The 144,179-nt window shown below is 43.6% G+C and overlaps 1 protein-coding gene across 1 annotated transcript; it reads left to right on the forward strand.

The window, feature by feature from the left end:
• The first annotated feature begins 41,125 nt into the window (after positions 1 to 41,125).
• MSN (moesin) lies at positions 41,126 to 110,674 on the forward strand. Its single transcript, XM_063083494.1, has 13 exons — positions 41,126 to 41,304; positions 86,873 to 86,956; positions 94,617 to 94,712; positions 96,342 to 96,616; positions 98,232 to 98,315; positions 99,018 to 99,164; positions 100,172 to 100,268; positions 102,025 to 102,188; positions 104,569 to 104,699; positions 105,401 to 105,561; positions 106,813 to 106,905; positions 107,260 to 107,484; positions 108,473 to 110,674. Exons 1-13 carry the CDS (start codon positions 41,293 to 41,295, stop codon positions 108,635 to 108,637), a joined length of 1,734 nt encoding a protein of 577 aa, XP_062939564.1. The 5' UTR covers positions 41,126 to 41,292; the 3' UTR covers positions 108,638 to 110,674.
• Positions 110,675 to 144,179: the final 33,505 nt, after the last annotated feature.

The raw sequence follows: 144,179 nt of genomic DNA on the forward strand, positions 1-144,179 counted from the left end.
GGACTCCTGTGAGGATTCATGTGCTTAAAGTATCTAGACAAATGCTAGATAAATGTTAGCTATGATTATTATTATGTAGATGGAAATGACATAGTCCGTGCCCTCAAAACAGTTATTATCTCACTGGGGTCAAAGATGTGAAAACAAATAATGTCAATCCAGATTGCTAAATGGAGGAGTCATGATCGAGAAACTACAAGACCCCAGACTTGGACCCCAGACTCCAGCATTATAGATATTAATCCTGTTTTCTTAGGAAGGAGGCTGAGTTTCAGAAGGATGAAGTCATGTGACCAAGGTCACACAGCAATTCAGGTGCAGAGCTGGACCTTAATCCTACATAGTCCAATGCCTTACCACCAGACCACACACCCCTTCTTCACCTTCTTTACCAATTGCTTTCTCTCACCTCCTTACTTCCCCTGACTGGTCCTCACAACTCCGCCCCCCCACACCACCACCAGAGGAGAGGTTTTTGCTAAAAATTTCTGCTGTCCAGGGACCCAAGAGTCCTTGGCCTGGCAAAGGTGACTGAGAAGGGATAGTTAGAGAGGCATCCAAACAGACCCAGGAGGGGGTATGTCCTTTCCATCACCACTACACTGCTATGGTGGCAGGCCAGTTAAAGACTTTAGAGACCTTAGATGATGAACAGACTGTCGTGCCCCTGCCCATACATCGCTCAAAATAAAAACAATAAGAAGCCATAGAAATCAGTGTAAAGAAATTCACTAGTTGTCTGATCTCATTCATGAGGACTAATTTAAAGTGTTTTTAAATATCAAATAGGAAATTGTTCTCAGTTTGGGGGCTGGGTTTTTGTGCACTCGCTTTGAGGGTGACTATTTATCTATACATCTGTAATACATGGTGGATGTGAGTGCCTGAGAGTAGCACTGTGCAATACGAAGGCTGTTTAGTCTCACTGCCATGCTTACTTCGAACCCTCTGTCTGTCACGGCCTCCAGGGACCCAGTCAGCACCCCTGGGGCATTGGATTCCACAAAGACCACCCCCGGGGCTTGGCCCAGGCCTCCAGTCACAGGCTGTTGGCTTGAGGTTGGGGTTTAGGATGGCACAAGGAACTGAGGTTCCCCTTCTTTTCTACTCTCCTACTGGCTCCTACTCTCCCTTTTTTCCTGCCTATCTCTGACTGTATGTCTTTCCCCCTCTTTCTCTCTGATATTTTCTTGTTCTCTATATTCCTTTCTATCTCTGAATCTTTCTCCTTCTTTGCTCCAGTCTCTTGGACTCTGTTTCTCCTTTTGTCTCATCCTTTTTTCTCCCTGCCACTTTGTCTCTTCCTCATATCCCGGTGTCTCGTTATTTGTTTCTTGACCTTTTTAGGTGTGTGTCTCAGTCTCAAACTCTCCCTGTATTTGTCTCATTTTCTTTCCCATTCCAGAGTCCACAGGGACCTTTAGAGAGAATAAGCTGTTATATCCTAGGCTCTCTCTCTAGAGGATTTAGGAATGGAGATTAAAGGCTAAATTTGAACTTTTCAGGCTTGGACGGGAACCTCCAGGCGACAGTTAAAGAAGGAGGGAAAACTGGCTTATGCAGTCAAGGGATAGGGTGTGGGGTGGGAACTTGGCAAAGACTGTGAGTTCCAATGTTCAGTCAGTGTCCTGGTACAACGCTCTCTGACTAAGGCCTTGAGACTATTTTTGGAAGCATTCGAAATATCCCTGAAGGCATATCTACCCCCATCCATTCAGACTAGGATGCCAGAGGATTCATTGAGATAGAATAGCTGAGGCCTGCCCTGTATTCTTCCTCAGCTCCAACCAGCCACTGAAAAAACAAGAGTAGCACTGACCCAGATTGGGGTGTTATGGAGGAGAAAGGAGTAGCAGCAGATGATGATAAGCTAGCTGGTGAGTGGGAAGGGGTGAATAAAGTTCCTCAAATCCTGATATCCCAAATTATCCTAGCTGGAAAGGATGCTAGAGGTCAGCTAGTCTTGCCCCCTCCATATTTATATGTGAAGACTGAAGAAGGTGCTATTAATCTCTCTGTCAAAAAAGAAGAACGAAAAAGGAAAAAAAATCTCTCAAGAAAGGGAGAAAAAGAATCTTTTACATCCATCCCCTTTACCTCTGCCCTAGTTTACTATCTCTGGCATGAATTGTTGCAACAACTTGCTTTGCAGTCTGCTTCCAGTCTCTCCCTGGGCAATCTAGCTTCAATACTGGCCACAGAGACCTACCATATTTTGGGATGAAATGGGGCTGGAGAGGCAGCTGTGATTGAGTCACTCCTCCTTAAAGCCTTTACTAGCTCCCCAGTACCTACTGAATAAAATCCAAACCCCCCTAGCCTGATATGCAAGCCTGTTTGTGATTTAGCTCCCACTCACTTTTCCAAACTTACTTGCTGTGTTTCTCTATGAAACATTTTAATCTCTTTGCCATTCTCCTAATCTCACATTGTCTCTTCTCTGTCTCTCTCTCAAAACAAGTTAAAACATGCTTACAGGCAGAAATTCAAACAGCATAGTAAAATGAAAAATAAAACTCCTCAAGCTTTCCATGCCCTATTCCCATCCAAAGATAATAATCCCCCACCTCTCTGACCTTGTCTTCTACTATTCTCCACCCTCTGCTCACACAATGATGGAACCATAAAGGGCCTCCTTGCTGTTCCTAGAATATATGAGCTTCCACCTTAGGACCTTTGTCCTTGTTAATTCCTCTGGTTAGAATGCTCCTTCCCCACATATCTTGTTTCTTTCCTTAGTTCCTTCGTGTCTCTACTGAATTGTCACCTTCTCAGTGAGGCATTCCCTGACCTCCCTTATCTAAATTTGCAACTTCCCCCATATCTCTTATTTCCTTCCCTGCTCTATTATTTAGCACTTATCACCATCTAAAGTACTGTATAATAGACTGATTTACTTGTTTATTGCCTGTCTCCCCATTAGAATGTAAGCTTCATGAGGGCAGAGATTTTTCACTAAACCTATCTCCCCAGTACCTGATAGAGCACCTGCCACATCATGGGTTTTCAACAAACTATTCGTTGAATGAAATTCAGCAGGTTATAACCATAAATTCTCTTATGTGTTTCAGGCTGCTTCTAGATTCTATTCTGACCAATGGATTTGTTTGCTTTTTCTTTGGTAGAACAGTTTTTTGTAGTTGATGTGTGCTCTCTCACACTTCTTGCTTCTGTATATGCTATTTCCTCTGCCTAGCAAAAATTTCCCCCTTCTTGGTCTATGTGGAGAATGCTTTCTCACTCTTCAAGTCTCAGCTTAAGCTGCACCATTTTGTGAAATCCTTTCTTCTTCCGCAAGGCTGGATTAGATGCCCCCTCCTCCATTCTCCCATAGCTTCTCTGCCATTTTATTTATCACCCTGCACCTTGATCATCTACTTATATATCTTTTCCCCCTACTAAACTGTAAGTACCCTGAAGGACCAGGAATTATTGATGATGGCATCCCTGGTGCCCAGCATAGTGCCTGGCATTCAGTAGGAGCAGCTGTAATCAAACAGACCTGGATTTGAATCCAGCTCCACTTCTTAGCTGTGTGAACTTGGACAAATTACTTCCCCTCTGGAGTCTCAGTTTCATACCTTATAATACAAGCATCATGATGCTGACCACATGGAGTTGTAGTGAAGATGCGATGAAATAACTGTGCATGCCTGTAGTTCTGTAACAAATATGTGGACCTCTGGTTATCTCACTTGCTTCTCATGAGTGAAGTAGGGCAAGTATTATGAGCCCCATTTTTCAGAAGAGCCTACAGAGGTCCAGAGAAGCAAAAGTGCATTTTCCAAGGTTGCAGGGTAAATAAGTGACAGAGCCAGCTTATTCAGATTCACCCAAATCTGAATATCTCAGATAGAAAGCTTGCTCTCTGCCTGGGAAGTAGAAAGGAAATGGACTGCAGGACTTCTGGCTCACAAGCCAGCATGTGGGTATTGCATGATGCCCTCAGAGAACACTGGCACCTCCTGGACAGCATGACCTGTCCCATTGAGTCCACCTTTGCATCCAGCTCCTCCTTAGCCCAGGGATTCTTGGCTACCTCAGCTTCTTAATCAGGTAGCAGAAAGCAGTCCCTTACTGTCTGAGGTTGGAGGGAGAAGAAATGTGAGAGCTTTCTTTCATGAGGGGCAGTAAAAGGCTGGGCCTGCTCTGGGAGGATTCTGAGAGGGAAAGAGAGCACAGAAACCACTGTATATAGTGCCTACTGTTTGCCAGCCACTATCTCGTGTGTCCATTAATTCAGATAATAAACATTTCCTGAGTACCTACTATCTGCCAGGTGCCATGCTGGATGCTGGAGCTGCAGCAGTGAATGAGACCAGAGAGGGAGGACACAGATGGCAAACAGGTAAAAATCATAAAGTACATATGGTAGTCTTCTCATTTTATGGATGAATGAGGGGATATGAATTGCTCACATCACACAGCTAGTGCTGGGATCCAAAATGCAGATTTGTTCAACTTTAAAACTCTTTCTACCACACCACCTCACCTCCTTGAATCTGCTGCCTCCAAATAATTTCCCTCATCTATCTGTCCTAGCATTCAAAATGTCACCATTAGAGAAGTACTCCTGTTAGTTAACACTTACTGCTTCAAGAATTCCCTATTAACATGTTAGGACAGAATACCTGGGAGTCTTGTATTAGCATATCTGAGTTTATCAGCTGTAATCTAGCAGTCCTTTAGCAGAGGGAAGTGGGTACCAGATGGTGAGTTCCAAGCAAGGGCTGGAAGAAAGGCATAGCAGCTTCAATGAGGGCCTAAATGTACTAGAAGAAAATATGAATTCATATTTTTATAATCTTGGCAGGAAAAGACAGAAATAATAAGAGAAATATTGATAGAGTTGACTACATAAAAATAAAAAAAATATTTTTGAAAGAAAGTGAACTGAAACACCGGGTAAGGATCAAGCTTTATTAAAGGAAAAGAATCTGCTGGGCTGCACTCAAAATGGAGAGCAGCAACCAGCATTGGGGTGGGAGGGCTTATATAGGCTGTAAGGAAGGCTGATGTAATCAGGGAGGGGTTTGGTGCTGGTGTGGAGGAGTTCCTATTTCTCAGAAACCACGAGGTTTCTCATAAGGGAAAGGCTGGTGGCCATTTTGTGCTGAGTGTGTGTAAAATGGCACGAGTCATGTCCAAAATCCATCATTCCCACCTTTTAAGTATAGGGAGAAGGGAAAAGGGGCAAAGGTCTCATTCTTCTGAAGTTACTTGCCGCTGGAAATGGACGAAGGTATGAAAAAAATAAAACAATTAGGTGGCAGGGTATTGGTTTCATGTGGAGAGGCTGTATTCTTCTGGGGAAGCGTCAATCGTTCTCAGGGGAAGATATCCTCCTCCCAGGAACAATTCGGCGACCTTTTGGTTGGTGAAAGCCTCCATACATTCCTGTAAGAAATTAGAGAAACACTGAAAGGAGTGGGGACCAAGAAGAAGGACAAGTCCCATCATGGTTAGGGGTACAGTGTGTTTTGTCCTGAAGTCCTCCCCCATCACTATAGCCTAGGTGAGTGGTTTGGGTGAAGCAGAAATGTTTTTTTGGTGGGGGTCACTGAACTCCAGCAGAATCCCCTTTGGAAAGAGCCATGCAGTAGTTTTTAGCCCCATTAGAACATGATGTCGCAGTTGTCTGGTTATAGCATGTTGTGGGAACAGATGTCACAGATCTGAATGTGTCCTGTAGGGTTCCCCCAAAGATTCTGGGTGGCAGACCCAGGGGGTTGGAAAGTGTTCTTCACCCACCAAGACCTTGGTTATACATTGTGAACAGGGTGTGGCATATGTCTCTGTTAGGAAAAGAAACAAGAGGAAGAGAAAAGGCAATCGTTCAGGGGCTGAGAGGTTGAAAGGGTGCATAGTAGGAAAAAGGAGTAGAGGGTAACCTCATCGGGGGTGTAATCACAGGGGGTGCCCAGGCTAATTCAGTTGCCCACTCAAGGATGTCTTCAACACTGGAGGTGGCGGGTCAGGACCAGTCTTGGAGCAGCTCCTGTGTGAAAGATGCAAAGTGGGCCTGCAAGAGTGAGAGGATGATTGCCAGGGGAAAGGTCATCCTTCTGGGATTGGGGGAAGAGCGAAGGTCCTGGAGATTTTCAATTTTGTGGGTCCAAAAATGGATGTTTGGTTAGGAGTTGAGCAGAGGGACCCCTCTGGCTTGTTGTTAACAGATTCTTTGGGTGAAGTCTCAGATGCTAGTTTTACCAAAGATAAGTGATACCAAGGGGACTTTCCTAGTACTTTTACTGCCATGGGGGAGGTGAGAAGTACTGTATAAGACCCTTCCCAACATGGTGAGAGGGGCTTTGGGATTCAGGGTTTTTAATATACACTTGCTGTCCTGGGCTCAGTTGAAAGTCTGAGGGGTTGGTGGGGAAAGGATGAGGTAATAGAAGGTTGGCCTGTTCCCAAAGAAGATCCCTAATAATAAGCAAAAGAGTAGCGAGATGCTGGCCTAAAGGTGATGAGCTGGAAAGGGGAGGTATGACAGAGAAGGGTCTACCATACATAAGTTCAAAGGGGCTGAGACCAGTGGGTTTGTGGGCAGCAGCTTGCAAGCAAGTGAGTGCTAGAGGGAGACGTTGGGTCCAAGGGAGTTGAAATTCCATGGACAGCTTGGTGAGGTGTGTTTTTATGAGGTGGTTGGCTTTTTCTACTTTGCCTGATGACTGAGGCCGATATGGTATATGTAAGTCCCATTTGATATGTAATGCCTGTGCTGTGAGTTGTGTAATCTGGAAAATGAATGCTGGGCCATTATCAGATTGGTCGCTGGTGTACTAGCCAAACTGAGGGATGATTTCTGAGGTGAGAGCATGCGTTACTGCTGTAGCACCCTCTGAAGTGCAGGGAAAAGCCTCAACACAACCTGAAAAGGTATTTACTAAGGTTAGAAGATAGCATGTCCTTTTGTGGGGAGGCATGTGAGTAAAGTCAATTTGCCAATCCTCGGCCGGCCCGTGGCTCACTCGGGAGAGTGTGGTGCTGATAACACCAAGGCCCCGGGTTCGGATCCCATATAGGGATGGCCGGTTGGCTCACTGGGTGAGCGTGGTGCTGACAATTTGCCAGTCCTGGCCAGGAGTGTATCCTCTGGCCTGATGGGTGGGAAAGGACCAAACTTGGAGGCCACCTTGATTGGAGCAATGAGTACACAAAGGACAATTTTGAGTGATTTGTTTAAGTAACTTGGCCATGTGGGGAGAGTAATATAAGGACTGAAGGAGGTGTAGTGGGGTTCATAGCCTATATTAACTGAATTATGGAATTCTAAAAGGATTTGCTCAGTTTGTGTGGTAGGGAGGACATAGCACCTAGAGAGAGTATACCAGATGTCCTTCCTCTGTACTTCCAACTGTTGGAGGTGCTGTATTTCTTGAGGTGTGTATTGGGGTAAGGGTGTAGGGGCCATGAGAAGGACCTGAGTGTGAGAGGGAGAGTGGGGGCCTGGTGATTGAGCAGACTGTTTTGCACTTAGATCTACCAGTTTGTTTCCCTGGGGAATAGGGTCGTTGGAGGTTTGGTGTCCTCTGCAGTGTATAAACCCAACCTCCTTTGGGAGTTGTGCTGCCTCAAGAAGTATCTTGATAAGATGTCTGTTTTTTATGGACCCTCTTTGAGTGGTCATGCATCCTCTCCCCTTCCATATGGCCATACAGGAGTGTAGGACGTGGTAAGCATACTTAGAGTCAGTGTATATATTGACTTATTTGTTACTTGCCAGAGTGAGAGCACGGGTGAGGGCAATGGGTTCTGCCTGTTGGGAAATGGTGTTAGGGTGGAGGGGGCAGCCTCAATAATTTGTGTTAGATTTACTATGACATAACCCACCCGGGCAGTGGGTGTGGAGGTGGTGATCCCATCTATGAACCATGTATATTGGGGCTGCGTAATGGGATGTGGGGAGATGTGTGGAAAGGGATTGAGAAAGAGGTCTAAAGCCTCCATGCAATTATGTTCTAAGGGTCGTCAGTGTTTTGGGATGAGAGTGGCTGTTTTTAAGGGAGGGCAAGATTTAAAGGAGAACTGGAAATTTTCAATGAAGGTAAGTTGTGGGCAGGAAGGAGGGAGAATTGAGTTGGCCTTATGGCTGAGAAGGTCTTGAAGAAGATGGGGAGAACAAATGACTGTTTGTTGTCCAAAAGTTAGTTTAGAGCTTTCTTGTGTTAAAAGGGCAGCTGCTGCCAAGGCCCGAAAACAGTGGGCCCATCCCGGGCTATGGTGTCTAGTTGTTTAGAGAGGTATGGAACTGGGGAGAAAATACCTCCTGCCTCTTGTCCCAGGACCCTGTCTGCCATTCCTTGGGTTTTGGTGACATATAGGCTAAAAGGATGAGATAGGTTTAGGAGGGATAGAGCTGGTGCTGTGAGGAGAGCAGCTTTTAATCACTGGAAGGGAGAATGAATGGGCTTTGTGGGATCTAAGGGAATGGCAGGATCCCCTTTGGCTGCCTCATAAAGTGGTTTTGCTAGCATGCCAAAGTTAGGAATCCATAGGCAAATATACCCTGCAAACCCCAAGAAAGAAAGGATTTCACCCTCTGTGGTAGGAGTAGGGAGTTCAGAAATTAAACTCTTGCGATCCACCATTATTTCTCTGGTGTTGGGGGTGAGGTGGACTCCCAAATAGGTGACTGAAGGAGAAGAAATTTAGTCCTTGCTGGGGGACACTCGATATTCCCTGGATGCCAGGAAATTAAGGAGAGCAACACTGTGGGCCTGTGAATCCTCATAGGAGGGGCTACAAAGGAGGAGGTCATCCACGTATTGTATTAAAGTGCTAGAGGTTGGAGGAAGTTCAGATAAGTCTTGAGCTAAGGCCTGACCGAAGAAGTGGGGGTATCCCAAAACCCCTGAGGTAGTACTGTCCAGGTGAGTTGTTGGGAACGACACTTATCAGGGTCAGTGCTAGTGAAGCCGAACAGGTTTTGACAGGAAGAGTGTAAGGGGATAGAAAAAAAGGCATCTTTGAAGTCAGGTACAGAGAAAAAAATGGGTTGTTGTTGGGATTGTGGATAGAAGAGTATAGGGGTTAGAAACGATTGGAGTTATGAGTAAAACGGCCACATTAATGGCCCTGAGGTCTTGAGCTAAATGATGTGAGCCATTAGGCTTTATAACTGGAAGGATGGGTATATTAAAAGGCGAGTGGGTAGACCATGAGAGATGAGAAGAAAGGAGTTTGTGTATGGTGGGTTTTATGCCTATTAGGTGTTTGTTAGCGATGGGGTATTGCGGGACATTTGGGAACAAAGAGGGGTTCTGCAACTTAACAAGGATAGGGGAATGGTGCATAGCAATGTAGGGAGAAGAAGTGTCCCATATTATGGGATTAACCTTGTCTGAGGGGGAGGGGAAGGTGGAAGCCTCAGGGGCCAGGTCTAGGGTGGCCTTTAAGAGGAGTATTGTAGCTGGAGTTAAAGTGGTTAGGGTAACTGTAGCTTTGAATATGGAAAGGATGTCCCTTCCCAGTAAGGGGGCTGGGCATTGAGGCATTATTAAAAATTTGTGTGTGAATTGTGTGTGATGCAGAGTGCAGGAAAGTGGTTGAGTGACCCGTGGGTGGTATTCTGATCCCATGACCCATACTATTGTGATAGAGGATGGGGTTTTTGGTCCTGCATATTCAGGAAGGGTAGAGTAAGTGGCCCCTGTATCGATGACAAAAGAGATTGGCTTACCTGCCACAAGGAGAGTTATCCTGGGCTCATGCATGGTGATTTCTGTTGAGGCCTTGGGCCCTGGGCATTGTCAGCCCTCCTCTTAGGCGAATCCAAGAGGTTCCAGTAAGGATGGCCATGAAGCCAAAGGCTGTGGGTTGGGAATTTGGGCAACTCCCTCTCTGGCAAGTGGAACAGTCACCCACCCAGTGACCTGGCTGTTTGCAGTGAGGACAGGTCTCAGGAGGCACCCTGGGATTAGGATAGGCCCATACCCAGTGGCCCAGTTGACTGCATTTGAAGCAGTTCCTGGGTGGCTTGCCCCTAGAGGCAGCCAGCTTTGGAGTGTGTGATCCCCAGATTGCATTAGCCAGGAGCTGGTATTTGGCTGATCTCTTTTGTATCAATCCTTCTTCTCCTCCTCCTCCCTTTTGTTAAAAACCTTGAAAACTGCATTAAGGAGGTCTCATTGGGTCATATTTTGACCATCCTCAAGTTTTTTTTAGTTTTTTTCAAATATCAGGGCTGATTGGGTAATGAAATGAGAGTGTAAGAGGGCCATGCCTGCAGAGGAATTTGGGTCTATACATGTGTATTTATGTAAAGCCTCAGAGAGGTGGGTTAGGATCTCCCTGGGATTTTTGCTGGATCTCTGTGTGATTTCTCTAAGCTTGTCATAATTGACTGACTTGTGAGTAGCTTTTTGGAGGCCATGAAGTAGGTGTGTGATTTGCGGCATGTTCCTCATCTTCCTGTTGTTGGGCCATTATCCAGACCTGCTCCCTATCCTCAGGGGACAAGGTAGAAGTGAGAATCATGAAAACATCATGCCAGGCGAGATCATAAGACTGGGTGAGATATCTGAATTCCTTAAGATAAGTGTCCAGGTCGGACTGGAAAGATCCCAGTCGTTTTTCAATTTGGGAGAGATCAGAAAGAGAAAAGGGGATATGGACCTGGACAATTCCCTTCATCCCTGCCACTTCATGGAGGGGGTATAAAGGAGCTGGAGCTGAGGTGGGGTTGTCACCTGATGAAGGGGAAGAAGGAGAGGGATTGGGTGGCTGAGGACGAAGAGAAGGAAAAAGTGAAAGGGCTGGTGGAGGATCTGGAGTGTAAGGAGGTGGTCGGGGAGCAGAGCGGTCTGATGGATCAAAAGATTGATCTGAGTCCAGAAGAGGAGGTGGGGCATGAGCTAGGAGAATTTGAGACGTAGGACAGTTTTGACAGAGAGAAGGACACAATCAGAGATAGAAGAAGGATTGAACATAAGGAATCTCTCTGGCTTTGCCACTTCGGTGACAAAAGTTATCTATGTCTCTGAGATTATCTAAATCGAAAGTGCCATTTTCTGGCTACTGGGATCCATTGTCTCATTTGTATTTAGGCCAACCTGATTGTAGTAGAAAATGAGGCATTTGCACTTAATATCTCCCTGGAGGCCAAGAGGTTGGCCAGGAGACAGCCCAGAGGGTGTAGAGATTACAGTAGAAAATGAGATGTTTAGGTTTAATGTCTCCCTGGAGGCCAAGGGATTGTAGAAAATGAGACGTTTAGGTTTTAATTGGCCAGGAGACAGCCCAAAGGCATAGAGCATGGAGTTTTGGATTGTGAGGATCCCATTTAAAAGGTAAGAAAGGAGGTGATCAGTCCCACTAGAAGAAGGTTAACACCAAAGAGCATCCTCGTTGGTGTGCACCTTCTTTTTGAGAGAGGAGCCACTGACCAGCTAGAGGAGCATCCTCCAATAGCTGGGCGGGGCATAAGAGAGTTTCCCTCAGCCAGGTGCCTGGTCTTTGGGAAGTAGACAGTAGTCATAGAAAGTAGTCGAGGGAACCTGTAGAAGTAGGACAGATCCACTGACTCACCCTGAATTGAGGCCGATGTTGGATGTGTTGGTCTTGAAGCAGCAAGAGGAGAGAGTCCCAGAGGTACCCGGCTCAGCAGGTCCAGGAAAGGTGGCTGGGGGCCAATCCACCCAAGAGAGTGGATCGTCTGAAGGTTCCAGCCAGGACCCTCCCCGAGTTTCAGCACCAAAATGAAGGAAAGTGAGCTGAAATGCCAGGTACGGATCAAGCTTTATTAAAGGAAAAGAATCTGCTGGGCTCCACTCAGAATGGAGAGCAGCAACCAGCATCAGGGTGGGAGGGCTTATATAGGTTGTAAGGAAGGCTGATGTAATCAGGGAGGGGTTTGGTGCTGGTGTGGAGGAGTTTCTATTTCTCAGAAACCATGAGGTTTCTCATAAGGGAAAGGCTGGTGGCCATTTTGTGCTGAGTGTGTTTAAAATGTTGCCAGTCACGTCCGATATCCATCAATTTTGTGTTGTAAAAACTAAATTAAAGAAGAGTCAATAGAAAAAGACAAACTGGGAAATATATCTGCAAGATATTTGACATACGAAGGGCTGGTATTTTTAAAATATATCCTTAAAGGAGTCTTATAAGTAAATAATAAGATGAAAACAGCTCAGGAAAAATTGAGGCATGGTTATGAATTAATAGTTTATGAAAAAGAAATATAAATGACTAATGATATGCAAAATGCTCAGCCTCAATAGTAATTAAATAATGAAAATAAAGACAAAGGGGATTTATTTTTTCGGTCTAGCATATCAGCAGAAATTAAAATGACTGATGATATCCAGTGTTCATGGCCATGTGGGGATAAAAGCACATGCAAGCATTGCTTCTAGAAATGGAAGTTAAAAAAAATCTCTCTGAAGATTGTATGACAACTTGTATCAAAATCTTTAATTTGGAAGTTTCAAGATGGCGGCGGCTGCGGCGGCTGGCGCGGAGTAGCTGAGGTGGAAAAGGTGGCCACTGGGTCTCGGGCAGCCAGGAAACTTGTGGACCTTCCTCTGGCCATCTCTTAAGGGAGGACTGCTGCTGCTGGCCGGTCGTGGGGGCTCAACGCCACTTTGCCCCCGGCAGGAGAGGCTGCCTCATTTACAGGCAACAGCTTTGAAGTGTGGAGCAGGAAAAGAACTGATTCTTAGCTGCAAAAGTGAGTCTTGAAACAGGGAACACGGCGCCAGGGCTGCTGTGGATGCAGCCAGGATCCCGGAGGCTGGGGCCGCACTGAAGGCGGCCAGCTGCCCTATTCAGGATTCGAGGTTTCAGGCCGGCATTAAAGAAGACTCCTGGGAGCGCCCGAGCGGCGCCGCGACTGAACAGCCCGAGGCGGCAGCGCCGAGAACACGGAAGGCAACAAACCAGAGAGAGAGCGAGCGCCCGACCTGGCACAGCACTGTGAGTGATCCCTGGCACAGCTCTGTTCGGGGGGTGGATGCCCGCGCGGCTCCCCGCCTGCACCACCAGGCCACTCACTGCCCCGGTGCTGCCTCCATTTTCCCAGGTGCGGGCAGCTCCGCCCTGCTCGGCCATCACTGAGCCCATTTGCTTGGCCTGGCGCGGGGCTTTCCGGACCCTGCGGGCCGGCCTCCTCTCCCACTCCCTCCACGGTTCTCTGGCAGGGCTGGGGGTGTGGGGCATCCCGACCAGTTTTGGGAGGGCTAGGAAGTACGGGCGGGCTGACTGTCACTCCACCACACCCTGGACTCCGCCCCGGTAAACTTCCTGTTACTGGGAGGCAGATACCATCTCTGCGACTACCAGTTTGGAAAAAAGCCTAACGAATTTCTGGTTGGGAATAGTGTGGTAGGAGAGTTCCCAGGTCCGCTTGAACCTGCCGGAGAGCAGGCTGCAGGCGGGCACTAGACTCGGTTTATACCGGGGGGATACAAAGGTGAACAAGACCCGAGAAAGATCTACACAGTGCTACAAAGGCACCCAGAGAGACCGGTCGTCTGTGCCTAGCAGAAACCTGGTAGACTTCCTGGGCGAGGCGGTGCTGAGCAGGGTCTTGAAGGCCCAGCTGATAGATGAGGGGTGCAGAAGACACGCCCCAACCCAGCACAGTGTGCACAGAGGGGGGAGACGTGCGGCCAGGGAGGCGGAGACTCGACAGAAACCACACACCCGGTGGGGTCGCCACTGCACGATCTAACAGCCTGGGCCAGAGCACACGGAACGGGGAGAAGTCCTGTACAGAAAGTGAAAGCTCAACAGAGATCACACACCCTGTGGTACGTGATCCACCAGCCCAGCAGAGTACAAGCTGACCAGAAAGGTGGATCCCCGGAGAAGCCCAAGACCCGAGGCAACCACACACACAAGACACTAGAGGCCAACTGAGCAGTCACGGCGGGAGCCATACCAAATTGGCAACCACAGCAACATCCTAGTTAGTCATTAGTCTTAAACCGGTGGACTGTGAAACCCCCTGCCACAATGAATAAACACCAAAAAAAAGACACCAGAAATACAAAAAATCAAGAAAGTACACCACCAAAAGTTAATAAATCTCATACTCTAGATCCTATAGAACAAGAAGCCCTTGAAATGACTGACAAGGAATTTCGAGTGATAATTCTAAGGAAACTGAATGAGATACAAGAAAACTCAGCTAGACATCATGATGAAATGAGGAAAAGTATACAGGATCTGAAAGAGGAAATATACAAGGAAATCAATGTCCTGAAAAAAAATGTAGCAGAACTTGCTGAACTGAAGAAGTTATTCAGCGAAATAAAAAACACAACGGAGAGTTTAACCAGCAGGCTTGTCGAAGTTGAAGAGAGAACCTCTGAACTTGAAGATGGGCTGTTTGAAATAACACAAGCAGACAAAAAGAAAGAAAAAAGAATCAAGGACATGGAAGAAAATCTGAGAGAGATATCAGACAACCTCAAGCGCTCAAATATCCGAGTCATGGGTATTCCAGAAGGGGAGGAAAATGGAGATTCCATTGAAAACATATTCAACAAAATAGTGGCAGAAAACTTCCCAGGTATAGGAAAAATCACAGATCTTCAGATCCAGGAAGCTCAACGATCTCCAAACGTATTCAACCCAAAAAGGCCTTCTCCAAGACATGTCATAGTCAAATTGGCAAAACTCAGAGACAAAGAGAGAATCTTAAAAGCTGCAAGAGAGAAGCGTCAAATCACCTATAAGGGAGCCCCAATCAGGTTAACATCAGACTTTTCATCACAAACCCTAAAAGCTAGAAAGGAATGGGATGATATTTTCAAAATACTAAAAGACAAAGATTGCCAGCCAAGAATACTCTACCCTGCAAGGCTATCCTTCCGAAATGAGGGGCAAATAGTATATTTCTCAGACAAACAAAAACTGCGGGAGTTCACTACCACAAGACCACCCTTACAAGAAATCCTCAAGGGAGTACTGGGTTTGGTTCATGAAAAATAACTACCACTGCCATAAAAACCTAAGAAAAATCTAAACCCGCTAGTACAATAAAAATGGCATTCATGAAGAGAAAACAAGCTAACAAAAACACTATCTACAACCTAAGGAACCAACAAACAAAGAAACCAAACAGTAAATCAGAAAGCAAGGAACAAAAGACACCTAAGACAACCAAACAACCAATAAAATGCTAAGAATAAATCAACACCTTTCAATAACAACTCTTAATGTTAAAGGCTTAAATTCCCCAATTAAAAGACACAGACTGGCTGACTGGATCAAAAAGCAGGACCCAACTATATGCTGCCTACAAGAGACCCACCTCACCCATAAAGATTCACACAGACTAAGAGTGAAAGGATGGAAAAAGATTTACCATGCAAACAGAAAAGAAAAACGAGCTGGAGTGGCTATTCTTATATCTGACAAAATAGACTTTAAACTAAAAACCGTAAAAAGAGACAATGAGGGACACTACTTAATGATAAAAGGACTGATCCATCAAGAAGACATAACAATCATAAATATGTACGCACCCAATGTTGGAGCAGCCAGATTTATAAAACAAACTCTATTAGACCTAAAGAAGGAAATAGACACTAATACCATAATAGCAGGGGACCTGAACACTCCACTGTCAATATTAGACAGATCATCTAGGCAAAGAATCAGTAGAGAAACACAAGATCTAAACAAGACTCTAGACCAATTGGAATTGGCAGATATCTACAGAACATTCCACCCAACAACCTCAGAATATTCATTCTTCTCATCAGCACATGGATCATTCTCCAAGATGGATCACATATTAGGTCACAAATCAAGTCTCAATAAATTCAAAAAAATTGGAATTATCCCATGTATCTTCTCAGACCACAATGGATTAAAACTAGAAATTAATAACAAACAAAACTCTGGAAACTATACAAACACATGGAAATTAAACAGCATTCTACTTAATGACATATGGGTCCAAGAAGAAATCAAGCAGGAAATCAAAAAGTTTATTGAAACTAATGAAAACAATGATACATCATACCAAAACCTGTGGGATACTGCAAAAGCAGTATTGAGGGGAAAATTTATTGCATTAAATGCTCACTTCAGAAGAATGGAAAGATGGCAAGTGAACAACCTAACACTTCATCTTAAAGAACTAGAAAAACAAGAACAATCCAATCCTAAAGTTAGCAGACGGAAAGAAATCATTAAGATCAGAGCAGAACTGAATGAAATTGAAAACCAAAAAACAATTCAAAAGATCAACGAATCAAAAAGTTGGTTTTTTGAAAAGATAAATAAAATTGACAAACCATTAGCATGGCTAACAAAAAAAAGAAGAGAGAAGACTCAAATAACAAAAATTAGAAATGAAAAAGGCGATATTACAACTGATTCATCTGAAATACAAGGAATCATTCGAGACTACTATAAACAACTATACGCCAACAAATTTGAAAATCTGGAGGAAATGGATAAATTTCTGGACACACACAAGCTCCCAAAACTGAACCGTGAAGACGTAGAAAATTTGAACAGACCAATAACAATAAAGGAGATTGAAGCTGTTATCAGAAGGCTCCCAACAAAGAAAAGCCCAGGACCAGATGGATTCACAGCAGAATTTTACCAAACATTCAAAGAGGAATTGACACCGATTCTTTACAAACTATTCCAAAAGATTGAAACGGACGCAAATCTCCCAAACTCATTCTATGAAGCAAACATCATCCTGATACCAAAACCAGGTAAAGATATAACCAAAAAAGAAAACTACAGGCCGATATCCTTGATGAATATAGATGCAAAAATCCTCACTAAAATACTAGCAAACAGAATACAGCAACACATACGAAAAATTATTCATCACGATCAAGTGGGATTCATCCCAGGGATGCAAGGTTGGTTCAACATACGCAAATCAATAAATGTGATACACCATATTAATAAACTCAAACACAAGGACCATATGATCATCTCTATAGATGCTGAAAAAGCATTTGATAAAGTTCAGCACTCATTCATGACAAAGACCCTCTATAAGTTAGGTATAGAGGGAAAGTATCTCAACATAATTAAAGCCATATATGACAAACCCACTGCCAATATCATCCTGAATGGGGAAAAGCTGAAAGCTTTTCCTTTAAGAACAGGCACCAGACAAGGATGCCCACTCTCACCACTCCTATTCAACATAGTGTTGGAAGTACTAGCCAGAGCAATCAGAGAAGAGAAGGAAATAAAGGGCATCCAGATTGGAAAAGATGAAGTCAAACTGTCCCTGTTTGCAGATGACATGATCCTATATATCGAACAGCCTAAAACCTCTACAAAAAAACTCTTGGAATTGATAAATGATTTCAGCACAGTAGCAGGATACAAAATCAACACACAAAAATCAGTAGCATTTCTTTTCTCCAATAGTGAACATGCAGAAGGAGAAATCAAGAAAGCCTGCACATTTACAATAGCCACCAAAAAAATAAAATACTTAGGAATTGAGTTAACCAAGGAGGTGAAAAATCTCTATAATGAGAACTACAAACCACTGCTGAGAGAAATTAGAGAGGATACAAGAAGATGGAAAGATATTCCATGCTCTTGGATTGGAAGAATCAACATAGTGAAAATGTCCATACAAATTCAATGCAATCCCCATCAAAATTCCAAAGACATTTTTCTCAGAAATGGAAAAAACTATTCAGACATTTATATGGAACAATAAAAGACCACGAATAGCCAAAGCAATGCTGAGCAAAAAAAATAAAGCTGGAGGCATAACACTACCTGACTTTAAGCTATACTACAAAGCTATAATAACCAAAACAGTATGGTACTGGCATAAAAACAGACACACTGACCAATGGAATAGAATAGAGAATCCAGAAATCAACCCACACACTTACTGCCATCTGATCTTTGACAAAGGCACCAAGCCTATTCACTGGGGAAGGGACTGCCTCTTCAGCAAGTGGTGCTGGGATAACTGGATATCAATATGCAGGAGAATGAAACTAGATCCATACCTCTCACCGTATACTAAAATCAACTCAAAATGGATTAAGGATTTAAATATACACCCTGAGACAATAAAACTTCTTAAAGAAAACATAGGAGAAACACTTCAGGAAATAGGACTGGGCACAGACTTCATGAATACAACCCCAAAAGCACGGGCAACCAAAGGAAAAATAAACAAATGGGATTATATCAAACTAAAAAGCTTCTGCACAGCAAAAGAAACAATTAAAAGAGTTAAAAGACAACCAACAGAGTGGGAGAAAATATTTGCAAAATATACATCTGACAAAGGATTAATATCCAGAATATATAAGGAACTCAAACAACTTTACAAGAAGAAAACAAGCAACCCAATTAAAAAATGGGCAAAAGAGCTAAGTAGGCATTTCTCTAAGGAAGATATCCAAATGGCCAACAGACATATGAAAAAATGCTCAACATCACTCAGCATCCGGGAAATGCAAATCAAAACCACATTGAGATACCATCTAACCCCAGTTAGGATGGCTAAAATCCAAAAGACTATGAACGATAAATGCTGGCGAGGGTGCGGAGAAAAAGGAACTCTCATACATTGTTGGTGGGACTGCAAAATGGTGCAGCCTCTATGGAAAATGGTATGGAGGTTCCTTAAACAATTGCAGATAGATCTACCATACGACCCAGCCATCCCAGTGTTGGGAATATACCCAGAGGAATGGAAATCATCAAGTCGAAGGTATACCTGTTCCCCAATGTTCATCGCAGCACTCTTTACAATAGCCAAGAGTTGGAACCAGCCCAAATGCCCATCATCAGATGAGTGGATACGGAAAATGTGGTACATCTACACAATGGAATACTACTCAGCTATAAAAACGAATGAAATACTGCCATTTGCCACAACATGGATGGACCTCGAGAGAATTATATTAAGTGAAACAAGTCAGGCACAGAAAGAGAAATACCACATGTTCTCACTTATTGGTGGGAGCTAAAAATTAATATATAAATTCACACACACACATACACACATACACACACAAACCGGGGGGGGGGGAAGAAGATATAACAACCACAATTATTTGAAGTTGATACAACAAACAAACAGAAAGGACATGGTTGGGGGGAGGGGGGGAGGGAGAAGGGAGGGAGGTTTTGGTGATGGGGAGCAATAATCAGCTACAATGTATATCGACAAAATAAAATTTAAAAAAAAAAAAAAAAATCTTTAATTTGTTTACCCCTTGACCCAGTGAGGAATAAATGTGGATAAATGTGTAGAGATGTATGCATAAGGTTATTCATCACAATGTTGTTTTATAGTGCAAAATTGAAAATAACCCAGATTGTCTTTGATAGCAGAGTGGTTAAATAAACTATGGTACATCCATGCAATAAAGCACTATGAAGCCACTTAAAGTGGTGAAATAGACCTATATTGATTGACATGCAAAAATGCCTAAGGAATACCGTTGAGTGAAAAAAACAGATTATAAACCAGCATGTAGAGTATAAATTATGGTGTGTATGTATTTGTATGCGTGTCTGTGTGTGTTATCCTAGACTATATTAATAGAAATATCATTTCTAGAAGAAGGGAGGCAACCGTCCATTTCTACATTAGGCACAGTCCTTCAGAGTCCAGCTTTGGGCATGGCATGTTAAAAGGCACATAGATACATGACAAATTGGAATCTGTCCAGAAAAAACTAAGTAGGCTGGGAGGGAGCAGGACCCTAGTCAAGGAAACAGTTGAAGAAGCTGGGGCCAGAGAGGATAGAAATCCCAGGGAAACTGATTTTGAATTAAATAAAAGAAACTCTTTGAATGCCCCAGCTCTCTGGTGATTGAGTAGGCTGTCTAGCTAGAGATGGGGAGTGAGCCTCTCATCATTGTATGTGTGTAAGGGGAGGGTCAAGGAGTCAGTTAAATGACCTCTGAGTCAGTTACCTTCTAATTTTTGAGAGTCTCAGACTTAACAAATGTTGTGGACTTGCACTGTCTGCATGGGGCTGATGGGAAAGACAAGGGCAGGGGCCCCAGGAAATAAAGTCCTGTGGGACCTGCAATGAGTTAGTGCAATGGCCATAGTCAGCTTGGCTTCCCAATCCCAGCTTCTCAGAGAGATCTCCTCTCCTCTTCCCTGGCCTCCCAGGCCCACAGGCCCCTCCCTTCTCCCATAGCATCTGACCAGTGGAAACTGCAGGGCTCATTAGCAGGGAGATTGAAACTCCCCTCCTCCTCTCTCCTTCTGGGTCAGAGAGTTTAAATTGGCTTTTATTATTAGACTAAATAGGCAAATGGTTACCTAGATGATATGATTCCAAGGGCACTAGACCTACTCCTCTGTTTCAAGATATCTCCCCAATGTCTTATTTTTCATTAGTGCTTGGTCCTTTAAATCTTGAATGCTTTCCAAAATTCCTTTGCAAAAATGCCAATAATTCTGGGAAGGTAATCACCTTAAGCTGCCAGGAAAGGGGAAGGGTGGGGAAGGACTTCTTTATTCTGCAGAGGGCCTCTGCTGAGTGTGTAGAGGAAGTTTTGTATGCTGAGAGGCTGGGAAAGGCAGGGCAAGGAGGAGGCTTTTGGGGAGGAGGTTTTCTATCCAGGGGCCCAAGTACTCTGTGGTTTAAAGCTTAGAACAACTATACTCAGTAGTTCCTAGACCCAGCTGCACATTAGAATCACCCAGAAAGATTTTTAAAAATACTTAATAACTAGCCAGAAGTTTCTGATTTAATTAGTCTTGGGTGAGGTCTGGGCATACTTATTTTTGTAAAACCTCCCAAGTGATTCTAATGTATGGCCAGGACTATGAACCACTAAACCAAGAGAAGCCCAGTCGAATGTAATCTAGCTTGAGGGAAAAGAAACAGGGGTTGTTTTAGTCTCCTGGCCTCCTGTAGGACAGGACCCATGGGGAAGGAATGGTGCTACTCCACTGCTCCCCAACTACAGCTCCTTGCCTCAAGGGAGATTGAAGACTGGAGGGCTAGTTATTTATGCAGGGTGACCAACATTTCTGATTTTCCTGGGACTTACCTGGTTTTAAAACAGAAAGTTCTGCATCCCCGGCAAATTGGAAAGATTAGTCACCCTACATAGGGTGATTGCAAGTATTTAAACCTTAAGTCATTTGAGCACTGCCTGGGACAACCACTTTATTCTCTCCCTCAGTTTTCTCTTCTATAAAATGGGGCTAGCCTTTCAATACCGTTCTGACTCTTTCACTGGCTGCTGTAAAATGGAATAACATTAGTGAAAGGGCTCAGCGATCTGTAAAACACTGTGCACATTTGTGGATGGAATGTTATAAATAATAAGCAGTACCTGCCAGGCTGAAAAGGTCACAGGATGCTTGCCAGTTAAATATATAACATCCGTTATGGTGGCTGGCTGGCTCTCATTTATCCTTTTCTTCTCTCCCATTGGTTTCTTTACCTCTTCCTCCAACATTTAAAAAATCCTAGGATATCAGAGCTGGATGAGAATCACCAAAACCTTTCAATCCTATTCCACGATCAAACAGATGGAAAGATGGAGGCCTAAAGAAGTAAAAGAACTGATCCAAGATGATATAGCTCACAGGCAACAGTGCTGGGGTTCAAACATAATAAGCCATGATATCCAGGCCTCTTCATTCCAGAGTTGCATATCATGGTCCAGCCACCTCTCTGACCCCATAAGCCCATATGTCCTTTTTGGGGCATTGTATTGTACTTATCCCACAAACATTCTTTGAGTACAAAGAAAAAAGGAATCCCAAGAGACTGTGAAAGCTTAAGGCAGGGAAACCAAGTTCAGCCTGGTGAAGTGACTATGGTCAGGGAGGACTTCTCAGATGAGGTAAGCTGAGACAAGAAGAAAAGTTCTCTAGGTAAACAGTGGGGAAACCAGCAGGGAAGGACATTCTAGGCAGTGGGAACAGAGGAGTCAGAGAACATGGCTTTTTAGTCCAGTCCAGGCATTAGTATGACTGGAGAACAGCATGATGGGGTAGCTGGATAGCAAATGAGGCTGATCATGTGTGCCCTGCTAAAGAGTTTGGACTTTAGGTTGTAGAAGTCAGAACACTATTGAAGGATTTTAAGCTAGGTTCAGATATTTCACTCTCTTTAACCACTTGTAACTCCAGGGCAAACACAGAGAGAGATTAACAAAAACAATGGAAAAGCTACAGTTACCCTCAGTCTCAGAACAAGACTAACACTCATTCTCCTGGCCCAAACTGCTGAGTACTAGAGCTGACGCCTAGCCCTGATCATCCCTGGGATACTGGGCTGGGAGGAGGCCCAGCCCCACCCTCCTCTGTCTGGTTTGAGTCTAGGCTGAGCCTTGTAGACTCTGGGCTCAGGCTGGCAGGCCTTCAGGCCATCCCTCCCAGAGTGTGCTTCCCAGGCTGCTCTGGGCCAGGAGCCCAGGACTCTTCTGGCTCTGGCAGATACTGCTCCCTGGCAATGCATCCCCCAAGATCGCTGCTTTGGTTCTTGTTCCCATCTGTACCATGGAGTTCCTCCTGTCTGCCTTCTTGGCTTCATGTAATGACTCTTCCACTTCCAGGTCCCCATAGCAGAATTCTCTTTTTTTCTGCCGTATGGAATTTCCCTGAAGCATGTTCATGGGGGAGTCGTATGTCCAAGGCATTGTAGGAGTACAGAGAAGGGAGTTTCTGTAGCGGGTTGGTGTGGGGGTGGGGCAGCTTCACAGAGAAAATGACATTTGACTTGGGTTGTGAAGGATAAGTAGGAGTTGATCAAGTGGAAAAGGATTATAAAACTCACGGAGCAGAAGGCTGGAAGGCACAGAGCTTTGAATCTACATGGGGATGCTTACATATGACTCCAACAGAGGAAATGCATGGTGGGGTGGGGAAGAGCAGGGATGGAGGAGGGAACGTTGAGAAGAGACTGCTCAGCTGCCTCCTGGCCTACTCCACCACCATGGTTCATGGGTACCTCAAATTCACCATGTCTAAAAACTTCATCTTTTTCGAGCTTCACAAATTGGTCCTCTTCTAGAGCCTCTAATCACTGAATCCTATCTATTCTGCCTCTTTAATCTCTGTATAGTTTACCCTCTTCTCTCCATTCCTAATACTACTGTCCAAGTCCAGAACTGAAGAATGAGTATGCTTTTTTCTTTTTCTACAATGAAAACCAGGCCTCCCTTCTCACACAGATTCAAGGATGCTCAGAGCTAAATTCATAGCTCAACTGTGTGAACCTTAGTGGCTTCCATGTCTGTACTCTATTCTTACTAATATCCCCTCCTTCCTCACTCCCATCAACAAGGTTTCTCAGTTTGGAATTCCTGATCCTGACTTTTCTCATCCTGATTTTAGAATTTTATTTATTTTTATAATTTTATTGCTTTCTGTGGTGAGTTACATCAAATCATTTGTGGAATGAGTTAATAGATGAGTTGAAAAATGGCTGGTCCACAGGAGATAAAATAGTTCAGATCATCATTATCTTTGCCTGAGCTATTATGATGGCTTCCAAACTGAGTTTCATATCCTCCACTCCATCTCATCCTCTCCATTCTGTTTTCCTCCAACCTGCAACATTATCCTTTCTAAAAACAAAACCTGATCAAACCACTCCTTGGCTTTAAAACCATTAACAGTTCCTCATTACCCTGAGAATAACATTCAAGACCCCTAGTATGAAGTACAAGGTCTTTACTGGATTTATTCAGTGAATTTATTACCTCTCATTCATTTGTACTTATTGAGTACCAACTATATCATGTGCCAAGCACTGTGCTCAAAGGCACTGGTGTTCAATAGTGATCAAAAACAGACACTGTCCCTGCTCTCATGGAACTTATGGTCTACCTGGGGAGACTGACATTAATCAACTCAAGACTCAATAAAGTCATGTGCTTCATAATCATATTTTGATTGACAACAGACCACATGTATGACAGTGTTCCCATAACATTATAATGGAGCTGAGGAGGCCTGGCTGGTTAACTCGGTTAGAATGTGGTGTTGATAACACCAAGGTCAAGAATTTGGATCCCCTTACCAGCCAGCAACAAAAAAATAATAAAATAAATAAATAAATAAATAAATGAAAGATTATAATGGAGCTGAAAAATTCCTATTGCCTAGTGACGTCATAGCCATCTTAACATTATAGTGCAACACATTACTCATGTAGGAACAGTAGGCTATACTACATAGCCTAGGCTGTACCATCTAGATTTGTATAAGTACACTTTATGTTTCCACAATGACGAAATAGCCTAATAATGCATTTCTCAGAAAGTATCCCTGTCGTAAAGCAACACATGATCGTAAATGTATACAGTTGTTCCTTGTAGAGGGTTAGAAATCTTGATTCTCATTTGATTTTAGAATAGGGTTTTTAGATAAATGCATGTATGGGACAAAAGTCTCTGGTCTGGTCAGGGGGCCACAGCCCACAGATAGCCAGGCAACAGCCCATCTAATCAACTCTAATCACTTCTCAGGTATGGGACTGTATACTTTAATGATTTTAGACCTAACAGGTGGTTGTCATACCAATCCTGTTAAGAGATTTTAAGAATTGCTGTAGGGAAAGATGTGAAAAAAATGTTTGCTAGGGGCAAGCTGTCTGTTGGGGGAAACTTTAGAGGTAATTATACTTAGATTTTATCATAAGAATGCAACTTTTGCTTAAGGAGAGGTTATACTTTAGATAATGATTGCAGTTTGACCAACTTAGCTTTTCACAAATTGCACTTTGGAATGTCACATTGTTAATTTTACTAATGTTACTAGTTTCCATTGCTTAAGCTATACTTAGCCATAGATAACTTTTGTAACACTGCCCACGTCTTTGTGTCCTTTTGTAATGATTGAATCAGCTGATTTTTCTTGTGAAACTTCCTTGTCTTTGAAATAAAAAAAAGAAGCTAACTTTGAATTGGGGCTGTACCCAGTTTTCTCCTTCTAACAGGGGAGTTACTGGGGTACAGTCCCTTTGGGCTTCTCATTGCATTCATGATGCTTTGAGTAATCCTTTTTTCATCTCTGTTCCACAGTGAGAAGTGTAACAGTTCCTTAGTATCCATGGGGATTGGTTCCAGGGCCCCCCATGGATACCAAAAATCATGGCTGCTTAAGTCCCTGATATAAAATGGCATAGTATTTGCATATGATCTATGCACATCCTCCCGTATACTTTAAACCATCTCTAGATTACTTATGACACCTAATAGAATGCCTACACATGATTTTGTTCACATGGATTCAAGGTTGTATCTGGTGTGAGGCAAATTTAAGTTTTGCTTTTTGGAACTTTGTGGAATTTTTCCCCTTGAACATGAGTATTTTTAATCTGAGGTTGGTTGCATCCATAGTTGTGGAACCCATAAATATGGACAGCTAACTGTACTTACAAACTATGATAAGTTCTCTGGAGGAAAGGTGGCTAGTTCTCTAAGGACATATGGCAGGGGTTCTGACATATGGCAGGTTTTAGAAAGTTCCACAGAAGTGATATTTTTCTAAAGGAAGAACTGGATTGGTGCTAACTAGGTAAATGGCGGGGGTGGGGAAGTGTGTGCCCTCTGCAGAACAAATAGTATGCAAATGCCTTTGTGGGGAATGGGTTGGAAGATGTATGACAAATTTTAGAAATAGAAAGAAGGCTAGTGTGGCTGGAATTCAAACAGAGAAAGGGAGAGTTGGTTGAGGGATATGCTAGAGAAGTAGGCAGGAGCCAGACTGCAAAGACTACTTTTTAAAACCATAACAATGATTCTGTTTTTCATCACAAAAGCAAAGGAAAGAAGGCTATTGAAAGCTTTTAAGCTGGAAAGTAACATGATCAGATTTACATAATGAAAAGATTCCTCTGGCTGCTTCTTGGTGAAGGGATTGAAGGACAGCCAGAAAGGATGTGGGAAGATTAGTTGGGAACTTGCTGCAGTTGTCCTTTTGACTTGCCTGGGACCAGGGGAGTGACAGTGGACATGGAGAGAAGCAGGCAGATTTGAGAGCTATTTATTTAGGAGGCTCGTTGATAGGACTTGGAAATAGGCTGAAATGGGGATTGGTGAGGAAGAAGGAGGTGTTAAGGATGACTCAGGTTCCTGGAGGCGGGCAGGTTTGAGAGGGAAGTTCAGAAGGGTTTTTGGAAATGTTGAGGTGGAAGGCACCTATGAGGTGGAGCCTATTCACCACATGGACCTAGTACTCTTGCCTCATCAATCTGCTTGTAGATCTGTAAATTTCTATGATCTCCCTTGCTTCCTTGACTCTGTAGATACTGTTCCTTCTTCCTGATGCACCATCTTCATTACTCCGTCCCCAGTCCCAGCCTCCCAGCCTTACATTCTAGGATAAAGGTGCCTTAGTCCACTTTTGCTACTATAACAAAATACCTGAGAATGGGAAACTATTTCTCACAGTTCTGGATGCTGGGAAGTCCAAGATCAAGACATTGGCAGGTTCAGTGTCTGGTGAGGATTCAGTCTCTCCTTTCAAGATAGCACCTTGAACATTGTGTCCTCACATGGCAGAAGGGACTGAAGGACAGAAAAGGGCCTAGCTAGTTCCCTCCAGCCATTTTATAAGGCTCTATTCCCATTCATAAATGCAGAGCCTTTATGGCCTAATCACCTCCTAAAGGCCTCACCTCTTAATACTGTTGCATTGGGAATTAAGTTTCAACATGAATTTTGGAGGGGACACAAACATTCAAACCATTGCAGGAGTAGCTAGAGGAATGTTTCCAAGAAGTGAAGGAGCAGGGTGTGTGTGTGTGTGTGTGTGGGTGTGTGTTTGTGAATATAGAATTGCTGAGGGAGTGTACTAGTTACAAGTGTGGGCCCTGCATCAGAGCATCTGGGCTCATATCCTGCCATCTTCAGGTGCCAATCACCTTGGGCAAGTTACTTTCTCTTAGCTTCAGCTTCCTTATCTATAACATGGGGATAATAATAATATCTATGATTTGAGATTGTTGTAGGGATTAAATGAAATTATAATGCACATCAAATACTCAGTAAAGTGCCTGACATACAATAAATGCTCAATAAATAGACCATAATTATTGCTGTTAAATGATTGTGTGTGTGTTTGGGAGGGGTGGGCATGGGCAATGAAGACACTTGTCTACTTAGAAAAATCCAGATGCATTTTGACATGTGGCAGGAAATGAAAGATGGGGTCTGGCTGTGGATAGGGAGAAAATGCCAAAGATCATACTGTCCATAAATCACCTAGCGAGCGCTCAAACCTAGGCCGGGATGTCAAATCCTGCGACCTTTCTTCTCACCTTACTGCTTCTTTTCAGTAGGAGGAAAATACAGAAAAAGTGGTTGTTAAAAGGCAGAGTGTATCACTTTAGCAGGGAGAAGGTGGAATGCTTAGGATGTGGTCTAAGGGAAGAGATAAAACAGGTCCAATGTGTGCAAGCTTGTGTGTAAGGGAGCAGTGGGGGGTAGGTGCTAGTTAAAAACAAAAACAACAAATATATTACTGGGTCTAGAGAGCTGAATTTTAGTTCCAGCTCTTATACTCATTGTCTGTGTGGACTTGGGCAGGGCTCATATTTTCTTTTAGCCTTTCTCAGTAAGGGTAGGAATCCCTACCCTGCCAAAGTGAGGAGCAAATGAGATAATAAGAAATAACATGTGGGAAAACAGACCATCACCACCACCATCCACAAATAACCTATGAACAAATTCCTGGCATTGCACATGGCACACATCAGGTGCTCCTGAAAAGGTTCTTAGGTGAGGATCAGCATCTGTGTATACATAGGTGTGAAAAAGGAGAACATGTATATATTCTTGTGTGGATAGACAGGTGGCTGATGTAGAGTCCGCAGGTCTCTTTTTTTGAGGAATAAAAGATGTAGGTGTTCCCAGGCTTACAGCTTCTCTCTCCTACCAGGTGCTGGCTAGGGAGGGGTTGGCCTCCTTTGAGCATAGCCCCTTGGATAAAATGTCACCCTACATTGAAGAGCATTCTAGAGGAAGGATATGTAAGGCATGCTCAGGCTTCATTCATTTATCTAAACCAACCAATATTGAGGTTCTACTTTGTGTCAGTACTCTGAGCCTTAGTACACTGCATGTTGGAACTATGATGGTGAGCAGAACAGACATAGTTCCTGCCCTCATCAAAATCATCGTGTAATGGGGGAGTGTAATAATTTTCTGTGGCTACTGTAACAAATTACTATAAACTTAGTGACCTAACAACACAAATTTATTTTCTTTTAGTTCTGGAGGTCAGAAGTCAGCAAGGCTGAGTTCTATCTAGGGACACTAGGGGAGAATTCATCTCTTTGCCTTTTCTAGCTTCTTGAGACTGCCTACATTCTTTGGCTTGTGGCCACTTTCTCCATTTTTACAGCCAGCAATGGTAGGTTGAATCTTCACATTGCATCACTCTGATCTCCTCTCATGCCTTCCTCTTTCACTCTTCCACTTATGTAGACCCTTGAGATTACATTGGGCCCATTAGTGTAATCCAAGATAATCTCCCCAACTTGAAATCAGCTGATTAGCAACCTTAATTCCATCAGCAACTTTAATTCCTCTTTGTAATGTAACATAACATATCCATAGGTTCTGGAAATTAGAATGTGGGCATCTTTGGGGGGCCATTATTCTGCCTACTACAGGACGGTAAATATTAAACAAGTAAATACATTCATAAAATACTCATACATAATTGCAAGCTATAATAATTGCTGTGAAAAAACAAATCTCTGAGAATAACGGTTTGTTTTTTTTTTTTTGGTGGTGGGGGCATTCTATTTTAGAAAGAATGGGCAAGGAAAGAAGTGATATTTAAGCTGAGACCCGAAGGAAGGAAAGGAGCTAGCCATGCAAAGAGCCAGTGGAAGGATGTTCCAGGAAGAGTGTACCAGGCAGAAAGAACAGCATCTGCCAGCAATGGCAGGCTTTTTCCATCTGTGATGGGAAAACAGGTATGGACCTGAACAGGAAGTGAAAGCAGCATCTAGCCTTGCCTAGGAAGTGGGAGAGCTCAGGTAGCCTGAAACTTTGCAAAAGTAAATGAGATGATAAATCAGTAAATGTGATGAGGTGAAGGGGTTTTATTGCCTCACCTCCATCCTTAGTGCAGTCTATGAGGTCAGAGCCCTGGGGATGGGAAGCAACTGCCCAAGGCCAGCAGGCAAGCCCATTACCCCCAGGGTGTGCTATGCCGATCCAGCTCCTTAGAAGATGGTGGCAACTAGAATGTGGAGCACCAGAGGGCTGGGCACCTGCAGGTCAGGGACACAGCCAGCCAGTGGGTGGATCCACACAGAGGCCTTTGCCCAAGTCGTCAGGATGATCTTATCTCTATGGCCAGCTTCATCAATTAGGAGGCCCGGAGCTGAAAGGAGAACACAGGCCACAACCCTTGCCTTCAGAAGCTTTTGTTGCAGATAAGGAATCCATGTTGCAGGAGAAACAAGAGCTCCCCAGATTCAAGATCAGCTGCTGGACAAGAGAAGCCTGCATTTCTCCTGGGTCTCAGATCCTGCCCTGAGCCATGGTAGGTACTTGGTTCAGGTTTGCTCTCATCAGAGAGACCTACCAGCCAGCCTCTGTTCCTTTTTTCTCCTCCGTAAGAACCTCTCAGCTTCTATTTTCAGGAGATATCCCCAAAGCAACAGAACTATAGGACCATTCACCTTTTTTACTAACTTGCTTGATCCTTATTGCTCATGAGTCTAGAGACCCAGAGGAAAGAATACTGGCCTTGTAGTCAGGAGAGCTAGGTTTTTACCTGAGCAAGTTCATTCACTCTTCTTGGCCTTAGTTTCTTCATGTATATAATGGGGACAGGTAGCCTATACAATGTTAAAGGTGTGATGTTTTAGGATTCTGATTCCTGTTTTTATCCTTTCACAATGATGAAGGATCCTGCTCTAAGATTCAGTGGTTCTATGAGTTAAACACAGGGCTCTCTCTCTCTTTTCCCAAACATTCTGATACTCAGAATAAATGTCTGGATGTCTTTGGATCCAGTCATCTGGCAGCACAGTTAGGGCATTGTTGACCTGAGGAAAGCAGAGCCAGATCTCTGGGTCCCCAGTCCCAAAGCCTTTAAGAAGTGAAGGTCAAGGAGTTGGGAGCAGTGCGTGTGAGGGGAAACTGGAGAACAGCTCTTCTTCCCCTGCGGCATTACACCACCAGCACCACCTCCTCTGGAGCCTCCGGATAGGCACAGGAACACATGACATGGCTGGCTTGAAGGGGCACTTCCAACCTGGGGAGGACCTGGCATTTTCCCCACTGAGACACAGCCACATATAGGCTCGCAGCTGCATGTACACACATGGCTGGGCTGAATATAAACCAGTGCCTCTGGCACAGTGGGAAGTAGGTAGAATGCTCTTAAAATATAATTAGGGATGTTTAAGACCTGCATTTCTCAGATAAGAGAATGTTCAAATGTTTTCTGGTCTGAGACTGGGGTCTAAGGAATGAGAAAAAGTGTTTCAGGAAGATGAGTGGTGGGAGGAAGCAGTTACTACATATTGGAATGACCTGGGTACACATTAGGCCCAACAGCACAAATACAGGCAAGTGGGAACATAAACAAGCAAGCATGGGAATATATAGACAATGCACACTTGGCCAAACAGAAGTACATCTGGATCCTGGAAGACTCTGGCACCTACATTTACACACCAAATACACATAGCTATGATCACCTTTTTTTTTTTTTTTTTTCCAAATGTGCAAGCACTTTATGGTTTGCAAAATCACTTTACATATCCAACCTTACACATCCTTCTGACACCAATCTTGGGAGGTAACTATTATTATTACCTCAATTTTTACAGATGAGGAAACTGAGGTGTGGGTTAATCAGTTGATTTACCTGAAGTTATCAAACTAGTAAATGGCAAAACTGGGACTAAAACCAGGTCTTCTGGTTACAAAGTCAGTGTTCTTTTTACTATCTCATGCTGCTTACCAGGTGACACTTTCTCTCTCTCTCTCATACACCTACAAAAAAAAATCATGTAGCATTCTTGCTGCATATACATAAAGGCATATGCTTACAAATAAAGCTTATGAATAAAGCTGTCAGCAGGATTTATTGGACTGTGCTCTCATGAAGGCCTCAGCTAAGGTGGGGAGGGGTCTGCTCAAAGCCCTGAGCCATCCTCCTTTCTGTTCCTTTTCCACTCACCCATGGGCTCTTTTTTCAGAGCATTGGAGATGGGAGGTTTTTATGTTGGGCCAATAATTTCAATTGGCCCTGCTGAGATGAAGCCTTTGATCCCCATACCACAACACTTAGGACTTGGGAAGTGGTGAAAAAAATACATTATTTCCGCAACATGTTTCTTTGTCTCTCCCACCAGGCAGAGAGCTCTGTGAGGGTAGGAGCTTCTGTCTTTTCATGTCTATAACCACAGAGCCTTGTACAGTGCCTTGTGTACAGTAAACATATACACAAAAATTTATTGAATGAATAAAATGAATGGATGAACAAAAAATAAAGTCAAAAGGCCTGGTTTCAAGTTCTTACTCGTAGTGCGAGCATGGCCAATTGACCTCACTTCCTTGAGCCTCAGTTACCTTATGTGTCAAATATGGATTAACACCTACTCTGTCTACTTAAGTTATTCTTAGAAGTGAATGAGATAATGATTTGAAAGTGGCCCTGTTTTCACTTGAGGAATTTTAGCATATTGGTTTCATAGACTCTCAGAGTGTAGGAATCTTCTCTTCGACCTTCCAGAATATGGGGCCATCCAACCTTTGTTCACACAGCTCCAGTTATGGGGACCTTATACTCCCTGAGTGACTCTCTCCAGTTTTGCACAGCGGTGAGCATAAGAACCTTCTTCCTTGTGTCCCAATGTAGCTTTCTCCCACTGGCCCCAGATCTGCTCCTTGTCATTCAGAAGTCCAAAGACATAGAAAACATCCCACTGAATCTTCTCTTTTCAAAATTGAACATTAGATCCTTCAACCCTTCCTCATGTGTCATGGGTCCCAGCCCTTCACCAGCCAGGTCACTCTTCTATGGACAGAATCCAGTGTGTATGTGTCCCTTTAAAGTGGAAGTCCACAGCAGGATACAATTCTTCAAATGGGGTCTGACCAGGGAAGAAGAAGGAAGCACTGTTCCCTTCCTCCTGGACACTAGCCTTTTAGGTTTGAGTTAACTCTCCTGGAAGCCACAGCTCACTGTAACATTTATGGGGTTTATTATCAAGTAAAACCTCAGAGGTCTTTTTTGCCATGATGCTGCTAAGCCACATCATTCCTGTCTTTTCCTCATGAGGTTAGCTGTTTGGACTCAAGCACAATCTTTACATTTGTTCCACTTTTACCATTATTTCGACTTGTCATAAACTTTTTGGATCCTGATTCTGTTGCCCAACGTATGTACATTCTCTTCCAGATTCTTCTTGTTTTTCTCTTTTCTTCTCTTCTTCCTCCTCTTCTTCCTCCTCCTCCTTTTTATCTTTTACTGTTTTATACCATTATAAAAGTAATTCATGCTCACTGAAAAAAATTTAAAAAATATGTACATTAATAAGTAAAAATTTTCCCTTTACTCTTCTCATCAATCCTAGTCCCCTCTCCAGAGATAACCACTGTGATCAGTTTGTTAGGCATCTTTCTCCTTCTCCTTTTCTGGGAACTTATAAACATATGTGTAAAGACATGGATATTTAAATTAATACACGGAATCATACCATTCATATTGTTCTGAGACTTAATAGTAGATCAAAAACCTCTTTTCATGGTAGCTCATGTTTTCAAAAGGCTGAACAGCATCCTGTTTCACAGATATACCATAATGTGTTTATTAGTCTTCTAATGATGGACATTTATGCTGTTTCTCTTATTTATGGTAATATCGTGGTGAATGTCCTTATAAATGCCTCTTTGTGCACAGAGTGTTTCTCTAAGGCAGACTGGAAGCAGAGCTAGCACAATGTGTGTGTGTGTGTGTGTGTGTGTGTGTGTGTGTGTGTGTGTGTGTATGTGTGCGTTGTTGTTGTTGTTGTGAGTTTAGAAAGAGGGAGTAATGAGATAGGAGGCTCTTTTCCATTGGTCTTGTCTCCTAACATGAGAACTTGAGGCAGTGTAAGGGGGAATTTGGGCCCATAGAGAATCTGGACATAATGCAAGACGACAGGCGTGTAGGGCTGGAAATGAAAATGGTAATTCCCTCTCTCCTCTGGCCTTAGCTGAGCAATCTGTCCTGAGCTCCAAGGATATGCCCAGTGGAAGTGTGCTGGGCTCCTCGTGCGTGGAACAGAAAGTGATTCCTTTGTGGGAGTGTTTACAGCCCAGCCTAGGATGGAGGAAAAAAAAAAGCAGTGGTTGACAAGACAAAGCAGGATGTGGAAGGGAGGCCAGATGAGCACTGCAGATCTACTGTGGGCACTACAGGAGCCAGGGGGAGGCAGAGAGCACAAGGAGGCTGGAGAAACCAAGGGGGGGTTTCATGTAGGAGGTGGGGCCCTGGAGGACCAGGGACAAGAACGAACACACTGTGCTCCTTGCGGTGACAGTAGTCTGGCTGGAGGGCAAGGCCTGTGCTGAGGAGCCATGGGAGGAAGGAAGAGGAGGCTGGGAAGGTAAATGTTGTGAGTTGGGGCAGGGGGGTCACCCACCAACTCTAAGCACAGGTGAAGGCTGTATTTCTGAAGATCACCGTGGTGACTGTGTGAAAGATGGTCTGGACGGGGCAGCCTGGAGGCAGAGACACCAGGGAAGAGCCTGTTCCAAACAGTTCAGACCTGAGTCGTGAGGGCTGACCTAGGGCACTGGTGGTGGAGACGGGAGGGAAAGAAGCTGTGGAGGACAGTCAGACAGAGAGCAGGGCTTGGTAACCAATTGCAGGGGTCAGGCAGAGGAGGGTTAAAGATGATAACACTGTGCACACAGAAGATGGTGCTAACAACAAAACCAGCAACAGATACAGAGCTGCTGGGAAGCAGAGTTCATAGGGAGGAAGAGGGTTGGCATCCCTCACAGAGCAGAGCCTCACACAGAACCTAGGACCTAATAGGCACCTGGTCACTGCCAGAAGCATGGGTGGGGTGAAGGAAGAGATGAAGTTTCCTTCTAGGTGTATCAGTTTGAATGGCAGGTGGCTTACAGACCGGCCGTATACCCACTGGACTGTTTTCTCTCTGGGCACATGCAGACTGGACACGTATGCATGGTCGCCGATCAGTGGGGACAGGACTGGGGACCAGGAAGGCTCTTTCTGTGGGGCTAATTTCATATTCAAAGAAGACACTGGCTCAAATTGAATTGATAATTGGCTGGCTGGGGGAAGCTTTTGAAAAGCTTCCAGCTTTATTAGAGGAAAAGCCAGCGAGGAACTCTCTGCTCTCTCACTGTGGTCCATTAGTGTGATTAATAATAAATATTCCCAGGCACTTGATACTGGCAAGATGCCCTATAAGCATTGTTTATTATTACTCCCCGCTATCTCGAGCTATGTAGTCTGACCACTAACATGCAGGGGTGATACAAATCTTAAAATACATCTCCTTCCTCAGGTATGTCTGGTCAAAGCTCACAACTGAGGTCACAGGTTCAGGCTTATGGAAAGAAGGTGGATTTTGGACCCATACGACCTGGGCCCAGAACCCAGTCCCACTGTCAACAAACTTTGTGACTTTTGGATAAGTCACCTCACTCCTCAGAACTTCAATGTCCTCATTTCTACCTCTAAATGTTCTTGTGAGTGTTACATGAGTTTAGATACTGAAATGGCCTCCCTCATTCTCTGCACATGGTAGGTGCCTCATTAATATGATCTTCTCTACTTTCACTCAAACTCTACCTTCTGTTTCCAAGAAGTGGGTAGAAGGCTGAGGATGGTTAAAATCAAAATTTCTGTACTGCTGCAGTTTGTATTCTCAGCCATATTGTGCCATGAAGGGGTCTCTTTGGGGAGACAACAGTATATTCTTCAGCCTATTCTCTTGTTTGTGTAAGGGGCACAACTAGTCACATGTTAGGGTTACTGACCCAGGGGAAGGGAGAGAGAGAGAGAAGGCCTTATAATGTGTGGCTTGAAGCTGATGTTGGTCCTCATCTCTCTCTGAGACATTTCTCTTCTGTGAATGGAGGAGAAGAAAAGCAGCCTCAGAGGGTTAGTTAATTCCTTCTCCAAGGATAAACCAAGAGAAAATTTACTGAGTGAAGCAGAAGAGATCTAATGTAGATCTAAGGAAGGATTTTCCAACAATGATAAAAATGAAAAGCAGCCCTGAAAGTTCGAGTGATGGGGAACTTTCACCTGCTACCATTCAATATATAGGTGGAGGGGATTTCTTTATCCAAAGTATCCTTGGGACTTAGGACTGCTCTCCAACCTGTTCCTCTCTGTTATTGCCTCTCCTGCATGGCACTGCACTGCCTCCTCTGAAGGAGGAACAAAGCAGAAGCTTCTTTATTACAGTGAGCTTAGATCTAGGGTGGGGACGATACATGGGGAAGTGATTACAAGTCTGATTTCATTTCTCTCTTGAGCTTGGCATAGGCTTTCACATAAATCAGCCTTATGCAGTTCTTGCTTGCCATTCCCTTAATTTCGATACCCAGACTTGCTGTAGCTCTGGAACAATCCCGGCCCCCAAGAAATACCGAGCCTTTCCAACTGGACCCAAGGTCTGGTCCTAGAGTCCCAAATCTCCTTTTTCGTCTCTTGCCCCCTGATTCAGATGCCCCCAGCTTCCTTGGACTCCAGCTCCAAAATGTCCATATACCACCCTCTGCTCATACTGGCCCTAACCTAGCTTTACTGCTTGAAAAAGAACTGCCTGTCCTTCCTTGAACTTTCTGAATTCAGCTTGTCTAAAAATCCAAGTCCCTTCATACCTCTTATTTCTCTATCCTAGGGTAGCTAACCTGTATGTGGCTGTTAAGCTCTTATTCCCATGTTTTCCCTCTACAAACATTGGCACAAACCCTATCATATCTAAACCTAATTGTGGGGATTACTCTGGCCCCAGGAAGATTGATCTAACTTTCTTTTTTTTTTGGTCGTTTTTTCGTGACCGGCACTCAGCCAGTGAGTGCACTGGTCATTCCTATATAGGATCCGAACCTGCGGCGGGAGCGTCGCCGCGCTCCCAGAGCAGCACTCTACTGAGTGCACCACGGGCTCGGCCCAGATTGATCTAACTTTCAATTCACACAGGATCACAGTAGGGGGTAGGGTGGGGGTGGGGGGTGGGGGGAGATCAGAAGTTCTGACCATATAGGCATGAAGTGGTTTACAAATACGTAGGAAACAAAGCTGTGTTTCCCTGGCCATCCTGAAGAACAAGAGAGTACCTCAGCTGTCTCTGCTCTGCTCTGGAGACGGGGCTAACAGAGATGAGTCCCTCCTAGCAAGAGGGTTTTGAGTCTAGCCTCCAAGCAATGCCCAGCTGCTTGACCATAATGACCATAAGCAGATTCTGTCTGGTGAAATGGAGAGGACAACACTACTTCCCTGGTTCTAGCCATCAAAATTTCTTGCTTGTATTATTGCAACAGCTTCCTAACTGAGCTCTTTGTCTCCTCTGTCTCTCCTTGAATCCATTCTCCACATTAGTTATCTGGCCTTGGGTAAGTCCTTTCCTCTTTCTTCTCCCCTGACCTGGGCTGAGGGCTGGACTTCACAGTCTCTGATATTCTGTTTCCTCCATTTCCCACACTTCTCCTCCTCTTAGGTCCAACCCTAGCTTCTTCACTCAGCCCCTCTTTCCCCCTACTTTCTTAGCTCCCCCTCCCTCTGACACCCACCCTCCACTCCTCTTTCCTTTTCAGTAGTGTGTTCAGCGGCTTGACATTCTCTACCCAACTCTTCTGTATGTCTGGGGGACGGGGGGAGGGGGTTGGCATGGCAGGTGGGGAGTGACACACAGGGAGTTTCCACTTTCCAGAAAGTCGGAGTCTCCAATCAACTTTTCTTTCAAACCCTTTAGACATTTAGTCCAGTGCCAGGCCCCTGTGGGCTCTAAGTGAATATGGATGAAGGAATCAGTGAGTTCCTTTAACTTCTCGAGAAAAAAAGGGCCATGGCAGTATCAAGGAGTCTGATTGGCTGCCACTGCTACCCCTGTTGCTAAGGCTTTCTAGTGAGAACTACTCTTCCTCAGCACAACTGCTCAAGGAGACTGTTTGAACTTTCCAGGGCTCTTTCTCTGGACAAATGTTCAGCTCAAGGAAATGGTCTTGGCAGGGAACTTTGTTTACCCTAGCACACATCAATGAATATTGGCAGCAGTGAGAGAAACTGAGGCACATTGATTCATGGGCTCTGTTAAGCTGGAAAAGCAGAGGAGGGAATAGGACTACTACTTCCTGAGTGCAAATGCAAGACCAGCCCTTATGCAACCCTGCTTGGCTCATCTATCATCCTAGGGAGTGTACTTCCTTTCTCATCCTCTTATGTCAGAGTGGGAAGGAACTTGGTAGCCTAGGAGTCTAGTACTTTCTTGTTACAGAAGAAGAAACTCAAGCCCAGAGAGGGGGAGGGACTTACCCAAAGGTACACAGCGGTCACAGGGTGAGCTAATGGCAGAGCTACAGAGTAGAAGCCAATTGTGACCACCCCTCTCAAATGTCCTTTCCACTGTCCCAAGCTGGCTTGTCATCCCTCACAAAGGCACTCAGACCATGATTCTTTTTTAATTTATTTTTATTTTTTATTGAACCATATTGATTATACATATTTTGGGGGTTCAACATTGACATATGTTGATCAAATCAATATTATTAGCATATATACTATTACAAATCATGCTTATTCTTTTTGCCCCTTATCAAATCTCTCCCCATCCCCCCCACCTCTGATAGCCCTACATTTCTTCCCTCCTTCTGAAAGAGTACAGTTACTCTGTTGATTTGTTGCCTAGATGATCTGTCCAGTGCTGAGAGAGATGTGTTCAGGTCCCCCACTATTATCATAGAGTAGATGCTTCTTCTATCGCTCTGGAATGGGCTTTATGGAAAGAGACATCCTCTTCTTTTCTTTGGTCTCCACTGGTGACTCTCCTTGTGTCAATGCACTCGAGTGGCTGGCGGGCTACCTGCATGGTGATTGTGGCGTCTAGCTGCTTTTGGCAGCTGTGGCTGTTGTGGTGGCTGTGGTGGGCCACCCACATGGAAGTGGTGTTTTTGGCATGCTCCTTGCCTGGATGCAAGAGGAGTGGACAGTCCCTGGCTCCATTTGTTTTTACATTCTAAGATGTTGTTGCAGAGCAGTTGGGTGGGAGGGGGAGAAGGGAAGGGGGAAGGAACTAGGGTGGGAGAAGGAGGAAAGAGGGAGGGCATGGTTAAGGCCAAAGATACTCCCCCTCACTCCCAGAGGGGAGAGCAGAGGGCTTCCAGTGGTGGCTTGATCGTTGCTGGCCTGAATGCAGATGTCACAGGGGTGTGGCTGAAGCCCTCAGACCCCACCACCCTGACTTGGAGGACCAGGGAGCTTCTAGCAGTGGATCTCTGGTCATTGCTGGGCTGGTTGTAAATGTCAGGGGTGTGGCCGAAGCCCTTGGTCCCCCACTGCCCTGGCTCCAGATCCTGAGGTGTTTCCTGCAGAGGCTCAGTGGTCATCGCTGGGCTGGTTGCGACTGTCAAGAGGGCATGGCCAAGGCCCTCGGCACCCCACTGTCCTGATTTGGGGGCCTGGGGTGCTTCCTGCGGCAGCTTGGTGGTTGTCGCTGAGCTGGTTGTGGGTTTTGGGAGGCTTGTTAGGCCCCTGGCCCTCCTCTCTCCCTGGCTTGGGGGCCTAGGGGGCTTCTGGTCCTTCTAGGTTTTATAGGTGTTCTTTGGTGAAGTGAAACTTTTCTAGGTTTTATAGGTGTTCTTTGGTGAAGTGAGACTTTTCCTTGTTAATATCAAACTTTGTCTCTGGTCTGTCGGTATTTTGTTTTTTCTTTCAGTTCTGTGTTGGATTATTCACTGTTATCACCACTTAAACTCTGCACTGGAACTAATTTGTTGTCTTTTGCTTACTCCTAAAATGGGGGAACTTCCTGTGGGGACCAGCACTTGAGCCCGGTGGTTGAGATAAATCGCTGCTTTGCTGCTGATTCCCTGGGGAAGGCTTTTTGTGCAGCTCAGGTTTTAAAGGTTGACTTTGTAGGTACTCGTGGGTCTCGTGAAGTCTGGTACACCTGGGTTGTGTAGAAACTCTGGTCTGGACCTGAGTCTTTTCAGCAAACTACACACCTGCAGTTCTATATTCCTGACTAGTCTACACAGAGTGGGCCTGTGCTGACTGGACGGCAGATCAGCTTGTCCTTGTTGTGCCCCAGTGTTCCTCTGGTGGCCCGTCTCTCACTGCCTTTACTCCAAACACTTCCCATAGGACAGGCAGTACCAGTCCCTTGAGATGACTCACTGCCTTGAGTGACTCCTTTTTTCAGTTGTCTGTGGCCTCTCGCTCCTATGTGGGTCCACAGGAACCGTTAGTGGTCTTGCTGGCCTGAGGGCCACCAAGGCCCTCTTCACCTGTGCCGCCTCTAAGCAATTTCATACGAAGGGCACAGCTGTGGCTTTTGCCAGCTCTTGCTCTGTGCGCTCACCAGCTGCACCCTTGACTGGGCTCAAAATGGTAGGAGCGATCCTTTCTTTCTCTCATCATGGCTTCTCCTGCCTTCATGTACTCCATAGGTCTCTCCTCCTCTTCTCCTGAGCTCTAGCGGTCCCAGCTTGGCTGTTGTTGCTTTTTAATAGTTGTGAATTGTTTGATTTGTGGTAGAGAGTGATGCTGGGGACTGTCTATTCCACCGTCTTGACTGGAAGCCTCAGACCATGTTTCTGCGTGGTTGCCAGTGGAGAGGAGAAAAAAGGACTGTGGCCTTTGTTGTAGACTCCAACCTCATTGAAGCTTACCCCCAACTGTAACTGTTGAGGGTGGGAAATCCTATTATGGTAATTGAAAGGAGGAGCCTTGAAGAGGTGATTAGATTGTTAAGGCCATGCTCTAGTGAATGGATTAAAAATGGTGGTCAGGGGCATGGTTCTGAGGGCTTTAAAAGCAGAGCATATGAGAGGTTAGTCTCTCTCTGGTCTCTCTGCTCCACCATTTTTGCAATGTGATACCATACTGTCACTGAAGTCACCACCAAAGAAAGCCTTCACCAGATGTATTCCCTGGACTTTTGACTTCCTAGCCTCTGAAATTGTAAGCAATAAATTTAATTTTCTTTATAAATTACCTAGTTCCAGATATTTTGTTATAAGCAACAGAAACTGACTAATACAGCCAGTTACTTTCAAACTAAAACTCAGAGTGGTTTAACCAAATGACTGTTAGTCTAGAACACTGCCATCTTGAGATTCTGTGACCACGACAAGAAGTAGAATGGGAGCTGGCAGACACACCCCAAGGGAGTGATTGGGGGTGGGGGGATGCATCTAACCTAAGGGAATTATAGCCTGAGCAGAAAGTACATGTGTTGGGAGAGGAGCTAAAGGACTAGGTCATGGATTTGGGGAAGGTGGAGACTGGGATTTGGAGGAAGGAAGGTGAATAGAGGACAGATATGTGGAAAAGGAGCTCAATTCTGATGAAAATAAGGACTTGAGCAAGGATTGGGGTGGAAATACGACGGTGAAAGAGTCCTACAGAAGAGAATGGATGAAGTGAGCTGAAGCATTTTAACCAAGATAAGAGAAGTCTCCGGGGGAAGTGGGATCCTCAGATCTCTGGGAAGCTGTTAGGGATGGCAGGGGATCTCTGTGGCCCTAGGGAGCAGAGCTAAGATCCACCGGCGGAAGCCGCAGAGAAAAGGAGTTCAGATATACAGTGGAAGAACTTTCTAAGAGTCAAGGCTGTCTTGAGAGTAGTGAACGGGCAGATTGGATAGGTACTGAGCTCTCCGTTAGTGGAAAGTTGCAGTCAGGGGCTGCATAAGCATCTGCCAGGGTGCGCCCCCAGTCTGGTCCTGAGCGGGGGTGGGGCCGGGTGGCTGGGACATGGAGGGTTAGAGGTTGTGACGGGGGTGGGAGAGGAGCCGGATGGGCCTGGGTCTGGGGTGGGAGCCCCCCTTGGGCCGCCCAGGCCCAGCCCGATCCTCCACGTGGCCGGCATGGCCCGGCTGGGCTGGGCGGGGCGAGGCCGGCGGCCGGCGGGGAGGCGGGCGCGAGGGCGGGGAGCGGTGCGGAAGCCGGGCCACATAAAGGAGCTTGCGGCGCGACGGGGGCGGTTCTTTCCTGGGTGGGGTTTGTGAAGTCGTGGCCCGTTAGCAGGAAGCCGAGCAGTCGCCCGGACGCTAGAGAGGGACCCGGTCCGAGACCCCGGCCCGCGGAGTCCTAACCGTGTGTACTGCGTGCTCAACGCTGTCCGACAGTTCCCAGCCAAACTTCGCCAACTCCGCCGCCTTTGCTGCCACCATGCCTAAGACGGTGAGTGCCAGGGGTGGGCGCTGTTGACCCTGGGGGCTCTAGCTGACCCGCGTCGCCCGCCATCAATCCGCCTGGGACGACGCACCTTCCGCCATGGCCCGGGACGTGGAGGGGACGGGAGTGGGGTCCTGGTCTGGCGCGCCCCCGGGGGTAAAGAGGTATCCAGTATAGAACTGCGGCCAGGGCGAGGCCGGCCTCTTTCTCAGTTTCTAGTTCCCTGCGTCGGGGATGCGACAGTGGGGAAGGGTTTGTTGGAGGCTCAGGGTCTTTCCTTTCCCCTGATGGGCCGTGGGCGCAGGGGAGAGAACTCTGGTCCAGAGGAGAACACCTCCCCTAGCCCAGGAATTGGCGCCTTTCTGGGGCAAGACTACCACTGTCCTAGAGGGGAACAGAGAATCAGGGAAGAGGGAGGGAGCCACTCTGGGCGGATCCCGTACCCCCACTAATCTTTCCCGAAGCCTCCCGACCTGCTCCAGCTGTTTCCCACTAGGAGGTGAGGAGAGAATTGTGGAGGGACTCATCATCGAGACTACTTGCTTTTACCCAGGAGCGCCAACACTTCACTAGGCGCCAGTATAAGGAAAGGCCTCCCCCATCTCCTGGGAGAAAGGACTGGTTTCTCTTTCCTTTCCACCCGCCAAATCCCTGCCCTGCCCATTACTTAATGCCTCTCTATCCCCTCTGGATTGTTCTGTGCAGTGTGGGTTCTCTCCTGTGGGGCCACACCTTTCTAGAGTGGTGCTTGATTCTGGGATCCGGTCTCCACCCCACTGGCTGTTATGAGAAGAGCAGAAGCCTCCTGGGAGTGGGGCCTAGGGGGCCGGATGCCCAAGAGGGAGGGGTGAGGGAGGGCTGTGCCTGACTAATGAGTTCTGCTTGCTTTTGTGCAAGTCATGCCAAATGGCTGCTGGGGCCCTTCCCTTGCTCAGGAAGGCGTGGTGACCACCCTGCCTTGAGTCTCTTAGCCCAGACCCATCTCCCTAGGACTGCCTGAGTCTACAAGAGCTGAGATAGTGACTAGTAGCCTTGGGAAGGGCTGAGGGGCCCCTGGGATGAGAGGAGGAGAGTGGGGGTTCAGTTCTTCGGGTGTGTGCTGAGCTTTGGTTGCCACGTTGCTGTATTCCAGCCTCATTGCCAAGTCATTCTTGCTTTTCCAGAGCCGTGTTTTCAACAACTATGTGCTTGCACCATCTCTTTCTTTTAAATTGCTCCTGGTTTTATGATATGGGGCTTTTCCACACTTTCTTCCCAAACCCCTCCCCCCGCAAAGTAATAGAGAATGGTTTTGCAAAGAGAGGGGGAAAAACCCATTGTCTGTCAACACAAAGGATTATAAAGATCCTTCCAGGAGCCTCTCTTTGGGTCTATCTCTTTCTGATTAACTCCTGAGTCCTCCTAAGGTGTGGCTTTGCTTGAACAGTTGGGTGAATCTCGGGGAATAGACTCTGCTCCATGGTCTCTCTTCCCTAGTGGCATATGTCATCCTCAGTTCTGAGATATCTCACCTTTAAACACAACTTGATGGGCCTGGAAGTTGCCTTAAAGTTGCATTAACCATCCCATCTCGGTCAAAGTGGCAAAGAAGACAGTATGGTGATCCTTTTCCTGGTATGGAGAGAGATTGGAGTATAAGCTGTTTAGGGTCAGGTCTGGGGTACTGAAAGTACCTGATTACTGAAGGTATATTTATGCAGATTGACTGAAACTTGAATCATTTTGGAAGGAGAGGGCTAAATTTTGACAGACTTGGAAGCATTAGAGAATTTTCCGTGTTGTTCAATTCAAGGAATGTTAGAAAAATAACTATATCATGCCTATTAAGACTATAGAATCTTAACCTGAAAAGGACCTTGGAGACTGTTTAGTACAACCCCCCCACTTTTTTTTTTTTTAAAAAAACTGAAGATATTTAGGCCTACAGGAAAGGACCTACCTAAGGGCATATGGTAACTGAGCCAAGATTGGGGTGCAGGCTTTCTGATTCCCATCCCATTGAATCCCCACTCTGACACTCAATGATTAGGTTTGTGAAGTTTAAGTTCCCTCTCTTGCCCAAAGCAAATTAGCTGTTAACAGGCCTTCATGGTCCTCTGATAAAAGGAAGTAGGTAATTGGGCAAAGTGACCAACACTGGCATCTGTGTGGTCTCTTGGTAAGATATAGAAGTGTCAAAATGTGCCTCCTGTTATTTTCTCATTCCTCATCCCAAGGCTGAGGTGTCCAGGGAACACTTTAGTTCACCAATACCAGCCTGTAACTTTAATGAAGAGGGGAAAATTCCCTGTTCTCCCCTCCTTCTTCACTGGTGTGCTTTAAGCTATTTCTGGAGTATGACAAATAGAGAAGGGTAGTGGAAAAATCAAACATGTTCATTCATACGAGCCATTTCTACAGTCTGTCCAGGGTCTGTTTCACTTTTTCTAGCCAATTGTCTCTCCTAGTCACCCCAGCCTCCCTTAAATCTGTTAAAACATCCCCCCCCCCCACCTTTTTTGCTGTTCTTGGAATCCGCTTCTGGATGCCAGTTTCCTGAGTCTGCTTTAGTAACCAGAATGGAGAAACTTATTAACGCCATCTGCACCTTCTGGTGATAAGACAGTTATATATTTAAAAAAGGTCTTTCCCTTTTTTTTTTTTGACTGGTAAGGGGATCGTAACCCTTGGCTTGGTGTCGCCCGCACCGCGCTCAGCCAGTGAGCGCACCGGCCATCCCTATATAGGATCCAAACCTGCGGCCTAGGCGCTCCCAGCTCCGCACTCTCCCGAGTGAGCCACGGGTTTGGCAGGTTTGGATCCTATATAGGGATGGCCGGTGCGCTCACTGGCTGAGCACGGTGCTGGTGACACCAAGCCAAGGGTTACGGTCCCCTTACCAGTCACCAAAAAAAAAAATAAAATAAAAAAATAAAAAAATAAAAAAGGTCTTTCCCTTTCCCTACCCTCTTTAACATTTTTTTTTTTTTTTTTAAGATCACAAAGGCTTAAGGGCACTCTTGGATTCTCTATAAAGAGATTGTTTTGAATTTTTAATATGTTCTTGAGTTGTTGGTCTCCCTCCTTAGGATTTATTAAATGTTAAAGTTGAAAAGGCTCTTTACCACTATCAAGTCCAACTGTTCTCCTTGTATAGATGAGGAAACTGAGACTCATGATAGGGAGGGACTAACACAGAGTGATGTAGCATTCCAGTGGCAAAGCTAGGACTTGAATCTAGGTCTTAGTTACAGGGTTAGTCTTGGTAAAAACTCTGATTTTCTGGGGTTTTAGCCCTAGATGAACAGGTCAGGGGAATAGTGATCAAGTGGTGATTTGATAGGACCATCCATGTGAGCAGACATAAAGCCCAGCTCCTTGAAGTATTTGAAGGATTCTGGGTCTGTATTCAGCTAAATTTTAACAGGGGCTGTGTGGACTGTTTATTCTCTTGCCATTCCTAGCATTGCTTAAGCCACTGGAGTGGTACTAAAGTGGTATTTGGTGAATAGGAGGCAGAATCTCAGTCTTTTAACCCTTGAACCAGCGCTGCCTGCAGACTTTAGGTTGGGGCAAGGGATCAGGAACGGAGGCTGTGTGAGAGAGAATCCTGCATCTTCACTTCTTTGGTTCTCCAGTTTGCTGGGCCCTTTGTGACAGTGTAGGTGATGATAGAGACAGACCAGGAACAATCTTGGTGATTTCCTTTAGGCTTGTCTTTGAACAGTCCTTTAGGCAGGCAGGGGCTGGTGGGGCTTGAGGGACTTTGTGGGACCCTCAAAGGCATCAACTAATCTATACTCTCTTGTGTTAGACTTAGAGAGGGAAAGGTTGCTCTATGAGTCAGTGATAGAAGTGGTATTGACCATTAATCTGCTTTTTCCATCTCCTTGGATGAGATGAGATGACAGATACAGTTATTCTGAACTTTGTTCTTACAGTGTTGCTTGGCAATCACCTGTCTCAGGTCCCTTTGTATCTTCCTGGGAATCCCCTGCCCTGGAATCTCCAGAGGAGAGATTTGTCTACCAACACTACCAGGGTTGGGCCTTTCATGGACAGAGCTGCTGAAAATTGGCATCATTACAGTCTGGGAACAGTCTGTCTCTGATCTTTTAAAGAAAAAAACGAGTTTATTATGTGCCTCTTTCCTAACTCACAACCTTTTCTCCCTGCTACCCCACCCCATTCTTCTGCTCCAAAAGGAAAAAACAAAACAAACAAACAAAAAACTGAGTACAAATGTGGTCTCCTATGGAGCAGTCTATTGGTCAAGTGAAGGGGTTGGTCTTTTCATGATTGACTAGCTTTGGTGTTCATCCTTCCTCCCATTTCATGCTTGATAGAGCTGAAAAAACTTTTCAATTCCTGGTTCTAATTTGCGGTACAGGAGCTGTCACTTTAGAGGGTTAGCTCAGGATTTCATGAATTTGGAAGGTGGGTGTTGAGAAATGGAAGGTAATACTGAACTGAGAATTCTTCTTCTTCTTTTTACATGTAAGAAGAACCTGTCTTCTGTCCTCAGTAAAGTGATCCAAATGAAGTGGGCGTTTAGGCACATCCTTTCTTCAGGCCCTCAGTCTTTCCAGCTTGTCATGAAGGACCTGTATTTGTATGTTTATTCCTTCAGACATTCTTTCCTCACAATTTGAGCACCAGTTTCTATATACCAGGCAGTGCTGGGAATACAAAGTTGAACAGCACTTGCTAAAGTGTACCTTCTTATTCCCCTCCACTTCTGGAGTGTTGTTTCTTCCTGAGTGCTGAGTTCAGAATTGAGTTTCTAGCCTGGGATTTGGTTGTTTCATTAGTAGATCTGACAGAATACTGGCATGGGTACTCTTGGCCATTTCTTCTTGAGTCTATGGAGGGGAAAGGGCTGTGTCTTTCTTTACTAAGGAAAGAAAGAAACCAAATAAGACTATATTATGAAAGCTGTGGGTTGACTGAAGACTTATGGATAAGCATCAAAAGCTTCACAGATTTCCCTGCCTTTCTTCTCACATTTCCTAATATCTGCCTGACAATAGCATAGACTCCCTATAGTTCTGCTGAAAGCCCAGGAAGCTAGGTATTAGGTTATGTTTCGAATTTCCTTCTAATCTGGTGAGTGTGGTAGTTACATATATTGATAGATATTGAGCTGGTGGACATAAACAAATCCCCTAAGGTATCTACCAGCAGTGAGCTGAGGACTAACTGTTTTGGGGTGCAGCATTTCAAATGCATCTGTACTTAGGGCAGCCCAGAATTTCCCCAGTCTTAAGCTTTCCTTTAACTGATTGTTCTGGAAGGTCTGGGTTTCTCACAGGAGTGTTTTGAACCATAGAATAACTGAGCTGACCTTCAACCTTCTAGTTCAGGCTTTATGTTTTAGATAGGGAACCCAAAGCCAGAAAAAGGAAGAGATTTGAGTGAACTGGTAGTAGGACTCGGACTAAAATCCAACTTGCCTGACCCCTAGTATCGGGGAGGAACTTTGAGTACCTGCCTTCTAAATGGCACTCACTGCAGGGTGCTCAGTGTTTTCTCCCTTTGTGCTGGGGGTTACTTGACCATGGTGTTATGGTCGTGGGAAGAGCATCTTTTTTTGAGTGTGTAGAGCTGACCTCAGGGGCTTCTTTATATGAAGGTGGTTCAGACATTGACCTTGCCTCAGGAACTCTCTGTAGTGCTTCCCAGGAAGGTGAGTGTTCTGCTTTGGCTGTGCAGGGTGGTGGAAGGCAGATGTGTGGGCTGAAGGGAGGTAGGTAGAGGAGACTAGCCATGTTTTCCTGCTTGTGACTAGGCCTTGCTGTCCTAAGAGTCCTTAGGGAAGAGAGTTATTTATTTGTATTCATAGCCAGAGAGGTTAGGCAGCTTGTTCGGGGTTGCATAAAGTTGGTAATAGTATTGAAAGGAGAACTTGGCTTTCCTAATTCCCAAGTTAGTGGTCTCCCACTGGACTTGTCTGCCTTGAAAGGATAATTAATTCTTTTCACCCATGGGGCACAGACTTCCAGAGAATTGGTTCTGTGGTGATTACATTAACAAGATGGCTGCAGTGGATTGCCCCTAAATAGCTTCTGCTGTAGCGGATTTCAGTGATTGGGTGACTCAGTTCTTCTGGGGCCTTTATAATGACTTCATTCTCTTCCTGCCTGCACCTCACCTAAATTTCCTGCTTTCTCTTTGCCTTTTTAAATTTTGAGCTCTGACCAATTTGAATTCTGACTTAGTGCTCCAGCTTGATTTGTCCTTTGAGTTAGGAGAGTACTTATGGTACTTTCCTTTCCAATTTGGTGATAACATTTGCTGCTATAGCAACCATTTGAGTACAGACTGGAATTTCCTGGTCTCAACCCTCACCACTCACCTCTAGGTACTTATAGGCCAAGTCTGGGGTAAGTAGCTAGCCAAAAAAGGACTTTTTGGGTCTTCATAGAAAGGGAGCATAGAGTAGTGTTGAGAAGCACAGACTCTGGAACCAGAATGCTTAGACTCAAATCTCAGCTCTGTGACCAGCTAGTTGTGTAGCCTTGGGAAAGTGACTTAACTTCTGTGCCTCATTCTCCTCAACTGTGAGGTGAAGATAATAATGGTACCTATCTCATAGGATTATTGTGAGGATTAAATGAGGCTATTAATGTAAAGTGCCTAGAACTGTGCCTAGCATCTAATAAGTACAATAAAAATGTTAATTATTATTATTTATTGAACTAGTGTGTGCCTGACCCTGTGCTAGGTGGGATGGGTAAGAAAGAAGGCAGGAAGTGGCACTCTCATTATTTATTGAGTGGTTACTATGTACAATTTACTGTAAGGGATATAAATAAGTGAATGGGGGGTATAGTCGCTGCCTTCAAAGATCTATTTAATTGGGCTTTAAGGGCTAGCTCACTTAAAAACAGTTTGAGAAAAATGCGTACTTTACATGGCATTTTCTGTAGATTTTGAGAAGGGAGTTTACTGGGACATGAATATGGCCTTGAAGGATGGATATATACTTGGAGGCAGCAGCCATTCTGGATGGGAGAGTAATGTGGTTTTGGTATGTGGGCATAAACCAAGTGGCTCTTGGCCAGTGCCCTCTTGAAAGTGAATTTGTTTGAAATGAAGGAAGGCTTGAGATACTGATTATTTCAAGGGGAGCCACAGAAACATACATGCAAGCATAGATCAAGTTGCTATTTCTAGGGTCATCTGGAGCCAATAGTCCTTTCTTAACTGGCAGCCCTTCTGAAAGGGTCTGTGGGGGAGATTGTACCTTGAGTTTTCGAGAACTGGGAATTAAAAAAAAAAAAAATGTTGTCTTTGTTGCCCAAGTAGGTACGTGAGAGGATCCTTCCTTCATGTTTTCCAAGGAATAGAGCTCAGTAATGACTTTCTTGAGGTCCACAGCCTAGAAACAGCGTTCACTTCTCCTAGTGGCTTTGCTATAAGATCAGGTATTTGGGAAAGGGTGAAGATAGGGGGGAGGATTTCTCAGTGTGTGGTTGTTGCCTTTTATGGCCAGGACCCAGCTGCAGCATCTGGGCCTTAGACTTGGAGAAAGGGTCTTTTGAGAGACTTTCAAAGCACAGCTCTTTGGCTGTGCCTCATTACGGAAACACCATACCTGATGCTCCTTTCAATGGGCTTGTTGCGGCATAAGGTAAGTGTTGACATAGCTCCTAGGCCACTGGTATGGTGAATGGCTCTGTACTGTTTTGCCAGGTAGTTCCTATGATTGGAGACTCTGAAGGCTGAAGTTTTTTTCCATCCCTGGCAACCTTTTCTCTTGTTGGAATTTGATAGATACTTTATGTCACCAGGTTCAGGGCCTTAGGAGAGAAGAGTTGAGATGTTAGGATTTGGTTATATAAAACAAAGTATAATCCTGAAAAATCTTTTCCTGGGCATATATTTGGAAGGTGACAGGGGCCAGGGCCTAGAACGAGGAAGAAGGCATACCTGTCAGGCTTGGTTATCATTTCCTTCCCTGTCTTTAGTCCTGGCTTCCCTTAAATACCTGGGAAGGATCAAGTCTTATTTTTCTGGAGTTAAGTGTGTTTTTGTAAGGTTTCTGATCTTACTTTCTGGGTATAATCTGCCCCCACCCTCACCCCTGATTGGTCCTTTTTCGGAAATCTCAGCCTGGAAGTTTGGTGAAGTACACCAAGAGGCTTTCTCTTACCTTTTGTAGTCTTTAACTGAGGTTGACTAATCTGTGGTATGGAGTGGGAAGGTGGGGGTCAAGGTAACAACCAATTTGGTGGTCATTAAGTTGTACAAATCCTTGCTATCTTTAAGGGTTTTAAGTGAGCTAAACTTGCCAAACATCCTTGTAGATAGATGCTCATGGGAGACTGACTAACCCACAACAGTTCTCTTACTGAGAACAAAAGTCACGTAACATCTTTGCTTTTGAATTTTCCTTTTCCCTAACATAAAAATATGAGAAATATGTAAATGGAGTAGAATAAAGCTCCTCCAGGTTCCTTATTGCCCTTGGTGCCTGGGCCATGGTAGATCTAGCGTATGCTTGGCAGGAACATCTGCCATTTTGCTTAAGGTTTACACTACACCTCTCTGCTTTCAGTACTTGGAGAGCTGCTCCAGCTGGGCCTGAGGTGGGTCTGGGGAAAATCTAGCCTAGTTACCTTTCTCTCTGCTATAACCTGGACATTTTCCTGTGATTAGGAGTTTACCTCCTGGCTGTAGGCCAGTTGCCAGAGGAAACCGATGACTAAAGCCTTCCTCAATGTGATGTCAGCTTCTGGAACCTTTCCTAATGATTCCCTACCAGTCAAGTCTGCCTTATTTGGCTATTTTCTCCCCCCTCAAATCCCCACCCACCACAGCTAGTCCCCTATTCTCCTTCAGTACAAGGATTGCCTTCTTCAAGTTTATACAATGCCACCTGCAAAGTTTTCTCCTTGTTTAGAACCCCTAATGTGGGGAGGAGTGGGGAAGATGGGAGAGCTGTGGAATGACTGTGATTTCTCCACCTTGCTTTCTTATCTCTTTTTGCCTTCTTGACACTGCCTGGTCACCCCTCTCCAGCTTCTTACCTAGACGTCTGACAGCCTAGGAGTGGTTTTGCTTGGCCTGAAAAGGCTCAAAGTGTGGTGTGTGGGTAGGGCTAGGACTCTGAGCATCTGAAACTGTTCCTTTGGAGCAGGTAAAGCTTTCCAGCTGATAAGTCCAGTTCTTTGCGTGTATGCCCAGCTTTCTCACTTGGCTTTCTTGAGTGGGCTTGGTCCAAGGTCCCTCTGCCTCTCCTCCCCAGTTCTGAGCTGTCTAGCCTTAGGTTAGAGGAGCTGAGCTTTTGACACTACAGGTTGGGGAACCTGTCTGGATTTTTCTTCCTTCCTTCCTTCCTTCCTTCCTTCCTCCCTCCCTTCCTTCCTCCCTTCCTTCCTTCCTTCCTTCCTTCCTTCCTTCCTTCCTTCCTTCCTTCCTTCCTTCCTTCCTCCCTCCCTCCCTCCCTCCCTCCCTCCCTTCCTTTCAGTGTCTTTTAGTAAAGATGGTACAATGGAAAGAATAGTGGACTGAATCAGGATATGTCGTTTTTAGTCTCTGCCTGTGGGACCTTGGGCAAGTTACTTTTATGAGCCTTAGTATCCTTATCTGTAAAATAGAGACATTGGCTTTTTCTGACATTCTGATTATTTGTGCCCATTCTTTAAAGGGATATTAAGGGGATCTTGGAAAGAGTGTAACAGAGCAGAGAGCAGTGACTGTTTGGAAAAGTTGCCCTCTCCCCTTTAGAATGGCATTGAGGGTGTTGTTTTTGCCTCCAGCTGTCAATATGTATGCAGCTCTCTCTATTTCAATGAACTCTGCTCTGAAGGTATTATATTTACCCACCACAGAGCTTGCTGTGGGGATCCTGGCTTGGAGAGACAACAGTTAACTGAGTGCCTTGGGTGGGGCCTTGGAGTCTAGCCTGCAGTCTACATTTGCTGACTATTTTTGGTCACTGGTGGCTCCAGGAAGAATAGAAGACCCTTGGATTGGTCATTGTTTCATGAGGGAAGGGGAAAACCAAGAAACAAACCAAAACTGAGTGCAAATTAGGTTTGATTTCCGCTATTCCTCTACCCCACGACATCCCTCCCCTTAGGGTTATGAAATTGCTTTTGGCTGAGTCTTAAATTGCTAAGCTCCCCTTCCCCTTCCTCTGTCTGAGTCACTGGTGTCTATGTTGCACTTGGATGGGGAGAGCCAGGTCATCTGGACTAAGGTGGAGCAAAGGGGAGGAATTTTCATCCAGGGAGATTGCCACAATGCCTAGTGTTGGGCTTTCAACTGATCCTGCATTTTATTTTATTAATTTATGCATTGAATTTTTTTTAACATTTTGTTTAGTTTTTATTAGTTATGAATATTCATGGGGTACAAAGCAAATTGTCAATACTTGTGCCTAAGATATGATGGCCAGATCCATACTGACAGCGTGTCCATTACCACAAATTGTGATTATACCTGTGTCCCCTACCCAATTACCCCCTCAGTTATCCCCGACTTCCCTCACCATACCCCACCATACCACTTTCCCCACTCCATTTTGTATCCCTAGGTGTGTTTTCTCCCTCTGCAAGTCCAACACACCACTGTGGTCTTTCTTTCCTTCTTTCTTTCTCTCTTAGCTCTCACTTATGAGTGAGAACATGTGGTATTTATCCCTCTGTGCTTTGCTTATTTCACTCAACATAAGTTTCTCCAAGCTCATCCATGTTGTTGCAAATGGGAGCATTTCATTCTTTTTTATGGCAGAGTAGCATTCCATGGTGTATGTATACACATTTTCCTTATCCAATCATCCATTGGTGGACATTTAGGTTGGTTCCATATCTTGGCTATTGTGAACAGAGCTGCGGTGAACATGGGAGAGCAGGTATCCCTTCGACATGATGATTTCCATTCCTTTGAGTGCATACCCAGAAGTGGGATTGATCCTGCATTTTTTTGATTATGGCTTCCTTTGGTGTTAGACCTGTAGATTAAAGAAAACGGATTTCTGAATTTCCTCTGAGGGCCTGCTGGGCTTATGGTGCATAAGCAAAGTTCCTGGGGATGGTGTACTCTTGTCTGGATCTGTTTTCACTGTTCTTCTTCTCCTTCTCTTCCTCTTCACTGATATTTTGTTCAGTGCTTGCTATGTCTTAGCCACCTAGGAGTTGGCCATGAACATGAGTCTCACCTACTCTGAGCCCCCTGGAGGGAGGGCAAGATAGGAACCTTAGTATCTATCTTCCTTTCTTTAGGAACGAGTTCCTAGGACAGTTTAACCGGAGAAGGCTTAGTTGGTTATAGCTGAGCAATGCTGTTGGGAAGAAGATTCTTCCCCAGTGTTGAGCTGGAATGGCCTCTGAGTCATGTGGGAGCTTGCTCCTGGGAGCAGCTGCCTTGCTCACAGCTCCTCATTCTTCCTAGGGGCCTCACATGGGTTGTTAAGGATGCCAGTTGCAAGTGGTAGATCAGAATGTCTGTTGGTGAGGGAGGGTAGGCAAGCAGGTTGAGGAAGGAGGTCAAATGGAAGAAGAGTGGTTCTTTATTTTTATATTTCCCCTTTTTGTAAAAACACAGTGTTATTAGTCCTTTTCTGTTGCTTGTAACAAAATACATGGAACTGGGTAATTTATAAGAAAATGAAATTTATTGTTTACAGTTTCAGAGGCTCAGAAGTTCAGAGTCCAGGGAACACATCTGGTGATGGCTTTCGTGGTGGCTTCAGTGACAGCGGTATATAACATTGTGAAAATGGTGGAGCAGAGAGAGCAGAGAAAGATAGACTCCTCTCTTATTTTAAAGCCCTCAGAACCATGCCCCTGACCACCATTTTTAATTCAGGTGCCCATAGAACACTATTGGATCCCTTGCATACATTATCACTGCTTCTCTGTCACCATGTCTATCACTGACTAAACGCTCTCCAAAGGTTTGTTCGTCCATAACCACCCCCACCTGGAGAACAGTCCCTTCTTGAGGCAGGGGGAATTAGAAGCTTTCAAATTCACAAGTTTTCTGAAGGAGAAAGCCTGGGAGGCCAGATGGCTGCAATACCACATAGTAAGTGCCATAACAGGAGTTCTTACAAAGTACAGTAGGCATGCAGAAGACGGTGCAACTAATGTACCTGGAAGTATTAAAGAAAGCTTCCAGCAGAGGTGACATGGAGTGGGGGAAGGTAAAGAAAAGGCACCTGACATTTCAAACTGAAAGAAAACGCATAGACGAAAGCAGAACATAAGAGGTATGGCTTTACCACACACACACACAAAAAAGGTATGGCTTACTTGGGAAACCTTGATCCCACAAAGCTACAGTATAGCATATGTGTGGGAACAAGTGGGAGCTGAGTCTGGAAAAGAAGCCAAGGATGGGCCAGGTACCAAAGGACCCTCCCTACATGCCATGATGCCAAGGGGTTTAGATATTCTAGTGTTCACATTCACTGCAGTGTTATTAGTACTAGTAACAGAGAAAATAACTTTTAACTAGTAATTAGGTACTAGTAATAGAGAAAATACACCTTGGAAAGGGGGAGGGTGCATTAGCTCCTATAGGGAAGAGAGGCCTGAGTACAGAAAAAGCCTAGCTGGCCTTGACTGACCAGTGTAAACTTCTTAAACAATGACAGATCTTAGTTTTCTATCTGTGGAATGGAAGAATAATAACACCCTACTTCTTAGGGTTATGGTGAGGATTCATTCAGTGCACTCATGATCTTAAAGTGCTCTGTGAGGTGTGAGACACAGAGGAGGGAGGGTAGGCCCAGGACACTCCAGAATTTTTGTTTCAGTTGACCTCTTAAAGTTCTGTCCTATGCGAGTTTCCCATCAAGCCTCTGATCCCAGAATGCCAGATGCTACAGTTTCTCTGAGCCCCACATAGGTGCCACACAGCCTGGCGATTTTTAGTAGGAGGTGTGCAGAGAAGCACCATCTCCCCACTCAGTTGAGCAACATACCTCCAACTAGCCCCAGCACAGTCCTACTGAAGAATGGCCACAAGTGGCTGCTGAGAGAGGTGCTACCTTCTCCTCAGCTCTTCAGCATCAAATAAGTGTTACTAGAGTAGAGGGTTTCCTAACTTCCTTTTAGTTGGAGATAGAAGTATTTATTCACACACACACACACACACACACACACACACACACACACACACACACACACACACACACACACACACACAAAAACCGGGGGGGGGGAAGAAGATATAACAACCACAATTACTTGAAGATACCACAAGCAAACAGAAAGGACATTGTTGGGGGGGAGGGAGAAGGGAGGGAGGTTTTGGTGATGGGGAGCAATAATCAGCCACAATGTATATCGACAAAATAAAATTAAAAAAAAAAATAAATAAATAAAAAATAAATTAAAAAAAAAAAAAAAAGAAGTATTTATAGAAGCTGCAGTGAAACTGGGCACCTTTGAGGTCTTCTGGCCCCAAGCCTGCATATCTTCATGTCCGTCACTGACTATGCAAATCTTCAGAGGTCTGCCCATCTCACCAGTCTTCAGCAAACAGTTTATGGGGAGCCATCCAAACCAAATTCAAGGTCTTTGGATAGAGATTCTCAAACTGTTGAGCTTTTCATTTTCACCACGTACTATCCATGGCTTCTTGGTGCTATCTTGGCCATTTGTAAACCCCCAGTCCACCCCAGGATTTTATATTTTGTAAAGAAGCAAATTACCTGAGCCTGAGGAAGATCTGTTGGTCAATGGTAAAACACAAAAAGGGGGAGGGAGTTGCTTAAGGTCACATAGTAGGAGTAGAAGCTGGTCTTGAAGCCAGGACTCTCAGGAGTGCGTTCTTTTAATTACATTAGCCTATCCCACTAGAATGTAAGCTTTATAAGAACAGAGATGGTTTCCCGCTACGCATTGTATCCCCATGCCTAGCATAGTGCCTGGCATAGAGTAGGTGCTTAAATATTTGTTGAATAGATATATTAATAGCTACTATTGTCCAGTTGGAATTGTATTCCTCAGACTCCTTTAGCTAGGTCTACCAGGGAGCCAGACAACAATTGCAGTATTCCACTGGAAACTGCCTAATGTAGATCCAACTGGGCCTTGGCAGAATGGAGTTGAGTAGTGCCAGGGAATGAGAAGGTGTTGTCCCTCCTGTGCACCTTGGAGAGCCTGTTTATCTGTGAGTGGCCAGCTTGTTCATAGCTAGTTTTCACTCCCTTTTTCCATGTCTTCACACAATACAGTAGTGTTCACACCAAGAGGGAATATTAGAATCAAAGCTTCTAGTGGATTCTAGTAGGCAAGGCAACTGTGCAAGCATTTCTATTCGTCTTTGTGAAGCAGCCCAGAGTTTGGCCATAGAGTAACATATTCGAGGCATTATCCAGTTTTTTATTTTTTATATGTGTGTTACTCATTATGGCATGACCAGCAGGCAGGACCACATTGTGTAATCTAATCCTGAGAGGTTTGTGCCCCTGACGTTTAAGGACTGGGTTGACCCCTGTGCTCAGGGATGGGCAGAGCCAGGAACAAATCAGGGAGGATAGCAGGGAAGTCCTGGAGAGCATCATGTTGGGCACCAGCAGCTGTCCCCTCCTACTGTTGCTGCTATTGTCACCACTACCACCACCACCATCCGTGCTACCTTGAGGTCCTAGAGCTGCATATCTTTGTAGATTTGGGCACATTTTGGTCAAGGTAGGCTAATTTGGGGGGCAATGGGAAGACTTTTCCTCCCATTCACTCCTTAGAGAGGGGTGTGGCCAGCATTTGGGAGGTATAGGTTTAGGCTTACTAGGTAAGGTTGGATGCCCTACAATAGAGAGAGCCTCTGGAGGTCACCTTGTATTTAAAGGACTTTTTTCCATGTGTTTTTGCAGTGCTGAGCTAGACACTGTACAAGAAATGTTAACAAAGTCTCTGCCATTTGGTAGGGCAGACTTAAATAAAGACAAACTTTACTTATTTTACAATTTTGGACTAGTTTTTTCATTATGAAACTAATGCATGTTCACTGTAAGAAATGAAACAGCAATGAAAAATATAAACTTCCCTGTCTTCTGCCTCTGACTCTACTCTCCAGAGAGAACCACCATTAGCCAGTTAGTTTTTAGAATGTAGACTCCTTTTTAATGCATTTATAGACGTATACCCGTAAACACACACATTAGCACAAATCCATATTGTTCTGCAACTTGCTATTTTAACTTAGTATGTGGTCCATCTTCTTATGTCAAATCAGATTTTAAATTTTGTATAGGCTCATTAATAAGCAAATTAACAAATGGGTGGAACACTTAAAATCTACACAAATAAAGGGCCTGTACTTTTCATCGAGTGGAAAATAACAAACACATTATTAAGGCTTGCCTGCCTGAGAGAGAAGGCGTTCTTAAGAAGGTGGGATCCTTCTACTGGGATGGATGATGAGAGCTGCTCTCCTTTCCAAGCTCAGTAGGCCCCACCTCTAGAGACTGCTGTGATTTCACCTGTGTCTAAATGATCTTAGTGGAGTGATTGGCGGTGGGATAAACCACCTTATTCTGCTTAATGTGGCCCCCTCCCTGTTCTGTGGTTTTGCCAGTTTGGGGTAGTTTGATTCCAGACAGTACCCGACTGAGAATTCTGCTCCTCAGAAGACCTGTGGTTACTGGAACTGTCTGCGGTGAAGGAAAGAAGCTGTGACAGTGTATATGTGTGTGTTGGTGGTGGGCACATGCCTTTCCAGTCTTCCCCAAAGAAAAGCAGTAGGAGGGCCTGTCAATTATCAGTGAAGCTAGATTAGAATCTCCCCTATCTCTCCCTTCAACATACACACCAGGGATCTTGTCCAGGTGGTGGAAAAGTGGAATTTTGCAGTGCTCAGCTATAGCTTAGTCATCCAGTTGAAGAGTTGAAAAAAGTAGTGATTTGTGAACCACAAATAAACATATATATATATATATATTAAAATTCTAGTCTTGTGGCACTGGTCCTCGTCTTAGAAGCTTGCTACCTTGAGGATATTGATCATGTTGAAGGAGCCAGGTCAGGAGAGGAGAAGCATAATTACCAGAAATGCCAGCTCTCTTCTTCCTATTCATGGCAGGCTCCACCCTTCCCTTTTCTTCTTAGTTTCCAGACTTCCACAGTAGGTGGAGCAGAGCTTCTGCTTGCCCACCCTTTAATCCTGGAGCCTCTGCCACCAGAGGTTGACCCTGGATAGGCTGGGCCTATAGGCCACTGCAGGCATTATTGTCTTCCCCCTCAGACAAACAGAAAGCTTCCTGCAGACTCTGAGTGATTGGAGCTTTCTGAGTACTGAGGCAGGGAAAGCAAAGCTCTGAGATCAGGCTCCAAAAAGGGAAAGGGAATGACATTTTAGAGAATTTTTTGGCTATTTGAGAAGCCTTGGATCCAAAGTATCCTACAGGCATTTATTGTAGGCCAGGCTTGTAGGTAGAGTTTTAACACTTACTGGTTATGTGACTTTGGGGAAGTCCCTTAACCTCCCTGAGCTTCCCATTCTCCCATTGGTAAAATGGGGATGATAATGCTAGCCTCAGAGTTGGTGGGAAACTTGGATGAGGTAATGTTGGACAGCCCTCAAATATTAGTTCTGCAGAAAATCAAGCACACAGGATTCAGGTGCTCAGAGAAGTTGAAATCATGTTTTAATAGCCTCTGTTGACAAAGGCGGTAGAGTGTGTCAACAGATGAAAGACTTTCAATTCACAATTATGAATGGTTATGATCCTTAAAAGGGTAAGCCTCGGTTATCAGGAAAAGTTTACTTCTGTGGAACAGCTAATTTAAAGACCACTTGAGACCAATGAGGCATTGCCATATAATTGACTCTCAACTATCCATAACAAAACTTTCTTCTTCCAGCTACCTGTGGATTGCCTGTCCTAAGCCATGTGAGCTCAGGGAATATAAACTCCCTTGGGTCTTCTGATAGTCCAGTTAAGATGTAATTAGAAAAGTAAACATGTCCAAAAAATTTCCCAAAGTTAAGTGGTTAGATTGCTATTGCTGGGTAATCCATATGGTATTACTCTTACATTGATGTGGATAACTGATCTTAACCATCAGGAAAATGGTGAAATTTGCCCTCTGGAGCAAGGAAAGTGATATGCTTCTACTTTCCAGGTCATCTGTACCCTCACTGACCATCTCTCCAGGCTGTGAACTCAGGTAGGGGTGGTAAATTTATGAGAATGGGATGAGAGGGAGGCAACTCTTCACAGATTGGAGGTAGAGAAGGCCACGTGAGAGTGCCCTGCATGGACTGTTATTTCAAGGAGGGTTTGATTAGTTCTCCATTCCCCACACTCTTCTGGGATTCAACCTTTGGCAGGAAGAGCTAAGGCTGAAGAAAATCTTGAAAGAACCATTAGGGACCTCTCTGGGCAAGTTCCTGTGAAACCTCTAGCTGTTGAGCAGCTCAGAAAAGGAAATTGTAGGGTTAGGAAGCTGGGAGGGAGTTATAAGTTTAGTGGACAGCTTCTTGTTCTCCACGTAGTTTCCTATTTAAAACAGCCCATTTAGATGTGAACTGAAGAAATTCCTTTACAGGTTGGCTGGGATTGCTTTGTAATTATTTTCCAGTGTTCCTAGCTTCTTTTCTCATCCCATGTCTGGACCAAAAAAAAAAAAAAAGTTTCCCAACATAAATAGTGGTAATTCTCTACATATGTAATATGCTTTGTAATTGTAAAGCCCTTTTAAAAAATCATTATTATTATATCATTTGATATTCACTAACTCTCTCCACTTAGCAGGTTAGGAATTATTATCCCCATTTTTCCATACGGGGAAAAAGAAGCTCGAAGATGTTAAGCAACTCTGCAAAAATTACTCAGCTAATGAGTAACAGAGATAAGACTTGAGCAGAAGACAGAAGACTTTGGTTTTAGACTATGCATAGGGTAGGGTGTGGAAAGAGGAGACAAGTATTGTTTCATAAAGGCCTGGACTTAAGCTCTGGTCACAGGCCAGAGTTCTGAGGCTAGAAAGGAAGTGTCACTTTTAAATGTTTGGCCCTTCCCCCATTCCACTAGTTGCCCAACCTCCCTTCAGTCTCTCTTCTAAAAGATCATGAGTCAAGAATAAAGTTTAGAGAGAATTCTAGCAGTTGGGGGCTGTGTGGGGTGTTGGCCACCTGTTAATGTTGTTTGTGTTCTGCCTGCTTTGGGCCTGGCCTGACTCTTGTTTTGCAGCTGGCTTCCTGTGTCACCCTCCTTGCTAGTGTTAAACCACTGCCTCCAAGGCTAGCTGTGCTTTCCACCTGGTTAAGCCAGTAACTTACTTGGCTTTGCCAAGCTCCTGGGCACGTAGAAGTTGCTTGTTAGCAAGTGAGGATTGTTTGGGGGCTGCTTAGACCTAGCTAATATAAGGTCTTGTTTGTACCTTGGCAGGTGCATTAGCATTGACCCAATTTCTTGTTGAGAGAAGGAAGTACTGAGGAATTATGAAAAGGGTACCCTTTGGGAGATGAAGATCTGTAGTTTAGTTTTGGTTCTGTTGCTACCTTTCCATGGTAATCTTGGCCAAGCCCCTGCCCCTTTTGGGGCCATAGGCTGTTCCACAAGGGGTTGGTTTGGCTAATCTCTGAAGGCTATTCCTGCTCTGAAGTTCTGTGATTTATTCAGAAATGTTCCACTTCCCTAATAATGGAGGCGGGTAGGGGGATAGTGGCACACATCTCAGAAATCATGTCATTCTGTGGAGAACTGAGCCAAATGGGCAATTTTACCAGCTCTGAAAGGTTGGGAGTGGTCAGCTATGTCTGACTTTTGGGAGGAGACATTTATAGAAGGGTCTTAGGAACGTTCAGGAGCAGAAGGGGTGGGCAGGTGAGGTTGGCAGAGGTGCCCTGGAGAGGTAGTTCTTAGGGAACCCACCGGAATCAGATGATAGACTGACATCATGGGGTAGATGGTTTAGCGTAGTCCCTGGCTAGGTAGTTCCTGGTTACATGAAGTTGATAAGCCCTCAGGAATGTGACACTCTGACATGGAAATGTGTCACTAGAGCAGCCAAAGGCTGTGGGGGCAGGAAGAACAGCTCCCTCTTGTCATCATCATTTCTGTGTAGGGCGGGAGGTACTTAAAGTTGGGCCATAGCAACCTTATGTGGCAAATGGAAAAGTCTAGCTCATCAGCACCGTACTCTCCCGAGTGAGCCACGGGCCGGCCCAAGGAAAAGTCTAGCTCATAATCACAGATAGGCCTGGTACTTTAGAGGAAGGTACTTGTTTGCTTGATGTCAAAGCATGTGGGGTTGGATTTACTAGAGCAAATACATTTTAATTTTTTTTCTTGTGGACTTTAAACAAGGTTTGAAAAAGGGAGAAATCTGAACTCATGACCCTAGTGGCCAGAATGAAGCTGGAGTTTAACTGTCAGAACTGCTCTTATAGTAGGGGGCTGAGCTTTGCATGGAGCCAGCTAGGCTTCCTGCCTTCTGATCCACCTTGGCCAGGGTATGCCTGGGGAAATCCAGCTTGCCTGTGCTGTTGGTCTTGGCTAGTTAGCAGAAACTTGTGTAGACTCTGATGAATTGGTATGGATTAGGGTTTTGGGAGTCAGTATTTTTTTTTTGCAGCTGGTTGGTTAAGGGGATCTGAACCCTTGACCTCGGTGTTACGGGCATCAATATTTTTTAAAAGCTTCCCTAGGGGATTCTAACTTTGGGCAAAGGTTGATAACTACATCTTTAATGGAAGCCTGTCCTTATTACATGTGAGAAAATTGAACCTGAGAAAGGGGAGGCCTATGCCAATGCCCACCCAGCATGGATACAGCTGAGCCCAGCTGAGACTTTGTCCAGGGCTCTTTCCACTCTAGTAGCTAGAGGTAAAGGTGGCCCTGGCAGCTCAATTGGGCATCTTCTAAACGTGGTCAGAGGGCCTAGAGGAGATGGGAGTTATAGCCTGCAACCCACAAGTGCTGGAGAAAGGAGTGGGGTTCAGGGTAACTAAGTGGACCAAGGGAGGTGAGTAGCTCTCTTTAGAGAGCAAGTTTATGATCTGGGCATGTGCAGACCAGTGGTGGGAGGGTGGGAGGAAGAATAGGACAGATGGGAGGTGAGTAATGCCATGGGCACCAAAGCATTCAGTTAGTGGGAACATTAAAGGGAGGTCGTAAGAGCCCAGAGACCTGGTGACTTCACTCCTCGACTCTATGTGGAAGTGCTGGGCTGGGGCCCTGTCCTGTGTCCAAGGCAGGGTGCTTGGGAACTATGGACTGCTTGTTCTCTGCTTCCTGCTTTGGCTGGATGGCCTTTACACCTGACTAGGGAGTGGGCCCAGCCACAGAGCAGCCTCTCCTAGGCCCTGGCCCTTGCTGCACCTATATTTTCATAGTGCATCGAGCTCTCCCATGTGTCCTGCCACCATATCACAGTGTGGTCTTTGATTATTTTTACACTGTTTTATGTTGCACCCAGATTTGAGAATAAGTTCCTTCTATGGTAGGAAAGGGGGGCTTTGTTCCAAGTTGTTCCAGGGTCATGAGAAGATGCTTAATGTGGAAAACCAAGCAGCACCAGGAGGACACCCTGGGTTTCTTTTTTCTCACCAGCCTCAAAAGGAACTTTTTCTTTGGGGATAGTGGTGACTGAGAGCTTTAGGGTAAATATGGTACACACGTCATTCTGTGGGGTCCAAGAATTACGTCTTTTCTCTACTAGATCAGGAACTCCTTGAAGTAAGGGCTTGTCATAATCTCTGTATGCCCAGTGCCTCCCCACTTTGCAAGGGCTCAACATCTGCTGAATTGGTTTGAGAGAATTTATTCTGTCCTCTCCTTTGAGTCAGATTACATTCCCTAGAAGCTCTCTATTTCCTGGCCAAAGAATGTAGAAGCTAAAGGGCTGCATCTGAGAGTTGGCTATCTGTGCCACCCCTTGTGTACAGAAGCCCGCAGTTCTTAGCAGTAGTTGACTTTTCAGGTGTACATGCTTTCACATATACATGTTTTTATTTTCTGTTTTCTCCAGCTGGGACAAGTGCGAGGAGCCGGAGGGTTAGAAGTGAGCACTCCTGAATGGTTGTTTCTTCTTACCACTTCCTTGTGAGAGAAATGTCAACCACACGATGAGCATCTTAGACCTAGTCTAGGGGAGAAAGGTCTGAGTTCAGTGGTGGCCACTAGTGGAGGTCTTTAGCCTTGGTGCTTTGTGATTGGCATTAGTTTCATTCTTAAGCCTCTCCCTCCCACTGAGGTTGGCTTCTCCACCTTGATTTCCTTTTATTCTCCAAACCTTTTCTGAGGGGATAGGGAGAGAAGCAAGCCACACATCTCTTTTCTGTTTTTTTTTTTTTTTTGTCTTTTTGTGACCAGCCGCACCGCACTCAGCCAGTGAGCGCACCGGCCATCCTTATATAGGATCCGAACCCGCAGCGGGAGCACTGCTGCACTCCCAGTGCCGCACTCTCCCAAGTGCGCCACGGGGTCGGCCCCACACATCTCTTTTCTGAAGCTTTAATAGGCCAGCTGGGAGGGGTACCTTTCTTGCTTCTTTCTTCTTTCGTGGTTTGATTTAGAGGCCTGGGGCACTCCATTGCCCAGCCTCCGGCCTGGGGCCTGCTACTGGGGGGTTCAACTTGGCCCAGGCCCTCCCTCGGATATGAATGAGCTTTTGGGGAAGATGGTTAGTGGTCTAAGCTTATTGTCTATTTTTCCCCCCAATTCTTTTGAGTAGGAAGGGAGTAGGCTACTGTATATGATTATCTAATATGAGGGCCAGTTATCTTTTGGCTAACTTTCAGATAAGACCCTTGTTGCCCATTTTCTAGAGACAGTAGAATATGAAGAGAGCTATTAGTCCAGGTTGGAGGCCTTGCGGATAGTAAGTAGAGTTATCAGCCTACCGATATTTGGTCCAGTCTAGGAACTGGCAAGCCTCCTCCTGGGGCCTATTTTTGTAAGTATGTATTGTAAGAATAGGTTTTACATTTTAAAAAGCAGTGTTAAAAAAAAGAAAAAGAAGAGTATGCAAAGACTATATGTGGCCCACAGAAACAGTTTGCCAACCCCTGGTAGCCTATGCTTCAGACTACCAATTTATTGTATACCCTTTTCTTATATACTTGAATCCTTTATAGTTACCTCTTTCCTGAGCCAGGCACGTTGTAGGCCTTTGAATCCTGATTTATGATTGGGCTGCATGTAGCCAATCATAAATCCCTTCCATGTTGGTTACTAACTAACCAAACCACTCTGTCTCCTTCTGGTGTACACTTGGGGTTATATTCACCTGGGATTAGAATTAAAATTGTATCCTTCTTGGAGTGGAAATAACCTGATAGATGATGCTTTCTTCCAGCTCACTCTTCCTCTGTAAAACTTTGCTTTTCATCCCAGATGGCCCCGAATCTGATAAGTATGCAGCTGCTATAGATAGTAATTAGGGAGATTTGAAAACACAAACACAAAAGTCCAAAGTTGTTCTCAATAGGGGATTCCAGAGCTGGGGCCAGCTCTTACTGTTTCTTCCCCCACACTCCATCCCTGGCTTTTTTAGACCTACTAAAATTAAACGTGGCTTTTTGAAAAGGTGCCTCGTTTGTGTTCTTGTAGGACCATACCTAGACAGAGGGAATCCTGGGAACTTTGGAGCAAGACACTGAGACTGTTTAGAATTGTGGGGGTAATAATACAGTAGTGATAGGAATTTCCAGCCAGGGAAGCATTCCGAGATCCATCTGTGGCCCTGACATCCTTTGCACTATTTTAGCTGTTGTGTGTTTATTTGGGTGTATGCCTACTTGGGGCACCTGTACCCATTTATGCCAAGTCTTTGGGAATCCTAGAGTGGAGGGAGTATCGTGCCAAGGCTAAGTCACTCTCCTGAAAAGGACAGGGTTCTAAGAGGAGTTATTCCAGGTCTGCTTTGGAATGCCTTCTCTTTTCCCTTCTGCTGCGCTTGTCTTCCCCAAACACACCTAGGATTGTAGATGCCCATTCAGCTCCAGACTACTAGGCCTGGGAAACTCAACCACTGTGATTCCTGACCAGGGGTAACACCCAGGGCACAAAGGGGTGAGCAGCACTCACCAGGACTGCTTCTTCTCTCCCCTTCCCTAATGCTTCCAAAGTCCTGTACCTTTACCTCTGGTAGTATGGTAGGTGTAAGGAATGTGCAAAGACGCTTTTGCTCCTTAAGGACTGAAGCATATTTGTGGGTAGTCGGCAAGTGATGTTGGCTTAAATGATTTTCAGGTGACAATTTAATGGCGAACACCGCAAGTACAGTTGCCTCAGGTCCCTACATGTCTTTTTTGGAACCAGGGTCTGGTTGGCATTGCTCAAAGTGATTTGAGAGAAGGGAGAGTGGTAGCCATAAGATAAATGAAGCAAGTCATATTTTGGAATTATTTTTAACCGTTATTTATAGCGGCATGACCTTGCGTTAGTCATTTAAATTCTCTGAACCTTAGTTTCCCCATCTTTAAAATGGACAATAGTAATGACAGCCACTTCACTGGGATTTATGATACTCAAGAGAGATGGAGAGTGTGAGAATATACCTAGCAGGGTACCTGGCATATTGAAGGTACCTAATAAATGTCCTATTTTCCGAAATCTCTTTCATTATATTTTGCCCTCTTTAAGTATTTGAGATCAAATAATTTTAGGAACCTAGTCAGCTGTGCCTCTAATTTGTAAGTGTGCCCTCTGGGCTTTACTATCTCTGTATGGTATTTTTTTTTATTAGGTGAGGAAATTGATACTTGAAATAATAATGCCAATGACTGGCCTAGTTTGTGATGAACCCCACTGTGCCTTCTGCTGTAGCCCATTGTGAGGAAACAGTGAGAATCTGTGTCAGTATGTCTATCACTTTGTAAAGAGGAACCTCTGCTCTGGGGAGCCTTGAAAGTCCCAGGATGAGGGAGTGTGTATGAGGATATGTGTATGAGACCCAGGGTAGAAAGGGATGTGAAGAAGGGAGGATTTACAGAGGAGAAAATGATTAGACGAACCCTTATTCAAGAGGGCAAAACAGTTTCTGAAATCAGTGGGTGTTGTAGTGGGCTCCCTCGAGTTCTGGAGAATGATTCCTTTGAGGTCTGTGGGAGCTAGGCTGGGAGTGCTTCAGTGGGCAACAGAGTCAGCTTCCTACCTGTATCTTGTACATTAGGCTGCCATGTTGGCCTTTGTTTACAGGGATTTCTGTCTCTGCCTATGGCACACCTCTCCCCCAAATCTGATGACTTGATGCCTAATATTTGGGTGACAGGAAGGTCTCTCTCTAATTTATTCTCTTCTGATAGATTCTGGGAAGAGAGTCAGGGAGCTGAAAAGGAGGCCTTGATCTTTAACTTCATGCCTTTGGGAGGGTTTTCACTTGTCATATGTTTCTCTGTGGGCATTTGGAAGCCGTACATTGTGTTTCTTGCCTCTGTGTTCTTGTAATGCTGTCTCTACTCAGAACAGCATGAGCTCCCCTTTTCCCTTTAACCTTTGCCTACAATAGTTGTATGTATCCTTCAAAACAGGTCAGCTCTTTGTCTGGAAACCTCTGTCTTCCCCATAGTGTCCTGGATGCCCCTTCTTTGTGTTCCCACAGTCCCCTCAGATTACCTGTCACTGCCTTGCTGTATAGAATGGTAATTCCCCATTAACTCGTCTGCATGTCGCTTCCCTCCAAAAAAAAAAATACTCACATGCTCACTTACTCTGTTATATACAGTCACATGCACACATCAGACTCATCTCAAAGCCTAGTCCATATTAGGTGTCTGATAACTTGGTGGTGTATGGAACCAGTATGGGCGTATACAGGGTACTTCAAAAAGTTCATGGAAAGATTTGTATTATCTTCTAATTCTGTTTTTTCATAAACTTTTTGAAGTGCCCTTGTATATGTCTGTGTCAGGGACATGCGTCCTTTTTGAAACACCTGAGATAGGTAAGAGGTAGTGTTTGCTTTTCCAGGTTTTACTAGAATTCTGGGTAGATTTTTAGGGTTCACTTTGGATTATGGAACAATATATGTTGCCTGGGCCATTAGAGGGGCTGCTGGGTAATGTCTGTAGAGATCCTGGTGGGCCTCTTTACCCCTGCTATCTAAAGAAACTAGACCAAAGTTGGGGGGATAGGGGGAGAATTCTTAATCTACCTAAAGAGCTGATCGTGTATGTGTGGGAGGGGCTGGGGGATTTGTGCATGCTTACCTCAGTATTAGGGGGTGTAAAGATTATGTGTTTATGGTGGTAAGGGTGCTAAAAACCCTGATATTTTTGCTGGATAGGTTAAACAGTTTTTACATTCTCAGTAAATTGTTAATTGAGCTTGTGGTTTGGAGGGCAAGATGTGGCTTTATTAGCTCAAAAAGACAGAGTCAGCTTTTGGAGAAGTTATCTCAAGCTACATAGGGGCCAAAACTTATAAGATGGATGCCATATGTTCTCTTACCAATGCTCTTGCTCCCAACTCCCCAAGGGACTTTTCCAAAACAATAGGAGATTCACAGAGCCCGAGGGCATTATTTAGACTTTCTATGCCTCTACTTCCAGGAAGGTGGCCATGACCAAAACAAATGCTGTGAGGTAGTGGCTATAAACAGAGAAAACTGGGGCAGGTCAGGTCACCCTTCAGCCTTCAGCACATCCACTGGAGGTAAGGTATTTTCAAGAGTTGGTATTTTCTTAAGGCCTATGTGATAAAGCTTGTTCCTTGATTCAGGCAAGAGTTAGACTGGGCTGCAGGATTAGGTGTGTGGGAGCAGCAGGCTTGGTGGGACTGGGGTCATCCTGCTTAGGGGTGGCTGGCCAAAGTCCCCCATACCAGCCTAGCCAAAGACATGCCTCTCTGAAGGTTTGCACTTAGTGAAGTAGTGCTATGAAATGACATCTGCCTTCAGACTTCTCACCCTGGGCAAGGAGGCCCTCCCTGAATATTCAGATGGAATGTTTGGCCACATTCTTTGCTATATTTACAGGCTGGGAAAGGAAGACAAGGGGGAGCCAGGGAGTCAGCTGGTTATGGAGGAGTGAAGGGAGATTCAACAATGAGTGAGATCAGGCTCTGGAATCCCCTTGCCACCTCTTCCTCTTTGAGTTTGTTGGGGGAGCTTTTCCTATGGGTCTGAAGTCATTTTCCAAGTGGCCCATTAAATCATGATATTGTAGCAGAAATACGGATGCTTGCATCTAAAATCCATGTATAGTGAGACTTAGTGACATTTGGGATCCTTTTTGAAATATAATTTTATTGTATTTTTGGCATCTCCTGGTTCATTAATCAAGGAAGAACATTAGCATGTTGTCTTCCAGTCTCCAAATGTAGGAGAAGTTGCTAATTTGTGTTTTTCCAGAAAATTAATTTTTCAGGAAGTACTTTGGATCATCATCTATTTCTAGGCATGGATCCTCCAATGTGGAAGGTGCTTCCAGGGTTAGCTAGTCACCCTTCCTGTCTCCGTCTGTGAAACTGGGATATTTAATGTGGATTATTCAGCCTAGTCAGTCAGAGAACTCCAACTCCCTCTGCAGTCAACCAAAGCCTCCTCCAGGGAGGGGAAGTGTGGTAATAACATTATCTTTCCCCAGGCAGCTACGTGTTCTCTGAGAACAGGATGTGGAGAGGGCTGGGCCCAAGTCACACGGTGTGGGGGCAGGCGCGGGAAAGTGAGCTGGCAGTATGGCCATGAGGTTTGGTTCCTGCCTCCTTGTCTTTGAGAGACATGAAGCGCCCTGTATTCTCAAGTGTCCACTCACATATACATCCCATCCCCACCCATGGCACGTCTGTGTTCTTACCTTAAGGAAGATTATACCTGAGTATATGAGGCCCAACTCTTTGACCTGCAGAAGCTCAGTGATATGGAGTGGGACAGGGCTGCTCACTGTACCAGCCCATGCCTTGTGACTCCTGAAGCTGTAGGCAGTTTTGGCAAGGTTTTGTTGGTGATCCGGGCCCCAGTAGAGAATGGGGCTGCTTTGCTGCTCTTTCCCAGTGCTCGTCTTTCCCCACCCCCAGCATGGCTCTTTGGCACACTGAGGTGATTTGCATATTCAGTTTCCTTTCAGGCCCCATCCTCTTTTTCTCCCAGCCCCCACTGCTTTTGTGGGGGACCTTTGGAAATGTGCTGCCTGGGGTGGGGAAAAGAGGATGTTGCTAGCTTCCTGTGCAAGGGAGGGTGGGGCACCCGCCTTCCTGCCTGTCTGCCCACCCGCCCAGCTGCCATTCACCCAGTGCTTGAGGAACTGCCTGAAGAGTTCAGTTCAGAGTCACTAGAGGCTGAGGAGCTCTCTGGGGCACAGGAATGGGGCTTTGCTCATACTGGTCTCTCTTCACAGTTCTCCACCATTGGGATAGCTGGGCTACCTTTTCTTGGAATCACAATGCTGAAAGGACTTTTAGAGGCCAGCCAGTCTAACCATCTCATATTACAGATGGGGAAACTGTGCCCAGAGAGTCATATAATTCCTATGAAAAAATCAGTTGGCAGAGCTGGGATGAGTAGAATTCTAGGTCAGACCCAGAGCTCTCTCCTTCCTCCTAAAGTTGCTAATCCAGTGGGTTGCATACTATTTGGTGTAATTACATGGTGAGCTATAGCCCCCTTTCAACCAGAACAGCTCTATTTTTATGTACTTTATATTTTGAAGCTTTATGTGATTTTTCTGTTTGGGAGAGTGAGGAGGCAGGAAGCTGCTAAAAAATAACATCAAAATCCACTGAGCAAGACTTACCCGGTATAGTTGGGGATGCTCAGACTGAGAAAGGGAAGGAAATATCCCAAGGTTACTGGGACCAGACCCAGACCCAGTCTCTGAACTATCATTCTTGGTTGTTTGCTCCCAGCTAATGGTGTGGCTCCCTCTACCAGAAGAAGTATTGCCCCCCACCTTGTGCTGCCTTGCTCTTCTCCTGTCCCAAGGGGAATACTTTTTGTAGCACCCTAAGATAGGAGGCCACAAACCACTAGATTTCTTGGGTAAAATAAATGATAAAAGGCAAGCCTTTGAAAGGACCCTCTTGTAATCTTAAATATGAGAAACTTGGAAGGGTAAAGAACAGTTTACTTGTAGTTGCAGAGATCTGGGTTCTAGTTCTGTCTCCTTCACACTTGAGCAAGTTGCTTTTTACCTCACTGAACCTCCATTTCTTCCTTCTGTAAAGTGTTGCTGTGATTTGCACTGTTTGCCAATTCCCATTGGGTGAATACTCCCATCAAGGCTGATTTCAAGCTACCAATCTGAAGTCCTTGATGGAGGAGTTGGGAAGAGATGTGCAGGATCATCTCTAGTACAAGCTGGTTCCAGTGCGCCATTGCTAGTCACACTTATCTTAGACTCCCACCCTCAGCCCTCCAATCTGCTCACATCTGTATGTGAATACAGCAACCTCTCACCATTCCTCTTTTGTTTCCCAAGTTTCCAGAGCATCTAGAAAAGGGAGAGCGTCATTTAAAGTTTGCTCCTTGCCTGGAAGTTCTTCCAGGAAAGAGTGAATGTGGAGTGTTTAAGAGGAAGAGACCTCAAGAGGGCTTTGGTTGGGGCTCTAATTAGAACATTGTGATCAACATGTTTTGGCTACTGAGGTATCTGCATGGGCTGTTTCCTCCCGCCATCTGATTCTTAACTAGATGGGAGGATGGTTGAAGACTTTGGACAAAGGCCTGAGGGTTTGGTGCATTTAGCTTTCTGATTGGAGTTGTGAGGTCTTCTCCTTCTCTTGCCTACGGATCTTGCTGTGCTGGGTCCTTATATCAGGGTCCCTGTCATGAGGATCTCTGGGCCAGAAAGCATTTTGAAGGACCAGACCTGTGGTCTGATGCTCTCATTTCAACAGCATCTGTGCCAGTTGATGTTTCAACTTCCCAGATGGTAAGAATCACCTGGGGCACTTGTTAAAACACTAACTCCCAAGCCCCTCTTCTGGAGTGTTTGTTTCAGTAAGCCTGGGGTGACATCAAGGATCTGGGTTTTTTGACTATTGCTACAAATGATTCTTATGATCAGTTAAGTTTGGGAGATACCTTATTAGCACTGCACAACACTCCTACCAGGTTGGTATCGTTATGCCCACTTTACAAGTGGGGAGACTTGAGAGCTCATGGCCTGTTTTGTGGAGCTGGATCTTGAACTCAGGTTTTCATAATACAAAGCTATGTCTTCCTACTACAGAGATATTACTTTAGTGCATTGTAGTGTCTGTGGTGGTGGGTAGTGATGATTCCAGATAGGGAGAAGCAGGCATAATTCCTGCCTTACTTTACAAATAGGGAGATCAGAGTGCAGAGGGATTTGGGGGCAGTAGCAGGAATGACTGCGTCTTTGATCTTTTGTGGAGATGGGCTATGTTCATCCCTGGAGAGCCATTCACCAGGCCCAGTAGCCCAGATGTCTCCACAGTTGCTCTCACTGTCTTTTCCTTCCATCAGGCATCCCTCTAGTCATATTAACACCAGCTTGTGAGAGGTTGGTTGGTTCAGGGAGCTATGTTCTGTGCCAGGAGCTCCCAAATCTGGCTGGGCCTTGGAATTATTTGAGGCTCTTAACCTATGATGCCTGGGCCCTATTTCTGACTTAATAAATCAGAATCTCTGTGGGTGAGGTCAGGGCATCTGTATTTTTAAAATGTACCCAAGACGATTTTGATGAGCCAATTTGCAGACCCACGTGATCTTCCAGATATGAACTGAGGGAATTTGGAGGTCTTGGTGGGTTGTGGCGAGGGTTGGGGACTTGTGTATGTTGATGGGACATGACTGGAGAAAATGGCAAGGCAGATTCCAGAATGAGGAAGGAAGATCTTGCAGCCTTTGAGAAGGATAAGGTAGCGCAGGTGCTCTTTTGTGTTCTGCCTCTCCTTAGGGCTCTGCTTCTTGGGGAAAATCCCCATCCCTCCTAAGAGAGAGAGCATTTAAAATGATGCAGGGATATATGTGTGTCCAACTATTGTGTATGGCTTCACATTGTATAGTCAAGTAGAAATATAATCACATTTTAGAGTTTGTCCCCAGAGTGAAAGAGTCCTCTATGCTAGAAGGGCTCTTTGGAGGTCTTTTTGAGCAGCCCCTAGTCCTCTGTAATCAAACGGGTTTCTGTTTTAAGTCATTTCTGACAGGTCGGATATTTGTAATAATATGGTTAAAAGGAGAAGAATTTTTAGTAATCATCACATTCTACTTATGATGTGCCAAGTACTTTTATGTCTATTATTTTAACTTAAATCTCTCAATAACCCTTTAGTGAGGCTGATATTATTAGACCCATTTTATTGATTAGGAAACTAAGGTTTAGAAAGAGGAAAGTCAAATAGGCTCCAGAAGCCGCCTCCTACTATACCACACTTTGCCCCTCAAAGAGCTGAGACTATTATTTCTGGGACAAGGGTTCCAATTTTGTGGGTTCCCTAGATAACAGGTTTGGCTGTCAGCTCACAAGCAAGGTAGGTAGGAAGCCAACCATAGCCTAGTCCTGGAGTTGAAAACAGATTTTTGACTAGGCCTGGACGCCTCCTCCATCCCTACAAAATTGACTGATCCTGGCTTTAGCAATTTTCACATCCAGGGACACAGCACAGAGCAGAATTCTCAAGATCAATGGATGGAACCCAAGCCAGGGCTTGGATCAGTTCCAGTGTGCTTCAGAGATGTGATGCTGGAGGTTGCTGGGGTATATTTCTGAGCAGAGGGAGTAGGGCCCTCTTCTGGTGCCCAGAGCACAGCTGACATCTTTGGGTAGCCGAAAATGCTCTGTATTTACAGTCTACAAGTACTTCCTGTGAAATTTGCAGGCAGGAAGCTGGGTCAAGCAGGAAAATGATGTGAGAGAGTAAAGTCCAGCTGGATGTGGCCCCAGACAGGCTTCACCCATTTGGAGACTTTATCAACGATGGGCCTGTTCCCCTTTTATTTCAGCAGCTTTGAAGTTTTATGGGAATTGAAGAAATCTATTGTTCTTGGCTGCCTGGATACAAACCATTCTTCAAATTCGCTGCCTCTTTACCTGCTCTGCACCCCCATCAGCCCCCAGCTTGGGTCTTTGCTTGCTCTCCAACATTTTGCAAAGGAAGCTGTCCTAGAAACAAGGGCTCTCTGAGTTTCCTTTCATGTTGTTATAAGATATTTAGTTACCGAGAATGGGTGGTAGTGAATGTCTCATCCTGAAAGTTGGGCCTACCCTCTATTGAAAGCTAGACTTTCAAGCAGTGCCAGCTTGGAGTTTTTCATGGAAACAAGCAGGTCCAGCATCTTCCACATAGTCTCTCCAGATCAACAGTAGCATACGTGAAGTATCTACTGTTGTCTAAGTGCCAGGATGGCACTATGACTTACTTAATAGGCTAGTGGATCAAAATCCAGATTTTGAATCTCTGCTCTCACACTGCCTAGCAGCTGTGTGGCCCTGGGCCAGTGCCTCCCTTTCTCTGGACCTCAGTTTCCCCAGCTGTATATTGAGGGATTTGAATCAAATGATCTCTGAGGTCCCTTTCAGGTCTGACAGTTTGAGATTCTGGACTGTTTATTGTCTTGGAGAACAGGGATGAGAAATTCAGAAGGGAGAAGCCAGATGAGATTGTAGGATGAGTGGATTGAAATCATGAGGAAGTGTAAAGAGTAGGAATGGCTGTGCTAAGGAGCTGGTGGGGCAGCCCATATGCCTGGGAAGGAGAGATGAGCTGGGGTGGGGAGAGTATTTGCTCCTGGGATATGTTTTGACTAAACTGATTTTGAAAGTAAGACCTGGAATTAGGTGCAGACACTAAGGAGCTAGTTTCGTTCCTCATCTTAATATGTGGAAAGAAAAAAGGTGGACTCTACCTGGGCCTGAGGTTGAGCAAAAGACCTTGCAGTTAAGGCTGGATTAATGAAGAAGCTGCTGCTTGCTGAGGTGACATTACTGTTTATGATTTTTTTCAGCTTTGGCTTCTGCCCTGAGCTCTCCTTCCACAGTGACAAGGTGGTTATATTCTCATTGCTAAGGGGGTTTAGTACCCCAAACATATGGTAATTGGAGAAGTTACATCCAGTCTCCTATATGCCCTTGTCTTCCAGTTGAAATGCTTCTTGAGGAGTTTTTGGAGGGCAAGGCTGGGCCAAAGCAAATGAAAGGGGCTTCTTGTCTACCATTCCCTCTGGAGCAGTTGGAATGGTTAAAGTACTACCACTGACCCATTAAGGTGTGGGTGTGGGTGTGGGTGGGGTTGAGTGTGGTTCTCCTTTCTAGAAACTACTAGGAAAAAGCACAGGCATAGGAAGGGTTAACCTCAGGCAGGTTTTACCAGCTGTGTTAAGGGTCTGGAAATGGACAGATAGAGATCAGAGCAGATAACTGTACCAGGTACAACTTCCAAGTCAACAGGGGAAGAGGCTGAATTGCTGGGAAGTGAGTGAGTCAGTGGAGAGGGAGGAGAGGAGGAGGAAGAGAAGGAGAATTGCTCTTAGGCTAGATATTCAAAGCAACCCTTGTTTTTCCCCTTATGGAAAACAGCTGCATGAGGCAGTGCTGTCATCCCAAGAGGCAAGCCCTGCCCTGCTCTGCCCTGGCCCCAGCCCTGGCCCCAGCCCTGGCAGCAGGAAATGGTGGGTGCTGGAGCCTAAATAATGGCGATTGGCCTCTGAGCTGATGAAGGAAGTTTGGGTGACACTGTGGTGACTACTCTCTGGCTAGGGCAGAAACTGGATTTCTGGGGTTGCCCTGGCAGGGCTCATCCTTTCTCTGGCTCCCCTCCCCCACTTATACTTGCCTTCTTCACACCAGCAGCCCCACTGAAAACCTATAGGGGGGTGGGCCCTTGGGGAGGAATGGGGAGGTGGCAGATGGGAGGTAAGGTCATTGCGCTCAGACCCAACTGGGCTAATTCAGCCAGGCACGGGGGCCTTCCCAGACAGTGCTTCCCAGATGTGCCCAGGCTTCCTATGCCAGAATGTTTGAGCCTTGGCCAAAATAGTTGCCAAGGTGGTGACTGAAGACAGCAGTGAAATCAGCATGACCAGAGAGGTGGGTGGAGTTCTGCAGGGAGTTCCAGGAATGTCCAGAAGGCCCGCCTCCACCACTTGCTGGCTGAGTAAATGTGGCCTCAGTCATGTTAAGTGGGTGATAGGGCTGGTGCATAGCTGGCATTCAGTAAATGTTCATTTCCATTCTTCTGTCACTTGTCTTTCTGTATTTCAATTTTTTAAAATTTTTTCGTCTATGAAGTGGGGCATGTAATGTCTGTCCCCTACAGCTTGAAGGTCCCTGTTTCAGGCAGGTTATTTGTGATTATTTGATGCTCTTTTTGTTTTCTCCTCTGACTTTCTCAAACTTCTCTCCAGGAAAGAGCCATCTTGTAGTTCAGTGAGACACAGGGCAGGTAAGGGGAAACCATTGTCAGATGCCCTCGCTGTTTCTGGGCTACCGCTCACCTGGATGCTCCTGTCTCTAAGGAAGGAGAGGGTTCCTTACCTTATTTGAAGCTGGCAGGCCCAGAGACCAAAGTACCCCAGCTGCTGCTGCCAAGTAGAAGGTAGCATCTGGCCTTGTTATTTTTGTGTCTCAGGCCAAGATCCCTGTTTGTTTGTTGAAGGCTTTGGACGTTGGACCACTGAGATGGGTTTGTTAGTGCTCAGTGAAGGGCTTGGTGTGGGAAATTTCTGTGTTCAATTGTTCAGTAAATAACAGTGGGTTAATTGTTCTTGAGCTCGGAGTGGGAGGGCTGGTGTGTGCGAGAGGATGACACCCCCTCACCCCTGCTAAACACATACCCAGACATTTTTGTTGTTGTTCCTTAAATCCATAATGTTCTCCAGAGACACAGTCTTGACCTCAAGCTGTGCTTAGATCCTCAGGGCCCAGCTTAGATCGGAAGCTAGCTGTGTAAACAGTTCTATTCTGGGGACCATGTCTTGAAATGCTACCCGACCCAGGTCGACTCCTCTACTCCTGCTGAGCTGAGATGCTGCCTGAGAACTTTCTGCTGACTTTGGAGGCTTCATTTTCAGGTTCTTGCCTCCCAGAATAGACCAGTTTCTTCTTAGTGAGAGAACAGAGGCCAGGCCCAAAAGCAGGGCAGTGGGTACCCATTAAGGGTGAGCATCCAGTGGGCCCTGTGTTGCAGTGGGTCTGGGACTATAACTCATCCTGCAGACTTGGGTCCCAGACTGATGTAAGAGAGAACAAAGGGACCTTCTCTAATCAGGACTCCTTCCCTACCTATCACCTTCAGGCCCTAGTTATGTTATTACCCTTACTCCCCCCTACCTCCTACACACACACACAGAAAATAGGGGAGCACAGACCCAAGGCCCTGTCCTCATGACTCACATTTTCTTCTGAGTTAAATGGTGGCAAGAATGGAAGTTCCTTTCTGTTTGTTTTTCATTCTAAGTTTTTTAAAACCTGAGATTATTTCTCTCCACAATAAAATTGAGGAAACCTCAGGCTGTTATCCCTGGAGAAGGAGCCACAGAGGAATGGTAGAAACCTTGAGTAGGGATTTCAGGGAAACAGGGTCCAGTTGGGTTTCAGCTGGTAACATGCAGATTTTAGGAGAGCCCTTGTTCCTGGGTGGTGCTCTCTCTAGGAGGGAGGAAGCACGGCCAGCACTAGCCTCTCTGACATGCTTATTCCTAACCCTGGATAATCCCTTCTCTACCAAATGATTTATTTAGGAAACTTTTCTTTCTTTCATTGTCTTTCTTTCTTTCCTTGCCTTCCTCCCTCCCTCCCTCCCTCCCTCCCTCCCTCCCTCCCTTCCTTCCTTCCAATATAATTGATTATACATATTTGTGGGGTACAGAATTGACTATCAGTACTTGTCTACAGTATGTGATGGTCCAGTCAGAATAATTAGCTTATTCATCGTTACAGTATGAAATCATTCTTTGTGTCCATTAACCAATTTCTCTCTGACAGCTTTCTCCCTCCCACTCCCCCTTTCCCACTTCAAGTAACCCTAGTTCTGTTCTCTCCTGAATGTTCAATCTATTGTTGTGATTGTTTTCTCTCTTCCTTCCTTCCTTCCTTCCCTTCCTTTCTTCCTTCCCTCCCTCCCTCCCTCCCTCCCTCCTCCCCCTCTCTTTTATTTAATTTTTAGGTCCCATTTGTGAGTGAGAACATGTGGTATTTCTCTTTCTGTGCCTGGCTTAGTTCACTTCACATAATTTTCTCTAAGTTCATCCATGCTGCTGCAAATGGCAGAATTTCATTCGTTTTTAGGGCCGAGTAATATTCCATTGTGTATATATACCACATTTTCCTTATCCAGTTGTCTGTTGATAGACATTTAGGTTGGTTACATATCTTGGCTATTATAAATAGAATTGTGATAAACACGAGAATGCAGATATCCCTTCAACATGATGCTTTCCATTCCTTTGGGTATATACCCAGTATTGAGATTGTTGGATCCTATGGTAGTTCTATCTGTAGTTGTTTGAGAAACCTCCATACTGTTTCCCATAACTGTACTAATTTACAGTCTCACCAACAAAGTAGAAGAGTTCCCCTTTAATAAACATCTCTTTAACAAATATTTGAGTACCTACTATGGGCCAGCACTGGGCCCCACCCTTGGTCAGTGCCCTGAAGATGCTAGATTGACATGACCTGCAGTTCACATGATCTGCAAAAGACACTGGCTTATTTCCTTTGAAAATTCTTCCCAACGGTGTGAATCAAGGGGAACTCCTAGGCTGGGTAATGTTTTACTGGGGTCTCACCCCTTTCCTTAGTTTCCTTCCAAGGCAATTTTTTCCAAAAAACCCAGTTCTGATTCTGCTCCAATCTGCTCAGAACCATTAGGCTGGCTGGCCACTGCCAACAAGATTAAGGCCCAGCTTCCCAGCATAGCATTCAAAAACCTCCATGTATGTTCCCAGCCTCTCCACCCACCCTTTACTCTGCAGGCCTCATTCACCTGGATTAGGCCTGCATACTTGCTTCTAAGTGGGCCCTCTGCATCCCTGCCTCCTTCTGGGCCATTATACATGTTGGTTTTCTCTTCCTGGGACATTTGGGTGCTCTTCACCCTACCCCCACAGTTTCCTTTTTCCAAAATCCAGGTTGTCCTTAGAGACCAGTGCAGATACCACTCTGAACTGTGGTTCCTAATTTCCACAAAAGGTTTCCTCTGTTCTTCTGCTATGGCACTTCTCAAGGTCTCCCTTGTACATTATAGTTTTCCTGCTATTCAATAAATGCCTTGAGGTCAGGCACTCCAGTTCTACTCCAACCATAGTTCTTTAAATATTGTGTTCCATTTTGATTGGGTGTACCATACATATAGAGGAGGATCCTTAACCTGGAGCCCTCGGACCTCCATGGAGTCCATGGATAGAATTTGAAGTGGGAAGGATCTATGAATTTGGACGGAGGAAAATTACGTATTTGTTTTCACTCGTCTCTCACTTGTAATTTAGCCTCTTTTTCAATTATGTATGTAGGCAAAATATTCGGTACTAACAGTACCTATTACTTTGTCACCAATGGAAATCTAAGGTATTTTTATATCAAGATTTAGTTACTGTAGATTTTTCAAAATATCATTTATGCTCAATACAAATTTGAAATTACAGTAGCAATAATTAACTAATATGACCCAGTGCTAAGTAATTATTTAATATGATAATAAATAATCAAAAATTACTAAATTTTGATAACTATTTCAACATTATTGGTCTCGTATCTGAAAGAAAGTGAACCAAGATGCCAGGTACCTTTCACGCTTTCTTAGAGAAAGAAATCTGCTCGGCTGTGCTCAAAATGGAGGACAGCCCGGGACTGTCCTGGAAAAGGGGACAGCACCAGGTGTGGGGGTGGTAGAGCTTATATAGTGTGCCAAGGGCTGGCTGATACCATCAAGGAGGGTCATTATGCTAATGTGGATCGGTGTGGAGAACTGCGTCCTTGCAGAAGCAAAAGGGGTTTCTGTTTAAGTCAAGAGGCTCTCTGAAAGGGAAGGGGGGAGGGGAGGAGGTAGGAGGCGCCATTTTGTACTTGGGCTTGTCTAAAGTGGTGCTGGTTATGTTGCAGATCTATTATTCCTGCCTTTAAGTATAAGAAAAAGGGGGAAAGGGCGGAGGTCTCATTCTTCTGAAGCTACTTCCTGCTGGAGATGGGTGAAGATATGGAAAAAATAAAAGATTTAGGTGGTGGGGTATTTATTGGTTTTGGGTGGGGAGGATGTATTCCTCCGGGGAAGGGTTGCTGATTCTGAGGGGCTGATATCCTCCTTGAAGGAACAATATGGCAACTTTTGGGTTGGTGAAAGCCTGTATACATTCCTGCAAGAAATTAGAGAAACACCAAAAGAGACAGGGGCCAAAAAGTAGGATGAGTTCCAGCACAGTTAGGGTCCTAGTAGGGGCATAAGCCCAGGGTATCCAAGGGTTCAGTGAAGTGGTTTAAGTTGTTTTGGATCACCCTAGACTCATTTACATAATAACAGCATTTCTCCCCCAAGAAGAGGCAGGTGCCTTCCTTCTCCGCTGTAAGGAAGTAAAGGGCCCGACGGTTCTGTCGCTGTTTCTGTAAAGCAGCTGTCACGAGTGAGGTGACCTGTCACTGGAGGGAGGAGATGCTGTCTATGCTTAGTTCTTCTGAGAGTTTTTGATAGAATTGAGAGGCAGTAGCAGGGCCCGCTATGCCAGTTCCAGTTGCAGGAAAGATCCCTGCCCCAATTAAAAAGGTACAGTTAGTGCCCTACGGAAGCAGGGGCCACTTCCTGAGAGGGAGGGCAGAAGTTAGTCCCAGTCCCGTCTCCATCCCTTCATCAGTCTAGAGGGTGATGTCAGGGACTAGCCAAACGAATATGCAATAAATCGCATTGGGGTGGGTGGGGGCAGGCAACAGGATAGCATAGTTTTACAAAGGAAATACATTCTGGTTTTAGGGCATGGATGAGGAGCAGGTAAGTGAGTGCTAGCATTTGGTGTTAGTGAGGCAGAGTGTGGGCAGGCCCCACAGAATGCTGACAGTCCCCACTGAGGTGAGATTAGAGGAAAGTGAAGAGATGTTTGTGGAAACATTGCAGGCTGCATCGATAGGGAGGGGGATGACCACAAAAAGTTTCTCACGAAGTGGGAGACAGATGAGTCGCTCGGGGACCAGTCTGATTTGCTGAGGACTGCATCATCCCTGCAGAACTGGAACCTCCATGTCCCAGGTAAGGGGGAGCATTGAGATAGGAGGAAAAACAAGGGAAGGATGCAAAGGGTTAGGGAGCCAAAAGAATTTAAAGGAGACATTGCCACAATGAAATTGCTAAGAAGCATCCTACTGATAGGAGGTAAAGAAGTACCAGGAGAAATTTTCCTATAATGTTACAATCTTTTGGGGCAGCTTCTGCCAATCCTATAGCAAGTACTAGAGCAGATAGTATACTAGCAGCTCTTGTGCGAGGGACGTGGAGCGGGCCTGCAAGAGTAAGAGAATAATTGCCAAGGGAAAGATCATCCTTCTTCTGTGATTGGGGGAGGAGTGAAGGTCCTGGAGATTTTCAATTTTGTGGGTCCTAAAATGGAAGAAGTGTAAGGAGATGTTGGGTTGAGGGTTGAGCAGATGGACCCCTCTGGCTTGGTGTTAACAGATTTTTGGGTTAAGTCTCAGGTGCTAGTTTTACCAAGGATGAGTGATACCAAGGGGCCTTTCCGAGTACCTTTACTGCCGTGGAGGTGGTGAGAAGTACTGTATAAGACCCTTCCCAACATGGTGAGAGGGGCTTTGGGATTCGGGTTTTAATATACACTTGCTGTCCCGGGCTCAGTTTAAAGTCTGACGGGGTGGTGGGGAAAGGATGAGGTAATAGAAGGTTGGCCTGTTCCGTAAGAAGATCCTTAATGAGCGAAAGAGTAGGGAGATACTGGCCTAAAGGCAATGAGCTGGAAGGGAGATGTGTGAGAGTGAAGGGCCTACCATACATAAGTTTGAGGGGCTAAGGTCTGTATGCTTGCAGGGGGCAGCAAACGAGAGATGATTTCTGAGGTGAGAGCGTGTGTTACTGCTGTATCATCCTCTGAAGTACAGGGAAAAACCTCAATCCAACCTGAAAAGGTATCTACTAATATTAGAAGATAGTGTGTCCTTTTGTGGGAGAGTAAGGTGTCGTAGGGGTTCACAGCCTATATGAACTGAATTATGGAAGTCTAAAAGGATTTGCTCAGCTTGTTTGTGTGGTAGGGAGGACATAGCGACTGGAGAGAGTATATCAGTTGTCCTTTCTCTGTGATCCCAACCATTGGAGGTATTGTATTTCTTGGAGTGTGTATTGGGATAAGGGTGTAGGGGCCGTGAGAAGGACCTGAGCAGGAGAGGAAGAGTGGGGGCCTGGTGATTGAGCAGCCTGTTTTGTGGTTAGATCTGCCAGTTTGTTTCCCTGGGCTATGGGGTCATTGGAGGTTTGGTGTGCTCTGCAGTGTATAACCCCAGCCTCCTTTGGAAGTTGTGCTGCCTCAATAGCTTGTGTTAGATTTACTATGGCATAACCCACCCAGGGGGCAGGCGTGGAGGTGGCACTCCCATCTATGAACCATGTAATGGAATGCGGGGAGATGTGTGGAAAGGGGTTGACAAAGAGGTCTAAACCTCCTAAGGGTCATGAGTGTTTTGGGATGAGAGTGGCTGGATCTAACGGAGAGTGAGGTTTAAGGAAAACTTGGAGTTTTCAATGAAGGTAAGGTGAATAAATTGTAGGTGGGAATGGGAGAGAATTGACTTGGCCTTATGGCTGAGAAGGTCTTGACTGTTTGTAGTCTAAAAGTTAGTTTAGAGCTTTCTTGAGCTAAAAGGGTGGCTGCCACCAAGGACCATAAACAGGGGCCCATTCTCGAGCTGTTGTGTCTAGTTGTTTAGAGAGGTTTGTAACCAGGGAGAAAATATCTCCTGCCTTTTGTCCCAAAACCCCGACTGCCAATCTTTGGGTTTTGGTGACGTATAGGATAAAAGGACGAGATAGGTTTGAGAGAGATAGAGCTGGGGCTGCGAGGAGAGTGGCTTTTAATCACTGGAAGGGAGAATGAATGGACTTTGTGGGGTCTAAAGGAATGGCAGGATCCCCTTTGGCTGCCCCATAAAGTGGTTTTGCTAGCACGCCAAAGTTAGGAATCCATAGGCAAAGATATCCTGCAAGCCCCAAGAAAGAAAGGATTTTACCTTTTGCAGTAGGAGTAGGGAATTCAGAAATTAGACTCTTGAACTGAAGGAGAAGAAACTTGGGCCTTGTTGGGGGACACTTGATATCCCCTGGAGGCCAGGAAATTAAGGAGAGCAACAGTGTGGGCCTGTGAATCCTCATCGGAGGGGCTACAAAGGAGAAGGTCATTCACATATTGTATTAAAGTGCTAGAGATTAGGGAAAGTTCAGATAAGTCTTGAGCTAAGTCCTGGCTGGAAAGTGGGGGCTATCCTGAACCCCCTGTGGCAGTACTGTCCAGGTGAGTTGTTGGGAATGGCGTGTGTCAGGATTAGTCCTGTACTAAACAATATGAGCCGTTAGGCTTTATAACCAGAAGGATGGGTGTATTAAAAGGCGAGAGGGTAGGCTGTGAGAGATGAGAAGAAAGGAGTTTGTGTACGATGGGTTTTAAGCCTATTAGATGTTTGTTAGTGATGGGGTATTGTGGGACATCAGGGAACAAAGAGGGATTCAGCAATTTAACAAGGGTAGGGGAATGGTGCATAGCAATGGAGGGAGAAGAATCGTCCCATACTAGGGATTAACCTTGTCCGAGGGGGAGGGGAAGTTGGAAGCCTCAGGGGCCAGGACTGGGTGCAGCCTGTAACAGGAGTATTGTAGCCGGAGTTAAAGTGTTTAGGGTAAGAGTAGCTTTGAATTTGAAATGAATGTCCCATCCCAGTAAGGGGCTGGGCATTGAGGCATTATTAAGAATCTGTGTGTGAATTGAATGTGATGTAGGGTGAAGGAAAGGGTTTGAGTCATCCGTGGGCAGTATTCTGATCCTGTGACCCCTACTACTGTGATAGAGGATGGGGTTGTTGGTCCTGCATACTTAGGAAGGGTAGAATAAATGGCCCCTATATCAATGACAAAAGAGATCAGTTTACCTGCCTTGAGGCGAGTTACCCTGGGCTCACACGTGGTGACCTCCGTGGGGGCCTTGGGCCATGGGCATCGTCAGTCCTCCTCCTGGGCAAAGCCGAGAAGTTCCGGTAGAGATGGCCATGAAACCAAAGGCTGTAGGTTGGGGACTGGGCCACTTCCTCTCTGGCAAGTGGCACAGTCAGTCCCCCAGTGACCTGGCCGTTTGTAGTGAGGATGGGTCACGACAGGCCCATACTGAGTGGCCCAGTTGACTGCATTTGAAGCAGTTCCCAGGTGGCTTGCTCCTGGAGGCAGCCAGCTTTGGAGTATGTGAGCCACGGATGGCATTAGCCAGGAGCTGGTATTTGGCCTGATCTCTTTTATTTTTTTTTCCGAATATTAGGGGCTGATTGGGTAATGAAATGTGAGTGTAAGAGGGCCATGCCTGCAGGGGAGTTTGGATCTACACATGTGTATTCATGTAAAGCCTCAGAGAGGTGGGTTAGGAACTTGCTGGGATTTTCAGTGGATCTCAGTGTGATTTCTCTAAGTTTGTCATAATTGACTGACTTGTGAGTAGCCTTTTGGAGGCTGTAAATCAAGTCTGTGATCATGTTATCCTGGAGATCTCGATCCCCATGGCCAGCCTGGTAGTTCCAATTTGGGTCTGTGCAAGGAACAGCAATGGCTCCCACAGGCCGCCTATTATTTTGAGCATGTACCTGAGCCGCCATCCAGACCTGCTCCCTGTACATGGACTTGGACAATTCCTTCTGTCCCAGCCACTTCACGGAAGGGTTATAAAAAGCCGGAGCTGAGGTGGGGTTGTTACCTGACAAAGGGGGAGAAGGGGAGGAGTTGGGCTGAGGATGAGCATCAGGAAGCCAGGTGTGGGGAAGAGAGAGAAATGTGGAGGGCCAAAGGATCAGAAGATTGATCCGAGTCTGGAAGGATAGGTTGAGCATAAGCTAGGAGAATTTGAGACATAGGACAGTTTTGACAGAGAGAAGAATGCGTTCAGAAATAGGAAAAGGCCTGAACAAGGAAACTCTACAGCTTTTGCCATTTCAGTGAGTGTCTATATCGAGTGCCATCTTGTGGCCACTGGGATCCATTGTAACGAGGCATTTGAGTTTTAATGTCTCCCTGGAGGCTGAGAAATTGGCCAGGAGATGGCCCGGAGGCATAGTGCAGCCCAGAGGCATAGAGCAGCCCAGAGGCATAGAGCAGCCCAGAGGCATAGAGCACGGAGTACAGTAGAAAATGGGATGGGACGTTTAGGTTCAATGTCTCCCTGGAGGCCAAGAAATTGGCCAGGAGATAGCCCAAGGGCATAGAGCATGGAGGTTTGGATCTTGAGGATCCTGTGTAGAGGGCGAGAAAGGGCAGTCAGTCCTGGTAGAAGAAGAATGCCAGCAAAGGGCGTCCCCTTTGGTGCCCACCTTCTTTTCAAGAGAAAAGCCAATGACTGGCTAGAGGTACATCCTTCAATAGCTGGGGGGCATGAGAAGAGTTCCCTCGGCCAGGTGCCTGGGCTTCGTAGAGACCAAAGTCATAGAGAGTCATCGGGAGAACCATAGAAGTAGGCAGGACAGACCCACTGACTCACCCTGAATTGAGGTCAGTGTTGGATGCATTGGTCTGAAATGGCAAAAGTAGAGAGTCCTGGAGGCATCTAGTTTTGGCAGGCCCAGGAAGGGCAGCCGAGGGCCAATCACCCCAAAAGAAAAGGGATCGTCCACAATGCTGGCCAAAACCCTTCAGGGTTTTGGCACCATAATGAAAGAAAGTGAGCTGAGATGCCGGGTACCATTCAAGCTTTATTAAAGAAAGAAATCTGGCTGGCTGTGCTCAAAATGGAGGACAGCCCGGGACTGCCCTGAAAATGGGGGACAGCACCAGGTGTGGAGATGGTAGAACTTATATAGTGTGCCGAGGGCTGGCTGATACCATCAGGGAGGGTCATTATGCTAATTTGGATCGGGGTAGAGAACTGCATCCTTGTGGAAGCAAAAGGGGTTTCTGTTTAGGTCAGGAGGCTTCTCATAAAGGGAAGAGGGGAAAGGGGGGAGGAGGTGGGCAGCGCCATTTTGTATTTGGGCTTGTCTAAAGTGGCGCTGGTTATGTTGCAGATCTATTAGTATCTACTTTATTTTATGCATTACAAACATTCTGAGAAGGGGTCCATATGCTTCACTAGACCGGCAAGAAGGGTCCATGACATAAAAAGGTGAGGATATAAAATGTCCCCATCACCATATGTGTGTACTATGCTGTATTTCTTTATCTCTTTTATTACCTTGCTTGGTACCTGTTCATTTAGCCAACATCTTGTGAGTACCCACTGAGTCTTGGCTAGTGGAGAGGTAATTCTAAGTATGAAACAAACCTTGAGGTGAGAATGAAGTCCAATGCATTAAAAAGCCCACTGTCCTCTTTCCACTCTCTCCTGTCCCCTCAGTCATTGGTGTTTTGAGGTCACCCTGACCCAGCTCAAGGGTGATTTGAGGCTGGATATAGCATGGTAACCCCCAAATTCCAGCCCATTGGGCCCCATTTTCCCTACTTTACGAGGGCCCATTCTACAAATGTCACTGGATTGGCAGGAAGCCTATGGTAACATGGAATCAAACAGTCAAGATGCTGCACTCCCACTGGAGTACTTGCCTTACTTGTTCCTGCCTTCAGGGCCTTTCCTGTCCCATTGTCAATCCTGAAATAGATTTCCTCCCTGGCTCCCTGGTGAGATTTATTTACAAAGTTGTTCCCTTGTCCTGGTCCTCATCAGAATTGTTTAGCTGGCAAAATGTCTGTCTGGCACCCTCTTTCCTGCTACCTGATCCCTGCACTCAGGAAAGGCCTGGAGGTTCAAAAGAGTGATAGGGCTTAACATCTTATGCATGCCATGGGGATTTGCATCTTTTACAATTCTATTTCTTGTCTTTTCCCCCAACAGTATACATAGTATGTGACCATCTTAGAAAATATAGATTAGATTTTTTTTTTTTTTTTTTTTAGTTTAAATAAGGGAGAAAGCACTCATAAGATCACCATCCCCAAACCAAGCCTGATCAACACTTGGACATGATTCTAATTATCTCTCTATGTATACTTTTTACAAAGTTGAGCTCATGTACTGTATGAAATTCTGTTGTTTATACTTTCTCACTTAATATTATTAAAGTATCTTCCCTGGGTATGAAATAGTCTTCATAAAGATTTTTTTTTTTTTGTGACCGGTAAGGGGATCGCAACCCTCGGCTTGGTGTCGTCCACACCGCGCTCAGCCAGTGAGCACACTGGCCATCCCTATATAGGATCCGAACCCGCTGCCTCGGCGCTCCCAGCACCGCACTCTCCCGAGTGAGCCACAGGGTCGGCCCCTTCATAAAGATTTTATATGACCATGTAACAAGCCATCTTATGTCTGTGCAATATAGATTAAGTAAAATGTCTAACAATTAAGAAAGTTCATCTTTGATTTCTTTTACTGGGAGACTTTTGTACTTTGTAAGAGGAATTTAGCATATTGGTTTACGTTGTGAGGTTTGGACTTAGGCCTGGATTCAAACCCCGTCTTCCCCACTTAACTAGCAATGTGACTTTAGGCAAACATCTATTTCTTCATCCTTAGTGTGGAGACAATACTCTCTACTTAACAGGCTGATTGTTGCTATCAAATTGGATAGTACATAGGAAGTGCCTAGTGAGTAAAGTCTCAGTACATGAAAGCTGCTGCCTATTGTTACTATTACTGCTGCTACCATCACTACCAAGTTTTCAGCCAAAGGGGAAAATTTCTAATGATGAAATTTCAGCTATCACTGACCTAGGTTAGGGGATCTATTTGTAAAGGTGGTGGGTACTTTCTCTAGTGCCTGTGAAATCATGTGGGTAGCCACCTGTTATTTTGGTCAGGGCCTGTCCCTGTCCCTTTGTCTCTCTGTTGACTTGTCTTTGGTAGCACCTCCATGCTACCCACACCCACCTCTGCTGAGCCCTCTTTCCTCTCTTGTGCCTAGGGAGGCCAATGAGACATAAGTACAGGAAGCATTAACAATGCAAGGCAGTATATAGAGCCACGGACGTCAGCACTGAAATGGTCCTAGGAGAATCTTTAGTTTAATTGACTGCCCCTGACCCCATTCCTGCCCTTGCACAGATGAGGGAAACTAAAACCCGGGAAAGGGATAAGAGTTATCCAAGATTGTAGATTGAGGCAGTTACAGTGCTAGGCTTGGAACCCAGTGTTCTTTATTGTTCCCTTAACTTGCCTCTGCAATTATCTACCAGTGCTGTGGATAATCCAGGCTGTAGATCAGAGGTGAGAAGAGAATGCTGTAGGCTGGAGCTGGCCAGTGTAGGTGGTAAAGACTTCCTGAAAGAACTACAGTCAGCACTTGCTTCCTCTTGGTAGTAGGCTAGTTTGCATTCTTGTTTGCTCCTTGGTAAACATTGCTCTGTGGCTATCTTTTTTCAATAAGCTGGTTGGGAGCAGGGGCTGGGTTATTGCTTGATTGTGTCAATATTCCCCCTTCCTCTCCACCAGTATCTAACTTGTTCAGGTTCTTAGCATCTTAGTTTCTTCCTCTATGGTTGGACAGAGACACTTGTCTCAGTCTCTACTGAGCACAGAGCCAGATGACTAACCTGCCTCCTTTGATCTTGTCCTAGATCAGTGTGCGTGTAACCACCATGGATGCAGAGCTGGAGTTTGCCATCCAGCCCAACACCACTGGCAAGCAGTTGTTTGACCAGGTAAGGGAGGGATTTGTTGCTCCTTAGCCTCCTACCCTTCTCCCAATAAGTCTAACCACAATGCCAACCATCCAAGCCTTCTGCCTCTTGTCAGAGAATCTCTTTTCCTACTCTCTCCTCCAAGATAGATCAAGGAAAAGGCTGACCCCAGCCTTAGAAAAAAGGCAAAGTTTAGCTTTGGCAACCTGCACCCCCATAACCCTGATTAATCCTATCCTTGTTCCTGAACAAAGGTGAAAAGAGAAGGGGGGTATTATTCTGTGCTAGGTGCTCTAAAAACATTAGCCCATGCCATCTTCCTTTCAGCTCTGAAGGATGTAAATGATCTCTTCTCCATTTTAATGATGAGGCTCAGAAGTTAAATAACTTAATTTCACCTAGCTGATATCTGGCTGAGATTTGAACTGCACTGTACCACACAGCCTCTGTCACATTTTTTTTTTTTTTTTTTGCTTCCTAGTAGAAGGAAACCAACTTATTCTCCCTAGGGTACTAAGCTCTATGAACTCACTTGAACACCGGAACACTATGAACACTGGAGGTGATGCATGCAGTAAGAGCGTGCTTCATCTCCTGTAGGCATGCCATAGAGATAATTGGTTACTCTCCATCAATGAAATGGTCATTCCCATCTGGAACCCAGGGAATCACTATCTTTAGAAAGGATGTGCTATATAATACAAGGTATCTTCAAAAAGTTTGTGGAAAGATTCTCATTATCTTTTAATTCTGTTTTTCCACAAATTTTTGAAGCACCCTTATATAATAGCCAGGTGGGGCTACAGAACCTTTCAGCATTCAAATACTGCCCAGAGGCCAAAGTAATGTGCCATCCATGGCCAGACTTCCAGGAGTGAAAATGGGGCTCCCGTTTCCAGAGTCTGGGACCCCACCGGATGGGCTATTATCCTGTTTTCCCATCAGCCTCTGGTGAGGTGGGAGTCTGATTTATTGTCCAAGATGTTGGGGCTGCATATCACCTTGGTGGATTCTTAGGCCCTCTTGCTTCCCTTTCTCCCTTGCTCTCCGGGTCCCTCAGATATGAGAACTTACCCAAGGTTGGGGAAGGAAAGGAAGAAAGAAGAGGTTGTGTTCAAATGGGCTAATTTTATTCCTGTGAATACTCCTGCCTGGTGAGAGGAAAGACAAGGGGAGAATGGAGATGGGGGTGGGAGGGGGTTGTTTTCCATTCAGGTCTCCATGTAAAAGGAAGAAAGGAATGGCTAGAAAACTTGAGGACATCTTGGGCATGCCCTCTGAGTTCCTGATGTCACATAGAGTGGGAAAATGGTTATCTGCGATTAATACAGGTGAAAGTTAACAGTTGTCTGGGGTTTACTGTATGCCAGGTACTGACAAGTACTTGACTATCACAAAGCCCTGTGAGTGCAGGAATTAGTACTGGCCTCATTTTACAAATGAGGAAACGACATCCTTGTTTTCCTAGCTAGACCTTGGGAAAATTATTGAACCTCTCTGGGTTGGTATTCTCATCCAAAAAAAAAAAAGAAAGGAAGGTCTAATACCTACCTCACAGGCTTTTTGTGAGGTTATGAAAGAGTGTAGTATTATTTATATCTTGCCTGTTACTCAAAATTTTGGTGCAGTGGCATATAAGGGAGCATAATCCAAAAAAGATAATTTAGAAATACTTGAAAAAGACAAAAGAAAATACAAATAGGAAAAAGAATGTTAGGTAAAACATCCAGCGTGTAGTAGAGGTGTAATAAATGATAGCTCCCTAATAGTACCATGATGCTTCTTGTCTCATGAATGAGCTAGAGTTGGGAGATGGGCTTGATGATCCTGAGAATATCTAACTTTGGATTTAGCTGGAAATTGCTTCTTTCCTGGAGTTTGTTTCATTTTGGATGGTGAAGGGTAGTCATTGATATTTAGTTTGTGAAAACATATTAGTCTGAGGAATATTTAAATACACATTTACTACAATTAAAGTAATGTGCTGACATTCACTTAGCTCACAAGTGATTACAGTGCTAGTCTGGAATGACTGGATGTATTTTGGTTATATTAAGATTTTGCATTCTCCCTTTGTGTGGAGGTTCTGTATTGGCGAGCTTTTAAAGGGACAGCCTGGCAAAGTTGAAAGGGCAGTCAGAAATCTTGGGCTCTAGTGCTGGCTGTCACTAATTCTCCATGATTCCTTACACAAACTGAGGCCCCTCTTTGGGCTCTGTACAGTATCCAACTGATCTCTCAAATCTGGTTATCTCAAAAATTTATCTCTGGCATTTATTTCTGTATTCCATATTTCTTTCTCTCCCATTTCTTTCTTTCTTTCTTTCTTTTTTTGATTTGTCATTTAACATTGGAAACTCTCCTGTTTCTATTCCTACTATTTGGATTTCAAGCAACATTTTTCTGTAAAAAGGAGGGAGATGCCTCACTTGAGTATGATCAGCTGTTAGCATATGTGATCAGGGGCGGGGGCAGGGCTAGCTGGCAGGGGGAGATGCCTCTTCCTGGACAGGCTTCTTACTGTCTCTGGGACAAAGGGAAGAGGTGACCACACAGGCTTTTGGGCCCTCTGTTTCAGACAGCAATATCATTCTGGGCTATAGAGGAGAAGGGTCAGTCAGCATGAATTTTATGGTCCAGTTGGGAGCCTGAGGCTCCTTTGGCCCCTTCCTAGCCTTCTTCCCAGAGCCTTGAATCTACTCACTCCCCCTCCCAAACCAAATGATGCCATCCCCAGCCCTCAACACTGGGGGCTTTGTCCCTTTGCACTGTAGGGGGATGACTGTGGAGGGCAAGGAAGGCATGATTTAGAGTCTGGGGCAGAAAAATCCTGAAACAAAGAGGTTTATTAAACTTCAAAAAACTAGAAGGCCTGCTAATTCTTAGTGTTGGTTTGTTTTGCATACTGGGGGTGTGGTTCTGAGGGAAGCCCGGATGGTAGGGAGCCCTGGCCAGATTTGTGTGCTAGTTCTGAAAGCTACTGCTTCCCAAAGCCCCTGAGAGACTTGAGTCTTTTGTGCTGGTTGGGGAGACGAAAAGGAGGAAAACAGAAAGTTCATGACTTCCTATCCAGAATATCAGCGTTATCTTGAGAAGTATCATTTACTGAGCACCTACTACGGACTATCCCTGGCTTGGTGCTTTAATCCTCACGATGATCTTGCCTCTGAGAAGTGAAAGAACATACCCTAAGTCATGTAGAAAGTAAGTTGTGATACGGAGTTTTGAATATAGCTCTGATTGCAGAGCTCTATACTTTTCTCCCACTGCACTACTCTGCTTTGGATGAATGATGATGTTTAGCTTGGAGAATACTCAAGGAAGATGTGTTCTCTGTCTTCAGACCTCTGTGGGGCTGTTTTAGGAAGGAGGTGGCAGTCATGTTCTGTGAGTTCAGAAGGGAAAAAGCTGGGACCCCATAGATGAAAATTATAAGGGAAAAGATTTGAGCTCAAGACAATGAATTGAGCATCTGGCTCTCTTGAGGCCAAAGCAAGTCATACGAGAGTCCATTAGGGGTATGTGTTCACAAGCAATTAGGGGATGTGAGCTCTTCCCACTCTCTAACTTGATGAGACATAAGGGAGGAAGTCCATTCTGTCTGTCCCTTGAGACCCATCATTTAAGGAGGCCCTCCTGGTGAAGCTGGGGCCTGGGGAGAAGGAGCTGGACCCCTTGGGAGGAATTGACAAAAGCTGTGGGGCCATCCTGGAACCCAGCAGTCATCTGGCTGATGCCCAGAGAGGAAGCAGACTAGAGAGGAAGCACCCTCCTTGGCACCAGTGATAAATAACAGGCAACAATGGGAAGACATAGCTTGAGGGAGGCCCAGGGCCTGGTGAGAAGGGGAAGTGGGGCCCACAGTTCTTCCTTTTACCTCTGTTTCTTTTTGTAAGTGTGCTTACAGCTAGGGAGGAGAGAGCATGTTTTGCTATAGCAATTCTGTCACTTGCCTCAACCTCTAAAGTCTGAGATTCTTCAAAGGGCTTTTGATCTTAGATTACCTAGGTGCCACTAAGGGGCAGTGTTGCCACTGTGAGTCCCACTTTGAGAACCCTCTGCCTGGCTTTTCCCTAGCCAGGGTCTTTAGCTCTAGCTATAGTCTATCTCTACCTGCCCCCTCCCCTCAAGGTCTTTGAGCTCTAGGAGAGAGGTGAAATTGCAGAGCATCCATTCATTCATCTATTCATTGACCCATTTAATATTCACTGAAGGTCTACCCTGTCAAACACTATCTCTGCCCCTTTAAGAATCTTGCAGTTCCTTATCTATAGAGGCATAGAAAAGCACATACAACTCCTCCTACAAGGAATGAAAGAAACACCCTTGAGGCTCAGGTTGCATGGGGTGGTGTATAGATCACAGGATTTGGAGTCAGCCCTGAGTTCAAATTCTGTCCTGCTACTTAGCTGTGTGACCTTGGATGGCTCATTTAGCATCTCAGAACTTTCCTTTCCTCAGTAAAATGGCAATCACGCTAATCTCAGGGATTTTGTGATTTAATCATCAAACAAGTAAAGTGACTGGTGCATAGCAAGCATTCTAATGTTGATTGTTCTTATTAAAGGCTAAATAAGTAGGTGGAAATTTCCCTGGGAGATCGGATGAGGGAGCCATGAAATCCGGAAGCTTTTCTGCCTCAGTAAAGTACGTAGGACTTGAGGACTGCATTGAGGACAGCAAACTTTCCTTTTCTTTCTTCTGTTTTGATTTTATAAAATAACTAACATCTATTGTTGTAATAGTAGTGTTCCCATCTTACAGATGAGGAACTGAGGCTTAGAGAAGGGAAACGATCTATTTAAGGTCACATGGCTCGGAAGTGGTATAGCTGGGGCTTGAACCAGGGCATATAGTATTTTCAGTTTTCCCAGTACCTTTTGTCAGCTGTGTTCTCTGACACCACCCCACCCGCCTCAGCCTGCTTCTAAAAATAGAACCCCAGCTGAGTGTGTTCTCTGCCATAAAGCAGGTGGCCACTTGAGCATAGGCAATGTGGAGTAACAGAAGCAGCAATGGTGGTAGGTCCTCTTGGAGCTTTCTAGTTGTGCATTGATTTGCTTTCAGATGAGTGATTGATGCAGCTGCTGCCAGGCCTGTAGTGGGATCTTGGTGGGCCTCAGGGGTTTGGGCACTGATGCAGTTTAGCACATAATGCTAAACTTTCTCACACAGTTCCCTTGAGGCTCCCAGCTTCCAGTCCTGCTCTGGGCTTCTGAAGTGGCTTATGTCACTACTTTGTTTACTAAGATAGATGCATGGGAGATAGAAGGAGGGAGGCTCTGGGCTCCTGAACTGATCTGATCTCCTTTCCCCTCTGCAGACCTCAGACACAGGCAGCCTCCACATGCAAGAAAGGTAAAGGGAATTCTTTCTTACATCTAGAAGTTTCTGGTAATTAGTGAGGATTTTCTCAGAGGCAAATCTCTTCCACTCACTAGACCACAGTTTTCCGGTTTATGTTGCTTGAGCCCTATAACTCTCCACAGTCTTTTTTGGGGATTTGTGTTGTGAGGCTATGGGGCTGGATAGAATCCGCAGCCTCCAGTTTCTTAAGTCAGTGTCTTACAAACTAAAGTTCTAGTCCCTCTAGGTGTGTGTGGCAGGTTCTAGGAGGGGCACAAAGCTATGGGATAAATGTGATTTAGTAGCTTGGAGCACCAGTTTTATCTGTAATAATAAAAATATTCATTATTTAAGTAGAATATAAAACTTGCACAAATGATTAAGACTAAACCTGAGGCTTCAAAGAAATTCTGGCTGGTTTGCAGCCATGTACTTACTATCTCCCCCCACCCCATCCTACCTCACCCCCTGCATCCACTGGGTATATACATTCATTATTTCTGCTGCTTAAGGATTTCTTTCATGGCAGCTTTGAAAAATGCTGGCTCAGATCAGATGAGCTGCCTGTCTGGGGTCAAAGGGAACCAAGAAAGAATTTTTTTTCTCAGGGATGGAGCCATTTATCAGAGAAGAATAATAAGGAGCCTAGTCACTGGAGCCAGAGTTTATTCCTGGAACTGGGAGCTAGATGCTTCTCTCCCACTTGAAAATGAGGTTTCTCTTTCCTCTGGAGTAGAGGGTTCAGCTAGAAACAAAGCTAGAAGGGAGCAAAACTTGGCTCCATTTCCACCTCCTGGGACTCGGAAATGGGGCCATGAGTTGCCTAATCAAATGGTTTCCAGCACCCCATAGACCTTAATTGGAGATTTCCTTGTATCCTGGGCTCAGGGGTCATCCGTTTTGCACCTTGTTCTTTTTCAGTCTCAATTCTGACTTTAGACAATGTTCCCCCCACCCCACACACACACTTCCTCACTGAGACTTCAGTGCAGACTAAGAGACATTGCTCATCTCTCCAAGTCCTAGAGCCTAAGGATGTGAAAAATTCATGTTTCTGTTTTGCTATGTGCTCAGAGAGATCAAAATGCCCCACTGATCCCGAAATCTTTCTTTTGACATTGCTTTAGCTATTACTTTGTCTAACTTCTTGTCAGAACTACTCTGGATTGAGAGCTACTTTGGTCCCCATGATCCTCCTCTCATCACACCCCTACCCACTCCACTAGTAACACAGACAACATGGTGCAAAAAGAGGCTCATGAGCTTACTCCTGGGACCTCTGGGACTGACTGCACAAGTCTGCTCTTGCCTCCCTTCCCTTCAGTCCCGGGGTTTCTGAGCCTCTACAACTGGCCCATTCGTACAGGCAAAACCCAGTTGCTCCTCTACCAGTTCTGTTCCCAGTCTTCTCCCCCCACCTCCACCAACGAGCTAGCATCCTGGTCCCAATGGTCCATCTTCAGGGGGTCTCTATCTCTCTTTCTGTCAGCTGGATTGTTTCTTAGGACTTGCTTCTTCCCACCAATTGCATCTGGACACACTGTTCTTCTGCAGGCCTGTGGAAGATCATGAGAGCCATTAATTGTGCCCTATATTAGATCTAGAATGAAATAAGAGGTGCTTTAAAAAAATCTTTTTTGGCCACATCCACCCCCTCCATCCTCTGTAAAAAGCCAGTATCACATTTTAGCATAAGCATTCACATTTCTCCATCCAAACTTGCTGGCAGTTCAGTCTTAAGGGTGTGGGCATTACTTCCAATTGCTAAGGAAAAAGGACAATATGGGAGCAACCCAGAAGAATGAATGCAGGAATTAATCCAACAGTCTCTACTTTCAGCCTTTAATCCATCCTGAGAGCAGGAAGTTGCGTGGCATTGTAGAGGGAAGGGGGAGGTGGCAGAAAGCACTGGATCTGGATGGATTCGGAGTCAAACAGACCTGGTTGCAATCCTGACTCTGCCCTGAACCTCAGTCAAATCATTTCACTTCTCTGAACCTCTCTTTCACTATCTATAAAATGGGCCTACTTGTATTTATATCATGGGGCTATTGTGAAGATTAAAAGAGATAATGGACATAGGGTTCTTGATGTGTGGCAGTGCTCACAAGTAATAGATACCTTCCCTACCTCAGCAGAAGTACTTTGTGCAAACAGGCTGACATAGTTCTAGACCGCTGCCCAATCGTGGGTTTTTTTTTTTTTTTTTTTTGCCAGATTCTGAGCACCTTAAACCCTTTAAGGGCAGAGACCATTTTGGCTCTACCTTTGTGTCTTCTGTACCTGACATAGGGTAGGTATTCAATCAATGGTTGTTTTGTGTTTTGTCTTCCAGGTGGTGAAAACTATTGGCCTGAGGGAAGTTTGGTTCTTTGGTCTACAGTACCAGGACACTAAGGGTTTCTCCACTTGGCTGAAACTCAATAAGAAGGTAACTGCTAACTCCCCCATTGGGTTTGGAATTCATTCCTAAACCAGAACTTGCTCAGGAGCATAACATGTGCTAACTGGCAAACCCAGGGTAGCAAGGGCTGTGTTTGTCACTGGATGCTCTGTTTGCTACCTGGATCAGAATAAAACCAGAAGATTCAGCCAAGGCGAGCTCTTGCTGTGTCTCTACTTTGACTTCTAACAGTGAGAATGGCCAGTGTCCAGGGGAAGAAGACACCCTTCTTTTCCCACTGGGAACCCTGTCTTGAACTTTGACTTGTTAGAGACCAAAGCCATTTGTGATTCTTTTTTTTTTTTTTAAAGAAAATGAAATTTTATTAATATTATTTTTTACATTCTAGGATGTTGTTGCAGAGCAGTTGGGAGGGAAGGGGAGAGGGGAAAGGGGAAGGAAATGGGATGGAAGAAGGAGGGAGGAGGAGGGATGGGATTGAGGCCTGTGGCACCCCCCTCATTCCCATAGGGGAGACTGGGGGGCTTCCAGTGGTGGCTTGGTCATTGCTGGGCTGGGTGCAGATGTCAGGGAGGTGTGGAAAAGCCCTTTCCCTTCCACCATCCTAGCTCAGGAACCTGGGGCCCTTCTTGCTGCAGCTTGGTGGTTGTCACTGGGCTGGTTGCACATGTTGGGGGGTGCATGGCCGAGGCCCAAGGCCCCCCACTGCCCCTGCTCAGGAGAGCCTGGGTGCTTCCTGTGGCGGCTTGGTGGTCATCACTGGGCTGGTTGCATGTGTCGGGGGTGGGGCGTGTGGCTGAGTCCCTATTTGTGATTCTTAAAGAGGGGATCTGTGTCCTTTTCTTCTTTGCAAACTCCAGGGCTCTGGAGATTTGTTAAAAAGAGAGCCACAGACTCTTGAACTGGAAAGAAGTCTTAAAGATCTCAGGCTTATGCTGCCCCTCCTGCACCAGTCAACTGATGCCTCCCTGTTTCTTGATCTTTTACCTCAGTTGGACTCCAAATGGGATGATTTGATTTTATTCAAGCTCTCTGCCCCAAGTAGCATCTCCGTAGGGACCTGGCAGTCCTCTATCTCAATATCTTCAAACTGGCTGACTTTGTCCTTAGAGGTGTCCATACCATCCTGTGTCTTGTTTCCTTGATTGTGCCTAGGGAATGGGTACCCCACCTTCTGCTGGTACAGTCTTGTTTTCTCAAAGAGTTGAAACTTGCTGGACAAATGTAGAGCCATTAGGGGCAGATTTCAGGCTTTAAAAGATTGTCTGGTTTGTGCTTTTGCTTAGCCAGTTCCCAGTCCTGTCATATATCCTAATCTTTACTTTGCTAATTTTTGGAGTTGGAGGAGCCATAAAAGAAGAGCTTCTTAAGCCCACCTTCAGAATTTGGGGGCAGTTGGATATATGTCAGATAATGGCAGCTTGAAGGCTTCTGACTGTCAGTGGGTATTAGATAACTTCAGGAAGAAACTCACAACAGGAAGTGATTATGGACATGGGACTGGGTCAACAATGAAAGTAATGTGTCCCTTTTCTGAATTACCAGCTCTGTGGGTTTACCCAAGTTGATGACCTTTTAGTGTCTTCTCCCCACCCTACAGCCACTCCACCCCTAAAGCCTATTTTTTAAGGGCCCATAACCCCTTGCTGTTCACAGGTGACTGCCCAGGATGTGCGGAAGGAAAGCCCTCTGCTCTTCAAGTTCCGGGCCAAGTTCTACCCTGAGGATGTATCTGAGGAATTGATCCAGGACATCACCCAGCGCCTGTTCTTTCTGCAAGTGAAGGAGGGCATTCTCAATGATGATATGTATTGCCCACCTGAGACTGCTGTGCTGCTGGCCTCCTATGCTGTCCAGTCCAAATACGGCGACTTCAATAAAGAGGTGCACAAGTCTGGCTACCTGGCCGGAGACAAGTTGCTGCCACAGAGGTGAGGTGCTACCCCGGTCCTCTGCCCTGGCCAGAATAGGCTACAGCCCAAGGCTGAACAATCCCTGCTCCACAGGGGCTGCCAGATCTGTTCCTCTCCACTAGGGTATGTCTGTAGACTGTTTTATGCTGCTCAGAGAGACACATTTATTTCTTATTTTTTATTTTTCTTTCTTTTTCTTTCTTTCTTTTTTTTTTTTTTAAAGATGACCAGTAAGGAGATCTTAACCCTTGACCTGGTGTTGTCAGCACCACGCTCTCCCAAGTGAGCTAACCGGCCATCCCTATACAGGGATCCAAACCCGTGGCCTTGGTGTTACCAGCACCACACTCTCCCACGTGAGCCATGGGCCGGCCCCAGAGACACATTTACGTATAGCGTCACATCCTACTGTTTCTCTTGCTCTCAAAATAAAAAGCTCTTTTTCCTCTTCTGTCTGCCTGTTGCAGAACTTTATTATCCTGGAGGGAGGCAGGTGCTTATATAGAACCAGAGATGGCTCAGTTTTTTTTCTCCTTCTCCCTGGTTCCATTTTCTTAATCCTTTCCACTGATTTAGACCTCTTATATCAGATGCTCACAGCAGAGGGAAAGAAATACACAAACCAGGAACATGGGGAGCTCAAACAGTCTTATAACATTGATAACCAGTGTACAAAGCTTGCTGCTTTTGTAAATTTCAAAGTTGAAAGCTCTCAAACACTCATTTTGTTTTGTTTTGATTTAGCATCATGACAATACACAAAATGAATAAGGCAGGCATTATTCTTATCTTCTGGATAAGGAAATAGAGGTGCAGAGGTGCTTGCACTGACTTGCTCCATCTCCTACAGCTCATTTGAGGCAGAGCCAGACCTAGAGCCCTAAATTCTTGATTTTCTTTTAACCCTAGGTTTTTTTCCCATTGCATCCAATGGCCATTTTCATAGGCTTTTGGATTAGAAGGAAAAGCTCTGTCTCCTTCTGAAAGTCCTTGTCCCATTGGAGCTGTGGCATGGGCACAGCCCACTGGAAGGTATTAGGCATAATGGTTGTGCCCTGGGACTCTATCTGAGTTATTTCCATGATGTCTGATAGCATGTTTAAAGCAAGCCTTGTTTACAGTCTAGTAGATCTGGGAGGTTGGGCCTATTAGTTTCTCCCAAAACCATTTGGGCTCAGTTCTCTGTTCTGTATCCAAAGGCTGTCCCCTCATCCCTGAGAAATATTCTTACAAACACAAACTCTTGGCCCCAAGAAGATTTAGGAGAGACTATGCCTGTCTCCTTGAGGCCCATCCTTACTCTTAGCCCCCTACGTTGGCACAGATTCCTGATACATTGCTGCTGTGCTTGGGGACCACAGCACACTATTGGATTTTCTGGTTAAAGGTACAGAGGAAGGTGTAACCGTTGTCTTTTTATCATCCATTCTTGTAGCTCTCATACTTCTCAGGCAGTTTCTTATGTCTAATTTAATACCTTCCTGCTGTAATTTCAGTCTGTTTTCAGTGTGAACTCAGTGGACCAAATCCACATCCTGTTTGCATCAAACCCTTAGAGAGCTAAGTGGGTTTCCTTTCCCTCCTGCACATGGGCTTTGTGCTTTAAACTACTTACCAACCCTTGTCTTTCCAGAGTCCTGGAGCAGCATAAACTCAACAAGGACCAGTGGGAGGAGAGGATCCAGGTGTGGCATGAAGAACACCGGGGCATGCTCAGGTAATCCCTTCCTAGCAACTCTGGGCTCCACTGCCCTTACAGGGAGAAGAGGCAGATGACTAGGGACATTGGTGGATGCTGGAGAAAGAGACAGGGATGATGCTGGCATTTAAACATGAAAGGCAAACCAGGACCATTATAAGGGGCTGTTTTCATTTGTTTGTTTGTTTTGGTGAATGGTGATAACTGATAGCTCAAACAGTTTTTGCCATAAAGAATTGGAAGGGACCTCAGCATCCTCAGGGAGCTTCTAGGTCACCAAAGCCTCCTCCCCAAGAAGGAAATAGCGAAGGAGATCTCTAAACATGGCAGAGTATTTAGGGATTGTCTAGTTGAGAAACAAATTTCATCATTTTGCCATCACTACTTTATCTGAGTTCTGCTAAGAACAAGCCTGTATAAGAGGCTGTCATAATGAATAGAAGGAAGAAAATTGCTTCAATAGCAGCTAACATGCCAGAGGCCAGCAAAAGTCAGCCCACTCTTATACCCCTTGGGAGCCTCCAACTTTAGGTTCCTGTCAACAGATTTTGCTTGGCAAAAGCCATATTATGCTCTGTTCTCCAACATCTGCTCTCCTTCTGTCCCCTTTCTCACTTTTGATGGCATGATCCTTGTCAGAAATAGAGTAAGCAGGCACTCTGTCTCACTGGGTCTGATTCATAGGCACCCCTCTGTGATCCCCCACTCTGTGTCATTTAGGGAGGATGCTGTCCTGGAATATCTGAAGATTGCTCAAGACCTGGAGATGTATGGTGTGAACTACTTTAGCATCAAGAACAAGAAAGGCTCAGAGCTGTGGCTGGGGGTGGATGCCCTGGGTCTCAACATCTATGAGCAGAATGACAGGTATACCTTAGACCTTTCTTAGTTAATTTAAGCCACTCTGACACCTAGGGCTTACCCCTCACCACAGAGCAGGACTATACCTCTTGGGTCCCACCTTAGTTCTTTTCTACCTAATTTAGTCTGGCCCAGATGATTGCACAGCCTCACTCAGGACTCTAAATCCTGTATTGGCTACACGTGCACTGTCCACTATGGTAGCCAGTAGCTACATGTGGCTGTTGAACTCTTGACATGCGGCCACTTTGAATTGAGATGTGCTGTAAGTGTAAACTACACGCTGAACTTCGAAGACTTAGTGTGAAAAACAGAATGTAAAATGTCTCATGAACATTTTTTAAAATATGATTTATATGTTCAAATGATAGTATTTTAGATATACTGGGTTAAACTGTTATTATAATGAATTCCTCCTATTCCTTTTTACTTATTTTCATGTGGCTATGAGAAAACTTAAAATTATATTTCTCTTGGACAGTGCTGGCCTAGAATCTACCTTGTCAGGATTTGTAATTAGTCCCAAGTCTTATGTGATGATTAAGTGGCTTTGGTCTATAATCCTCTCACTGTAGCATTATCTCATTTTCTTATTTTTTTCCTTTGGTCTGCTCTTGGTGAAGGCGGAGATCAATAGATTATTGTTTCATATAACCTCTGAATCTTGGAGCTCATTATTTACCTTCTTCCCATTTATACAACCTTAGATAGAAGAGTCTCAGTTAAATAGGGCTGGGAATTCTCTTGAGGTTCATGCCTCAATCGAAAATACAACAAAACAAACCTCAGAGTTTAGGACAAGGAATAATATGTTGGTTGTGTTATCAGGAGGTCCTTTGTGTACCTTCAGTGCTGGCAACTGACCTGGTAGCATGTGATGACGCTGGCTGAACTGGCACTGAGTCTACCTTCTCAAGGGAGAAATTTGGGGGTTGGGGGAGGGCAAGGCACCAGCTCTCTATGTCCTTCTTGTCTTGCCCTTGTCCTGATGTTGTTCGTCTCCACTTCTACAGACTGACTCCTAAGATAGGCTTCCCCTGGAGTGAAATCAGGAACATCTCTTTCAATGATAAGAAATTTGTCATCAAGCCTATTGACAAAAAAGCCCCGGTGAGTGACCCCTTCCTCTGGCCAAGACAGGTTCTTGCCAAGGCCTGGGTAATGCTAGAAGGAATTTTGTCATTGTATTTTTTGTTCCTTTTTCTGATGTGTGTGTGTGTGTGCACGTGTGTGAACAGGAGACATAAATGGAGATTGGGGATGGAAGAGAAGGAGATGTCAATGCCAAGAAATGGCCAAGAGGCATTCTGTACCTGATGCCCCCGTTACCTGTGTCTCAGGTGGCACCCTGCTACCTATCTCCCTTGCTATGGATAAGGAAGAGTCACAGGCAGTCTTAAGTGCTGCTCCATAGCCATTGTCTTCTGCTGTCCTGAGGCTCCGGTGTGGAAACATCTGAGTGCATCTCATTTTTTCAAGCCCCTGGGCCCCAGAAAGTAGACACTGTTCTTGTACTTGACTTATCTTTAATTCTAGAGAAAGTGCAGAGCCAGGAGAAATCCATATCCAAAGATGATCCTCTGAACTTGCTTTTTGGTATAACTGCTACTGTCTTCTCAGACCTCTCTAGAGCAACCCAAGACCAAGAAAGTGCTTTGAGTCCAGTTATTCCTCTGATAGGCTTACCACACTTCTCACTCAGTTGCCTACTGCTGACAGGACCAGAAAGCTGGTGATTGAGGGTAGGATAGAAAACTGAGATGAGAGTCTACTCTTATGGTGTATCACATATCCAACAAGGGCCAATGGCCAGGCTGAGCCTGACCCTTTTTTTGAGGGCTCAGTCATTCTTCTCCAGTCCTGAAGTGCCTGAACTTTCTCTGCTAGGTACTTTACATATGTTGTATCTTTAAACCCCTCAACAACATGGTCAGGTAGGTAGTAGCATACCTATTTTATTGCTGATAAAATTGAGGTTCAGAAAGATGAATGATTTGCCCAAGATCACAGAGCTAAAAATGGTATTGCTGGGATTTGTATCTAGGTTATTTGACCATGAGATCCTGTGCTCCTTTCACCACACCCCAAGCTATGTGAGATGGTAGCAGTTTGAGTTCAGTGACAAGAGGATGTGGTGGTTAGCATATCAGCTAGTGACCTTGGTCCAGTGTTATTTGTAGTAACAAACTCAAACTCACTGATTTTCTTGTGTGTGTGTGTGTGTGTGTGTGTGTGTGTGTGTGTGTGTGTGTGTGTTTTATTGCTGCTGTGCTCAACTTTCTTCAGAAAAAGGTAAGTAATAACGCCAGCTGAGATCAAGGGTTTATTTAAAAAAACAACAACCAGGACAATCAACGTTTGACAGCTTTATGTATGTATTTGCAGACTGCCTTGTTCCAAAAAGGATTTAAGGGCTTGGATCTAGGATATGCTTTTAGGAGATTACAGAAACAGTCCAGCTACCCATACTACACTCACCAGGGTATTATGCAGGGATTATTTGTCTTCTAAAAGAGACCCCCAACACCCAGCAGGATCCCTAATTAAATTAGCAGAGAAAGACAGTTCCGATTCTTCAACTGTATTGAGGGTATTTTAGGATGCTTTTCATAAGCAAATGTTGAAAGAAATTGTAGTTTGGTGGAAAGAACACTGGTTTCAGAGTCAAGAAGCCTTGGATCTGCCACTAACTTGCCATCTGACCCTGGGCAAGTCACCTTACCTCTCCGATAATTAGTTTTACCATCAGTAATGCAAAGGATTGGATTAAATAATCTTTCCAGTGCTTTTTGACTTAGCTTTTCAGAAGGCAGAAATTTACCTTCACCTGTTCCTCCAAACTTTTCGGTTGCTGTTTTCCCACCAGGACTTTGTCTTCTATGCTCCCCGGCTGCGGATTAACAAGCGGATCTTGGCCTTGTGCATGGGGAACCATGAGCTGTACATGCGCCGCCGTAAGCCTGACACCATTGAGGTGCAGCAGATGAAGGCACAGGCACGGGAGGATAAGCACCAGAAACAGATGGAGCGGTAGGTACTGCAGAGCTGGAGTGGGGGCCAGGACCGGGGCAAGGAAGCTTCTCCAAGGCACCTGGCCTGCTAAGGCGGGACATGAAGCCAACCCAGGAGTGGGAGGAAGGGAGCTGTGCAGGAACGGCACCCTCCTCCATTCAGTCTTGGGCATCCCCATTTTTGAGAAACAGGCATCAGAAGCCTAGGATTTCAGAGGCTTATAGGAGGGAGGGGCATTTTATAGTTCCCCATTGTCACTGTGCTAGGGGAACTCTGGGTGGCTACAGGTTAACTGACCAGTATAGTGGCAATAGCAGAGGGCTCCATGCACATTTAAATCTGGATGCCATAGGGCTCTTTGGCTCTTTGATACTCAGCAGTATCAGCATCAACTTGGGAAATTGTTCAAAAGGCAGAATCTGAGACCCTGCCCCAGACCTACTGATTCAGGATCTGCATCTTAAGATCCCAGGTGATCGTTTCTCCAAAGAAGATATGCAAGTGGCTTGCAGACACATGAAAACATCCTTAGTCAATAGGGAAATGCAGATCAAAACCACAATGAGGTACCACTTCATACACAGTGGTATGGATATAGTAAATAAAAATGGAAAATAACAAGTGTTGGCAAGGTTGTACGGAAATTGGAACTCATATACATTGCTGATGGGAACATAAAATGGTTCAGCCACTGTGGGAAACAGTGTGGCAATTCCTCAAAAAGTTAAACATATGATCCCATAATTCCACTCCTAGCTATGTACCCAAAAGTATTGTAAACAGGTGTTCAAATAAGTACATGTACACACGTTTATAGCAGCACTGTTCATAATAGTCAAAAAGTAGAGGCAGCTCAAGTGTCTCTCAATGGATAAATGGATAAACAAATTGTGTATACATACACTAGAGTATTATTCAGTCATAATGAGTAATGAAGTACTGATATATGCTGCAACATGCATGAACCTTTCAAACATTATGCTAAGTGAAAGAAGCCAGTCACAAAGGGTCACATATTGTATGATTTCATTTATATGAAATATCCAGACTAAAAAATTCTATAGAAACAGTATAAATTGGTGGTCGTCGGGGGCTGAGGTGGGGAAGGGAGAAACTGCTTAATGAGTATGGGGTTTTAGTTTGGAGTGATGAAAATGTTTTGGAACTAGATAAAGGTGGTGGTCGCATATCATTGTGAATATACTAAATACCACTGAATTGTTTACTTTAAAATAGTTAATTTTATGTTATATGAATTTCACTTCAATAAATTATTTAAAAAGAGATCCCAGGTGATTCCTATGCATGTTAAAGTTTGAAGAGCACTGCTATAGAAGGTCCTCTGCATAAAGAGTTTCGAACCTTGAGTGTCTTCTAATCTAGTAGGCTGGATAAAGACCCCATATATGAGAGGTTAGACACCAAGGTTCAAGTTTATTCAGAAAAAAAATTACCAAGGTTGTGGGGGGCAGTTTACAAAGGTGGATCTGGCAAGCTGCTCTCTAGGACCTTGCAGTCTAGTAGGAGAGAGAGGAAAAACAATATATATGTAACTCAAGGTACAAAAGCTATGTCATTCAGTCACTTAACTATTTATTGAGCAGAAACAAACAAACAAAAACAAACAAAACAAAACAAACAAAAAACAGACCAAAAATCCCTACTGTCATGAAGCTATCATTCTAATGGGAGGAAACAGACATAATAAATAAGCCAATTATATAGTATGTGAGATGATAAGAAGTGCTATGGAGAAAAATAACAAGGAAGAGGAAGGGAGAGAAAGGTAGGCTAAGTATTCTGAGGGCTCAGAGGGAGAACAGACATGTAGCCAAGGGAGACAAGAAGGCTTCCTGGAAGAGGTGCTGGAGCAAGAAAAATCAAATACATTTCCAGATTTGCAACAAGTTCTGGAAAAAAGGACCCTAGAGCTGGGCTTTAGGGCATGCGGAGTTAGAAATGAGAACTGATGCCCTAGCTGAAGAGATCACCAGATTTTAAGTGCAGCATCTCAGCACAGAGCCAAAACTTGTCTCCCTATTACTCCATGAGGTAGACAGGGCAGGGTTTATTAAGCTGTTTTATAGACAGGAGAACTGAGGACAAGAGCAAAGAAGCCACATAACGAAGGCTGCCCAGTGGGTTAGTGGCAGAGCTGTGATTTATTTGGGTTTTCTGACTCAGGGGCAAACTGACTGGGCCCTGAGCACACCAGCCCATGTGGGGCTATGATGTGAGGACAGGAATGTAGAGGTGAGGGAGAGTGGTGCAGGCTCACAACCCCTGGGTGTATTGGAAGGGTGGAGGCTGAGGGACCCAGGGCCACGGAGCCTTGGGAATCCTCAGGCTTCCATGCAGCCTTGCTATCCTATTCTATCCCCTCCTTCTCTGTCCCTAGTGCTTTGCTGGAAAATGAGAAGAAGAAGCGTGAGATGGCAGAAAAAGAGAAGGAGAAGATTGAACGGGAGAAGGAGGAACTGATGGAGCGGCTGAAACAGATCGAGGAACAGACTAAGAAGGCTCAGCAGGGTGAGTGTTAAGTGAGTTGTAAGTCAGGGTTCTCCAGACAGAATCAATAGGATATGTTATAAATGATATGAGAGGGATTTATCAGGGGAATTAGCTCATGCGATTATGAAGAAAAGTCCCACGATAGGCCGTCTGTAAACCGGATACTGGTAGTGTGGCTCAGTCCAAGTCCGAAGGCCTCAAAACCTTCGTCCTGGAACCCAAAAGCTGAAGAGTCTTGAGCTCTGATGTCCACAGACAGGAGAGAAGAGTGTATCCCAGCTCCAGCGGATAGAGAGATTCACCTTTTTCCACTGCCTTTTGTTCTCTCCAGACCCCTAGCAGATTGGATGGTTCCCACCCACATTGAGAGAGGGTCTTTCCCACCCAGTCCACTCAGACTCTCATACTAATCTCTGATGGAAACACCCTCACAGACACACCTAGAAAGATAGCTTTACCAGGTTTCTCAGCATTCCTGGAGTCACCTTGGAGATTGGGTTTCCCTGGACTCTATGAGCTGGAGGCCCTTCTGCCTGAGCTCAGACTCAGCCCATATAGTCGAGGTGTGACCACAGAGTAAGTGATTAATGGGGCAAGAAGAAGAGTGCTGAGAACCTTCTGCCAGCTGTGTCTTGGGGTAGGCATTTTCAGGAAGGAAGCTAGTGTGTTGTCTTCATCTCTGTGCTCTTCGCTGCTGTCTTCCCTCTTCTACTACTCAGAACTGGAAGAACAGACCCGCAGGGCCCTGGAACTTGAGCAGGAACGGAAGCGTGCCCAGAGTGAGGCCGAAAAGCTGGCCAAAGAGCGTCAGGAAGCCGAAGAGGCCAAGGAGGCCCTTCTGCAGGCCTCCCGGGACCAGAAGAAGAACCAGGAACAGCTGGTAAAGCTGCAGGACAGGCTGGGATTGTGGGGCCTGAGTTTTTTCTCTTGTCTGTCTATCTGTTTATAGCTACCTCTGTCTACAGGGCTTGCTCTTTCCAGTAGGCTAGTAGGCTACAGGCCTCTTAGCAGATTAACTGCTACAGGCCTCATTCAGAAGCAAGCTGGGAAGTCACTGGTGTGGCCCAGAAACCTTTGCAAACAGTCTTCCCTAACCCTTGGTTTTTATTCACTTTCTTAACCCTTGGGGATCTGAGCCGATGACCTGGCAAAGGAAAGGGAAGGAGGGAAGAAGTAATGGGACTCACACTTAATTCAGTGTGTGTTGCTATGCTAGCAATAGTTCCCTTTCCCTTACTTTCTTATTTACTTTTCCCAGTAAACTTATGGGATTAACTCCATATGGATTAATATGCCAAGATAAGGAAATTAGAGCTCAGAGATGTTAAGAGACTTGCCAAAGTTCATACATTAATTGCTAAATAAGGATTAGAACCCATTTCTGCCTATGTTTGAAGAGTTTGCTCCCTGAAATCACACACAAAATTGTATATCTATGCATTTTTTTGAGGGGTGGGATAGGCATCCATACTTTCATGACAATTTCCAAGGGTTCTGTGACTCAGAAGTTAAGAACCTGTGGCCCCAATCCATTGACATATGCTCTTCCCCTGTACTGTTTGGGGTGTGATTAGAGGGAACTAAGTCCCATCTCTCAGGAAGAAGCCATCATGGAAGATTTATACAAGGTGTTAGGATGTATATAAATGTTTTCCCCTTGTTCAGATTTCCTTGTGACATTTGAGTGTCTTTCCTGTACTTGTCGTGGGAAGAATCTTAGTGGAGCCTTGAGTATTTTAGGATACCAGAGAATGGTCTGCCAGTTCAGGCAGTGACCCAGTGATCTCCAGAGCTTTACTGAGGCCCCAACTGCATACTTGGCAATACTGGGGGGGTGGGGGGGAGAAAGATGGTAAGAAGGAGAGATATGAGGAAGGGACAGAGATGACTTGTTGTTTGTCTTTAGGAGACCTGTGGTCTAGTTGGGGAACTGTGACTTATAAAGAAGTGGTGGGTGGGGGAGATGGGACTGGAGTGGTCTGGTAAAAAAAAAAAAAAAAAAAGTCTCCAGGGCAGCAAGGAAGTGGAACAGCAGGTTCCCTACAGGTTCCCCAGGGGAACTGGGGTTGACGACATCTAGGCACTGAAGACTAGAAGGCCCAGCTCTCACAGGCTTCCAATTTATCCATAGGCCTTGGAAATGGCAGAGCTGACAGCTCGGATCTCCCAGCTGGAGATGGCCCGACAGAAGAAGGAGAGTGAGGCTGTGGAATGGCAGCAGAAGGTAGGACACAGTGTCCAGAGCAAAGCATTGTGGGAAGGGGTACCACATGCATAGGTTCCAGCTCTTTAGGTTTCTTAGGTTTGAGCTCCCTCCCCCTTACATACTTCCTTGACAGTAGACATCATGGGATAAGGTGCTCAAGGTTTTCTCAGATACCTCCCAGAATTCTCCAGTACCTCTGGGAAATTGGTACAATCGTTCCTATATTATAGCTGAGGAAACTAAGGGTCAGGCAGATGAAGTGGTTTGTCCTACCTGGTGCCTGCTTCCTGCCAGACTGTTTTAGACATGCACGTGATGCTACAAGTTACCTGGTCTGACTGTCTGCTTTTCTCTCCTTTTGTCGCTGGACAGGCCCAGATGGTACAGGAAGACTTGGAGAAGACCCGTGCTGAGCTGAAGACTGCCATGAGTACACCTCATGTGGCAGAGCCTGCTGAGAATGAGCAGGATGAGCAGGATGAGAATGGGGCAGAAGCCAGTGCTGACCTGCGGGCCGACGCTATGGCCAAGGACCGCAGTGAGGAGGAACGTACCACTGAGGCAGAGAAGAATGAGCGTGTGCAGAAGCACCTGAAGGTATCCAGGCAGGGCCAAAGGGTCTAGGAGACCATGTGTGTTAGCTTAATAGCCCATGGCCTTCACTAGACCACCATGGGGAGGATAGGTATAGGAGCCTGTCCCAGTGTGGTATGGGAGCCTGAGCCTTTCTCAAGTGAAAGCTTTATGGGTAGGTACCTCAGTAGAAGTTAGTGTTTTTCTTTTTTTTGAGAGGAAGGAAGACATAGTGATTGGTGACTTCTGGGTTGCTCCTAATGTCCTCTTCGTTGATCTTGGTTGGGTTACTTGACTGAGCTGAACACTTATACATTGTTCTCTAGTAATTGCAATTAAATAATGTTTATTTTTTAAAAAAAAATGGTAGGTACCTCTTGCTTATTAATCAGACCCTGGGTCACCTATTTTCTTTTTGAGATTTGCTCTGTGCCCCACTTCCCACCCCTACTCTATTGACCTCTTCCATTTTGGAAATACTTAGCTGACAAAATTCCTACCTGAATTTTTGGTACATTGTTGTACTGTCAGAGGATGCCCATCATCAGGTGGTCCCCTAAGTTTGTGTTTTTTTTTTTTTTTTTTAATTCTTGTCCCCTTGCAGTCTTAACAAGGTTGAAAATGGCTCTCTCTCTCTCTCTCTCTCTCTATGTACGCACGTGTGCACACGTGCGCGCACGCACACACACACACACACACACACACACACACACACACACACACACACACACGAGGGCATTTCAAAAAGTTCATGGAAAGGTTTCTATTATCTTTCAATTCTATTTTTCCAAAAACTTTTTGAAGTTCTCTCGTGTGTGTGTGTGTGTGTGTATATGTACGTACGTGTGTGTGTATGTGTATATATGCCTGTGTGTGTAGAGAGAGAGAGAGAGAGAGAGAGAGAGAAGGGAACAGAAGAGAAAGGAAAAGAGAAAAAGAAAAATCTGGTCAAATAAAGGGAGGTAAAATGAGAGGAAACCATTGACCCCTTTATTCCCTTGCACCCTCGCAGGCCCTCACTTCAGAGCTGGCCAATGCCCGTGATGAGTCGAAGAAGACCACCAATGACATGATCCATGCTGAGAACATGCGACTGGGCCGAGACAAATACAAGACCCTGCGCCAGATCCGGCAGGGCAACACCAAGCAGCGCATTGATGAGTTTGAGTCCATGTAATAGGCACCCAGCCTTTAGGAACCCCTCCTCCCTTTGTTCCTTGCCCCTACACTCCTATACCCTTGTCTGACTCACACTGTGCTGGAGCCACTAACTAGAGCAGCCCTGGAATCATGCCAAGCATTCAGTGCAGTCATAGGACCAAACCTAGCCCCTCAGTCCTCACTCACTTCCTTTGGCAGATAAATGGCCCACTGTGGTGCCAATGCAACCCCCTTTGCCCTCTCTGTCCCATTTAGTCTAGCTTGCTAGAATAGGCCACTGCCCCAGCTCTGAGCCTCTTCCCACTTGATTTGGCAAACACCACCACACTTACTGTTGTCCTACAAGAGTCATGCGCAGAGTAGGTTGAATGCTAGCCAACCCCCTCCCCTACTCCACCCTGTCACCACACCACCATTGCCTTCTGCTTCAGGGTCCTGTGATTTGTAGGGTGGAGTATCAAAGGAGGCAGGATTCCGGATATCAGCTGTAGGATATCGGCTGACCTAGGATTTGCCCTCCCAGTGCCTATCCATTATTTAGGCTTTGTAATGATTGGAGGATAAAGAGATGTTTAGTCATTCTTGTTTCTACCTCCCAGATTGGGCCTGTTACAAACTCAGTCTCAATAAGCCTTGTTCCTGAGTTCAGGGACTCAGTTTCTCCCCAGGGTGGGATGAGGGAGACAGTGCTTTAAAGAGGCTTCACCAAAATCCTAGAAGGCCATTGGCCCTCCTATTCAGGCAAAGCTGGGCAGAAGATCCTGCCCCAGTGCGTTACAGGAGCCTAGGCCTGTCTTAAGTGAGCTCTGGGCAGAGATACCCTCTACTTATTATTCCAGGTCCCTGATCCCTTTTTGAGATCTGCCCCTCCCCCTACAATCCCCAAATCCTCTCCAGTTAGAAGAGTAGGGATGAGTAAGTAGCCAAAGGCTAAGCCAGCCCCATCCGGGATTCTTGCCAAAAGGGAGGAAATGTTCACACCTGGCTTCAGTATTTTCTCTGCCAGGGGTTCTGGGCCACTTCCCCCATAGAGCTATTTGGGCCACAGCTCCTGCTTCTCTGCCATCTGGGCCTTGGTATGGTGAGCCCCAGAGCTTGATGCCAGTAGGCTCAATTGGGGAGTGGGTCAAAGAAGCTGAGTGTGGTGAGAGAAGCCCAAGCCCGTGATCCTGCAGTTTATTTAACCCTCTCAGGTGCCCAAAAGCCCCTTCCCATCACTCTCCTCCAAGGTGGCTATGCCTCTGTTTGACAAGCCTTTAACCCAGGTCTTACCACCAGCTGTGCTGTCCCTTGGAGCTGTAAATCAGAGAGCTGCTGGGGATTCTGGCCTGATCCCTTAGACACCCCTATCACTTGTTCTGAACCCCAGGAGCAGCCTTTTTCTCTCTGTTTCATGTATGCTCTTTTTCTTCCTACCAGTATTATATATTCTAGTGATATATAACTCAGTATTGATTTCTGCCTTTCTTGCTAATGCACCATTAGAAAATGTTAGTCTTGGGGCAGGATCATTTTGGCCTCATTCCTTTACCACCCCATACCTGGGAAGCATATACTATATTATAAAAGGATATTTTGCCTGAAACATTAATGTAAGAAGCTTTCAGTATTAGTGATGTCACCTGTCACTATAGGTCATACAATCCATTCTTAAAGTACTTGGTATTTGGTTTTATTGTTTCTGTTTTCCTTCTCCTCAGAGTTCAGTCCCCAAGGGGCCATTCTGTCCCTCCATGCAGTGTCCCTAGCCCAGAGCCTCCCTCAATCCCTCTTCCACCTGACCTTGGGGAGTCTTGTGTGCATTGCTGTGAATTATATTGACACTGACTTGGCAACATGCTCTATATTGGCTAAATTCAAACCTGGAATTGTGGGACAATCTAGCTGTATTAAGGGCGGTAACCCACCTCCAGGGAGGTTGAGGAGAAAGGTTAGATTTTGTATTCAGGATTTTTTGTGTGTGTATTTTTTTTTCTTAATTTTTTTTTTTTTTTTTTTTTTTTTTTTGGAGGGGTTTATGCTCAACCCGTGTTCTATTTCAGTGCCAATAAAATTTAGGAAGACTTCACTGTGACTCAATCTTTCTTTGCGGTGTGGGTGGGTGGCTGTAAGATATTTCACTGTAATTTCTACTTTATAGACCACCTTTCTATCATTGATCTCATGTCCTCTTCACTTCAGTTGTAGGGGGAAAGAGGATATGATTATCCCCATTTTATACAGGAGCTAATGGACCCCCAAAAGTAGAATAAATGCCCTAAGTCACAGGACTTTCTGACTAAATAACCTATGCTCTTTCTACAGCTCCAGGTCAACTTTTCTAGTCTTGGTGTGGGCCCTGCATTGACCATCCTGTACCTGCTTGGCATTGGCACCAAAGGGCTACTCATTTGTATCTCTGGACTCCTCCTGGGGTGCGTGGGTCCTGTCCTGCCTCCATGTCGGGAAGGCCTCTAGGTTTGCCACATGCTGTAGATTGGATGCCCCCCCAACCTCATTGAAGTTTAAATCACCACTGTAACTGTTGAGGGTAGGAAATCCCATTATGGAAATTGAAAGATGGGGGTCTTGAAAAAGTGATTAGGTTGTGGGACCATGCCCTAGTGAATGGATTTTAATAAGGCGGTTGTAGGTGTGGTTCTGAGGGCTTTAAAGGAAGAGCGCATGAGAAGTTCTCTCTCTCTGTTCCAACATTTCTGCTGTGAAACCACTACACTGCTGAAAACTACCACCAAAGAAGACCCTCACCAGTTGTGTTCCCTGGAGATTGGACTTCCCAACCTTGGAAACTGTAAGCAGTAAATTTCATTTTCTTATAAATTACTCAGTTCCAGGTATTTTGTTATAAGCAACAGAAATGGACTAATACACCACACTTCCTGCTACCCTCACTTATTGCAGTGCTGATAAAGGTCAGGAAAACTACCTTAGGCCCTGTTGCAGAAGGCAGTGCTGAGTGGCATGTGTAGTGAGGATGGAGAGTGTATTTATTTACAAAAGCTATTGGATGGTACTTTACAGTTTATTCAACATGTCAATTTTGTTGCCTGCATATGATTATCCTCATTTTGTAGATGAGAAAACTGAGTCCCAGGTAAGACTTCGAGGCTATCCTGGACTTGGCATTCTCACCAGTTCCCTTCTTGGTGAACCAACATTTGCAAGGAAAAGTAATTTATCATATATTCTGTGAGCTTTTTTTAAAAAAAAAATTATTTTTTATTGGAACATAGTTGATTGTACATATCTGCGGAGTACAGCATTGAATATCAATACCTGTGTGCAATATGTGATGCTCAAATCAGGATAATTAAGTATATTTAACATTGTATAATGTAATTGATTTTTGTGACCCTTTACCAGTTCGTCCCTTACCTCCTTAGTCCTCCCCATTTCCCACCTTTGGTAACTTCAGTTCTGTTGTTTTGAAAGGTTTTTTTTCCTGTTTTTGAACATATTATTGTGATTGTTGTTTCTCTCTCTCTCTCTCTCTCTCGTTGTTTCTCTTTCTCTCTCTCTCTCCCCTCCCTCCCTCCCCCCTCCTTTTCTCCTTCTCTCCTTCTCTCTCTCTCTCTCTCTTTTCTCCCACTTAAAAATGAGGGCATGTAGTATTTCTCTTTCTGTGCCTGTCTTAGTTCAGTAAACATAATTTTCTCTAAGTTCATCCATGTTGCTGTGAATGGCAGAATTTCATTCGTTTTTATGGCAAAGTAGTATTCCATTCTGTATATATACCACAATTTCCTTATCCAGTCATCCAATGATGGACATTTAGGTTGGTTCTAACTCTTGATTATTGTAAATAGAGCTGAGGTAAACATGGGAGTTGCAGGTATCCCTCTGACATGATGATTTCCCTTCCTTGAGGTATATACCCAACAGTAGAATTGCTGGATCATACGACAGTTCTATCTGTAGTTGTTTCAAGGATCTCCATACCATTTTCCATAATAGCTTCACTAATTTACAGTCCCACCAACAGTGTAGGAGGGTTCCCCTTTCTCTGCATCCTCGCCAGCATTTCTTATTCTGTCTTTCTGATAGTGGCCAGTCTAATGGAGTGAGATGATACCTCAATGTGGTTTTGATTTGTATTTCTCTAATGCTTAGTGATTTTGAGCACTTTTTCATGTGTCTGTTGGCCATTTGTATATCTTTCTTTGAGAAATGCCTGTTTAGCTCCTTTGCCCATTTTTTAATCAGGTTACTTTTTTATAACTGTTAAGTTGTTTGAGTTCTTTGTATATTCTGGGTATTAATCCCTTGTTGGATGCATAGTTTGCAAATATTTTCTCCCATTCTGTAGGTTGTCTTTTTGCTCTGTTAATTGTTTCTTTTGCCATGCAGAAGCTTTGTAGTTTGATATAATCCCATTTATTTCTTTTTTCTTTTGTTGCCTGTGCTTTTTTTTGTGTGTGTGTGGTTTTTTACCAATTACTCACTAACTTCCCTCCCCCTTTCCCACCTCTGGTGGCCTCAGTTCTATTCTCTCCTTTTGAAAGTTCAACAAATTACTGTGGTCGTTGTATCTTTATTTTTAAAAATTTATTATTATTATTACTTTTTAGTTTCCACTTATGAGTGAGGACATGTGGTATTTCTCTTTCTGTGGCTGGCTTAGTTTACTCAGTGTAATTTTCTCTAAGTTCATCCATGCTGCTGAGAATGGCAGAATTTCATTGTTTTTTATGGCAGAGTAGTATTCTATTGTGTATATACCACATTTTCCTCATCCCCGTGTCCATTGATAGACATTTAGGTTGGTTGCTACATTTAGCTGTTGTAAATAGAGCTGTGATAAACATGGGAGTGAAGGTATCCCTTTGACATGATGATTTCCATTCCTTTGGGTCTATACCCAGTAGTGAGATTGCTGGATCCTATGGTAGTTCTATATGTAGTTGTTTGAGGAAACTTCATACTATTTCCATAATGGCTACACCAATTTACAGTCCCACTAGTGGTGCAGGAATGTTCGCCTTTCTCTGCATCTTCACCAGCATTTGTTATTGCCTGTCTTTTTGATAATAGCCAGTTTCATTGGGGAGATGATTAAAATCCTCATAACAATCCTTTGAGGCAATGGCTCCCAAACTTGTCTCCCCATTAGAATCCTTTAAAGATTCCAGAGCCCAGAATAAATTCTAAGATTAAATTATAGCCTCTAGTAGTGGGACCCAGGCATCAATATATTTGATGATTCCATTGTGTCCCAGTGGGGGATAAGACATGTACTAGGAAGAGAAGACAGTTGCACACCTTCAATTCCAAGGTAGTAGATAGAATTCTAGGTCCCTAGAACATCAGTGTAGGAGGGGGCCTTAGGATTCTTTGCTAGTGATTGTCTCAACTGTTGTTGCCTTGGGGAGTGAAGAAGCTCTAGATCCCCTCCAACCTCAAATAAAGCATGTCTGCTTTTGTATTTTGGGTTGTATGTTTCTAAATTATTTTTTTTTAAAAAGGGGAAAACAGGTGGATATCTTCCAGGAGGATGGATGTGGTAGGCAAGATTATGGCCCCCTAAAGATGTCCATGTTCTAATCTACGGAATTTATGACTGTGTTACCTTACACGGCAAAAGGGATTTGGGATGTGATTAGGCTCAAAGATAGGGAGATGATGCTGTATTATCCAGGTGGACCCAATGTAATCACTAGAGTCCTTAAGAAATGGAAAAGGGTCAGGGTCAGAGAGATTTGAAGATGTATGCTGTTGGTTTTGAAGATGGAAGAAGGGGCCACAAGTCCAGGAATGCAGGTGGCCTCTACAAACTGGGAAAATCAAGGAAACAGATTCTCCCCTAGAGAATCTGCATTTCAGAAGAAATGCAGCCCTGCCAACAGCTTGAGTTTAGCTCAGTTTAGCCCGTTTTGGACTTCCATCTGACCTCTAGAATTATAAGATAATAAATTTGTGTTGTTTTAAGGCACTGTTTATAGCATTGTTCTCCATTTCTTGAAATTCTCCATTCTTAAAATGACAATGTTATAGAAATGGAGAAGAGAGTGGATTAGTGATTGCCAGCAGTTAAGGAACAAGGCAGCTGTGGAGCACATGTGAGATGTGGGTGTGGCTGTTAGAGAGCAACATGAAGGTATCTTGACTTTATCACCTTCTGGTAATATTCTGTATCTTGACTTTATCAACAATGGATATCTTAGTTGTGATTTGTAGGATTGTTTACAAGATGTTACCACTGGGGGAACCTGAGTTAAGGGTATGTGGGATCTCTCTCTATTATATCTTTTAATTGTGTGTGAATCTACAATAATCTCAAAATAAAATAAAAGATTTAATTAAAATAATAAAGGGGTGGAGGTGCTCCTGGGTATATATCCAAGAGCAATAAGTGCTTATGTCTACCAGAAGACATAGCAATACTATTTGAAGTAGCTCCAATCTGGAAACAACCCAAACAACAAGAAATCCATCAACAAGAAAACGGGCAAAACTATAGTGTATTCATACAATGGTATATTGCTCAACAATAGAAATAAGTGGACTGCTGATGTATGCAACACTGGATGAATTTCATAGATATGTTGTTTAAAAAAAAGGCAAATACAAAAGGGAACATATTGTATAATTCCATTTATATGAAGTTCTAGTGCAGGCATGGTTGCTTGGAGTTGGGATGGGAGGAATTGACTGGAAAGGGGCCCAGGAAACTTTGTGGGGTCATGGAAATTTCTTGGTCTGAGATGTGCTTACAGGTGAAGTATAAATTCATCAAGTTATATGTAAATTATAAATTACTTTTAAAAAGTGTGTGTGTAGGGGGAAACTCCCTCACTGCAAAAGTTTGAAAATATCTGGAATGATGGTTCTCAAATTTTAGTGTATATTTAGTGTGTTTCACCTAGTGGTGGGTTTCTTAAAACAGATTGCTGGGTTCTACCTCCAGAGTCTTGGATTCAGTAGGTCTGAAGTGGAACCTGAGAATTTGCATTTCTAACAAGTTCCCAGGAGTGCCAAAGCTGCTGGTCTAGGGACCACACTTGGAGAACCATCGTACAGGAGTCTACAGTAAACCAACACTGGTGCAGATGGAGTCTCAGAGAGAGAAGGGACTTCTCTAAGGTCATACAAGCCTTTGGGCAGATACGAGCCTAGAATTTGTTTTCTGACTCTCTTCCCTGAGCCTTCAAGGCTTGGGTCAGACTTCCCTATTCTTTCAAGGCTGCCTTCGTCTCTCACCTAGGTGTAATGCTCCTTAGCTGGCTTTCCTGTAACCCTTAATTCTTGTGGAAGAGACCACAGAGACTCCTTGATCCAATCCTTCCTCCTCATTTTATAGAGTGGGAAACTGAGGTCCAAGAGTCAAAGGGACTTGTCCATGGTCACAGTGGCAGAACGTGGCCTTGAACTATTTCCTGCCTCTTCCTAAACCTGTCCACAGTATACCATTGAGCACTCCTACTGTCTCAGCTGCTTTGCTTCCAATCCTCTTCCTAAAAAGCAGCTCCCCCCCCCACGCACACTATTTACATATCTGTGCATAGGTGAAGACTCTTGAAGCTTTTAATAAAGATTTTAAGGGAACATACCACAGTACTCCTAGATCCCTTTCTAGAGCTGAAATGGAGGGTTCCATGCCTGTTGTTCTCTGAGAACATCCATTCCCTCCTTGCTTTTTCCATGGGCTCTGATTAAGGCCCTTGTTTGCCCTTAACCTAGACCAGACCCTGCCTTAGCTCTTCTCTTCTCACTGTCCCTGTAATGGTCTAGAACACAAAGCTGAGCAGGTCACTTCCTTGCTTAAAACCTCACTCTGGCTCTCTTTTACAGAGAAGCCAAAATTCCTTAGCCTAGGGACATTCATGGCTGTTCACAGTTTAACTTGGTTTATCTTCCATTATCCATAATCATCTGTCTCCTCCCAGCACTTTACATTCTAGGCATACTAGATCCTGGAAAACCCCTCAGCATGCAAGACTTGCTCATACCTGCATACCTTTGTAATAATTACAGTTAACGTTTACTGAGAAGTTACTCTATGCCAGACACTGTTCAGTGTGCTTTACAGTTATTACCTCATGTTATCTTCACAACATCTCTGAGGTAAGGGCAATTATTACAGCTACAGCACATAGAGGATCAACTTTCCCACAGTCACACAGCTTGGAGTGACAGAGGCAAGATTTAATGTTTTCTGGAGCCTCAAACTCAGAATGGCAAATATTATCTTTAGTCTAACCCCACTCTGCTCATCCTCTTATGTCCCTCTCTCACTTGGTGGCATCAGTATCCCCTCGTTTTCCCAGAATAAGAACCTGGGTATTCTTTCTTGACAATTCCTTTTCCTTGCCTTGTCCCTGTGGCCAATCCTCCTGCCTTCTACTCTGCACCCTAAATAGCTTTTTAATACCACATTTACTTTACTCTTCCTCTGCTGCTAGGACTGTTGCTTTTAGTGAGTGGCCTCCTCTCTAGATTTCCAGTCTGCTTTCTACCCTCTGCTGCCAGTCACCCTCTTTGTGCAGCTTCTCAACTCCTACCTAGGTTGGTCTCACATTTCCTGCAAGGTACAGGTTATCTCACCCAGTTCAGTGACTAATTACTACCTATGTACTCATGACTCCCGTGTTTGTCTCTAGTCCTTAACTCTCTCTGAGTTTAATCTGGATATCCAGCTGCTCTCTCTCTTTTTTTAGTAGGTTGGTATTATAATATTTATTAAAATAATGTTATGGGTTAATAGAAACAGCAAAGAGTCAAAGATTTAAAATGCAAGCTATGTAAAACCCCAACTAAAACCCAAAAGTGTCTAATGTATTCATTGATTAGCTAATTAAAAGCCCAAAAAAGACAGCATACCCAATATAATAAAGTAGTGCAAAACAATTGCCAATTTTCAGTTATCAAAATTGTGGATTTTGCATTTTGTATCCTTTTCTCAATCAGCTACACTCTTGATACCTCTACCTGCATATCAAATAGGATTCTTGAAGTTTACTTAGTGAAAACAGAATGCTTGATTCTTCCCCTCAACTCTTTCCTTCCTCCATCTTCCTCACCTCAGTAAATCATACCACCATTTACCTAGTTCTAGTTGCTCAGGCTCCCAAATCAGGTAACTATTATTCCTCTCCTCTCACTTTAAAATCCAATCCATCAGTGAGGCCTGTCCAGTCTACTTTCAAAGATTATTCCAAACACCACCACTTCTTTTATTTTTTAAAAAATTTTATTTATATATTTATTTTTTTGTAGCTGGCTGATATGGGGATCCGAACCCTTGACTGGTGATATCAACACCAGGCTCTCCCAAGAGAGCCACTGGCCAGCCCCCCACAACCACTTCTTACTTCCTCCACACCATCATCTAAGCCACCATCACCCCTGGCCAGGACAATTGCAATGACCTCCTAACAGGTCTCACTGACCTCACTGTTGCTCTCCTACAGTCCATTTTCCACATAGCAGCCAGAGAAATATTTAAAAATGTAAATCATGTTACATTGCTTCCTTGCTTTCAACCCTGTGATGGTTTTTCATCACACTCAGAATGACATTCAAGTCTGTCTACAAGGCCCTATGTGATCTGGTCTTCGCTTACCTCTGATTCATCTCTTAACCATGCTTCCCCTGGCTTACTGTGCTCTAGCCACATTGTCCTTGTTTCTGTTCCATTAATATCTCAAGATCATTCTAGTATCAGGCCTTTAACTATTCCACTGTAAGGAATGCTCTTCTCAGAGAACTTCCCATGCTGGCTCCTCATCATTCAGGTCCCAACCCATAGAAATCTCCACTTATTAACCCTCTCTAAAGTAGTTCCCACCTCCCAACTTACACACGCACACCTATAATAGCCTAACATTTATGGCTTACAATGTGTTGGATACTGTTTCTGAGCTATTTACATATATTAAATCATCCTTCCTATGCTCCTATGAGATACTGTTACTGCTCCATATTATATGTGAGAAAAAACATTAAGACACAGAAAAGTTAAACAACTTTCCTAAGGTTACACAGATAATAAAGGTCTGAGCCATGATTTGAACCCATTTTCTATCTCATCCTGTTTTAATTTTTTCCTAATATTTTTTACTAACTAAAATGATATAATTTATCTATTTTTATTAGCATATTCATTGTTACAAATCATACTTATTCTTTATGCTCCTCATCCTGTCTCTCCTCTTCCCCCTCCAACCCCAATAACCATGGATTTGTTCTCTCCCCCTGATAGATTAACTGTTCATTGCCTAGGTGATCTGTCTAGTTCTGAGACAGGTGTGATCAAATCCTCCCCTATTATCATACATCAGATTCTTCTTCTTTTACTCTGGAGTGTGCTTTGTATGGAGGGAGGACTTTTTTGGGGGTGTCTCTGCTGGCACCTCTCCTTGTGTTAGTGAAGTTGAGAGTCTGGTGTGCCATCTGCATGGTGGTTGTGATTGCTACTCTAGAGACCAGCCACTTTTGTGGCAGCCATGGCAATTGCAGTGACTATGAAGGGCTACCCGTGTGAAAGTGGTGTTTTTGGTGTGCCCTTTATCCGGTTGTGGTTGGGTTTGGCTTCTCCTGGTTCCAAGCCTCAGGGCCCTGATGGGGCCTTGAGGCAGTGGCAGGGCAGCAGCTTGTCTAGTTGCGGCGGGGTTTGGTTTCCCCCAGCTCCATGCCTCAGGGCCCTTCCTGGGCCCTGGGGAGGTGGCTGCAGCTTGCCTAGTTAAGGCTGGGTTTGGCTTTCCCCAGTTCCAATGCCTCATTCTAAGATGTTGTTGCAAAGCGGTTGGGGGGGCGGCAGGAGAAGGAGAAGGGAAGGAGGAGGAGAAATAGGGTGGGAAGAGGGGGAGGGGGGAGCATGATCGAGGCCCATGGCACCCCGTTCAGGCCAGGTAGACCAGAGGGCTTCCAGCAACAGCTGGGTCATTGCTGGGCTCAATGCAGATGTCAGGGGGGTGGGGCTGAAGCTCTCAGCCCCTCACTGCCCTGGCTTGGGAACCTGGGGTGCTTTCCGCAGCAGCTCAGTGGTCATTGCTGGGCTGGTTGCAGATGTCAGGGGGGCATGGCTGAGGCCCTCAGACCCCCACCACCCAGGCTTGGGACCTGGAGTGCTTTCTGTGGTGGATCAGTGGTCATCAGTGGGCTGGTTTTGGATGTCAGGGAGATGTAGCTGAGGCCCTTGGCCGCCCACCACCCCAGCTCAAGGGACCGGGGCACTTCCTGTGACAGCTCAGTGGTTGTCATTGGGCTGGTTGCAGATGTCAGGGGAGGCGTGGCTGAGGCCCTCAGCCCTCCCCCTTCCCTGGCTTGGGAGCCCAGGGGGTTTCCAGTCCTTCTAGGTTTTATAGGTGATCTTTGGTGGTGTTAGACCTTTACTAGTTAATATCAAACTTTGTCTCTGGTCTGTGGGTATTTTGGTTTTCTTTCAGTTCTGTGTTGGATTATTTGCTATTTCCACTACTTAAGCTCCGCACTGGAGCTAATTTGTTGTCCTTTGCTTCTAAAATGGGGGAACTTCCTGTGGGGACTGGCACTTGAGTCCTTGGTTGAGCTAAACTGCTGCTTTGATTCTGTTTAGCCAGGGAAGGATTTTTGTGCAGTTCAAATTTTAATGGTTGACCTTGTATGTACTTCTGGGTCTTGTGAGGTCTGGTACAACTGGTTGCATGGAAACTCTGGTCTGGGCCTGAGTTTTTTTAGCAAACTGCACCCCCTGCAGTTCTATATTCCTGAGCAGTCTCCACTGAGTGGTCCTGCACTGATTGGAGGGAAGATCAGCTTGTCCATGCTGTGCCCCAGTGTTCCCTTCATGGCCCATCTCCCCTACCACCTGCACTCCACACACTTCCCGTGAGGTGGGCCATGTGCCAGTTGCTTGCAATGACTCACTGGCCTCTGAGTGGTTCCTTTTCTCTGTTGTCTGTGGCTCCTTGCTCCTGTAGGGTCCATGGAAGCCCTGTTAGTGGTCATGCTGGCCTGGGGGCCAAGGCCCTTTTCTCCCCTGCTGCCTCCAAGCAACTTCATAGGAAGGGTACAGCTGCGGATTTTGCCAGCTCTTTCTCCATATGCTCACCAGCTCCAGCCTTAAAGTGACTGGGATTCAAAATGGCTGGAGTGATCCTTTCGTTTCTCTCATCGTGACTTCTCCTACCTTCATGAACTCTATAGGTCTCTCCTCCTCTTCCCCTGAGCTCTAGCAGCCCCAGCTTGGCTGTCATTGCTTTTCAATAGTTGTAAATTTGTTGATTTGTGGGAGAGAGTGATGCTGGGGACTGTCTTATTCTGCCATCTTCCTAATTTATCTATTTTTGATGTTTAGTTTATTACCTATCTGTCCAACTAGAATATAAGCTTCACAAAGGCAGGGACTCTTTAGTTCACAGCTATATCCTTTAAAATTACCTGGCACATAGTAGGTACTCAATGTTTGTTGAATGAGTAAACGGCTTCTCCCTGTTAATGTGTGGCTTTCTCTACTTGGGATAATCTCCCCCTTTCTTTCTGAATTCCAACATCTAACCTTCTGGGCTTTGCCTCAGAAGCCTCGTGTCTACTCCTCTATCAGATTGTCTGCTCCTCCCCTGGCTTCAGCTCAGGACTGAGCATACACTGGGTGGCCCAGTTCTATGTGTGCATCTGCCTTGTGTCTTTTCAACCCAATTGTACAATCCCTCCAAATAGGGGCCGTGTCTTTTTCATCACAGAACATTCTGTTACCAGATCAAGCTTAGTACATAGGTTCTACATAACACTTGCTGTATGAATAACCAACTCACTTTTACTAAATGCATACCTGGCTCTTCAGATCATTAATAACCATGCAAAATTACAGACACATCCTCTAGTAGAATTTATTGTCAAAATATATCATTATTTTAACCTTTTACTTTCTTGTCTCCCAGTCAGTTCACCCATCTATAGCAGAAAGTCTCCCAATTTCAGGATAACCTATTTTTTCTTACAGCTCTTGGTTTCAATATTGTCAGAGAGGTTTATGAAGTGTCAAGTCCACCCACTATTTTTCCATGTCCATCGACCCCTCCAGGGAAACTTGTAGTTTAACTTGAGCCTCTTGTCTTGCCTCTCTGTCAGTATAGATTTCCCCCTCACTCTCTTTGGTCACCCTCTTTGGTTCTTTAATATTTGCATTCAAAATTTGCCAGGAGTATCTTTGGTATGTTTTCGATCTATGTAAGCAGAAAAAATTGGCAGCAGACTGATTGAGCTGTCATAACTCACTGTTTTTTGACAAGTGAAAAACTGTTTAAAGCAGGTCCGTATTTCTGAGGAGAAGGTAGTATAAGGTACTTGTTACCAGTGGCAGAGTTCAATTTCCCCCAAACAGAAATAAACCTGTGGCAAATTATCTAAAATGAAGAGAGCTCTATAAATCTCTACTTGCAAATGCAATATCCTTGCAAGTGAAACCGTGTTCAAGTGTCTGTTATGGGTCTGCTGAGCTCTGTGTTTTGCAATAAATGAGGAGTCAAGGAGTCTGTGCTAAAATCCGCTCTTGAAACTTGAGAACCCAGAATTCTCCTTCTGATCTTGCATCTCACATTTTGTCCCTCTATTCCTCATTTACTGCTTTCTTTTGCAGTAAGAAAATATTTTCTAGTGTAACACTTTAATTCTTTGAATGTGGTTTTTTTTTTTTTTTTTTTTGCTATATTTGGCGGGTTCTTCTTTTTCTTTAATTTTTGCATTCAAAATTTGCAAGAATTTTTTATTGTTAAATTTTTATTGAAATGTATCGGTTATACATATTTATGGGGTACAGATCTACATTTCAGTATATGTATACAATGTGTGATGACCAAATCAGGGTAATTAGCATAACCACCACTGCAAAACTTAACCATTTTTTTGTGATGTGGACATTTGCTCTTCTATCCATTTGGTAACATTCAGTAAATTATTGTTAATTATAGATTCCTAGGTCAACTGCACACCAATCGAACTTATTTTTCTTATCTAGCTATAATTTTGTGTCCATTAACCAACCTCACACTATCCCCTCTTCCCCCTCCTTTCTTGCCTCTAATAACCACAATTCTCTTCTCTCCTTCTAAAAGTTCAACTACTTATGTATGTATGTATTTATTTACTTATTTTAGCTCCCACATGTGAGTGAGGACGTGTGGTATTTCTCTCTCTGTGCCTAGCTTATTTCACTTAACATAATATTTTCCAAGATCATCCATGCTATGAATGGCAGAATTTCATTCTTTTTTATGGCTGAGTAGTATTCCATTGTGTATATATACCACATTTTTTTTGTCCAATTGTCCATCAATGGACAGTTAGATTGGTTCCATATTGTATTAGTACATTTTTGCTGCTTATAACAGAATACCTGAAACTGGATACTTTATAAAGAAATAAAATTTATTTCTTAAGTTTTGGAGTCTGGGAAGTCCAAAGTCCTCCAGGGAACACATCTGGTGAGGGCCCTGGTGGTGATGGCTCCACGGTGATGCAGAGTATCACATAGCGAAATGGCTGAGCAAGAGAGAGAACTAACCTGCTTACTTGCTCTCCTTATAAAGCCATCAGAACTGCACCCATTACCACCCATTAAGCCGTCAACTTATTACTCCATGAATGGATCAATCCATATGGTCCTCACAATCTAATCACCTCTTAAAGGCCCCACCTTTCTATTACCATAATAGGATTTCCCACCTTCTTAACACTATTACAGTGGAGATCAAGCTTCAGTGAGTTTTGGCAGGGCATTCAATCCACAGCACATATCTTGGCTATTGTGAATAGAGATGCGATAAACATGGGAGTGTAGCTATCCCTTTGATATGCTGACTTACGTTCCTTTGGATATATATCCAGCAGTGGGATGATTTTCATTCCTTCAGGTATATACTTTTGGGTTATTTCATTAGCGGTTGCTCTAGGTCTTACCACATACATCTTATGAGAATCACCTTCAATTTATAGTAGCTTAATTCCAGTGAGGTCAAGAAACACTACTCTTTATGGCTCTTTCATATTTCTTCCTTCTTTGTGCTGTTCCTGTTATGCACATTCCACCTATATATGTTACAAATGCAGTTAATTTATTGTTATAGTTGTTACTTTATACAATTTTATGTCCATTAAAGAAATGGAGAAAAGAAAGAGCAAGTATTTATTTACAGACTTTGTTATATTTACCTTCTTATGTATCATTTCTGGTTCTCTTCATTGATTCATGTGTATTCCAGTTATCATCTGGTGTCCTTTTTTTATTCTAATACAATTTTGCTCCCATCCACCTCCTTGGGGCTGTTACTGTCAAAAATATTACATTTCTGTATGTTTTAGGCCCAACAATATAATTATATCCATTTATTGTTTTACAAAATTGCCTTTTAAATCAGTTAAGAGGAGAATGGAGAATTTATGCTGTCTTTTATTCCATAATTAAGTTTATTGCTTCTCTTTGTTTCTATGTGTGTATTTAAATTACTGTATGGGATCCCTTTCTTTCAGCATGAATGAACTTTTTTTTAACCCTAGAATGTCCATTTGGTTCTCTTTAATAATTTACACCTCTTTATTGATATGCTCTAGTTGATGGGACATTGTTATCATAGCTTCTTTTACTTCTGTTTTTAATGGTAATTTTTATATTGAGATAAAATTCACATACCAAAAACTTTACACTTTTAAAGTGCATAATTCAGTGCATTTCAGTGTATTCACAAGGTTCTGCAAATATTACCATTATCTAATTCAATAATGTTTTCATCATCCCCCAAAGAAATCTGATATCCATTAGCAATCACTCTCCACAACCCTCTTCTCCCCACCACAAGCCCCTGGTAACTACTAATTTACCTTATGTCTTTATATATTTGTCTATTCCAAACATCTTATATAAATGAAAGCTATTATTAATATGTGGTCTTTTGTGTTTGGCTTTCTTCACTTGGGATGTTTTCAAGGTTTATTCATACTGTATGTAACAAGAACCATTATTTCACTCTTTGTGACTGAACGAATAGTATCTCACTTACGGATATACCACATTTTATTTATCCAATCATCACTTGGTAGACACTTGGGTTGTTTCCATTTTGGCCATTATAAATAATGATGCTATGAATATTTGTGTGCAAGTTTTTATATAAACATATGTTTTAATTTCTCTTCAGTATATACCTAGGAATGGTATTGCAGGGTCGTATGGTAACTCTGTGCTTAACTTTCTTGAGAAACTGCCAAACTGTTTTCCAAAGCAATGGCACCATTTTACATTCCCACAAACAGTGTATGGAGGTACAGTTTTTGTACATTCTAGCCACCTTTTGTTATTGTCTCTCTTTTTGATGATAACTCTTCTAGTGGGTGATAAGTGGTATATCATTGTGGTTTTTATTTGCATTTTGCTAATGTCTAATAATGTTGAGAATTTTTATGTGACTTGTTATTTGCCATTGCATATTTTCTTTGTAGAAATGTCTACTCATATCTTTTGCCCATTTTTAAATTGAACCATTTGTCTTTTTGTTGTTGAATTGTAATAGCTCTTTATGTATTCTGGATACTATGCCTTTATCAGATATATGATTTTCAAATTTTCCTCATACTGTGGGTTATCTTTCCACTTTGTAGATAATATTTTTTGAAGTAATACATTTTTAGTTTTTGTGAAGTTCATTTTATCTTTGTTTTTCTTAGTCGTTTGTGTTAGGTATCATGTCTAAGAAACCATTTTCTAATCCAAGGCCACAAAGATTTCCACTTATCTTTTCTTCTAAGAGTTTTATAGTTTTAGATCTTACATTTAGGTTTTTGATTCATTTTTGCATATATTGTGAGATAGGAGTTCAATTTCATACTTCTGTGTGTGGATATCCCATTTTCCCAGTATCATTTGTAGGAAAAATTGTTTTCCCCCATTGAATTACCTTGGTATCCTTGTCAAAAATCAATTTACCATAAATGTTAGAGTTTGTTTTGGACTTTTAATACTATTTCAGTGGTCTCTATGTCTATCTTTATGCCAGTATCTCACAATCTTAATTGCTGTAACTTTGTAGTATGTTTTGAAATTGGGAAGTGTGAGTCCTCCAGCACTATCCTTTTTCAAGATTGTTTTGACAGGTCTGGGTTCATTGAATTTCTCTATAAATTATAGGATCAGCTTGTTGATTTTTGCAAGAAAAAAAAAGCATCTGGAATTTGATAGTGATTGTATTCAATCTATAGATCAATATGGGGAGTTTTGCCACCTTTGCATTTTGAATCTTTTAATCCATGAATATGGGATGTCTGTCCATTTATTTGGCTTTTCTTTTCTTTCTTTTTTTTTTTTTGTGTTGTAGTTTTTCAGTCTACAAAACTTGTACTTCTTCATTAAATGTATTCCTGTGCATTTTATTTTTTTCTGGTACTAATATAAGTTGACTTATTTTCTTTATTTCACTTTTAGATTGTTCATTGCTTGTGTATAAGAGTGCAGTTAATTTAGTATATTGATCTTGTATCCAGCAACTCCAGTGAACTAGGTTATTAGCTCTGCTTTTTTGGAGGGGGGATTCCTTAAAATCTTCTATATACAAGATTATGTCATCTGTGCTGTCCAACCTGAATAGCCTTTGTTTCTTTTTCTTGCCTAATTTTCCTGGCTAAAGCGTTCAGTACAATGCTGAATAGAAGTTCCAAGAGTGGACTTTCTTTTCTTGTTTTTAATCTTAAGATGTGGGCTTTCGGTCTTTCACCATCAAGTATGATGTTAGCTGTTTTTTGTTTGTTTGTTTGTTTTTGTTGATGCCTGAGAAAGTTCCCTTCTATTCCTAGTTTGTTCCATGTTTTTATTATGGAAGAGTGTTTTGGAAAATACTTTATCTATTGAGATGATCATGTGTCTTTTTCTTCTATTAATATTGTGTGTCACATTGACTTTTATATATCAAACCACCTTTACATTCCTGAAATAAATCCCACTTGTTCATGATATATAATTCTTTTTATATGTTGATGGTTTGGTTTGCTAATATGTTGTTGAGGAATGTTGCGTCTATATTCATAAGGGATATTGATCTCTAGTTTTCTTTGTGATATCTTGGCTAAGAAGTTTTCCCTCTGCTTTTATATTCTGGAAGAGTTCATTAACAAATGATTTTAATTCTCTAAATGTTTGGTAGAATTCACCAGTAAAACCATCTGGTCCTTTTAGTTCTTTGAACATTATTTTTAATACACTTTATTTTTAGAGAAGTTTTAGGTTCACAGTAAAATTGGATGAAAATACAGAGTTCCCATATACCCTCTGTCCTCATACATGCATAGCCTTCTTCACTATCAACATCTCATAGCAGAGTGCTACATTTGTTAAAATTGATGAATCTACATTAATACATCATTATCACTAAAAGTCAATGGTTTACTTTAGGGTTGACTCTTGGTTTTGTACATTTTATATGGCATTTTTTTAAAGTAGAAATTTATAATTAGCTCATACATACATGAGAAAGAAATCATTATGGTTTACTTAAGTTTATAATTACATATCTTATAATATTTATCTTAGGTAACTTATAAACCACACCACAACTCATCATCTTGTTTCAAAATTACTGTTTCTGTTGCTGAGCCTTTTTCTTCTAACATTGCAAATATTCCAAGGGCTTTGGTTGATGAGATTTTGGAGGAACTGGAGCACAATGTGTCTCTCTTGGAAGTGCATCCTATGGAAGGACAAGATGCTGATACAACGTGATATTTCTCTGGCCTTGGAAGTTGTAAAGTATTAGGGCATTTTACTTTTTTCCTTTTAATTGGTTATGAATATTCATGAGATATAAAGCTGATTATCCCCCCCTCATGCCCTAGATGTGAAGGCCAGATCCATACTGGCAGCAAGGTCATTTTACTTTTGAAAGTTAAAATTATCATATTCAAAAGTTAATGTATAAGTTTTGCTCATATAAACCCTTTATAAATATTTATTGATTTAATTTTTACCCACTGCTGGGTTAAATCTGTTCATTTTTAATAAACATATTGTATTTGTAATTATTTTAGTTAAAGCATTTCCACACAGAAGTATTATATATGGGTAATGAAAAGTTTGCCATTTTTGATCTTGCATTTTACAAAAACTGAATTAAAAAGAGTTCTAGAAATAAGTAATATTAACTTCTGTTCATATTTAAGCAAGTTAAGATTTTATTTTTCACATTTAAGGGTATTACAGATACTAGCTGTCATCATTCACATTATGATTGCTTTCTTGTAAGCTGATACAATTTGAGGTAAGCTGTCCATAAACAAAATACAGAATATTTTTTGGCATGTTTTTGTTTTTCTAATGCTCCCCCCGATACAAATTTGGTTATATCTTTTTTTTTTCTTTTTGGCCATTGGCTGGTGCAGGGATCCAAATCCTTAACCTTGGAGTTATAACACCATACTCTAACCAACTGAGCTAACTGGCCAGCCCTGGTGTATTAGTCCATTTCTGTTGCTTATAACAAAATACCTAGAACTGAGTAATTTGTAAGAAAACAAAATTTGTTGCTTAGAGTTTCTGAGGCTGAGAAGTACAAGTTCATCTGGTGGTGGTGACAGTGACCCAGGGGTCTCACATTGCAAGATTATGGAAGCAGAGAGAGCAGAGAGAGAGTAACTTCATTCACTCTCCTTTGAAAGCCCTCCAAACCATGCCCATGACCACCATTTTTAATCCATTCACTGTGACATGGTCCTACAATCTTATCAACTCTCCAAGGCCCCACCTTTCAATTACCATAATAGGATTTCCCACCCTCTTAACAGTCACAGTGGGGGCCAAGTTTCTAATACATAAAACTTGGGGAACACAATTCAAGCTTCAGTGGGTTTTGGGGGGACATAATTCAATCCACTACATTCTGCCCCTGAGCCCCCCAAAACTCATGTCCTTTTCACACACAAATACATTCATTTCATCCTCAAAGTTTTAACTTGTTTCAACTCAAAAGTCCAGAGTTCAAAGTTCCATTTGTGAATTAAAAACTAGTTATCTACTTCCAAGACACAATGGTGGGACAAGCACAGGGTACAAAGTTCCCATTCAAAAACAGAGAAATAGGCCAAAAGAAAGGGGTAACAGGTCCCAAACAAGTCTACATTATACCTAGTTATATCTTACATATTATTTCTTTGCTGAAAAAAATTATAGTCAAAATAAATGAAATTTAGAACCTGAATTATAATCCCACTTTCATTTTTATGTGTTTTGACAAATGTATAATAACACGTATTCACCATTACAGTATCATACAGAAAAGTTTCACTGCCCTTAAAATTCTCTGTACTTTTTGCCTATTCATCCCTCCCTCCCCCAACCCCTGGCAACCACTGGTCTTTTACTGTCTCTGTAGTTTTACCTTTATCAGAATGTCATATAGTTGGAATCATACAGTATATGGCTTTTTCAGATTGGCTTCTTTCATTAAGCGATATGCATTTAAGTTTCTTCCATGTCTTTTTTATTGCTTAATAGCTCATTTCTTTTTAGCACTGACTGATTTTCCATTACGTGATTGTACCACAGCTTATTTATCCATTCACCTACTGAAAGCCCATCTAGGTTGTTTCTAAGTTTGGGCAATTATGAATAAAGCTGCTATAAACATCCATACAGTTTTTTTGTGTGGACATAAGTTTTCATTCATTTGGATAAATACTAAGAAGGATGATTGTTGGATCATATGGTAAGAGTATGTTTAGTTTTGTAAAAAACTGCCAAACTCTCCCATGACTCTTCCCAGTCAATGCCCATCCTCCTGAGACGCAACTATTTCTGACTTCTGTAATCATAGATTTGTTTTGCCTGTTTTTATACTTCATATAAATGGAGGCATACTGTATGTTCTCTTCTGTGTGTGAGTTCTTTCCCTCAACATATCGTCTGTGAGATTTATACATGTTATACTATGCCAAGTTATATTCTAGTGTATGAACATATGACAATTTGTTTATCCATTTTGATGGGCATTTGGCTGGTTCCAATTTTTGTCAATTGTGGATAAACCTTCTATGAACATTCTTTTTTTTTTTTAACATTCTTATATTAAGTATTTTTATGGTCCGATACACTTATTTCTCTTGGGTATATTTCTAGGAGTGGAATTTCTGGATTACATGGTAATTGTATGTTTAGCTTTAATAGATACTGATAAACAGTTTTCAAAATGGTTAAGCCAATCTACACCCCCACCATTAATGTATGAGATTTGCAGTTGCTGTACATCCTCACCAATTTATGTTGGTCTATTAAATTTTAGCCATTCTAGTGAGTGCATAGTGGTATCTTACTGTGATTTTAATATGCATTTCCTTGATGACTACTAATATTGAGCACATCTTCAAACATTTAGTGATATTTGGATGTCACCTTTTGTGAAATGCCACATTGTGAAGTCCCATTTTAATTGAGTTGTCTTTTTCTTATTGATTCCTAAAAGTCTACTAAATATATAATGGAATTACTCCTTTGTCATATATATATATATGTATATATATGTATTACAAGTATCTTCTCTCAGCTGTTGCTTGTCTATTCACTTTCTTAATGGTGTCTTTTGATGAAGTAATTTTAATGAAGTCCAATTCGTTAATTTTTTATGATTTGTGGTTTCTATTGTGCTCTGTTATTAAATCTTTGCCTACCCCAAGTTCATGAAGATATTCACCTACTTTTTTTCTAGCAGATGATTTGTTTTAGCTTTCATGTTAAGTCATCTTGAATGAATTTTAGTGTGTGGTGTGACGTAGGGGTGAAGATTCCTTTTTACCTATAGATGCCCATTTGCTTCAGTGAAATTTATTGAAATGACTGTCCTTCCACACCCCTAAATCCCCACTTGTGGTGGTAGCTTTGTCATAAATCAAGTGATTGTATATGTGTGTTTATTTCAGGACTCTGTATTCTGTTCCATTTGTTTATCCTTGCACTAATTTCACACTGTCTTAATTGTTTGTAAAAAGTCTTAAAAGCTGGTAATATGAGAATAAATACTTAACAGGACAATTACTTGTTAAACCATGTGTTTTGACAAGGCCAGACACGAGAGCTCACAGAGGGTGATAAGACGGTGGGCAGCTGCAGCCAAGGTGCTTAGTCAGGGCTCATAGCTGGCAGGGCAGAGGCAGCCTTAGATAGGGCCAGGGAAGAGTATTAAGCTCCAGAGGCCAAACTCATATGGAGTTGTGCAGAATATCCAAACAGAGCTACCTGAGGGTGGAGGTAAAGAGTGGAAGTTATTTGCCCAGAATTTGCTAAACTCAAGGGCAGATGATCTGAAGACAGATCTGTTTGTAGGAATATGACAGGAAGTATCAAACAGCCTATGAAATCAGGTCAGAGTTGAGGGAGAGTGGCTAGTCAGCCAGGCCACCAGTCAGATAACCTATCAGTTCACAAGGATGCCCTTCCAGAGATGCAAAGGCCAGAGAGTGGCTTCCAGAGACAGTAAGGGTGGTGGGATCAGGCTTGGGAACTGGGGCTCCACGATGGACATGCCCAGGACTGTGGAGTATACTAGCATTAATAAAGCAAATGTATTTCACAGACCCTAGCTTCCAAGGCCCTGTAGTTTCTGGTATAGCCTAACTTTTAAAAATTACACATAGAAATGTTAAGCTTGCAAAAGACAGGAAATTTTCCCCAGGCTAAAGTCTCTGTTGTAGATAAAGAATTGTAACACAGCGAAATTGCTGGCTCCAAGGGCAGATGTCCTTGGTGCAGCAAAACCTGATTATTGTTGCCATGACAATTATCTTACTGTTCTTCTGTAACCACCTATGTTCCTTTTCTGTAACTTTCTGGCCTGGAGAATAAATCCTGAGAGAAGACCCCAGTTCAGTGTTAATTTTCTGAGGAATGCCTCTCTCTTGAGGGTTTGTGGAAATTAACCCCTTTGGGACTTCTCACTGCTCAGAAGAAATGGGCTTTGAGTAATCCTTTGTGTCTCCGTCACCCTGGGGAGAGGTGACACAGGATTGGTATTAGGCATAATGTACTAGTACAGCCATGCCAGTTGTTAAAACATTGGAACACTTTGTTGCCATGGTCCTTAGTCTTCCCACCATTGCTCTGGCCACTCTAGCCTCTTTCCCAGTACTTTATAGATTTTCCCACAATCTAACAGCTAAAAGATTAACACCTGGCCTAGAAGGGCTCCTAAGACACTGCTCCAGCTTGCTTTATGATAGGTTGGTACCCTGAACTTTTACTATTGCTAATTCTCTATAGCTACTGCTAATTATCTACCCCCCCCCCCCCCGAAGACATACCAAGTGGGAACAGTGGGGCAGAAGCCCAGTATGGACAATGAAGGGAGGGTAGTTCTGACTTAGACACTTCCAAGTTGCTCGGAACTCACCCCAATAACATGCCTAAGGTAAGTCACGGTCCTACTATCTAAGGCCACTGACCCACCTTCAGGCTAGGTTGGTATTTATTCAAGAATAGGGCATGTGCACTGTTTTAGTCCATTTTGTGTTGCTATAACAGAAATACCTGAGACTGGTAATTTATAAAGGAAAGAAGTTTATTTGGCTTACGATTCTGGGACAGCTGCATCTGGCATGAGCCTCAGGCTGCTTCTACTCATGGCGGAAAGTGGCAGGGAGCCAGCAGGTACAAGCAGATCACATGGTGAGAGGAAGCAAGAGAGAGGAAGCAAGAGAGGGAGAGAGAAGATGCCGGGGTCTTTTTAAGCAATGAGCTCTCGTGGGAACTAATAGAGCGAGAACTCACTCATTAATCCCCCCTCCCCCAGGGAGAGCATTAATCCATTCATGAGGGATCTGCCCCCATGACTCAATCAGTTTCCAACACTGCCACATTGCAGATCAAATTTCCACATGAGTTTTGGAGGGGACAACACATCCAAACTCCATCATTCACCAATGTTTATAGCAGCATTATTCACAATAGCCAAAAGGTGGAAACATCCCAAATGGATGGATAAACAAAATGTGTTGTGTACATATAATGGAATATTGTTCAGCCATAAAAAGAAATGAAGTTCTGATACATTCTACAGCATGGACAAACCTTGAAAACACAATGATTTATAAGCCAGACACAAAAGAAAAGATATTGTCTGAGTCCACTTATAGGAAATATCTAGAATAGGCAAAAAGAGATAAGAAGTGCAATAGAGATCATCAAGTTGTGGGAGAATGGAGAGTTATTGCTTAATGGTTACAAAGTTTCTGTTTGAGATGATGAAAAAGTTCTGGAAGTAGTGGTGATAGTCACACAACATTGTGAATGTATTTAATGCCATCTAATTGTACATTTAAAATGGTTAAAATGGTAAATTTTATGTTATGTGTAGTTTACCACAATAAAAATATGCCTTTTTAAAAAAAGAATGGGACAGCAGGTTGGGAAGGTGGTTGGGTATCGTTGACTCTAATGAGGAGAAGCAAAGAAAAGACAGCAGAAGCTGACACCGTGTACACATAAAACAAAACTGAAGGCCTAGAATGCCCAAAGTCTTTTATTTATTCAGTCTCCCCATCTCTAATACCATTTTTCTGTCTACAGACAACGTCATGACACTTATGAGTTCACAGCTTCTGAATTAAAGCTTTTCTTTGGGGTGATAACTACCTGGCCTTAGTGCCTATTGCCTGGCATCACAACTGGCAGCAGCCAGATGATCCTACTCCGTTTTCACATCCCTGAGTGCACAGTGGCACCATTGGCATTTTCCTTTATCCCCGACAACATAGGAGTGAAACTAGGATTAGATGGTGGGGAGGTTTTAAATGCCCTGGCTGGCTCTACACTCACCAGCACAGGGAAAGATTTGTTCAGTGAAACAAAACATGATCCCCAGCCAGGTATAAGCAATTAAATGTTCAAAACTCAGTGGCACTGAGCCACCAAAGAGGAGAAAGGATATCTGACAGCATGGGAGCAGGGAGATACATAATAAATATTAGTATTGTAGAAATAAAGCAAGCCCCTGAAAGGCTGGAGAACTTGGGGGCTCATGCATTTCCTTACATATTATTAGCCAGGTTGACTGGTAAAATGATTTCCCTGGGTAGAATGAGACTACCCTGGACTCTTCCTGTCTGCAGGATGAGAGACAAATATGAATTACAACATGCAGAGCAGAACCCAAGCAACTGGCCATTCTGCTTCCTTTCAAATTAAGAAATTTTTTAGCTAGGAGATTTTGACTCTAATGCTGGATCAGTCAATAAGTGTCTGCAACATTTTGTGCAAGTCCCTTCTGCTCTCTGGGCTTCAGTCACCCCAATGTGTGAGGTTAAACAGGTGTATTACAAGTTATCCTTGGGCCCTCCTGACTCAGTTACACCAGTATTTCTAAATTGGAACTCAACAATAGCTTCTTCTCCTGCTTATATATTTCAACCCTCACCTAATGTCTTTTCCCATATTTAACACAGACTGAACATGCCAGGAACATGCTTAAAGCTATGCTTGCTGTGGAGTGTACTAACATTAATAAAGCAAATGTATTTCACAGGGCCTAGCTGCCAAAGCCCTATAGTTTCAGGTATAGCCTAACATTTTAAAATTACACAAAGAAATGTTAAGCTTGCAAAAGACAGGAAACTTTCCCCAAGCTAAAGTCTCCGGTGTTTCCTATACTTACCTGGCAGGGGAGATACCATGATCATGAAGATGGTTTTCTCGGATGAGCCGCCATATGTGGAGTGTACTGACATTAATAAAGCAAATGTATTTCACAGAGCCTAGCTTCCAAGGCCCTGTAGTTTCAGGTATAGCCTAACTTTTAAAAATTACACATAGAGGGCCAACCCTGTGGCGCACTCGGGAGAGTGCAGGGCTGGGAGCGCAGCGACGCTCCCACCGCAGGTTCGGATCCTATATAGGACTGGCTGGTGCGCTCACTGGCTGAGTACCGGTCACGAAAAGGACAAAAACAAACAAACAAACAACAACAACAACAACAAAATTACACATAGAAATGTTAAGCTTGCAAAAGACAGGAAATTTTCCCCAGGCTAAAGTCTCTGTTGTAGATAAAGAATTGTAACACAGCAAAATTGCTGGCTCCAAGGGCAGATGTCCTTGGTGCAACTAAACCTAATGACTGTTGCCATGACAATTATCTTACTGTTCTTTTGGTAACCACCTATGTTCCTTTTCTGTAACTTTCTGGCCTGGAGAATAAATACTGAGAGGACCCCAGTTCATGGTTAATTTTCCCAGGACGGATGCCTCTCTCTTGAGGGTTTATGGAAAACTAGCCCCTTCAGGGCTTCTCACTGCTCAGAAGAAATGGGCTTTGAGTAATCTTTTGTGTCTCCATCACCCTGGGGCAGAGGTGACACCTGCTATGCTTTTTTCACTGCTTAGAAAACATTTCCCCCCCCTTTTTTTCACTGTGGTAAAATATATACAACATAAGCATTTAAAGCATTTTAAGCATTTTTAGACACATGACTGAATGTAAGTATGTTCACTACCTCTATTTCCAAAACTTTTTCAACATCCTATATATAGACTCTGTACCCATCAAGCAATAACTTTTCATTATTCCTTCTCCCATATTTCTGGTAACCTCTAATCTACTGCTTAGAACACTTTAATTCTGACCCCTATCTGCCTAAATCTTAATCATCCACTAAAGTCCAACTTGAATATTCATTTTTTTTTAATCCTTTCCTGGCAGAACTGCTCAGGGTGAGCTCTCCTTCTGTACTCTCTTTGTACTTAGTTCACATACACCAATGAGGTAGAAATTGCCAAATATTCATGTTTCTCAGCCTTCCTTGTAATTAGGGCATGGCCACATGAGTTCTTATAGCCAGCAGAATGTGTGCGGAAGTGTAATGTCTCATTTCTAGACTATGATTCCAGGCAGCATAGCTTTGCCTATACTATTCTACCTAACTGTAGCACTTACTCATTCATTCATTCAACAAACATTGAAGACCTACTCAGTGGCTGTGTTGTATTATAACTTACTAAATATTTTTTCTTTTTCCTCTAATATATTGGAGTTCTTTGAGGAGTTGGCCTTTCTCCCTTGTTCTTCTTGCACAGCTTTACACCACCACTTAGATCCCGGCATTGTGACTCACAAATAATAGATGCTCAATGAATATTTGTTTAACTGTGGGTAAATGGTTGCCCATAGTGTGATTTAAGAAATGCAAAAGGACTCCATCATGCCTTAAATTCCCCCCCCCCCATTATTCTACCATGGTGTTTGAGCATTGTTTCATTAAAATTTTCCTTTTAATTTAAGGCATTACCTCCAAAAGACCCCCTCACCCTTATTAACATATATATGTGCCCTAAAATACTTAACATAATCAACCATTACCTATCAATATATTAAATGAGCTTCTGAGTTGAAGGTCTGAGTTGAAGATAGGAGTTTGGGTGTTATCAACATATAAATGCTATATAAAGCTGAGGGACTGGATGAGATAACCTAGAAAAAATGCACATATAGAGAAAAGAAGAGCCAGTACCCAATTCCAAATAAAATCCCATTTAAAGATCAGTTCAAGTAAGAAAAGCCAGAAAATGAGACCGAAGCAGGAAGTAGCTTTCAGGTAAAGATGACATATTGAGCACATGCATCTATATTTCGTCCCTGTTCATATCACATTACATCTATAATAAATGGATTTTTAAAGGCATACACTCACCAGGATTGGGAGAATAGGATAACAGAAAAGAAGAAATTTGGTAAGCTGAAAATCACATAAACGAGTGGCAACTGAAAGATCTGAGAGAGATAAATTCCAAGCCAGCACTGGGGAAAGATAGAACCAACCCCGTTTACACTGCTGGAACAGAAATTGAAAGCTCTAGATATCTTTGAAAGTAGGGGAGTAGTGGGGGAGTTACCATGAGGAGTATTAATGGAAAACTATTTAAAAACACTCAGATCCCTAGAGTTCACTCCCCAAGTCCATGCCACTGGGAGAACTGTGCCTTTCTAATCCAAGCAGAAACATAGAGGGTGATTTCCTGGAGAGGGAAAAACAAAGGGTCTCTGCACTGTAGCATAGTCACTGGGTCTCAGGCATAGTTGAAAGTGGGAGTTCTCTACTGAAAACATGGGCATTAAGTGAATTTATACATATAAATGCTGAGATCTCATCCTATCCCCTGCATTCTTCCCTCAATCAGCTTGCTCCCAGAATACTGGTGGGCATACCTTCACACTTCCAGGTGGGAGATTAGAAGTCTTCCCCTGGAAATTTGACCAAACAAGAAAGACTTAGATATACTATCAATAGAACACCCCCAACAGAAAGCCCAGCCAGATTAGCCTAGAATAAAGCTTACAGTTGACAACCCCTATTTATGAGCTCAGAATTTCCAGTAAACATTTTATTGTCTCACTCTTATATATTAATAGACAATCAAGAATAACAAACATCTGAGGAAATCCTTGAGCATGAAAGATAAAGACCAAAATAAAGAGGAAAAAGCAACTTGGCAGGAACAGACACTATGTAGGGAGATATAAAGTTCTAAAATATAGCATTAATGTATTAAATTAGATAAGAGAAAATATTGCATTTGTGAAACAAGAATGAGATACTATATAAAGGAAACATTCAGAAAACATACAAAAAACCCCTAAGGATTTTGAAAATTAAAAACATGATAAGAGAAATTTTAAAACTTAATAAAAGAGTTAGAAAATAAAGTTGAGAAATTCTCTCAGAAAGTAGAGCATAAAGAGATGGAAAATAGGAATGAAAAGATATAAATATTAGAAAACTAGACCATGAGGTGTAACAGTTAAATAAAAGGAATTCTAGAAAGAGAAAATGGAGAAAAATATAAAAGGAAATTAAAAAAAAAATTTTTATTGAAACACGATTATATATATTTGTGAAGTACAAAGTTGAATATCAATAGTGTGTAAAATATGTGATGATCAAACAAAGATAATTAATGTATTCATGATTACAGAAAGTAATCATTCCTTGTGACCTTTAACCAATTTCTTGCTAATGCTCCTCCCCTCCCCCTTTCCCACCTCTAGTAACCACAGTTCTGTTCTTTTTTAATTGAAACATAATTGTACATATCTGTGGCTTACTGCGTTGAATATCAATACCTGTGTGCAATATGCGATGCTCAAATCAGGACAATTAGTATATTCAATGTTATGCAATGTAATAATTTTTTGTGGACCTTTGCCAATTTCTTACTAACCCCATCACCCTTTCCCACCTCTGCTGGCCTCAGTTCTGTTCTCTCCTTTTGAAAGTTCAGCATATTATTTTGATTGTTAGTCCCTTCTTTATTACCTTCTTTCTTTCTTATTTATTTATTATTTTAGCTCCCACTTATGAGTTAGGACATGCAGTATTTCTCTTTCTGTACTTGAATTATTTCCATTAACACAATTTTCTCCAAGCCCATCTATGTTGCTGCAAATGGGAGAATTTCATTCTTTTTTTATTGCAGAGTAGTATTCCATTGTGTATATATACCACAATTCCCTTATCCAGTCATCTGTCAATGGACATTTAGGTTGGTTCCATATTTGGGCTATGGTAAATAGAGCTTCAATAAACATGGAAGTGCAGGTATCCCTTTGACATGATGATTTCTGTTCCTTTGGGTATATACCCAGCAGTGATCTGAGTTGTTTGAGGAAACTCCATATGGTTTTCCTTAATGGCTGCCCTAATTTACAGTCTCAACTACAGTGTAGAAGGGTTCACCTTTCTCTGCATCCTTGCTGACATTTTTTATTCTCTGTCTTTTTGATAATAGACAGTCTAACTGGGGTGAAATGATATCTCAGTGAGGTTCTGATTTTCATTTCCCCGATGCTTAGTGATGTTGAGCATTTTTTCATGTGCCCACTAGCTATTTGAATGTCTCTCTCTCTTTTTTTCTTTTTTTTTGAAAATGTCTATTCAGCTCCTTTCCCCATTTTAAAATTGGATTATTTGGTTTTTTATTGTGTAGTTGTTTGAGTTCCTTGTATATTCTGGATATTAATCTCTTGTCAGATATACAGTTTGCAAATGTTTTCTCCCATTCTGTAGGTTGCCTTCTCACTTTGTTGATTGTTTCCTTTGCTGTGCAGAAGCTTTTTAATTCCTTGTAATCCCATTTGTTTATTTTTTTCTTTTGTTGCCTGTGCTTTTGAGGTCTTATTCATAAAGTCTTTGCCCAGGCCTGAATCCTGAAGTGTTTCCCCTATGTTTTCTTCTAGGAGTTTTACAGTTACAGGTCTTATATTTAAGTATTTAATCCATTTTCAGTTGATTTTTGTATATGGTGAGAGGTATGGATCCAGTTTCATTCTTCTGCACATGGATATCCAGTTTTCCCAGCACCATTTATTGAAAAGGTCATTCTTTCCCCAATGTGTGTTTTTGATACCTTTGTTAAAGATCAGTTGGCTGTAAGTACATGGACTGATTTCTGGATTCTCTATTCTCTTCCATTTAGCCTTGTGTCTACTTTTATGCCTGTTTTGTTACTAAACCTTTGTAATATAATTTGAAGTCAGGTAGTGTTATATCTCTGGCTTTTTTTTTTTTTTTTTTTTTTGCTCAGGATTGCCTTGGATATTCGGGACCTTTTGTTATTCCATATGAATGTTAAGAATGTTTTTTTCTATTTCTGTAAAGAATGTCATTGGCATTTTGATGGGAATTGCATTGAATCTGTAGTTTGCTTTGGGAAGTATGGACATTTTCACGGCATAAATTCCTCCAATCCATAGCATGGAATTTCTTTCCATCTTTTTGCATCCTCTTTGATTTCTTTCAGCAGTGATTTGTAGTTCTCATTGTAGAGATCTTTCACCTCTTTGGTTAAATTTATTCCTAGCTACTTTTTTTTGTTTTGGTAAATGGGCTTGCTTTCATGATTTCTTTTTCTGCTGGTTCATTGTTGGAGTATAAAAACACTACTGATTTTTGTATATTGATTTTGTATCCTGCTAGTTTACAAAATATTTTATCTGCTTTAACAGTTTTTTTGTAGAGTCTTTTGGTTTTGGTATATATAGGATTATTTCATCTGCAAACAGGGATAGTTTGACTTTGTTTTTTCTAACTTGGATGACCTTTATTTCTTTCTCTTGCCTGATTGCTCTGGCTAGTACTTCCAATACTATGTTAAAAGGAGAGTGAGAGTGGGCATTCCTTGTCTTACTCCTGTACTTAAAGGAAAAGCTTTTAGTTTTTCCCCATCCAGGATGATATTGGCAGTGCTTTTGTCGTACGTGGTTTCTATTGTGTTGAGATACTTTCTTTCTATACCTAATTTTTTGAGAATCTTTATCATTGAGGTATGTTTTGTCAAATTCCTTTTCTGTGACTATTGAAATAATCATACAGCTTTGTCCTTGATTTTGTTGATGTGGTGAATCACATTTATTGACTTGCATATATTGAACCATCCATGCATACCTGGGATGAATCCCACTTGATCATGGTGTATAATTTTTTGATGTGTTGCTTTATTCTGTTTGGTAATATTTTGTTGAAGATTTTTGTGTCTATTTTCTTTAAGGATATTGGCCTACAATTTTCTTTTTTTTTGTATCTTTGTCTTATTTTGGTATCAAGGTGATGCTGGCCTCATAGGTTAAGTTTGGGATGATGGCCTCTGTTTCAATTTTTTGGAAGAGTTTGAAGAGAATTGGTGTTAATTCCTCTTTAAAGGTTTGGTAGAATTCACCCGTGAAGCCATCCAGTCCTGGGCTTTTCTTTGTTGGAAGACTGCTGAGTGCTTCTTTAATCTTGTTGCTCATTATTGGTTTGCTCAGATTTTCTATTCTTGGTTCAGTCTTGGTAGTTTGTATGTGTCCAGAAATTATCCACTTCCTCCAGGTTTTAAAATTTGTTAGTGTACTGTTGTTTATAATAATAGTCTCTTACTGATTCTTTGTATTTCTTTGGTATTGGTTGTAATGTCTCCTTTTTCATTTCTGATTTTTGTTATTTGGGTCTTCTCTCTCCTTTTTTTAGTTAGACTGACTAATGATATGTCTATTTTATTCATCTTCTCAAAAAACTAACAAGTTTCATTGATCTTTTGTGTTATTTTTGGGGTCTCTATTTCATTTAGTTCTGCTCTGATCTTAATTATTTCTTCTTATGTACTAATTTTGTGATTGGATTTTTCTTATTTTTGTAGTTCTTTGGGGTGTAATGTTAAGTCATTTATTTGAAATCTTTCTATGCATTCGATGTAAGCATTTATTACAATAAACTTTCCTCTTAGTACTGCTTTTGCAGTATCCACCAAGTTTTTGTATGATGTGTTTTTAATTTCATCAGTTTCAAGAAATTTTTTTATTTCATATTTAATTCTTCTTTGATCAACGGATCATTCAGGAGCATGTTGTTTAATTTCCATGTATATGCACAGTTTTCAAAGTTTCAGTTTTTATTTATTTCTAGGTTGAATTCATTGTGGTCTGAGAAGATTCAAATGATTTCAATTTTTAAAAAATTTGTTAAGACCTGATTTGTGACCTAATGTGTGGTCTATCTTGGAGAATGTTACATGTGCTGATGAGAAGAATGTATATTCTGTAGTTGTTGAATGAAATATTCTATACATGTCTGCCAAATCCAATTGGTCTAATGTGCAGTTTAAATCCTGTGTTATTCTGTTGATTTGTTGCTTAGATGATCTGTTCAATGTCGAGAGAGGGGTGTGCAGGTTCCCATCTATTATTGTATTGGGGTCTATCTCTCTCTTTAGGTCTAATAGTGTGTGCTTTATATATCTGGGTGCCCCAATGTTGAATGTGTATATATTTATGATTGTTATGTCTTCTTGTTGGATATATCCCTTTATCATTATATAATGACCTTCTTTGTCTCTTTTTGTTGTTTTTTGTTTAAGATTTATTTTATCCTATATAAGAATAGCTACTCCTGCTCGTTTTTGGTTTCCATTTGCATCATATATCTTTTTCCATCCCTTCTCACTCTATGTGAGTCTTTATAGGTAAGGTGAGTTTCTTGTAGGCAGCATACTAGTTTTTTAATCTATTCAGCCAATATACATCTTTTGAGTGGGCAATTCAATCCACTTTCCTTTAGGGTTGTTATTAAAAGGTATTGTTTTATTTATTTTTGTTTATTTGTTTCTTTGGCTTTTTTTGGTGGCTGGCTTGTCACCCTTGACCTTGGTGTTACTCTAACCAAGGTGGAGTAACTAAGGTGGAGCTCTAACCAAGTTAACTGGCCACCTTGAAAGATATTGTTTTACACCTGGTGTTTTATTGATTTTTGTACATTTGTTTTAAATACCTTTTGTTCCTTTCTTTCCTTTCCATTGTGTGTCTTTGTTGGTCGTTGGTTTTCTGAAGTGGTAGGATATATTTTCTTTCTCTCTTATTTTCACAATCTGTTCTGCAAGTGATATTTTTTCTTTCTCATGTGATGGAGTTTGGATGTGTTGTCCCCTCCAAAACTCATGGGGAAATTTTATCTTCAATGTGGCAGTGTTGGAAACTGATTGAGTCATGGAGGTGGATCCCTCATGAATGGATTAATGCTCTCCCTGGGGGAGGGGGATTAATGAGTGAGTTCTTGCTCTATTAGTTCCCATGAGAGCTCGTTGCTTAAAAAGACCCTGGCACCTCCTCTCTCTCTTGCTTCCTCTCACCATGTGATCTGCTTGTACCCATGGGCTGCCTGCCACTTTCTGCCATGAGTAGAAGCAGCCTGAGTCTCATGCCAGATGCAGCTGTCCCAGAATCGTAAGCCAAATAAACTTCTTTCCTTTATAAATTACCCAGTCTCAGGTATTTCTGTTATAGCAACACAAAACGAACTAAAATATCATGTATTCATGATGGTGATTATCACTTTTTGGATTCCAGATGCAGGACTCCCTTGAAGATTTCTTGTAGGGCTGGTTGCATGGTGGTGAACTTCCACAGTTTTTGTTTGTCTGGGAAATACACTATTTCCCCTTTATTTCAAAAGGATAGCTTAGCTGGGTATGGAATTCTTGGCTGGCAGTTTTTTTCCCTTAATTTTGAATATATCATTTTATTCTCTTCTGTCCTGTAGGGTTTCTGCTGAGAAGTTTGCTGTTAGTTTGATGGGGACTCCCTTATAGGTGACTTGACACTTTTGATCTTTTTAGGATTCTCTCTTTGTCTTTGGTATTTGACAGTTTGACTACAATGTGTCTCAGAGAGGACCTTTTTGGATTGAATCTGTTTGGTTGTATTTGAGCCTCTTGGATCTGAAAGTCCATATCTCTCCCAATCCCTGGAAAGTTTTCTGCTATTATTTAATTGAACAGGTTTTCAATGCCTTTTCTTTTTTCCTCTTCTTTCAGGACTCCCATGATTTGGATGTTTGTGTCCTTAAGGTTGTGATAGCTCTCATAGATTTTCTTCATTTTTAGAAATTATTTTTCTTTCTTTGTCCATCTGGATTATTTAGAAAACCCTGTCATTCAGATCAGAAATTCTTTCTTCCACTTGCTATAGCCTGCTGCTCTTGGTTGTAGTTATTTTGTTGATGAGTCCTTCAGCTCCAGGAGTTCTGCTACTTTCTTTTTTATGGTATTTATCTCTTTGTTAATTTCCTACTTCATATCCTGAATAGTTTTCCTCATTTCATCATGTCATCGAACTAAGTCTTCTTGCATTTCTTTTTTTAAATTAATTTTATTTTTTTTATTTAATTTTATTTTGTCGATATACATTGTGGCTGATTATTGCTCTTCTTGCATTTCATTGAGTTTCCTTAAAATTGTTACTTGGAATTTCTTTTTAGTCATTTCAAAGATTTCCTGCTATTTGGGGTCTGGTACTTGAGAATTATTGTATTCCTTTGGTGGTGTCATATTTTCTTTTTTCTTTTCTTTTTCATATTTCTAGTATCCCTGTTTTGATGTCTTGTCATCTGGTGGAGCAGTTGTTTCTTCTATTACTCTGGAGTGGCTTTTGAGGTAAGCGACTCCCCCCTGTAGTTGTGTTTTATATCGACTGTTGGATGTAGTGTTTTAGTTTTCATTCTGGGTAGACTCAGTAGCCTAGTCTCTGTGTGGTTATTTTGGCCATATGCAATGTCAGCATTGTGTGTGAGTGCCTCCATGGCCTAATCGCTGGAGCATCTAGTGATTTCTTGCTGAAGTGAGTGACAATGTGTTGGGACATCAAGGATGTGGGTAAAATCTTTCATTTTAGGGACAAGCGCCTGGGTTCCCTGTTGCTCCTAGGCTGAGGTGGGTGAACCTGGGCAGCTTTGTTTTCCCATGACCCTGATAGGTGCACTGGGGTATACTGAGGCTCCTCACCTTGAGTGGGTGACCCTGAGTAATATTTCTTTTCCCTCTTTTCCACAGGCAGAAGCTCCTCCTTGGTTCTTACTACCTCCTGGTGCATGACCTCAGGGGCAGCATAGTTTCCCTTGTGGGTTAGCCTACTGTATTGAGGGGTGCCTTCACTCACCTCTTTTTTCTTTCTTCCTGTCTGGCAAAACACAAGAACACCTGGATCTGGGCAAGGCGGAGCTGGTGGCACCTGGGCTGTGGCTGGTGGACAGTTGGTGGCCATCAGGGTCATGCCAAAGCTTTGCAGCTGGCAGGAGATGGGTGGTCAGCAGGTGGTGAGGACTGC

This window comes from Cynocephalus volans, chromosome X (genome assembly GCF_027409185.1).
Source record: "Cynocephalus volans isolate mCynVol1 chromosome X, mCynVol1.pri, whole genome shotgun sequence".
NCBI classification, from domain to species: Eukaryota; Metazoa; Chordata; class Mammalia; order Dermoptera; family Cynocephalidae; genus Cynocephalus; species Cynocephalus volans.

Coding starts and splice junctions, on each gene's coding strand:
- MSN (XM_063083494.1), top strand. Junction 99,165..100,171: donor ATCTATGAGCAGAATGACAG/GTATACCTTAGA, acceptor CCACTTCTACAG/ACTGACTCCTAAGATAGGCT. Junction 105,562..106,812: donor AGAAGAACCAGGAACAGCTG/GTAAAGCTGCAG, acceptor ATTTATCCATAG/GCCTTGGAAATGGCAGAGCT.